General features: G+C 39.1%; 4 protein-coding genes across 4 annotated transcripts; 3 read left to right on the top strand and 1 right to left on the bottom strand.

Annotated features, from left to right (window-relative positions):
* The first annotated feature begins 41,596 nt into the window (after positions 1 to 41,596).
* LOC148027027 (uncharacterized) lies at positions 41,597 to 42,253 on the top strand. The gene is made up of 3 exons (XM_087690374.1): positions 41,597 to 41,699; positions 41,864 to 41,956; positions 42,141 to 42,253. The coding sequence occupies exons 1-3, from the start codon at positions 41,597 to 41,599 to the stop codon at positions 42,251 to 42,253; spliced, it is 309 nt and encodes a 102-aa protein (XP_087546500.1).
* Positions 42,254 to 43,237: 984 nt separating this feature from the next.
* Positions 43,238 to 44,197, top strand: LOC148027026 (uncharacterized). The gene is made up of 6 exons (XM_087690373.1): positions 43,238 to 43,279; positions 43,370 to 43,432; positions 43,519 to 43,581; positions 43,670 to 43,816; positions 43,882 to 43,938; positions 44,039 to 44,197. The coding sequence occupies exons 1-6, from the start codon at positions 43,238 to 43,240 to the stop codon at positions 44,195 to 44,197; spliced, it is 531 nt and encodes a 176-aa protein (XP_087546499.1).
* Positions 44,198 to 63,828: 19,631 nt separating this feature from the next.
* Positions 63,829 to 64,810, top strand: LOC148027025 (uncharacterized). The gene is made up of 2 exons (XM_087691564.1): positions 63,829 to 63,987; positions 64,359 to 64,810. The coding sequence occupies exons 1-2, from the start codon at positions 63,892 to 63,894 to the stop codon at positions 64,662 to 64,664; spliced, it is 402 nt and encodes a 133-aa protein (XP_087547690.1). The 5' UTR covers positions 63,829 to 63,891; the 3' UTR covers positions 64,665 to 64,810.
* A 5,935-nt stretch (positions 64,811 to 70,745) lies between these two features.
* On the bottom strand, positions 70,746 to 72,896 carry LOC148027024 (pentatricopeptide repeat-containing protein At1g20230-like). Its single transcript, XM_087690372.1, has 4 exons — positions 72,704 to 72,896; positions 72,285 to 72,594; positions 70,946 to 71,056; positions 70,746 to 70,833 (listed from the first exon to the last, which is right to left on the bottom strand). Exons 1-4 carry the CDS (start codon positions 72,894 to 72,896, stop codon positions 70,746 to 70,748), a joined length of 702 nt encoding a protein of 233 aa, XP_087546498.1.
* Between the last annotated feature and the right edge of the window lie 71,283 nt (positions 72,897 to 144,179).

Below are 144,179 nucleotides of genomic sequence, written 5' to 3'. Positions count from 1 at the left end.
TAACCCCATTATAGACTTCGAGCGGCTCAATGTAGTGAGATCTTTGTAATATCTTCAATCTTGAAGCCAATCTTGCTCCCAAATGGTAAAAGAGAAATCTTTAAAGTTGGGAAAAGCCAAATATTGAAGAAATTGAAGCTTCCAAACATCTGCTATAGTTTCCCTATTGTGTTTTTGGGTTTTAAACCAAGCGAATGAAGATCAAGGCTCAAATCTTGCAAAAGCTTACTCCAGGAGTTTCCAATTGATTATACCAAGGTTGCTAGACAAGCATGGAGGAGATTAGAAGTAGCAAGAGCATGACATTAAAGCAAAAAGGATGGAAAATTTTGTGCTGAAATTTGTGGGCTTACTCTTGGATGGATCACTCCACTACTACTAACACTTTGATGCTCTATCTGATGCTTACAGTATCTAGACTCATTTTCCCATGGTCACAGAGAGAGATGAGATCACTTGAGCAAGAAAAAAGTTCCCTTGGTAGCCACCATGAAAGCTTCAGCCAAAATCTTGAGAGAGAGAGAAAATAGAAAGCCTACCTTAAAAGGTAATTGGTCTTTTAACCAAGACTAACTCCATTCTCCCGTAATTTAACTATTTTACCTACAAAATGGCCTATCATGGATGCAAAACTTGTTACTTTGTTCAAGATGCATCCAACTTTATTTTCAAGTTCTCCAATTAACTTTGACTAGGCTATCCTTGGTCTCCTTGGTTACTGCACTTGTTCATTTCCCAAGTTGATATCCTATCCTTGAGCAACCAAAATGTAACTAGCTTGTGAAGGAAATCTTAGAAAGGATTGAATCAAACGGATCAAAGACCAATGCTCTAATACCACTTGTTAAGGAGAGAGCTGAGAGGTGAGATAAAGAAGAGTAAAAGAGAGAAAAGAGGAGAGAGAATATGTGACTAGGAGAGAGAAATACTAGAAAGATAGAAAAGAAGAGAGAGAAGCCATGAAAGTTAAGTACAAGCATCTGAGATGAGAAACAATAATTGTATTATGATAAAAAATATATCAAAATTACATGGCTCACATATTTTATATCTATCTCAATATGACAAGGTATTATTAATAATTGTCTCACTAAAACTTGTCTTCCTAGCTTCTTACATTATTGTTGGTTGTATGGCTGGATACTATGGTAGGAGGAGTTCCCCTAATAAGGCAGATACCATTGAGAAGATTGTAAAAAAAATTTCTTCAACTATCAAAGGTAAGAAGATTCCTTAGGGTATGTGTCTTTTATATGATCTCGATTCTATATTTTGCTCATATAACAAATGATTTGTATCAGATGCTCTAGAAAGGGCAAAAATTCTCTTGGGATAGAGGCATGTGAAGCCAATGAAGAAACTCAAGAAACTATTGAAGGTAGCTCCAACACTCAGGAAAGTAGATAATACATGTAGGAGACTGATAGTATTTACTATTAATACTAATCCTATAGGGATTGGCAAGGCAATAGGGCAAGATGATGTAGATGAAAATATGTATTCTATCAAGTTTGGGGCGAAGGTCTTGACTATGGAGCTTTGAGAAGATGAGGATGGGTGTCTATGGCCCATTCAAAGAATGTCATGGCGAGGGATTGGATGTCATGGTATTGCATTTCCACTTGCAAAAAACCTTAGAGAAACACCATATGATACTATTTTTGTGTCTGTTGATCAACAACATTGGTTTGTGTATTTCTTGGTATGTTTGCATGTGAACATGTATTTTAGGATTTCTTTCATGCACAGTGTAAGCAATGCATCTTGTTTTGGTCATAACTTTGTTGTATCGACCCAAAAAAAAGATCATCTAGATAATAAAAATGAAGCAAACTGACTTGATCCATAATCCATTGTGGACCGAATTGCAAAATTAGGTTTCTTTTAAGAAATTAAAATTGATGGTTTTAGGTTGCACACCGTAAAAATTATAATTTTTATTTTTCACGATATATTTAAACTATTTTGGGCTTGCTTATATGTTTTACTTCAAAAACTTATAATGCTATCTATTAAAAATATCAAAAACATAAATTAAAGTTAATATGACTAAGTTCAACTTTATATAGAATATATAATCTGAACAATATTACTCATTAATGAGACCATAAGTAGGTAGTTTGGTGACAATACTTTCGAGTAAAGATATAATACTATGATACAAAATTTCATAATAGTGTATACATAAGTTTTCATATATATGGATCATAAAATGAAATTGAATTTTGAAAATTCCATAAAATGTTTAAAAATGGAAGCTTCAATATTAGACTCATTAAACTCATCTTGGCATCCTCTATGTGCTTATATATTGATATCACAAAACAAAAGTAAAATGTGAAATAGCCTCCAAAAATATATCATAAGTTTTAAAGGTGTTTGTTCTGTGTAACATCTTATGAAGGAAGATCCTTGTATGTAAAACTACATATAATAGGCTATTATGTCACGAGCATGTCTTTAAAACTATATTGTGAAGAGAGAGAGAGAGAGAGAGAGAGAGAGAGAGAGAGAGAGAATTTCATAGAGATGGTTTCTTTTGACAAGACCATAATTAATGGATCTTTTGAGGACACAATGGCCTTCTCTCGCTCGCTCTCTCTTGGAGATGGTTTCTTCTAACAAGACCATAATTAAGGGATCTTTTGAGGACACAATTGCCTTATCTGTGTGTGTGTGTGTGTGTGTGTGTGTGTGTGTGTGTGTGTGTGTGTGTGTGTGTGTGTGCCATTCTTTCACACACATGGACACACACACACACATAATGAGAAGAGGGAGCCTTGAATAAAGCAAGACTCTCTCTCTCTCTCTCTCTCTCTCTCTCTCTCTCTCTATGCCCTACTTTCACACACACATACACACACACAATGAAAGAAAGAGAAGTGTGCCATGCAAAGCTATTGTTGGTTCTTGGGCATTGAAGAAAGCAAGTTCTTTAAGTAGGGTACACCAAGGAGGGGGAGACTTGAACAAAGCAACTCTCTCTCTCTCTCTCTCTCTCTCTCTCTCTCTCTCTCTCTCTCTCTCTCTCTCTCCAAAAAACCTTATGATCATCTTATTAGATTCTTACACTTTTTTACCAACTTCTTATAGTCTTCCAATCAAGTTGGTGCTATTTAGAGAGACAAACACTACAAGGATTTAAGCTTATAGCAACGGCGGGTAGCGGTGTCGCTATTTGCGTCGCAAAAGCGACGTAAATAGCAACGCAAATAGTGACGCTCCATAGTGAAAAAAACAGGCCGAAATCGAGCGCAGCTTTATTTTGCGTTTCTGCATTTTGAGAGCGAGAGCGAGGGAGAGAGTGACTGTCGTGAGAGAAGGAGAGGAAGAAGACTTGCTCCCGTCGCCGCCGCCGCCGTTGTTCGCGAAGGAGAGGAGGAGCCTTCATCGCGAAGAGGAGCTACCCCACAGTCACCATATCTCATCGGTGAGTCTCCCTTTCTCTTTCTTTTGCTTGTTTAAGGTTTAAATCACTTTCTCTTTTGCTTGTTTAGGAGAGGAAATGAGAGAGAAAGAGAGGGAGAGGGAGAGGGAGGGAGAGAAAGAGAGAGAGAGAGAGAGGGAGAGAAAGAGAAAGAGAAAGAGAAAGAGAAAGAGAAGGAGAGGGAGAGGGAGAGGAAATGAGAGAGGGAGAGAAAGAGAAAGACAGGGAGAGGGAGAGGGAGAGGGAGAGGGAGAGGGAGAGGGAGGGAGAGCGCATTCTCTCTCTCCCTCTCCCTTTTGCTTTTGGAGAGTGTTAGGATATATTGTGAGAGGGAGAGGAAATGAGAGAGAAAGAGAGGGAGAGGGAGAGGGAGGGAGAGAAAGAGAGAGAGGGAGAGGGAGAGAAAGAGAAAGAGAAAGAGAAAGAGAGGGAGAGGGAGGGGGAGGAAATGAGAGAGGGAGAGAAAGGGAAAGAGAGGGAGAGGGAGAGGGAGGGAGAGTGCATTCTCTCTCTCCCTCCACCTTTTACTTTTGGAGAGTGTTAGGATATATTGTGAGAGGGAGAGGAAATGAGAGAGAAAGAGAGGAAGAGGGAGAGAGAGGGGGAGGAAATGAGAGAGGGAGAGAAAGAGAAAGAGATGTATACTCAAATGGATAGCTTTATGGACATGTATGTCTACTCAAATGGATAGCTTTTGTCTACTCCAGATGTAGTCCACCTATGTGTGTATATATTGGAATGATAACATATCCATGATTATGGTAATGGCATGCACTTTGCTTTTTTTATGGGTACCATTACATCGACTCCTTAAGAGGGCTAAAAATTGGCCATACACTTTATAAAGTCTAATTAGGAGATTTAAGATGCATGATAATAGACTTATCGATAATGGTATGCAATGTGCTTTACCATGGGCCACGTACATTGGTGACTCTTTAAGATGGCTTAAAATTGGTCATATCCTTCATAATGTCCAAGTAGGGGATCTAATTGTGATATGCATAATTCCTTGTTTTTGTATTAACTTTATAGGCATAACAAATTAGTAATCATGCCAACTAGTCAACGGAAGGACTAAAAGAAAATGATCCCCTAGCTAATGGTCATTATGGTACTTCATCAAAATGAACCCAAAATTATTGCCATAGAAGAAGAATCCCTTAAATTGAGCAAAGAATATTTTCTTCAAATGTTATGACTATGAGTATAATTGATTGGAACAAATTTTATAACTATGGTACACACACACACACCCCCACACATGCACAAACATTTTTACTATTTGATATTTTCTTTGACATGGTAACCTTGTATTACATTGTTGCATTTGATGTCTTCCAATCATTACAATAAAAGTTGATAAATTTCATAGATGGCATTAATTTTTATACATGGACCTAGGACAAAAAAACCACATTACTAAGACGCTTTTTGTTGAGACTGATTTATTATTAGACTAAGAGATCCTCAATGATACTCATAAATTTTGTTGACTAGGATTACTTATACTCAAAGCCCTCTAGTGCAGTTGTATAAGTAATCCTAGTAGAGCCCCTCTAAGATACTCAAAGTACATAACCTAGAGACCGTAGCTAGGTATATAAGGTATAATGGCCATACAAGAACACACCTCAATAATTGATTGATCACCACTAAATCCCAAAGAAGAATCGTGTTCCATCCCCTTCAACTCTATATTCACCTCGTGAAGAACTTCATTAATCATAGCATCCGTGTCACCAATCTTTTTGTTGCAATGATGAAGTAACATATTCATCACTTTTCCTTTTAGCATCTAAGGCATTATCCAATCTTTTGGTCAAGTCCAAACATTTAGTCTTCAACTCATGAACCTTATGAACCAATGCCTTTTTTTTCTACAATAATGAATAATTATCTACCGGGACAAACAAATCCTTGAGCATGGTATATGGCCGAGATATAACATCAATAAATCTCTCAACTACTATGTCCCATGCATTTTTTACATCAATCAGTAAAGCATTTCTTATATCTTGAAGTTTAGATTTCAACACCATAGATGCATCAATATCAACCTCAATGTTTTTCAAAATTTGCTTCTCAGCCTCTTGCAAAGGATAAAACCTCTCAAGCAAGAGCTTATGGTCAACTTGCAACTTGACATACATCTCCATAAAGCTATCCATTTGAGCCTCGTTTTCCCAAATTGTATTATAAGTCATTAAATTGTTTGTTGTAACGTAGACAAGATGGAAAACGAAGAAGGTCTTGTTGTTCAAGATCGCGAGGCGTATCTTAATCAGCATGTCCCATGTCCTTGCTCTCAATGCAAGTTGACAATTAGACGAAAACACCGATTGTCTATAGAACAGGTACGACGATTTGGCAAGTTTCAATCTAAGATCATTGATCAGGCGATTGCGGATTTTTAGCAAATGGTAATTTGAAGTTAATATCAATCATGCATTGTACTCGCAAGCTATTTGAATACCATATACAATAAGATTGGGTCTTGCTGGCAAATTTTCTATCCAGGGAGGTGATGTCTCGTCCCAAGGGGGAGTGCACCCTTTGCGGCCAATTAGAAGAGTTTGTGGGCGTGCGATGGATGGAGTGTAGGAGCCAATCCAACACTCGCAAGGCCAATCTATACCGTCAATGCCAAATGAGATAGACAACCTTCCAGACCTACCTACAATCTTGGAGCCTGAGATAGAGGCAATGATCGATGCATTGATTCCCATGGATGTCGAGACTTCTAATCCGCTTAGAGAGGAAGCATCCATACCATTATATGATGGGTGCCGAGTATCTTGGTTGAAGACATTGCTTGCACTCTTAAGTGTGCAAGCAAAATATGGGTGGAACGATACGAGTGTGACCGAGTTGTTCAGGTACCTTGTACATATGCTTCATTGATTTTTTTTTGACATTATTATTACAAACATTTGTGCTTTTTCAAGGTGTTTTATGATTTTTTTAGGTTATTGAAATATCATATATTACCACCTGCAAATACCATGTCTGAGTCTCGTGATGATGCACAACATGTTTTACGGAAGTTTGGCATGGATTACAATAACATCCATGCATGTATCAACGATTGCATACAGTTTTGAGGAGAATACGAGACTATGGAGACATGTCCGAAGTGTGGTGCTCACAGGTATCGAAAGGACTTGCAAGGGCAAACCATCCCTCAAAAAGTTCTCAGACACTTTTCGCTCATCCCCCGCATAAACCACATGTTTCGTACGTCCGGCATGGCGAGCTTGACAACGTGGCATGCACAAAATAGGTCCACGGATGGAGTTCAATGAATATCAACGGATTCGCGCGCATGGAGCCACATTGACTCTACCTTCCCAGGCTTTACGTGAGAGCCAAGGAATCTTCGGCTCGGTCTCGCAATGGATGGCGTGAGCCCATTCGATCTGCGCGAGGCGGGGAGCAGTGGAGACGGTCTATCTCTTTGAGAAATACCTGCCCACTAGCATGCTCACGATACAAATCCACCTTCTTGTGCATCTTGTGGACGAAGTGGAGATTGCTGGACCTGTCCATACGCGATGGATGTTCTTCCTAGAGCACTTCATGAAAACCCTGAAAGGCTTTGTGCGACAACGAGCTCGGCCAGAAGGTAGCATGGCCGAAGGTTGATTGGTGTCTAAGGCGCTAGTGCATATTTCACAATGGCTACCAACGGTGGAACAAGACAATGAAATGCTATGGTCGCTGAAGGACCATGGTAGACTGACTAGAGATATGGTGGTTGGAAATGGGGTAGAAAAAAGAATGGATGCCTCAATGGAAGAGAAGGTGAATCACTTTTGTATGTTGCACCATGCCTCCATGGAGACATGGCTTGCCAAGTACCAGATTGCAAGGCAAGATCGAGAGGAAGCACAAGCTGAATTCCGACGTAGTATGCATCATCGACCGATTCGATATCCCGAAGGCATGGAGGAGATGCCACGGTTTATGTCAACGTGATGGTTGCATGGAGCCTTGATCGCAGCATCTCGCAAAGGGACAGAGGTCTCAATGGAGGAGTGGGAATTCTCGAGGGGATGTAGTTCAAAGGTGATGAGGGGTTTAGAATCTGTCGTATCTAAATTTTATATGCAACATCTAATTTGAGTGTTTCAATGTACAGTACAAAATATATAGTGCAACGTGGTCGCGCGGATGGCATTTTCGCGTGGAGCGTATTGACAAAATGCGCTCCACAATGGACTGTGGTGTCATGGCAAGGTTCGAGCAAGAGAGCCAGCGACGAGCAACGGATCCAAACACAGTTGTGGATGAGATGGAGTATTTTGGAAACTTGCAAAGTATTATTACGGTGGATTACTGTAGCTTCTCCATGATACTATTCGATGTGCAGTGGTTCAAAGTGGTACTTGGAGGAGCTGGAGCAATAGTTCGATGAGGTCCATCTGGATTTCTCGAAATAGATTCCGAAAAAAATAGACGGATTTGCGTGACACCTTTGTGTTGCCGGCCCATTGTGAACAGATGCATAGAGTCATTTACTTGCTAATTGTATTACGACATGGTTTATGTCACAATGGTTTGAACTCTCTTGTACATGTTTGTGAACAGGTAATCTTCTATTCAAACCCCCGACAACCTTGATGGTGGTATGTTATACCTTCAACTCCCCGAAGTGCGAGAGTATATGATCAAAGCGATGTTCCGAGCATAGATGAAGATAATATGCAAATAGAGGGGTCGATATTGCAAGGACCGTCGAAAGCTTGGAGCCAGCATCGGCTAACAATGATGGAAATACAGGAGTCCAATAATTTTTTGAGAACGAGGTGGACTTATTCTTTTGTGGTGTGTCTATCGACCTTCCAGTGTATGCGGAGTTGTGTCAGGAGATTAACATGGGACCATAGGATACTTTATACTTGGAGTATCCACTTATGCAATTCATTGACCAATCTCTTATAAAGGTACATAAGATATGCATTTTAAGTGAGATTTTTTTAAAATGATTTATATTACTATGCTTTGTATAATTTAAATTGATTATTCTAACATCACTTTTTGTCTGTGCAGGTGACATTTTCAAGATGAGTCGAGGGATGAGCGATGAGGAGTTACGAGACATCTTCGCACGCATGTCTCCAGACCAGCTCGCCAGATTTAGAGAGATGGCAGACCAGGAGCTGTCTCGTTCTTCGTCAAGGCGCTCTGCTAGATCTGCTTCAACGCAATCCGATGCTTCCGCTTCGAGTAAACGATCTCAACGCTCACGACTTGGGCCAGAGGAAGAGAGTGCATCGGGATCAGGGGGATGCTGCTATGGAGATACGAATGTGGTGTCTTCGTCTCGTCGTTCAACTGGCGCTGTGTCACCTCCAAGATTTGTCACACTTGTGAGGACGTCTACTCCAATTACTCTGGCTTTTGCACAGCCATCAGTCGTGGTGGCACCCGTTTGGATGCCACTCCGAGAGAGATTACCCCCGTCGGTACATCAAATGCAGAGGGGTCTCCTGGATATGCCCAGGAGTGTGGACGCAAATGGGAGAGGACCCATCTTAGGCAGACTCCTAGGGGTTATGGATATCTGGTTGATAGTAGATTAGGAGCCATCATCATGAATGATGAGGGGAGGAGGGTGATGGCTTGCATGAGAGAGTTATGCCAACAAGTTTTTCGGCACAACGTCTTGGATCATTGGAAGAATATACCGGAGGGGAGCAAGGACTATATAGTAGCATCCTTGCATGAGGAGTTTCCAGCGCCAGCCGCAGTAGATAGATTCTCTACGGGTTGGATGATGGATTGCATACATGCATACATGTCACATAGACGATCCGACGCACGCAAGGCAATCAAGAGTGGGGCTGCAAAGCCCGAGTGGTTAGATGCAAACGACTGGCGCCGACTGAGGGAGGAGACTACAGATTCTCGAGGACATTGGAGTCAGCTGCACGAGGCGAAGAGGGCACGACTCGAGGCTGGAGTGGTCCATGATCTTGGGAGTGGCGGGCCACAGGACATATTTGGAGGACTTTGTAAGTTTTTCTTTTGTTTTGCTTGTTCGTTTTTTTGAAATATTCTTTGTACTCACAATCATGTTTCTAACAGTTAGTATTTTGTTTTCTTTGCAGCACTCCATTACAAATCGCGATCCGACTGGCCTTGAGACTCGATATGTAGAGAGGCACGGTCTCAATGCATTGATCGACCGATTGTATAGATGCGGCGGCCTTGTAAGTCACTCATATTTCTTGTTCGTAGTTACCATGAGATATTTGAATGCATTATTGTATGGTGGACTGATATGTTGTTTCTTTTTGCAGCGGAACTAGCTTTCGGGGGACGAGGATGCGTAGCTCGCCCTTGGATCCCTGGAGCTCACACACCTTTATTTTTGAGTCACCTGATCTATGTAGACATGTACTATGTATTAGTGATATCCTGTGATGACTGTAACAATCGCTTTTTATGCGATCATGTATTTATTTCATGTATCAGTTTTATGATTTCAGTATACATTCTTTTTGTTTGCAAGCGCTTTGTACAAAGTAGTGCAGAAACTATTTTGTATGGCTCACAAATTTTTTTTATCCCTGTTACCGTCGCTATTAGCGTCACAAATTTTACTACTCGCGTCGCTACTGGCGTCACTATGCGCATCACAAAATATCGCTATTAGCGTCGCTATTGGCATCGCTATCAGCGTCGCATTTGCGACGCTGATAGCGATGCCAATACCGACGTTTCTATGGCATCGTTAATAACGACGCTTTTTGCAATGACGGGGGCAAATTTTGTTATTTGTATTTTCGTCTCTTTAAACGTTGTTATAAGGTCTATATCTTGTAGTGAAAGTTGCTAATGTATCAAGATGCTACCAGAATGGATTGTTAGGGTTGGAGAGATTGATATACAAATACTTTATTATAGGGAAAACAAGATTGAGTAGAATCTACATCAATACTGAGTTGGTACGCCTTGTATATTTGGCCTTTTTGCAAGATTTCTATGAGTTCTACCTATTGGACTACACATATTTGAGAATATTATAAAATGCTTGAAAATAAGATATGATGCTCCTTATGCAATACAGTTAATGAATCTTAGCCTATGATATAAGAGACTTCATACATGATTACCACATTGTGTGCAAAGCATCCATTAGAGCAAGTTGATTAGGTGACTAACATAGCTGCAAAGTGCGTATCACACCAACATTTGCTAGTTGATTAGTGTGAGACTAAAGGTTGATGGTGATTTCACACGGGGAGTGAAATGAAAGTGTTCTTTGATTTGTAGTTCCAAGCTTTTGCTAAATCACTTGCAAGCATGAGATGGTCTTCTGACATGTTGTACTTTGTTTTACTATGTAAGTTTGGTTACCCTTATGTTCCATGGTTTCCTTTGGTTCATCCTTAACAAATCTTTCCATGGCTTCCAAATTCACTTTGGTGCTTTGCTATTATCAAGCAGTCCTTCTTCAACATCCCAAAATCTACACATTTGAGTTGTTGCAATAATGGTTATTTCCAGCTTGGGATGCTAGTTAGAGTAGGAGTTCGACCAAATTTGTGACATTGTCCCCCCACCAAGCCCAAGAAACCCCACCGTGCCAAAGAATAACTCTTCATTGTCATGTCGACAGCTAACGGCCACCCTCCCTGGCTATTTCCCAATATAATAATAATTTTAAATTTTCATTTTAATTTTGAAGACTAAAAATTTTAAAATCTTCATTGATATTCATTTAATATACAAAAAATTAATGGTAGTTAATGAGTCATGACATGGTACACCCACCTTCCAAAAATCTTTTTCTTCTCTCTCTCTCTCTCTCTCTCTCTCTCTCTCTCTCTCTCTCTCTCTCTCCAGTCTAAATGTTTGAGTCTTGAGACTTGAAAGTTCAACATCGGGTGAAGTTGCAAATCATGAACCATAATTGGTGAGACTTGAGTCATGGTTGAGCCTTGAGGCGGACCGCAGCAAGCAGCGCAAGCTTCAAGGCTTGTCACTCTCGATAGCCGACTCAGTCCTCCCGAGTCCATGGACCCTCTCTCGGCTTTAGAGGCTGGGCTCTAAAGACTACGACTGTGGCTTGCTCGCTTGGCCACCCTGGAGGCTGTGGCTTGGTCTTTGAAGAATGCAACCTCTCTCTCTCGCTTGCTTGGCCTTGGAGGCTAGGGCATGAGCTCCTCTCTCTCTCTCTCTCTCTCTCTCTCTCTCTCTCTCTCTCTCTCTCTCTCTCTCTCTCTCTCTCTCTCTCTCTCTCTCTCTCTCTCTCTCTCTCTCTCTCTCTCTCTCTCTCTCTCACGGCTGGCTCACCACTTGACCCTGAAGACTTTTCTCTACCTCTCTAGTTATCAAACTTCAAAGCTCAGTATTGTCAATTTTGATGAGGTAAATTGGGTTGGGATTTTGAAACTTTGTTTTGCGAAATTGTTTGTGTGTTTGTCCTTATTAGTGAGGCAATTTTGATTTGTCCTTGATGCAAAGATAGTTTAAGAGATTAAAATTGCGTATGATGATCAATGATTTCAAAGTTCTGATGATTGGCTGAGAGGAGGGAACTTGGAGATGATTGGTCTCTCTAAATAATTATAGATTTTGGGTTGCCATTTTTCTTGGATAAGCATAGCCTGTAGGCCTTATGACTTGCAATTTCTAATTCTAATCAAGTCGTTGATCTTCTGAGTTGTGTTTAGATGCATGTATTATGAAATTAACTTGCTTCAATTAAACAAATCATTTGAATGCGATTATGGGGTGATTGCATTAATTTTTTTGTGATCATTTGAATGTGTGTTTAGATGCGTAGATTAACTAGTTTCATGTCACTTTTTAGATTTTTTGTGTGATTATTGGGTGTTTGTGCTAATTTTTGTGTGATCATTTGAGTTCAAAATCTAAATGTCTCTTGAAGGCCTAATTTTGTGAGATCATGTAAGTAGTTTGTTAGCTTGAGAGTGTTGATCTTTTCAAAGTTTCATGTTTGCTTTCTGGTTGTATCATGTTCTTTGGGTTGGTGATGAATGCCAAATTTTTTGAGATCATGTTACCAACTGGCTTCATGTTTTACAGTTGTAGTCATCTTACTTATAGAAACCTATTCTAAAGAAGATGTTGACAACAAGGCTACCTAGTTCCAACACAAGTCACATGTGAGTTACTATTGTAATTTTTCTTAATGCATGCATACCACATATGTATTATGAATAGAGAACTTAAATTAGTAAGCCTTAGCACTGTACTATTATTACCTACTTAGTTCAATTAATCCCTCTCTCTCTCTCTCTCTCTCTCTTCAGCTAGGTGTTTGCATAAGACTCGTACTAAGAATACGCAACCTACAAACTTTAAGCTTTCATAAGCAAATATGTAAGCTTGCTCTATTTTATGTGATATTAATTGCGTATGATTTATTATTGATAGCTCTCTATTCTACAACTTCATCCACACTATTAAATTTATCAAAATGTAAAGAAGGGAGTGGATGTGTATGCATATCGAGTGTTGTGTTTATCTAGGTTATTTATTTACGTGTTTTTTTATTGTATGCATGTTTTTTAAAAAGTCTTGTTAATATGTTATTTTAGGATGGGAAGGCCTAGAAAGGATAAGCGTCAAAGATTGGTTAAGCAGATGTGGAATATTACCTTTCCAAATGCACAATGTGTAGTCTAGAATAAAAGTGCAAATGATATTCTTAATGGGAAAAAGAGATTATATGTTCATAGCTATGTATCCTCGTGGGAACTTCTCTATCTTTGGTTGTATTCAATCTTGGATGAAGAGGGAAAAGAAAGAGTGAAGTGATCAATTTGCACTTCATTGAACATGCCTAATCCTTTTGGAGGAAAAGGTAGCACTACCATTCAAAAGCAATCATTGGCTATCCACAATGCCTCCAAGTCGCATAAGTTAGTAGTTCAGTGCAAAAGCTTTATGGCTAGTGAAAAGTGCTACCTATATTGTTGGAATGTTGGAAGACAAAAATATCCAACAATGTATAAAAAAGTAACATATTTTTAGCTGCTATTTATTATTCATTTCATGGTAGATGTACTTAAAGAAACTAATGTGTTAAGCCAAAAATTTTAGGAAAATGAGTGTGATATTACAATGATATGAAGAGAGATATATGCTTATCAATCTCTTGAAGGGTTGGTATTTGACTCATACATTTACAAATGGATCCAAGTACTTAACTAGCTTCATTAAGGCAACAAACAATGGAGTGTTCTCAGTGAAGGACAAAGGTGTTATACATCTACATGTGTTGCAGCCACTTCATTAGTAGGTAAAGCACAAGAGATCACTTTTGATGAATGTACATGGTTAGCAAAGGCTCTTATTCAAAGGTTGATAATCAACTTTGATGAAAGGTTTCCAGATCATCACTTTTTTAGTGCATCAAAGTTATTTTTTCCTAAAACTATCCCAAGGATCCACAAATTCAAGGCCAATCTGTTTGACAATATCTCTCTCAACTTTGTGAAAATATTGGTAAAGGTGACATGTCTTTGATTCAGTGTGAGCAATGTGAAGGTGAGTTGCAAAGATTTGTTCTATCTCTCTTTGAATCCTATCCCTCAAAGGGACTTCTCAAATCTTGGAGACAATGTGGTGGGGAAGTAGAATGGATGTAGATGTTTCTCGCTTTGTATAAGTTATGACACATTGTTATAGTCCTACCTACAAGTTTAGCCACTTGCAAAAGAGGGTTTTCAAAATAGAACCATGTTAAAAGTGATGAGAAATCATGCTTATCTCTCACCACTTCAGAGATGCTCATGCTCATGTCTCTTTCTTCTCTAAAAAACTTGGAAGAAATAGATTGGGATTCAATTTTTGAGGCATGGAAAAATATGAAGGTGAGATGCACTCAAGCTTTAGGGGCATCATAAGAAGTAACAACAATGACTTCTTGATATTATACTATGTCATTGTACAAGAACCTTTTGTAATCACTTTAATATTTTGTTGGCAACTTGTCTAAATTTATATGATATACAATGTACGTGCCCTCTTATGAGTACTACAACAATACGAAATTGTTGTAATGATCTTTAACATTTTTTTGGTAGCTTGCCTAAATTTATATGATATCAAATATACATGTTCTCTCTTTTTCACACTACAAGGACTTAAGCCTATAGCAACGGCGGGTAGCGGCGCAGGTACCGGCGTCGCTATTTGCGTCACTATTTGCATCATTTGCGACACAAATAGCGACTCTCTATAGGAAAAAAAAAAGGCTGAAACCGAGCGTGGGTTTATTTTGTGTTTTTGTGTCTTATGTTTTGAGAGTGAGAGCGACCGTCGTGAGAGAGGGAGAGGAAGAAGGCTTGCCACCGCCGCCGCCGTTGTTTGAGAAGGAGAGGAGGAGCCTTCATCACGAAGAGGAGCCACCCCACAGTCCCCATATCTCATCAGTGAGTCTATTCTCTCCTTCTTTTGCTTGTTTAGGGTTTAAATCACTTTCTCTTTTGCTTGTTTAGGAGAGGAAATGAGAGAGAAAGAGAGGGAGAGGGAGAGGGAGGGAGAGAAAGAGAAAGAGAGAGGGAGAGAAAGAGAAAGAGAAAGAGAAAGAAAGAGAGGGAGGGAGGGGGAGGAAATGAGAGAGGGAGAGAAAGAGACAGCGAGGGAGAGGGGGAGGGAGAGGGAGAGGGAGAGGGAGAGGGAGAGGGAGAGGGAGGGAGAGTGCATTTTCTCTCTCCCTCTCCCTTTTGCTTTTGGAGAGTGTTAGGATATATTGTGAGAGGGAGAGGAAATGAGAGAGAAAGAGAGGGAGAGAGAGAGGGAGGGGGAGGAAATGAGAGAGGGAGAGAAAGAGAAAGAGAGGGAGAGGGAGAGGGAGAAAGAAAGAAAGAAAGAAAGTTATATTAACGTCTTCTAAAGACCAAAAATGGCCTATGAGAGAGAGTGCATTCTCTCTCTCCCGCTCCCTTTTTCTTTTGGAGAGTGTTAGGATATATTGTGAGAGGGAGAGGAAATGAGAGAGAAAGAGAGGGAGAGGGAGGGGGAGGGGGAGGGATGGAGAGGGAGAGGGAGGGAGAGGGAGGAAATGGAAGAGGTTGTGGGCAAAACCTTTGTGGTATGAAGGAGATGCTCTCAATAACAGGCCATCTTTGTCTCTACTTTCTATATTAATGCTATCCATGTCTTGACATCTAATTGAGCAAGGTCTATTTTTATGACTTGAATGTACTTTTAACCACCATCATCTTTGTCTTCCAAAGGTTCACTATTGATCCTCTATGCATATAAAATATTTGCAATGCATCCATGTGTATTTAAAAGCCCTCAAGAGAGTCTGCAATCAATACCACATCATTTGCATACAATAAAATGGATATCAATACGCCTGCTAATTGGTCCCCCCAAACTATACACATAATCTAAGAGCTCATCATCATAAACACAAAATAGAGTAGGTGAAAGTGTGCACTACTCCTTCATTTGGATGAAACTATCCACCATATCAAAAATCCCTCCTAGTTCATGTATCCTCCCAATCACTAAATCATCCAAGGCATGAATCCCCACTATAGATCTTCTAGTGTGCCGTTATCCTATGGTTGCAACTTGAGCCTAGCACAAGACACATGTCAAATGCATTGCAAAAATCTAGAAAATAGCAATACATCCTCTTCCGATGTGTCCTATCCTCCTATATAATAGCTTTGACGATCAATACATGATCAAGCATAGTGAACCCTCTCCCAAAGCCTACATGCACAGGGGATTCACTAGTAGTAATAAGGATACGTCACATGTGTGCAAGAAATATATGAAAATACCCCTTATCTGCCCCCTATTTATGGGACCTTACCTTATAAAATCTACCTTCCTTCCCTAAAATAACCCCCTCCCTTATACTCACGTGGTACCATACGGCAAACCCTAGTGGACCCCCTAAGCCTACATGCCCCATGCTCTATTCTCATCTCTCTTTGCCCATGTTCCAAGCTCATATTTATACTTAGGCACACTAACCGATTGTAATGATTTACTTTTGACATTTTACTATAACTAATTACAATTCAATTATGTTATTCTATATATAATTCTTGTGAAAATGAAGTTTTGCTCTTCTATCAATGTGTTTTCTTTGTAATAATATTTTTAATTTGGTAAAAGTATAACATTCTACCTCTTGAGAATGTTGGGATTTTGCACATAATTACTTAGTGCATCATTTGTACCAAACAAAAATTATTGTATGTTCTTCTTTTATCAACAAAGAGAAGTAGATGCATGATAATGCATGAGCAAGATGTAGACTCAAAACTTCACAATAATACAATAGCCCCAACAAGTGCTACTAGGAGATCATCTATTGTGTTTGTATTGTATACGTATACCCATTCTTATGTTTATATAATGGCAAGTACCTTTGTTACTAAAAATTTCAAGGACACTGAATGAGTTTTTGAGTTTCTCCACAAAAAATGGCATCAGATGAGTGTTGGCAAGAAAGACTACTCCTCCATGGCTGCATTTGTCCTCTCCTTATGGATGCATGTAGGGGAAAAGGGTAGGAGGTGACCTCCCTCAACACTTCAAATTCCAAGTCACTTAGGATGGTGGGAAATCGAAGCATAGTCATATGCCACATAGGTAAAGGAAAAGAGTATTGATGTCGAAACTATTTGTAAGGCCCTCTTCTTTGATAGGAACCAAGAAGAAAGACATAAAATTTTTAGGTAATCTAAAGCAAGCATTCTATGTCAATGGAAGCTTTATGCACTATTGAATTTTTTTCTACTTGATGGGGAAGATGCTAATGTACATGTCACAATTAGTCCTATTGTCTCACTATAATATATCTAAAAAATGGCTCATGTATCATCCAATGATAAGAGGCATGAAGTGTCTTAAACCAATGCTTAATGTGAGAAGTGACAGTCAAACTCAATGAGACTATGCTTCAATCTCAATCCAAGTGCATTCTAGAACCTCCAATAAACAATGAGTGAAGGGTTTTCCCAAATTGTATTACAAGTCATTAAATTGTTTGTTGTAACGTAGACAAGATGGAAAACGAAGAAGGTCCTGTTGTTCAATATCGCGAGGCATATCTTAATCATCATGTCCCATGTCCTTGCTCTCAATGCAAGTTGGCAATTAGACGAAAATGCCAATTGTTTATAGAACACCTACGACAATTTGGCGAGTTTCAATCTGAGATCATTGATCAGGCGATTGCGGATTTTCAGCAAATGGTAATTTGAAGTTAATATCGATCATGCATTGTACTCGCAAGCTAATTGAATACCATATATAATAAGATTGGGTCTTGCTGGCAAATTTTCTATCCATGGAGGTGATGTCTCGTCCCAAGGGGGAGTGCACCCTTTGCGGCCAATTAGAAGAGTATGTGGGCATGCGATGGATGGAGTGCAGGAGCCAATCCACCACTCGCAAGGCCAATCTATACCGTCAATGCCAGAGGAGATAGGCAACCTTCTAGATCTACCTACAATCTTCGAGCGTGAGATGGAGGCAATGATCGATGCATTGATTCCCATGGATGTCGAGACTTCTGATCCGCTTAGAGAGGAAGCATCCATACCATTATATGATGGGTGCCAAGTATCTCGACTGAAGACACTGCTTGCACTCTTAAGTGTACAAGCAAAATACGGGTGGAGCGATACGAGTGTGACCGAGTTGTTTAGGTACCTTGTACATACGCTTCATTGAAATTTTTTTTCCGGCATTATTATTACAAACATTTGTGCTTTTTCAAGGTGTTTTATGATTCTAATCTGCTTAGAGAGGAAGCATCCATACCATTATATGATGAGTGCCGAGTATCTCGGTTGAAGACACTGCTTGCACTCTTAAGTGTGCAAGCAAAATACGGGTGGAGCGATACGAGTGTGACCGAGTTGTTCAGGTACCTTGTACATATGCTTCATTGATTTTTTTTCGACACTATTATTACAAACATTTGTGCTTTTTCAAGGTGTTTTATGATTTTTTTCAGGTTATTGAAATATCATATATTATCACCTGCAAATACCATGTCTGAGTCTCGTGATGATGCACAACATGTTTTACGGAAGCTTGGCATGGACTACAATAACATCCATGCATGTATCAACGATTGCTGTCTGTTTCGAGGAGAATACGAGACTATGGAGACATGTCCAAAGTGTGGTGCTCACATGTATCGACATGACCTGCAAGGGCAAACCATCCCTTAAAAAGTTCTCAGACACTTTCTGCTCATCCCCCGCATAAACCACATGTTTCATACATTCGACATGGTGAGCTTGACAACGTGGCATGCGCAGAATAGGTCCACCGATGGAGTTCAACAAATATCAGTGGATTCACGCGCATGGAGCCACATTGACTCTACCCAAGGAATCTTTGACTCAGTCTCGTAATGGATGGCGTGAACCCATTCAATGTGTGCTCAACTTATTACAGTGTGTGGCCTATAGTCCTTGTCAAGTACAACATCCCTCCATGGCTTTCTACGAAGAAAGGACATCTCATCCTTAGCTTGCTCGTCCCAGGCTGCTACAAAGTAAAAAATATGGAGGTGTATCTTTGTCCATTAGTTAATGAGCTTAAGATTTTGTGGGAGGAGGGGGTCACTGTCTAAGATATGAGCAGGCGCGATGGTTGACAGTCAGCCAATATTTGAGCCATTCTCATGTGGATGATGCATGACTTTCCGGGATTGGGAGAGTGCTCAGGTGAGTAGGTCTCCGTTCTCGCTGGTAATATCTATATTTTATCTCATTCAATCAAGTATTCACTAGGTCGTGGTGTTGGAATAGGTCTGGTTACCTCAGATTATCATGCATGCCCATTGTGCGGGCCACAGTTAGACTCCCAAAGGTCACGAACCATAAAGAAGATCGTATATCAAGGACGCGTTGCTTTCTTGACAGAGGATCATGAACTTAGGAAGGTTTCCTTGGACGACCTCCAACACGTATGGACGCTGCAAGATGGTACGAGCTGAAAATGGTCCACGCAGAATCACATCCAAATGGAATGCGACGGTTCTCAGTTTTCTACAAGTTGCCATATTGGACCCACTTACAGGTCAACCACTTGTTAGATCCCATGCATATTGGACCCACTTACAGGTCAACCACTTGTTAGATCCCAAGCATATTTTCAAGAATGTGGACAGCTTGTTATGGGACCACATCATAGGAAAGAGAGACACTATAGGGGCACAAATGGATTTGAAGGAGGTAGGTAAGATGGAGGCGCTTTGGCTACAGTCGAGTGCTGATGGTCACGTGTAGCTTCCTCGTGCTCCTTGGGTTTTGTCCATTAAAGAAGAGCGCATTGTAAAGTAAGTAATCAAGTCTATTCGCACTCCAACGGGTATGATGCGTTCTCTCAGGTCTGCATTTTCTAAAGACGACCAATTATCAGGGCTAAAATCCCATGACTAGCATAAGATATGTCAGTTTTGTACTAGGAATGGATTGTAATTAGCGTGGGCATTTTGGTATTTGGAATGTAGCCATTCTTCATAATGCTTTCTTATTTGTGGTAGTTTGTACTACCGATCGCGATCGCAGGATATCTTACTCCAGAAATTCGCAGGGCCATTTACAAGTTGTCGACTTTGGTGCAATGGATCTCACAGAAGGAGATTAAGACATCCTCTCTTGAATCCGCGAGGCAGGGAGCAGTGGAGATGGTCTGTCTCTTTGAGAAATACCTGCCTACCAACATGCTCACGATACAAATCCACCTTCTTGTGCATCTTGTGGATGAAGTGGAGATTGCTGGACCTATCCATACGCAATGGATGTTCTTCTTGGAGCGCTTTATGAAAACCCTGAAAGGCTTTGTGTGACAACGAGCTCGACCAGAAAGTAGCATGGCCAAAGGTTGTTTGGTGTCTAAGGCACTAGTGCATATTTCACAATGGCTACCACCATTGGCTCGACCATACAAAAGCGATGATAGACTGACTGGACATGTGGTGGTTGGAAATGGGGTAGAAAAAAGGATGGATGCCTCAATGGAAGAGAAGGTGAATCGCTTTTGTATGTTGCACCATGCCTCTATGGAGACGTGGCTCGCCAAGTACCAGATCACTAGGCAAGATCGAGAGGAAGCGTGAGCTGAATTCGGACATAGTACGCATCATCGACCGATTCGATATCCCGAAGGCATGGAGGAGATGCCGCGGTTTATGTCAATGCGATGGTTGCATGGAGCCTTGACCGCAGCGTCTCATGAAGGGACAGAGGTCTCAATGGAGGAGTAGGAATTCTCGAGGGGATGTAGTCCAAAGGTGATGAGGGGTTTAGAATCTGTCATATCTAAATTTTATATGTGACATCTAATTTGAGTGTTTCAATGTACAGTACAAAATATATAGTGCAGCATGGTCGCGCGGATGGCATTTTCGCGTGGAGCATATTGACAAAATGCGCTCCACAATGGACTGTGGTGTCATGGCAAGGTCCGAGCAAGAGAGCCGACGAAGAGCAACGGATCCAAACACGGTTGTGGATGAGACGGAGTATTTTGGGAATTTACAAAGTATTATTAGGTGGATTACTGTAGCTTCTCCATGATACTATTCGATGTGCAGTGGTTCAAAGTGGTACTTGGATGAGCTGGAGCAACAGTTCGACGAGGTCCATCTAGATTTCTCAAAATAGATTCTGAAAAAAATGGACGGATTTGCGTGACACCTTTGTGTTGCCGGCCCATTGTGAACAGGTGCATGGAGTCATTTGCTTGCTAATTGTATTACGACATGGTTTATGTCACAAGGGTTTGAACTCTCTTGTACATGTTTGTGAACAGGTAATCTTCTATCCAAACCTTCGACAACCTCGATGGTGGTATGTTATACCTTCAACTCCCCGAAGTGCGAGATTATATAATCAAAGCGATGTTCCGAGCATAGATGAAGGTAATATGCAAATAGAGGGGTCGATATTGCAAGGGGTGGAGGCCGTCAAAAGCTTGGAGCCAGCATCGGCTAACAATGATGGAAATACAGGAGTCCAAGAATTCTTTCAGAACGAGGCGGACTCATTCTTTTGTGGTGACATATCTATTGACCTTCCAGTGTATGCGGAGTTGTGTCAGGAGATTAACATGGAACCATAGGATACTTCATACTTGGAGCATCCACTTCCTCAATTCATTGACCAATCGCTTATAAGGGTACATAAGATATGCATTTTAAGTGAGATTTTTTTAAAATGGTTTATATTACTATGCTTTGTATGATTTAAATTGATTAATCTAACATCATTTTTTGTCGACGCTCACGACTTGGGCCAAAGGGAGGGAGTGCATCGGGATCAGGGGGATGTTGCAGAGATACAGAGGTAGTGAGCCCGCGGTCGACACGGGATATAGGTGCGACTCCTCACTCTTGTGGCTCAGGTGGATGTTGTGGAGACATGGATGCGGTGTCTCCGTCTCATCGTTCAGCTAGAGCTACATCACCTCCAGGATTTATCACACTTGTGGGAACGTCTACTCTAGTTGCTTCGGCTTTTGCGCATCCGTCAGCATTTGGCACCCCTGTGGGTGCCACTCCGAGAGAGATTACCCCCGTTGGTACACCGGATGCAGAGGGGTCTCCTGGATATGCCCAAGAGCTTGGATGCAGATGGGAGAGGACCCATCTTAGGTAGACTCCTAGGGGTTATGGATATCTAGTCAATAGTAGGTCAGGAGCCATCATCATGAATGATGAGGGGAGGAGGGTGATGGCTCACATGAGAGAGTTATGCCAACAAGTTTTTCGGCACAACGTCTTGGATCATTAGTAGAACATACCGGAGGGGAGCAAGGACTACATAGTAGTATCCTTGCACGAGGAGTTTCCAGTGCCAGCCACAGTAGATAGATTATCTACGAGGAGCAAGGACTACATAGTAGTATCCTTGCACGAGGAGTTTCCGGTGCCAGCCCGCAGTAGATAGATTCTCTACGGGCTCGATGATGAATTGCATGCGTACACACATATCACATAGATGATCCGATGCACACAAGGCAATCAAGAGTGGGACTGCAAAGCGCGAGTGGTTAGATGCAGATGACTGGTGCCGACTGAGCGAGGAGGCTACAGATTCTCCAGGACGTTGGAGTCAGCAGCGTGAGGTGGCGAGGGCATGACTCGAGGCCGGAGTGGTCCATCATCTTGGGAGTGGCGGCCACATGACATATTTGGAGGACTTTGTAAGTTTTTCTTTTGTTTTGCTTATTTATTTTTTTGAAATATTCTTTGTACTGACAATCATGTTTCTAACAATTAGCATTTTATTTTCTTTGCAGCACTCCATTACAAATCGTGATCCGACTGGCTTTGAGACTCGATATGCAGAGAGGCACCGTCTCAGGGCATTGATTGACCGATTGTATAGAAGCGGCGGCCCTGTAAGTCACTCATCTTTCTTGTCCGTAGTTACCATGAGATATTTGAATGCATTATTGTATGGTGGACTGATGTATTGTTTCTTTTTCTGCAGAGTCCGTTTGATGCTCCTTTATGGCGGGACGAGCTTTCGAGGGACGAGGATGTGTAGCTCGCCCTTAGATCCCTGGAGCTCACACACCTTTATTTTTTAGTCGCCTGATCTATGTAGACATGTTCTATGTATTAGTGATATCCTGTCATGATTGTACCAATCAGTTTTTATGCCATCATGTATTTATTTCATGTATCGGTTTTATGATTTCAGTATACATTGTTTTTGTTTGCAAGCGTATTGTACACAGTAGTGCAGAAACTATTTTGTATGGCTCTCATAAAGCACACAGTGCTATATGTGGCAGGGCAGCCACAAAATTTTTTTTCTCCCTGTTATCGTCGCTATTAGTGTCACAAATTTTACTGCTCACATCGCTATTGGTGTTGCTATGCGCATCGCAAACTGTTGCAAAAAAATGCTATGTCGATAGCGACGCCAATACCGACGCTGATAGCGACGGTTTGCGACGTGCATAGGGATGCCAATAGCGACGCTGATAGCGACGCCAATACCGACTATTCTATGGCATCGTTAATAACGACGCTTTTTGCGACGATGGGGACAAATTTTGTTGTTTGTATTTTCATCGCTTTAAACGTCGGTATAAGGCCTATATCTTGTAGTGTCATGTATTTAAGTCTATTTCTAAGTGCTTTAAATTTTTTTAAATATAAATAGTAGCTATTTTTTGTAAGTTAAGATAACTTTGTCCTTGTAAGTACTTTAAAGAGATTTGGATATAAATGGTGGTTGTTTTTTATGTAAGTTAATCTAGTTTTGTCATCCATGTTATGTGTAATTCATAGCTTTCTTTGGTACATAGGTAAACTTTTAAGTTTATAATGTATAATGCTTTTAGGTAACATTAGTTTTTAATTGTATGATACTTAAGTAGTTTAAAATAATTTTAACTTCAATATAATCCTTGATTTTAAAGTGCATGTGTCATGTTTACTTGCATGCATGATTTGTATCTAAATCTAGTTTACTTTATACATAGATTGGTTATTTTCTTTGACTTTTTTAATAAAAGGTAAGTCACTAATGTGTGGTTCCCAATTTTTATTAATAATTATAGGGGTGTGATGCCTCAAACCTGTTGGACTCCACACCTGACAACGTAGCAGAAAGGGAGTTTGTGCCCAATCAAACATTGCGAGAGTTTAACCTCATTGACCAGATCAAGGCTGCTCTAGAACAAACATGCCCTCACACTATCTCATGTGCTGATATCATACCCTATGCCACTAGAGACTCTGTATGGTTGGTAAGATATTTACAACATCATAAACATTTATACCAATACAATTGAGATAATGTCTACAGTATGAAGAATCATATTTGTATCATGCTAGAGCAATGTTGTTCATTATGATGATTAATTATTGAATGCACAAAAATATGCCTTTCATATTTAAATGCTAGTAAGTAATGGTTGTCAACATGCTTCAATTTTTAACTACACGATATGTAGTACTTTTAGAAGCGTTGGTTCTTATTTGTATGATATCTAAGCAATTTAAAATAGTTTAAGCATCAATACAATTTTCTTAAATTAATTTATTTATGTAAATCCTCAATTGCGTATATAATCTAATCCAACTTTACTTGTGTTATATGTGGATTGGACTCTTCTAGTCTCATACTACAATATACGACAGTTGAAGTAAACCTCTTAAAAACATCCTTCAACTTAGAAATGCCCATAAAAAAGTACTTATCTAATAAAAGTTATTCCATATTTTTAGCCATCATTTCTGAAGGGCAAACTCATTTTTTCCCTTCGAAAAGAAAATATGTGGTACCCTTCAAATTTGACGATTGTTGTTGGCTCTCAATCATTTTGTACATGCTTCATCGGCAAATCTCGCACCTTGGGTGTTGTTATATTTCTGCATGCTATTTCTCTACTTTCTTCTTCTTTACATGGTGTCACACTTGGCTTGAGGAGCCACTGACGTTGATCGTGTAGATATCCAACCTACAAATTTTTTATCCGGACCCAGATCTTTGTATGATGGCTTAGGCTATTCAAATACTCACATATAAGGTCGACAAACTTACACTGATAAAAATTACTAGCCATGGGGCATGACCATGGAAATCATTCTTGAAAAGCAAAACCTACTCTCTTTGGTTAATGGAACTGACCAAATGATTGATCCCACTAATCAAGCCAACGCACAGGTTACTTGTGATGACTAGAAGATACTCTCTAATGATGATGCATTTTTAGCCTTTATGGAAGATACTTTCCCAGAAACCCTCCCTAGTTCCACATGGATACTTGACACTGGAGCAATATGTCATCTGACATCCCAGTTTGACTGGTTGTAGGATTATAAAACCCTTCCTCAACCATTTGAAATCCGTTTTGGCAACAATAGTGTCTAGTCAGCTATTGGGGTTGGGATTGCACAAATTGAGTTATCTAATGAAAATCTTGTTTCTGTTGATGACATTTATTATGTGCCCAACTTGGCCAAAAAGCTTATTTCTATAAATAAGATTACTGGTTGTTCAACCTTCATTGAATTTCACCAACAGTATTGCCTTATTAAACACCAATTACCCCCTTGTCGATTTTATGTGGTAATTTTCCCTCGAGATGGTCGAACTTATATTTTGGGCTGCACATCAATGCCTATTCATGAAGTTCATACCCCTTCGTCTAGTGATACCACCCCTTATCGTAGCCTTTTATGGCATTATCAGCTTGGTCATTTAAATCATAATACCATTCAATACATTTTTGAAATGGCCTTGCTCATGGTTTTCTATTACCACCCAAATCTAAATTGCTTTTATGTGAAGGATACCTTTATGGAAAACTTGCTAATTCACAATTTCCAAAACATGTTTCTCACACCGAACGGCCACTTCAATTGATCCACACTGATCTATGTGGACCCATGCCCACACCTTCTCTTATCCAGAGTCTCTATTTTTTGACTTTTATCGATGATTTTACTCGCTTTACTTTTGTATCCTTCGGACAAAACAAGTGACTCTCTACTTAAAACCTTTCATAGATTAGTCGAGAAACAACAAAACCTTACTTTGTTATCTTTGCAATTTTATAATGGCGGTGGATATGCTTCGCATATTTTTTATCAATATTGCAAAGACCATGGTATTAAGCAACAATTTACTATACCCTATACTCCCCATCAAGATGGTTCAATGAATGACATAATTGAACATTGATGGATTCAACTAGAAGTATGATTGCCATTGCAAATATACCTCCTTTTTTATTGGGAGGAAGCCATATCTACCGCTTGTTATATCCAAAACCGAGTCTATTCTAAACCATCAATTCCACTTCATGGCTCGCCAGCCTATGCCTTTGTTCCTCCCGACGAGTGTAATAAATTACAAGTCCATGCTACCCATCCCATTTTTACTAGCTACGGAAAACCACATGATTTTAAGGGCTACCATCGTTATGATCCTAAGGCACGTAAATTCTTTTTTAGTCGTCGTGTGATCTTTGATGAAAAGTCTCTTATCTCTTCACCCATTTTTGGTCTTGCCAGTTCATTAGGAACCTCTATGCCCCAGTTCAGACTGTGCAGACGGCCACATAAGTGCAGGCTCGTGATGTTGACATGTTGAAAAGGGATTCGCCAAGATGATTTCTACGCGAAGATATACATGTCTGACCTTAATGTACCGGACAAGGCCCATTACCTTTTCGAAATAAAAAGGAGCCATGAGATTTGAACCCCTGCCAAGATCGTGCAGGCTCTATTTAGCCACATAAACCAACAATCCAGGCAAGAACTCATGAAACTTATGGCCGGCCATTAGATATATTCACACATAGTGCAAAAAAAGCGTGCATCTGTCCGACATTGTCTCAAGCGGGCCTATGTCATCCCTCCATGTTAGCAGTCCTATCCGCACGATTGCTAACCACTCATCATCTTCTCCCATTACCTGGAGAGCTCCTCCTGATCCTCGAATTTTTCCTTTAGTGCTGCCTGCACCTCTGGTCCCTATGGCGCCACCACCACCTCTATCGGCAACCGCAGCTGAGTCCTCCCTTGTCACTCCTCAGCCCATGTTAAAATTCATCCACAAGTCTACTTGATCTTTTGGCACTTCTTCTAAACGACCTACACCATACCCTTCGCAGATCACCCGGCTTGATTACACAAGGAACTTTCAATCGTTCCCCACATAGGCAATTTGGTGAAATATAGGAAATTCTCCTATAACTAGGAAATTGCATTCCCTACATCTTATAATAGGGAATATAGAGCATTCCCTACATTCCTTTGAAAGTCCCTACGTTCCCTACATCTTATAATAGGGAATATAGAGCATTCCCCACATTCCTTTGAAAATCCCTACATAAGGAATTATAAGGATGTGATTAAAGGTACTTTATAGATGTATAACTTAGAACAAGCCTACATAGATTTGGAAATCATATATTTTCTATAAGTTAGGTCGTCATGTTTATGAGTTTATATATTTGTAACATACGTTTAAATAGTGCACAACATATAAGCCATGTAGCTTTAACCCTATTACTTAGTGAAAAGTTACACAATATGAGAAATTTTCCTTGGAAAATATAGATTATTTAATACAATTCTTACAATCTACCTTGATGCATTTTATTAAATTTAAATCCTTTATTTATTGTTCATTGTAGCTCCTTAATATTGCAACCCTTTTTAATCAACTCGATTAATTTTTTTGGATTTGCAATATTGATGCCCACTTTTGCATTGAGATTTGAAAAAGTAGAGCAAGTTTCATCTTGTGAATATGATTTGATAAACTAGACCAAGTTTGGATCTTGTGCCCAAAAGCTTCGTAAATCATTTGACAATTATTCCACATAACTTCCATTTAGAGGGTCCTCCAGTATGAGGTATTCCTATTTATGAAATCAAATAAATGTGTTGATGGTATAGAATCAAGTTCTCATGCAAAGAGTATGTGGTAAATTCTTATGTAGCACTTACTTTCATAAGTGTAAGTTAATATCTTATTGAAAAATGACTACATTCACTTCACATATGGCATCTTAAAGTCAGTATCTCATTGAGATGCAAAAAACTTAGTATACAATACTTGTTTTCATTAGGCAATACTACTAAGTATTAATATATCAATATGTGCATCCTAGAATATATATTGATATTATCCCAAATATCAAGTGTAGAAATTCCATTGGATATCTAAAGAGATATTTAAGGGGTCAAAATAGTTGACAGCTTTAAGATCAATTTTTTTTTAAAACTAAGGTGAAGATAAACAAAATGCATAGTTTTGTGATGGATAAAACTCTTGATAGTTAACCATGTACTAGTGTGAATATAAACTACTTAAAAATATCCAATTTACTAACAATATTTATCACTAAAGAAGTATAATTAAAAAACTACTAGATTTGGGATTTTTTAAAAAAGTACATGTTAACATTGAACCCAATTTTTTAAAATGGTAGTTTTTTCATGATTTTTTAGGAAATCTCCTTCGGAGAAACATGCAACTTACCCAACAGATTGCAACTATGCTAAAAACTCGAGTGTTGCTTGACCTATAGCGGTTCTCTCATCCACTCACCATATTTACACTCAACATCAACTTGGGGATTGATAGACTTACATGATAAAACTAGCAACATCAACTACATGCTCAAGGGGAAACAATCTTCATATCAAACTACAAAGAAGCAACTTTCCTATGCCTTAATTTCCCTTTGCCCAATCATGGAGTACTCTTACAGACATCTCACCTCCCTCAAAATCCCTTTTCAAGTTGTGAGGATATCTGACAAGTGCTACAACCCTAAGCCACCAACATAGATAATTGAACCCTCCTCCAAGAAGTAGTCTATCACCGAATCTAATGTTATTAGACTCAACTCAAACTCTAGATGATATCTTCCTTTTCTTAGGTTTTGTAAGCATGTAAGAACATTCTCAAGTCAAAACACCTAGAACTAGTAGGTTGTTCTTGATTCTCACAATATTCTTCATGCAATCAATCCCTCAAGTAAAGAGTCATCACTCTCTTAATTCAAGATACTAATCTTTCTCTTTTTTAAGAGTTGAACCAAAACAAATTTTGGACATGGCAACAACTCACTAAGCCAACTAGTAGCTAGACATCACCACATGATATATATCACATTTGCCACATGAGGTATAGAGCATTGTATGCATCTCAAGGAAAGGACTATTCATTGTATGATCAAAAGATTGTTCCACATGAAGTCTCAAAGGCACCAAATTTTCTTCATACCTTAGCATTGACCTTTATAATTTGAAAAAAAGGTGCACCATATTCCATCACAACAAAACAAAACTCTCACATGTAATTTGTCATCGTATGGAGTAATGTAAACGTTTCCACTTTCAATAAGTTTCCAAAGAAGGCAAGATGAACCATCATAGGCATTATAGAGCTTCCATATCACCCTTATTATAATAAGTACATTAAAATCATTCCAATCTTATGTATGATAGAAGAACACATATTTTAACATTTTTATGATAAAATATAAAAATGATTTGACTCTTGTAGTAAATGATTAATGGTCTAACATGCTCTCAAAATAAATGTTATGGACTATAGGTGTTAAGGCTTGAAGTTGATTCTCTCTTCTAGGCTTGAGTCTCAAGGGTTGTCTTCTCTGGTCTCTCACATGCCTGTTTTTGCATTTCAAATTTGAATGCTCTCTAAGTGGTCCACTCTTCCATGAATACAAGGCAACTCCTCCTCCAAATAATGATAGTTTCCTTCAAACTCATTGCCACTCTTGTAGCTTTATCTTTATTCTTTAAACTCGGCTATGTTGCTAAAAAGATAAGTTTACATATAATACCAAGTAGCATTTCTAATTACAATGTCCACAAAGAAGGATGACACCATGAATAGATATTAGTCTGCTACTGTGACCTGAGCAAGTCAGGCTGCTAGACTAATCGCAATAATAAAAGTTGAGCCAAAAGATATCGAGAAAGGAGTGGTTATAGAGGGGTCTACAGATTTGGATGGAGTGGTATGTGTTACTGAGTAGGGTAACGGTGGTAGAGGAGATCGACTACGCTAATGAAGGGTTGTAGCATGGTGGAGTTTTCCAAGGCTGCTCCATAAACTGCAGTCATTGTTGCAGCTGCCCTACTTTTATGTAATAGGGAATTAAAGGTACAATGAGGATAAGATAAAGATGATGTTTATCACAATTCTCTATTTCTCAATTCAAGTTGATAATGATGGTTTCGAGAAGGTAAGGACAAAGGCGATGATGACTATCACGGTGGTGATGAGGATAATAAAAATGAAAACGACGAGGAACATATATTTCAATTGCAATTTGAGGCGGCTCCAGTTGACAAGAGAAAGGAAAGGCTTTTGTAAAGATTATTCAACCTTTGTTTTAATTTCATCCACGAGTCCCCCCCTTCACACCCAAAGAGACATATGCGTGGACAAAACACAAGATATTACAATTCCATAATGCTCCATGCCAACCATTATCCCCTCCATTCCCATGCAAGCATTCGAGCTTTTCATATGTCTTTTCTAGAAATGCCAAGTGATAAAGAGATTATTGTGCAACCATAGCATGTGCCTCTTGTGCTAGTACTCAAGCTTGTAGAAAGTGAATGTGCCTTTACTGCAACTTATACAACACTAAAATTTCTAGCTTTGGGTATACAACACCTAGCCAAACTTACTGGCCCCACACCTAGCGCACATACTCGACTAAGGTGACTAGATCAATCTTATTTTTACTTTACTAATATTTATTATTTTATTTATTTTATTTCTATGTTTAACTTTCATTCAGGCCCCATTCCTAGACCACATGGGTAGCTATGATGGGTATACAAGAAAGGCTTGGTAAACTAAAATTAATCATGAGAATTTAAATATATTATAGTTGTATTTATAATATTAACATTAACTTCTAAGGGTAACAACTTTGTGCACGCTCTCTCTCTCTCTCTATGTATGTATGTATATACATATATATATATATATATACATATATATACATATATATATATATATACATATATATACATATATATATATATATACATATATATACATATATATATATATATACATATATATATATATATATATGGGGCTATAATGGAATAATGTCCTAGGTGGTTTGACTTAACATACACGAACAAAGATTTTGTTGTATTATATATCTATACAACACATATTCCCAAATAAACCTAAGAAAAATGAAGTCTTAAGGGTAACAACTTTGTGCTCTCTCTCTCTCTCTTTCTCTCTCTCTCTCTCTCTCTATATATATATATATATATGGGGCTATAATGGAATAATGTACTAAGTGGTTTGATTTAACATACATAAGCAAAGATTTTGTTGTATTATATCTGTACAACACATATTCCCAAATAAACCTAGGAAAAATGAAGTAAAAGTGGCAAAATACCAAAAAACGCAACCTTTTTAGTTACTATTAGATTGTTTTTTACAGTATTGCAATGAAATGCCTTGTGTGTGTGTGTGTGTGTGTTTTTGTGTGTGTATGCATACCAATCTTGTAATGTATAACAACCTTCCGTGATGTGTTTTTGAAAGTATCTTCCAATATCATGTGACGTGCTTGAAAGGTGTATACCATGTGAGAGTGAAAAGACTGCAAGGTGTGTAATGGAAAGTGATGGCACATACTAGTGTCGGACACACTTGCACATTGAGGACATGTAAGTCTATAGAGATTCTGATGTTGAAGAAAGACAATCAAGCAGGAGAGAACAAGAACAAACAATGGAAGTAAATCATCAAGCAAGAGGATGAGAAATGAGAAAGTATTGATGATGTAGATGCATCCAACCACATTATGTTCATATCACACTACATGCATTGGGGGTTTTATTCTTAAATGAAACTACATGAATTAGCATTTAGGTTAGTAAAATGTGTTGGATGTTGTGGATTAGAACCAAAGGAAACATTGAATTTCATCCTTAAAGAGTATTAATGTTTTTGTTGTATTTAGTTATGCTAGAATTGCCATGAGGCTCTATTATTATTCATTGAAGAATACAATTCCTAAAAGCATCGAAGTACTAGCGAATCTACCAATGGCTTCCCAATAAAATAAAAGAAAGTATCAAGTTTCCATTCCATGTAAGCATATGTACTATGTGTCCTTAAATGTTTCTAAGCTTGGACCCCATGTCACATGTTTTCATTCATCACACTGCATTGAAAAGGGTTGAGTTGCTTCAAGCTTTCGGAGCAAAGAAGGATCAATGTACCTATTTAGAGAGACATGTAGTAGAATGATGATAGTTTTACCTCATAGTGCATTTTTTAGTGCAAAAGGTTTTGATGCTTCCGAGCACTTGTATATACATTTTGTGGTGCAATGCCAAATCTTCTTAAATACATGTGCACTACTGTGAGATTGTGTCACTATGATAAAAATATTCCTCTTATGTATCTACTATATTTTAGCATGCAAACATTTTTAAGATTAAATCTATATGCTTGCTTCTCATACATGATGTCTCATTCTTGCATTGATTTTGACAACCAATCGTGAAAGCATGCCTCTTGTTCATGAATTTGTAATTTTGGCATCCTTATAGCTATCACGTTTTTTATAAATTAATGTTTTTTAGTCATCAATAAATTGTGGTATGCAAACATTTTGAAAAGTAAATCTACATGCATGATTGTCATACATACGTATCGTGCTTGCATTGATTTTGAAAAGGAATCCCAAAACCATGCCTCTTCTTTACATAGTTTTAAATTTACCACTCTTTTCTTGTACTAATGTTTTCTATTTGTCTCAAGACATTGCACGTATGTCGTCCTAACAATGGGATTGAACACCATATTGGTGCCCCCTTAAGCTCCTACAATTTGCCCTCTTCTAGACCTAGACTCTAGTCACATAATCAATGCTAGCTCCAAAACCATGAAGGTGCATGCTTTGTTCTTGCCTTAGAAACTTTAAGAAGTGTGCATATTTGTTCGTTGTATTATGATGTTTGCTATCATGGTTTGACACTAAAATATTTCTAGAAGAAGACATGTTTTGTCTTTAGATAAGAAACTAAGCTTTTAAGCCATGACTTTTCTTATTAAGAGTGCTTAGTTTAGTTAAGATTTCTACATTTTTAAGTGTATAGATGTCTGAGTAATGCACTCTTTATTTAATGAAATCATGTGAAAATTCTACCTTTACCTATGCTTACTATTGTTACCTACAACAATTTTGGGCTCCATATAACTACCCAAAAGTTGCATGGGAACTAGCCTTTTGATATTTAAAACAATTAGTTTTTCCTTCTACAATGCAAACACAAAATTGTGAACCATTCATAATTATATACAACTCATTCATAATCACTTGTGAATGCAATAATAGTTATACCAATGTGTTAGTCTTTTTTTTTTTGGGAGATCATGTTAGATCGAGTTGTCATGGGTATCCATTTTGGATTCACTTCCCCATGAACTATTTAGAATATATCTAATATGGCACTGGTCTTTATTTAGGTGGTCTAATTGGCCTCCTCCTTGTCTCCATTAGGCTTGTCTACTTTGTCCTTAGGTGGACTAGATTGATCAATTATAGTCGGTGGGAGACCCAATGTTGCTAGTTGCTTTGGGAACTTGTTAAGTGGAGTGGGCCAATACTCGTCAGTTGCAAGCACCTGACAACACCGATAAAAAATCAAGTCACTAAATTTGTACATTATTCTAACTTTGTATCTATTTCTCATCAAACATGGGTAACACACGTTGGCTTTACCACTCACCTTGACTTGAAGTTGTAAAAATTTGACATAGTTAATAGCCTTCTCCAACATTGTTACCAAGTCCACCTATATCAACCACAACAAACAAAGTGAGCCTTTGTGTTTAGATGAACCGCATTAAAGATCAATGCAATCACTTTTATGTGTGTATCATGGATTGAAATCCACATGCACAAGATTCAATCTAAGCTATTCAAAGTACAATCTTGCCTTTAGATAAATGAAGTTAAGGGGGGTCCTTGGCATTTGGGTTGCTAGTCCTTCAAAAGCTAATGTTCCACTATTGTTACCTACCCTCTAATTAATTCCCTACCTACCCTCTAATTAATTCCCACCAACGGATGCCCTTAGTCTAGAGGAGGGAGACTCCCTCTACCTCAATCGCTACCTTGGAACAGAGCCCCTCTGCCCATGCCCTGGCTTCCTTCAGTTCTGCTAACCCTGGCACCAACTCCCTCCCCAGCATTCTCTTCGGCTCCGGCATTCCCTCTCCATTCTCATGCAGGCATTTCAGGTCTCCTACTCCACCGTCTCCATGCTCTAGAGCCCCTAATTCGAGTGCTCTGCCATATGAATGTATGTTGGAAAACAGTACTCGGCTGCGCTAGTTGTGTAAGGGTTATTGGTTACTGTATCGCGGTCAATAGCTCTTGCATGCGAAGGATTAGTCAGGCGCACATGATGATTCTCTGCGCTGATCAAATCAGATAAGCTACAGCTGCTGGCAGGAGTCCAAATTTGCATTTTCGGAATTGTGACCAAACCCGAGAGACAGATCGAGCTGAATGTCTATGGACATACTGGGAGTTGATCTCTTAATCCTAAGGCTACGTAAAGCTGAAGAGGTACGGTAGTTCACAAGTGACTGATCGATTGGTATGTGCACTTACCGAATTGATTGCTCAGCCCACCGTGCTGAATACTGGTACTGATACTTAAATAGATATTGATTTGATACGGAATAATCCACAACTAGATCGATAATTTGTTGCTCCTGGGCGATCAACGCTGGCTGATCGACGCTGGCTGACGTCTTGAGCTTCGAAGCACCTTCACAGTCTGTTCTGTGTTTGGTACTTCATGATTATTCTATCCTTTGATTCATGCTCTTATCGATAGTGCTTTCAATGCAAATTGGCGGCCCATTGTTCTTTCCAGGTCAAGACATCTTTCTGCTCAGTCCGCAACATCCGTGTTAGGCGCACCTGATCTACCAAAATCAATAATGGAACTCATGTAGTTGTATAGCTTCGCCATTTTCCTTTTCAACATGGAGGTTGCAAACCATGCGGAGCAACGCTGGATCTGTTGGCGGCCCGACTTGCGATGGAATTCTCTACCCATGGCTAATCCTAATGGCGCTGGCCAATTGCGATCAACGTGTTGAGAACCACCACTCCCGCATCTAATCCGTCCATTTTCAGGCCGAAGTCGAGGTAAGCGTATTCGCAACGCGTTTGAATTCCTTCCAGATGGTTCGTAATGCTGGATTCCCACTGGCTGCGCACTGTTGTTCCAAGCTGCCAAAGATCTTGCGACTTCGCATATATGATGCTACAGCATGGCAATGTCTGTGGAATCTATGGTGCTGCTCGCATGTTAGTATCCTTGGGTTTTTCTAGTAGGCTGAGATATAGGCTTGAAGGCTTCAACTTGTTTAGCTAACTTCTTAAGCATAAGATGGGCTTCAACAAAAATCACATCACATGCATATAAATACCCTCATTTGTGAATTTATTATGATTAAGATATAACCATTTATTATTTAATTTGTAACCCCTTTATATTGTCCCCTTATGTATGTAAAATATGTGTGACACTGATATTTTAAAATTCTCTTATGATGAACACATGTGATACATATATTCAAGAGTGACACACACACCCCCCCGCCCTCTCTCATGAGTAAGGGAAGTAATAGAGGAAAATTGAGAGTTAGGATGTTCATGTTGGAAAACAAAGTGTTAAGACCAAAATAGAGAGAGTGAGAATGATACTATGTTGGGAAATTGCTATTAAAAAATGTTGGGAAATAATGCATAAATGTGTAATGCACATAAGAATGCTACTTGCTCTCTGTTGCACTACTATGAGAGAACTTCTACTTGAGCTATGACTAAGTGTTTTATATACAAGTATAGGAGAGTGGTAGATGAGATCGATAATCAATGGGTGGTAGGTGAGAGGTATTACATGTGGTAAGTGACAACCTTATCCTTTAGTAAAGAAAGTAGTTGGGGCCTATCAAGGCTTATCTTTATGGTACGTGAACTACCATCCAACATCCACTCTTAAGTTCAAGAGAGGTGAGACTAACATACAAAATTTTCAAGGGGAATTGGCTATTTTTCTAGTAATACATCCCCCCTAAGGAAAATAGTAGGATTAACCTTGACTATAGAAGATAGCATTTCTATCAATGTTCTTGAGAATGATATCCACATAGGAGGGACTATAATGATAATGACAAGATAGGGAATTGATGTCATCGAAAATCCCTATGAAACTTTGTTGCTTGATCTCATGATATGTTTCATAGAAGTTCTAATGTGGAAGTAGCTTGACGACAAAGTTATCAAAGATCCATTGAAGGATGATACACTTGATGATGAAGTTAGATAGCTCATGTCGTAGATGAGTACATGTGTCTTCTTTATTTGAAGGGAGGATTTCAAGCAATGACCAAAGAAAAGTTTCACCCTAAAATGTCAAAGTAGATATCTCTTTGAGGATTTAACTATGCTTGGGAAATGATAATTGTTGTGATGGGCCGTATTAGCCCTAGAGACACGATATTTTTATCCAAGTAGGGTTTTATAATCTCTCCTTTGCTTGTTTCAGGAGATGCTTAACCATGCTTGGGAAAGGATAACTGCTGTGATGGGCCTTATTTATAGCCCTAGGGACACGACCTTCCTATCCTAGCAGGGTTTTGTAATCTCTCCTTTGCTTGTTTTGAGGAGATGTCCAACCATGCTTGGGAAATGATAACTGTTGTGATGGGCCTTATTAGCCCTAGGGACACGATCTTCCTATCCAAGCTGGGTTTTGTTATCTCTTGTTTTCTTTTTATGCTAGGTTTTCTTGAGCATAAGTTTATTATAGTAAGATCCAAGTATCACTTGTTCAAGGAGATGTTTAACCATACTAGGGAAATAATAAGTGATGTGATGGGTCTTTTTGGCCCAGCCCGGCATGATCCTCCTTTCCAAGTAGTGTTTCGTAATCTCTCTCTCTATAGCCTACTTATGTTTGTAGACTCATTGTCAGCCTAAATTCCCCTTCAATTCACATGAACCAAGTGACACCTTTGCACCACTTCATAATGTACATCTAGCTATACTTTACTGGAAGATCTAGTTTATGTATGTGCCCATAATAAACATAGAACTTTGAGATAACAATATTAAGTGAACATAGTTTTCTTTCACCCTATGAATATGCTTATAAACCATATAGCACTATCGTATCCCTGCTCTACCCTTAGAAATAATAGACACATGTTTTTGCTAAACTAAGTCTTATGCATCTTTGGAAGATTTTGATACAAAGGTATTCTATAAGGGAGTGTGATTGTTACCTAAAGTGTATTTTCACAAGGCTTTAAGTTCATACACTTTCTACTCTTTGCAGCTTTCTAATTAAATCTCCTTGACTATGCTTATGGTTCTTGAATATAATTTATTTCCACCATAGATAAAAGTCTACTTTCCTTTGAGTAATGTTTTTTTTTTTCCCCTTTGATGTATAACCTTTGATATGTAACTTTAATATATAGATTGATTATTTTTTATTTATGTCTATGTTTCAGGAAGCCATAATGAATAATTTAAGGAGATGTCAGTGCAATTATAAGTGTAGGCATTCAACCCTTGGTTATCAGAATGTTACTAGACAAACTTACTATGCACACAGTTGCAAGGATATGAATGGGCTAATACATTCATCAATTCTGGCTCATCAAGAAGGTCAAAATTCTACTAACAATGATGTTCCTATGAGTGAAGATAACCCTCCTATGGATCAACCATCATCTCACTCTTTGCCGAGGCGCACGCATTTGTGGTGTACATGTAGAACATATTGTGGAGGTGGACGTATGGTTCCTCACTCAACATATGCAAGACACATGAAAATTGAGGAAAGATTTAAGAGTCTCACTACTAATCTTGGTTTACGTGACTCTCAAGGACTACCACAAGATGACATTCTACTAGAGCATAATGACATGGGAGATGAGGTCCATAATGACCCATCAGATGAGATTGACAATTTAGACGAAAGGGAGGATAATGAGGTGGAACCACAACATGAAGCGTTCGAGATGGATGATGTTGAACCATCTTTATTTGACAAAATTGTTCAAAGAATAATTCAATTGCAAGCACTTTGGGATGAGCATCAAGCTTCAAATGGGTTTCAAGATAAAATGCTTAAAATTCTTTTTGGTGATATGGACAGTTCTAATCCCCCCCAAGCACATATGGACAATATATATATGCCAAGCTTGGCCAAACTACTAGTGCAAATGCCTAACACATGGGATGGAGACTTGAATGGTATAAATATTCCTACTTGTTGGGAGAAACTTGGTATCATGTTCACACGGCTAGGTATGGTTAACTCCCAACGTTATAGGGTATGCCAAGGAAGTGAGAGCTCTATTCATGCACCATTGCTTTATCAGCCAAGCAAGGAGGATAACTACATTAGAGACACAATTGAATGCTTGTGTAACATCAGAAAAGGAGGAAGTAAGAATTTAAAGCGTGATTGTTCACAATGTTGTGAAAAGTGTTCCAAGTGTTCTCTACCAAGAAAAGATATGCTCTCTTTTGACTATGTCTCCATTAGAGAACAATTGCATCTACTAACTAGAAGTAGAACTGTATGCCATGAATTGTTGGAAATGTGGAGAAATAAAAACAAATGGTTAATACATGAGAATACACTTTGTGATTCTATAATAAATGAGTTTTGGGATGGTACAAAATGCAAAAGTGTAAATGATTTTTGGAATCCTGAATCATACTTTGAGCTTCCATTGATATGTAATAACATGCATTGCAAACAAGTCTATACAGCTTGGCCTTCTGCCCAAAGGTCACCATTGCTTGATCATTCACAGGATGATATTGAGAGTGCCTACAAGTTTATCTGCAAATCATGTCGAACTCACATACATGGGTACAAAAGGATTTGTAAGGTACACTTTATTATCATGCTCATCTTTTTAATTAATATAAATGAAATTTGATATAGGTTACTAAAATGTGGTGTGTTTTGTGATAAATAGGGTGATCCACACAATTTCGCCTTGTTATTACATTGGGATGGATTCCAAGCCTCAAAGACAACCCAAAAGAATTGTGGAGTTGTTGAAATCAAATTTCTCAATGTTGGAAAGAGCTCCTTTATTGGAGTTATACCGGTTTTATTTATTCCATTCAGTTGCAAAAAAGTTATTGGAAGCTCTAGGAAACTCTTTCACATATTCATGCAGCCATTGATAGATGAATTAGAAAGTCTATTTGTTGATGGATTTGAAGTAGACTTCAATTATCCAGTCACACAGATTGTTGAGCATGAAAATTCTCTTAGTCGAAGATTCATTGCACATGCTATGCTAATGATGGTAACTGGAGACCATCCAGCTCAGTGCAAGATTGGATCTTTCAAAGATGGTGGTCAATCATTTTGTCGTAGAGACAAAGCAATAGCCACTTTGGAGAGTGAGGGCTCAGGACGTTACTTGTATGATCAAAATAGATTCCAGTTGAGATATAGACCAATTAAAAGATCAACCAATGAAATGCTTAGTTCTTTGACTATGGCAGAGCGAGCCCTCACCCAAGCAGAAAGAGAAGAGATTTTGAAAGACGCGAGACTTTTTGGTAGATCGTGCTTGTGGAGACTATATGAACTCTATGGCTTTGATTTATCCTTGGACCTTGTATATGATTGCATGCATATTTTGGCTCTAAATTTGTTCTCAAAATATATATGTGCTCTAATAAGGACTGTGGATAACAGGATGAAAGTAAAAATTGATGAGACAACACATCGTGTCACTAAAGTGACACCATACTCTATTCGTTATGGTCGCTAGCCAAGATATCCTAGTAAGTATTGTAAGAGCTACAAGGCTGAGGAAAATCAAAAGTGGATTCAGTGGTGTTTGCCTTATGTACTATATGAGATTGAAGGTATTCTATGACCTAGGATTGATTCTGATAGACATTGCTCATGCTTTTTACAACTACACTCGTGACCATGGTTGGTCTAGAGAAAATATAGACACTTTGAGAGAATTGCTTGATTCATGGAAAGTAAGCTCTGAGGAGCTCTTCGGATCAAACTCACCTCCTTTGGAACATGTTGCAAGTATAAATATTTTTTATTTTCTTAGTTTCTTCATTTATATAGCAATTATATTTCACTTTAATCGTATATATTTTCTTACCTTACTAAATGTAGGTTTTGGAGAATTCTTGGATGGCATTATTCGACATGGTAGTCATGATACTTTCTGGTGTTATATTTATGAGTGTATGGTCTCAGTATATGTCAATATCAAAACAAATAACAAAGATAATGAGATTTCTTATGCAAACTACTAAAGACGAAGATTCTTTACATGGATATTTATGCATATTACAAAAGACCAACGTGACAGACTTATGCCGTATCAAAGGATGACAAGAGAACTCCACAAAGCTTTACTACCACCTGATGGATACTTAGTGGATTCTAATAGGTACGATGAATGTATAGAATGGCATGCATCAGGTCTCATGCATGTATCATGTGTGGAGAAAGCAAAAGAAATATGGAATTTTTTAGAAAAGGCTAATGATTGTGCATGCAAAAGAGTAGCTCTAACAAAGGGAATAACCATAGGAGCAAAGAAGTTAAGACACAGGGATGCAACTAATGAAGAAAAGAGATATGTTCATCATAGCTTCAACATAGAGGTGGAAACAGTGACAGAATATAAAAAGGTTTTTCTAAAGGGAGAAGTTTATAAAGTGGGAGATAAAGTGGTGGTAAGATGCGATGAAGACTCTAGAGTGGACATAGATGTTGGCCATTGGAAAGCATGCATATCATCATTTTTTTCGTTTGAATGCAATGGTGAAGTGAAACTATTTTTTGGAGCTTATTACTACAGACAATGTATTGTGGTTGAAAGTGGCCATGAAAGTCTAGTTGTGGACACCACTACATGTATGAGTGTCTTGCAAAATGGTTTTGTTCCATTTTCATGGGATTGTATTAGACCAATACAATCATTGTTACACAAATTTATTCCACTTCAACATGGAAACAATATCATCGCATATGAGACAAAAGATTTGAGACCAAGGTCACGTTTGATTAAGATAGGTTGCATCGGTTGCATTCCTCCTTGGCTAGAGGAAAATGATGTTGTTTATATGAAGTCTCATCTAGATGCTTTATGTGAGCCAAATGACCTCAAATGTGCCGTTATAAGAGCAGTACACTATGAAATGAAGCAAGTAAAAGTGGGCTGGCTAACTAATATACACTTGCAAGAAAATATTTGGAAAGTGAGAATAGAGGATCAAGATTGGAAGGATTGGTGGCTATGTGTATCCATGAAAAAGCAATGGCAAGTACTCAAAATAAAAGCAATTTCAATTGACAATAAAAGAAAGATTGTACCTACCATGTGGCGTTCGCATGAGCATGAGGCAACAATGTTATGACGGTATGTTTATTGAAGTCTTTTGTTTTGCATTGCTTAATGTAATTTACATTTTCAAACATTATGATGATATGTTTATTGAAGTCTTTTGTTCTGTATTGCTTAATGTAATTTACATTTTCTAACATGCATTGCAAACACTTTCTTATTGTTACCATGCCTATGTAGGTTTGCCATGTCGACTTCTAATCTAGAGATGATGGCTCTTTTGAAAAAAATGATGAGTGAGGATCCCAAACTACTTGGGCTTGTGGATTCAATTGTGGAAGAAGTGAAAGGTAACTAACTCTAATAGCTAAATTTATACCTAATTTTATTACTAATTCATGTGTTCTAATCCAAGTGCTAAGAAATTAAGTGATTTAGTTTGATATAGCACTTCTTTTTTAAAAATACAAGTCTCTTATGTTTCTAAACTTTGGTTTATTATGTGTACATAAAGGTAACAAATTCACAAATGATGGTACAAGAGATAATGGAACAATGAAAGCTAAGGAGGTCATTGGCCCTAATGTCTCTTCAAATCACGATACAGGTATATGTCTTTATTTCTACTAAACTTTGAAAATTAAAATTTGTACATATATTACATCTTGCTTTATTAGGTGATTCATTTTGAGATTAACTAGCTTTAATTAGTCTCTTTGCCTAATTTAACATGTTCATAGTTATTCATATTTTTAAACTTTGAGTAATTGTGTGTATATATATAAACATAGATAAAAGAACAACAAAAGGTGGGAAAAGAGGTAATGTAAGAAAGGGAGATCAGGAGGTTACTTGCGATAATGTTTCTTCAAGTCAAGATGCAGGTACCAACTCTAAGGATTAAAAACTTGTACAAATTTGGTGACCCAAATTGATACAAAATATCTAATTACTTTCTTTTGTGTTATTGAAAATTTTCATAACCTTGTATTATCGTGAGCTTTGGTTAACTCTATGTATATATAAGTAAACAAGTTACTAAAGATGACACAAGAGACAATGCAAGAAAGGAAGACATTGAGATTGCTTGCCTTAACACTTCTTCAAGCCAAGAATCAGGTATTACCAGCTTTCTTATGTTGATAATGAGTCATTTTTTGAAATGGTTATACTAACTAATGATATTTGATCACTTGAGTATCAATAGGAGTGATACGCATACCATCATATGATGATATCTATCGGCCACCCATGTTCAAATTTAGAGAAGAGGGTAGACTTTATGGAAAAAAGCTCTTGGCTGAATACTTTAAAAGTCAACACATTGTCATGCTCGAAAACTATCATCGAGTACATAGGTGGTTTGAATCCTTAAACCCAAATGATCTATGTTATAAAAATGCGGATAAAGAGTATATCATGAAAATCATATCAGAGAATCACCATGAGATTTTACCATTGAAGTTTATTGGATGTGAGTACATATGGAGAGATAATGACATATATGACTAGTGGAAGGGTACAAAGCAAGATGAAAGAAAGTATTTGAAGAAAAAAAATCTTTTAAAGAAGGTAAGTTGATTGTTACTTTTTTTAATTGGCTTTCCTAATATTTGAGGTGTAGATTCTTAGTTATTGAACTATTAATCTTATGACATATAGAGAGAATTATCCGCATCTCTTGGAGTGGATGATATAGATAAGCTTCAAAATGTATCAAATGACATAACATCATCAATGGTAAGATGATATGATTTATAAGTTTGATATCATAAGTGTAGGATTGATTCTTTTTCTCCCATACTCATTTAGGGGTGTCTATTGATGGTAGAGTGAACCATATGTTGCTACTATTGATTCTAATCAACTTGATGTATACATTCCTAGCATGGATGATATTGCAAATGAACAAGGTTTGAAAAGGTATCTTGTAATGTTATATGTTTATCATTTTTGTACTTGATTCCATATATTTTAGAGACATTTGATGTATACACATGATCTTATTTTGTTGATGTAGCCTCTTGAAGAAAGTAGCTCCTTTGAAGGACAACAATACAAGCAAATAGATTTATCATTGCAGGTAATGCTTTTAAGCTCATATCTAATAACTTTCTTTGAGAATGTCTCTTATACAGATACTTATACATTAACTTTCATTTCCCATAGATGAATATGTTCGTGGAGGAAGAAAAGAGCTTTGAAGAATTTCAATGTTATACATCCGATGAGGTTCTTTGCTTTATATTAAATTCAAGATTGACCATATGATTCATGTTCTTAACAGTATAATCTTATCCTTTACATGCTTAAAATGTAGGATATTGAAAATGAAGATGAGACACTTGATATGGAAAATTGTGCCAGCTTTTCAAAGTTATTGTCACATGGTTTAGAAAAAATAATGTACTCAACTAAACGTCAAGAAACTCTGGAACAAAGTATCCATAGTTCAAGCAATGATAAGGTATGTAACTTTTTTCTCTATATAAAATTTTTTAATGTGATTACTAATTTTCGTTTTGAATGTAGGCTAATCCAGATGATGACATTAATGAAACATCTCGAAAAAGTCAAAGAAAGAGGAAGGTATTTGATATATGTTTGTGAGAGAACAATAGCGTCATAGTTTAGTGAATAACTAAAGATATGATTTATTACATAACTATTTATTTTACGTGTTGACTAGCCAAGTGAGAAGATGAAGGATCTTTTGCAACAAAGGAGCATGAAACGAGGTACCAATATCAACGAAAAAGAACCAAAGGTGCTAGATGTAAATGTTTATATTTTTGTTTATGTCATACATGAAAAGCATAATCTAAATTTTTTATTTTATTTGAATTAGGAATTTAAAAATATCCCAAACCAAGGCATTGAGATTAACATTTCAAATGATACTCAAAGGGTAACTTTATTGTTAATTTATATTTTAATTAGATATATATAATTGTAGTCATGTAGTTCAATTTGTAGCTTTGAGATTAACATTTCAAATGATGCTTAAAGGGTAGCTTTATAGTTGATATATATATATATAATAGTCATGTAGTTAAATTTATGGCTTTTGATATTATAATTTATGTCATTTAATTATCTATACATAGTATAATAAGTTACTTATTCTCTTTTTGTTATTCAATGCAGGTTAATATGACAAAAGAGAGCATGGAAACCATACTTTTGAAGTATCTTGGTGTGCCTACAGTTCATGATATGTACTTTTCTTTAAAGAGTACATACATGAATCTCAAAAAGATTGAAGCTAGCTTTCTAGTCTTGATTAAGGATACAAAGAAGCCAACAAGTGATGATATGATTAAGGAGATTATTTATTGGCTACTAGGAAATGGCAAAGTTGTATTAAACAAAAATAGCAATGTGCTTAGTCTAGATGATGTGGAAGTTTTAGCATAACTTCTATTTTGAGTTAAGAATTTATTGCTTTTCAACATATTGGAGATTTGAGGGATTACTCAAACATTTATTACTTTGCAACATATTGGAGATTTAAGGGATAAAACAATCAAGACACACATGTTGCTTAATTAGTTTTTAGTTCTATGCTCCTTTAAAAGTATTTTTATTTTTCTTTTGGTTGCTAGAAGTAGATGGTGATGTCTTAATTTTCTTAATCTATTTTGATCATTAGATGTATGTTATTGATCCTTACTTAGAAATGATGACATTCTCTATATAATTTTCTAGTTAAAAATTTATTGTGTAATTTCTTGTTTGATATTAGCATGTCTAAGACTAAGGGCAAAGTAGATAAAGTGATAAGGAAAAAAGAGAATTCCCATGGAATTCCCTAGTTGAAAGTACATATAAGTAGGGAATGTTAAAAATAGGAAAAATGAGAGATTTCCTAGTGAGAGTACCTAGGGAATCACCTCTAGAATTTTTTTCCTATATAGGAATTATTCCCTACATAGAAAATTTTGTATTTTCCTATGTAGGAAATATTTCCTACATAGGAATTTCCTATGTAGGAATTTCTTATGTAGGAAATATTTCCTACATAGGAAAGGTCTTATGTGATTCCCTACTTATTCTCACTAGAAAATGTCCCATTTTCCCTAGTTTTTACTTTCCCCACTTATATGTATTTTCAACTAGGGAATTCCATGGGGAATTCTCTTTTTTTCCTATATGGGGATCGATTGAAAGTTCCTTGTGTTATCATCATCCTGTTCTCTCTCACCCTCCATCCACACTGCCTTCGCATACCTCCTCGACTCTTTCGTCAGCTTCTCCCTCTGACTTCGTCACACCTCAAGTCCTAACTTAGCACTTGGTCCCTCATCACCTCCTCCATCACTTGACCAGTTGTCTATTCCGACCAAAGAGTGTTCTCTGAGCAACTTGTACTTTACTATGTCATGCCCTGGAAACTTTATTGCCAAACAACTCTATGAACTTGAGTATGCTTGTTCTACCTTAGCAAGTGAGTCCTCTTCCGATCTTGATGGTGATCCTCTCTCGACTACTGATGCTTTTGCTGGGCGGCCTGATGCTCCTGAATGGCGCCTAGCCATGGAGGCTTAGCTTAACTTCTTAAAGTTCAACAATACTTGGACATTAGTGCCTCTACCCCTTAATCGCAAACCCATTTCTTGAAAATGTGTCTTATGTAGAAAATTTAATCCTGATGGCTCTATTGCATGATACAAAGCGCATCTTGTTGCGCGTGGTTTTGGACAGATTGAAGGTCTAGATTACTTCGAGACTTTCTCTCCTGTCTTGGGCATGGCTTCTCTTCGTGTTCTATTTTCCTTTGCAACCATGCTCAATCTTGATCTTCATCATTTGGATGTACAAACTACTTTTCTTCAAAGAGATTTACCCAAAGAGCTCTACATGCAGTAGCCACCCCACTTCGTCTCTCGGGAGCACCCAATGTACATGTGTCATCTACATCAGTCTCTCCGGGGATTAAAGCAATCACTCGACTTTGGTTTCACCAATTCAGCACCTTCATGCTAGATAATGGGTACACATGTCTTCTCTCTCTAAGCCCAATATCTATATTCATCATAAACTTAATTCTTATTTAATTGTTGCATTATATGTGGATGACAAAGCACTCCTAGGCCATACTGCTAAAATAGTACTTGCCAAACCAAAGATTGCATCTACTTTTACCATCACAGATCTAGGGCCGCTCACTCATTTTCTTGGCCTTCAAGTATCTCGAGATCGCACTTTAGGAACACTTGTGGTCCATCAATCTAAATGTGTAACTAAAATCCTATCCCAATTGGGCATGATGAATCTTAAACCTTGTACTACTTCTCTTTCTCTCTCCTCCAAACTATCCTCCATTGATTCTCCTACAACCACCCGTGATCAATCATATATGCAACAATTCCCATATAAATAGCTCCTAGGCAAACTCCATTATCTAGTTACTAGCACTCACTTGGATTTTTATCATAGTGTCAATTTCCTCTCATGATTTATGCATAATCCTAGCATGATGCATTGGAAATCTCTCCAAAGGGTGGTTTGTTACTTGAAGTATACATCAAATTATAGTTTGACATTACCAATCTCAATCCGATCAACCATTAACTACCTTAGTTAGTTGGTCTAATTCAGATTTTGGGGGTTGGGGGGGGATAGATTCTTGTTGGTCTATTGATGGTTTCACTTTTGTGATTGTGGGTGTAGCTATGACCTGGCAATAAGGTCTATGGATTCAGACCTTAATTGTAGAGCTCAAACTTCTTTCAAAACCACCATTAAAGATCTATTGTGACAACTTGTCATGCACCTATCTTGCAAAGAACCCAAAACATTTAGAGAAGACAAAGCATGTTGACTTAAAGTACCATTTTATTTGGGAACCAATTGAAGAGAAGAAGTTAGAGCTCGAACATCCTCCAACAGCAAACATGTGGGCTAACATCACCATGGCATATGAAAGGATTTAAAATGTTAATATGAAAGGTTTTAAAACCAAGGTCATTTTAAAACATCATCTTGGCATATGAAAGGTTTTAAAATTAACTCGTCATAATATTCATAAATATCACTAACTCATCATAATCTTAATAAACCTTTTATTTTGTACAAGCTTCATTAGTAGATATCCTACCTTTGGTGTTGTTATATTTTTGTAGACTATTTCTCTGCTTTCTTCCTCTTTACACATCACCATACCAACACTCCTCCCCCCAGCATGCCAACTTCTCCAGCTCCTCGCACAGCTCCATCTTACACCCCACTACCTTGGATATTAAGGGTAAGCTTGGGTGGATCAAAACTCCATTTATCAAAGCATACAATCAGTCCTGCTTTTGGCAAATATCCATTACTCTCAACACATGATTTGGAATATTATGCAAACTCCCGGACTTGACACTCAAACTCTAGAAGGCCAAATCGATCATAGTCCCTTGTGCAGATATGGTAGAAGAATGAACAAATCTCATAGATCAAAGATTCTAGCTTCATGGTATGTTTAACCAGTGTTCAGGAAAAAGTTTTTTTTATAGGCAATACAAAAACCTTTAGACATATGAAAATGTACTTTTTTCTCAATATTTATAATTCACAAATTTATTAATTAAAAGATTAAGTTATTTTACATTCAAGTTCATAATCTAACTATCGACAACCTCGTACCAAATAATATTGCATTCTAAAAAAATTAATTTGCAAGATAGAGCTTATCACAAAATGAGGTGTTTTTATATTATGATTGGCATTCTCAATGACAAATAAGGATCCAAGATAATAGAGAGAAAGCAAATGAATCATACAATGTGTTTGTGTTTTTGTATTATAGTTGGCATTCTCAATGACAAACATGAATCCGAGATATATATATATATATATATATAATGAATCACACAAGGTAGCTCTGTTCGTACTACAAAAAGATGCTACTACCTTGAAGCTATATCATGTGCCCCTCAATAGAAATCATCATTAAAGCTTCCATATGTGTTGTGTCTAGCTAATTTCTATTGCATGTCTTGATTAGGTTTTGAATGGAAAAGCCTCTTTCACATATGGCAATGCTTGAACATTGCAATAATGCAATTTGATTAAGCTTTAATAAGTTTTGATACTTCTCCCATAGCACCTGGATTGAAGCTAATTCGAGTCCAAGCATCTTTTAAAGTTAGGTTTTTCCAATCCAAGGAACCTTGAACTTTGAAAATCTAAAATTCCCTCCTCAAGCTCATACCATCAATCATGCCTTCGTATACATGACTATCAATTGTTTTAGGAGATGTATAAAATTCAATCAAGGCATTCACTTATTCAATCCCATACATCTTAAAAATTTGTCCAACGAGGAAGGAAGAGGGACATAATATGTTTAAGTTCTTCAAGATGGAGTTGTCTTCAAACCTCTCTCTCAAAGCACCCAACACTTTTTGAAAAGTAAGAGCAATACGCAAATTTGAGCCCAAAGAAAGAAGATTGCTTTACCTTGTCAATAATATCATTTTTCATAGAATTAGCAATAAAAGATACAAACATGGTTGTAGCCTTATTGTTGTTATCCATGTATTCTGTAACATTTTCAGCACCACAACAATGCAATAGCTCCAATTGTGGAGCAAATTTCAAAAAAAACATATTGTGCTTTGCAAAGAAAAAAGCAACTCTAAATAGGCATAGTACACTATCATCTGCATTATCTTGATGTCTTGATAACCCTTTTTCGAATGCCTTTTGATTGTGCCCTTGCACATAAGCTACAAACTTATGTGCATTGGAGTCTACATGCTACTTTATTGCACTAAGTTGAATATTAATGGACCCAATAGTGCCATACTCACTTTTACACTTCTTATGATTTTTGCATAAGTTACAAACACTCTTCCTAATGCTTTATCACACCCACATTTTCTGCAATACATCCATCTACCTCTGAGGTATTACCATTGCTTTCAACATTCAAGCACTTAGAGTTTTCTACTTTCATTAATGTAAAGCTTGGTATAGTTAAGAGTGATGTTTGCCTTTGCTTGTTTCATTGCTAAGTATCTTTCGTTTTCTACAATTAAACAAAAGAAAATTAAGATTTGTATTCTTTTTATTTCAAAAGTTTAACCTGTAAATATTAAGGCCTCCTCATAAGATCATTGGAGACCATTGCAGAAGGGGTCTAAGATACTATACAGACCTTCTTCCACTTAGATTAGTTGATAAATAGCAACATTTTCATCCATTCACCCATCCATGCCCCCAATGGAATTAGCAATGTTTTCAAGCAAATGAACATTACTTGTCCTTTCTTCGCAAACATAAGGGAGTAGACAAATATACATCCTCTAGCACTTGTCTCTACATTATTTATGAGTCGTACCTAAGATTTGAAGGGTAACAGTAACTATTAACTCTCTAAGGAAAGCTTACTATATTTCGTACTAGAGATGGATAAAATTAAGATTACTATTATTTTTATTTCAAAAGTTTAACCTATCAATATTCAGGCCTCCTCATAAGATCATTGGAGACCATTGTAAAAGGGGGTGTAAGCTACTATACAAACCTTCTTCCACTTAGATTAATTTATAATTAATAACATTTTCATCCATTCACCCATCCATGTCCCCAATGGAATCAACAATGCTTTTAAGAAAATGAAGATTACTTGTTTGTTCTTCACAAACACAAGGGAGCTGGAGGAGATTGTTGTTGGAGGAGGAGCCATGAGTGGTAGTGCTGGCGCTTGGAGGAGCCTGAGGAGATCATTGAGGAGGAGCCTCCTTGGGAGCATGTAGGAGCTAGAGGAGATCACCGGCGGAGCTGCCTAGGGAGCCTGGAGGAGTTGGAGGAGATCACTAAGGAGAAGCCGCTGAGGATGATCCACCCTAGGAAATACCGCTAGAGGAGTTCGCTGAGGAGAAGCTGCCATAGGAGGCAGCAGTGGAGGAGGAGGTGCTACCTGGAGGAGAGGGGGTCACTACTCGAGGAGGAGGGGGAGATAGACGAGGAGGTGCCACCCTGAGCGGTAGCGCTAGAGGAGGAGGTGCTGCCTAGAGGAAGCATTGTTGCCCCAGTGCTGAAGGAGGAGGAATCGTTGCTGCCCAGCCGACCGCTGGAGATGGAGGAGTCGAGATAGAGGAGTTGAAGGAGGGGGATCGAAGAAGGAGGGGGAGATGGACCTGACAAAAATCAGGAGGGTGAGATGGAGAGTCGAAGGAGGAGTTGAAGAAGGAGGCCAAGACGGAGGGGGAGTCACGTCGAAGAAGAAGAAGCAGACGAAGGACTTATTTAATATTTAAATTTTATGCATTTGTGTCAATTTTCAAGTCATGACTCATTTAATAACATTAAATAAATTAAATTATGTGTCGCTACACTAAGTATTCTCACACATGTGCCTTGAGTTTTGACTCCTATCTCTTGATTGCCAAGTCATGACTCATGAGTTATGCCCTCATCACTCATGAGTAAAGAGTCTTTAATAATTTAAAATTATATATCAAATAAAATAACAATGAATTAAAATTATATTTATAATACATGTCATTTCAATAAGTTTTACAAATATAATATCAAGTCAAAAAATTATTCAATAATTTTTAAATTTATTTATTATTTTAAATATTATTTTATGTGCAAGTAATTTTTGTCCTCATTGTTATGAAATTCACTAAACCTTTTACTTATATTTTTAAAGGTAATTTTTATACATTTCCAATTCATTTTACATTAAACCTTAGTTTTTCGTGAACATTGGGTTTAACTATTGTGCTTGACGTTGTGTTATGCAGTTCTCTTAAATGAGCTGTGTGAGATTGGTGTGTGACCAATGCACCATTAACAAATGGAAGTAGAAAAGCCACCTTACTTGTGAAAAGGCAATGATTGATGCTTTATTTTAACTAAGATATCAACCAATTCATGTTCTTTCTACTCTACACAGTCATCTTTATCTTTCTCTTTCTTTATTGTCTTTTGCATTTGCAAATCTCTTTAGTCTTTCTCTTTCTCTCTCCTCCCTCTCTCTCTCAACACGACACAACACCCTGCCCTATTTTAGGGAGACAGAGAGTGAGTGAAAGTGAATTTTGGAAATAATATATCCGTTTGTGGATCAGACATAGAATATCATTGGTTTGGGAGATGGGCTAATGAACTCTAGGAAAGGCCAAAGTGTTGTCTAACACTTGAGACCCAAAATCATGAATAGATTATTATGGGACAAATATTATGTGAATACACTTGCGTACATATTCTAATACTTAGCTAGAAGAATGCTCCATTGGTTCTTGTTGATGAAGTAAGGAACCTCGCACTGTTGAAGATGCAAAGAATTGTTGTTGTAGAGGAAAAAGAGAGTTGTGAAGGAAGATGTTGGGGAAACACCATTAGGGACATGGACAAAAGTTGAAGTCCAATCTAATAAGCTCTTGAAGCACATGGCTCACTATAGGAACAAACATAGATATAGTATGATGGAATTACTATCCACCATCAATCGAAGTATCTTTTCTAGCTTACGTCAAGATTACGTGTTAGCACTCATATGAATGAAGCAGAAAGGGAAAAGTGCAAGTGACTCAAGGAGACATGTCTAGCCAAGGCGAGCCAATACTCCCTTGGTATGTCTTGATCTTGATGTGTTATGGATAAATGTGGGGGGTGCTACTAAGAAGAAGGCTAGGGGGTTAGAGACGGAGCCAACCGACCAGGGGCACTAAACATGCCCACCTTGAGGATCCTTAGGTGCAGTGTAGTGCATGTGTGTTCATATCTCTTTTTTTTGTCTTATCTCTTCCCTTTTTTCTTTCTCTCTTAGTTTCCTTCTCTTTTTTCTTTTAGTTTATACTTTTTTCTCTTTTCTATTTCTTTTTTTTTTTCGAGAATAGTAGTAGTCTTTTACAACTTGGCAGGTGGCCTTTTAGAGTCGAAATGGAAGGAGAAGAGATCAAAAGGTTGATTGAGAAGCTTGGCTCACAAGAGGGCTAGTGCACTAAGGCGCATACAATGAATATGAGAGACTGAGCCTAGATACTTGAAGTACATTGCTCTATTGTTGATCAAGTTGTTATTGGACAAGATTGAAAGCACATTGCCATGTTATTGATGAAGTTGTTGTTGAAGAAGAATATGTCCTTGTTGATGAAGATTTGAATTCTCATTGATGAAGCAATTTGCAACTCCTCCCATAGAAGTAGATGACCAATGGATGTTTATAGTAAAGGTATGCCATGGATGAAGAAATTGGGATGGGAGTATCAATGGCTCTCTAATGTCTTTGTTTGTTGTTAGAGTCTATTGGATGATCTTGTTGTTGTGATGTTGCGATATCTTGAAATCTTCAAAGAAAGATTCTACTATTGATGATGTTGGCTTCAAACATGAAGCCCATTGCATTGTTGTGTCATCTATTACTTGCATGCATTCATTTGGTGAAACTATGAGAGTACAATGTAGTGGGTGCAAAGGAAAAGATAGAAACAATCAATAATAATTTTTTTGCTCTATGCCATTATATAGAAAAAAAAAGTTAGCACATGTACCTTGGATCTTGTTCTCACATGTTTGAAAACTTTAGAGGGTCTTTGGTTCTTGTCAATGCAATATATTGAACTAAAGAAATAACTATGTACAAAGTAACTAGGGTTAGTAATATACAAGGATTAGAATTTTGAAGTTCTAGGATTCCACTAGTTATAGAATTTTGGGTTGTACTCGAGTCTAACAAGAACATCCAAGTTAGTTGGTATGTTAGCCAGCGCACAAAGATAAGTAAATAAATCACTAAGCAAGAAAAGTCTTGCAAAAGCGACTCACTATATGTAATTTCTCTTCAGTCAAAACCTTATCAATCAATGGGTGATATTTTAACTATGATGGCATGTCCAAATTTTGAGCTAGATGATGGATTGCAGTGAAGTGTCTCACAGTAAGTTACATTAGATTGAAGCATACTAACCATGCATTGCTGCTTAGTCGTTGTCATAGTTTTGCCATCAAGAGTAAGGTCTAGTTGATAAGAAAATCACTTCTGTAAGAATAGACTCAAGAAATTGCAATTCTATTCAAGTTGATCAAGTACTGACTAGTCAGTGATTTGGTCACAGAAGCATAAGATGCCGTAATAAATCAATATGATTCCAATTGCTTCTAAGCAAGGATCTTAGCAAATTCATCTTCAACCAAGAGGTTCTTGTGGTAGAGGTATTCACTCTCTTCCCAAATGGGATGCCCTTTGGACACAACTTACATCGTCTCATCATCAACAAGGCCTAAATCAATCATTGTAAACATATCGAGATAAGTGGTGAATATGGCATCAAACAATCACATAAATTACCAATATGCCTATACATCTTATTTTTTAATTTTTAATAATATTAACATTAGAAAATCAAATAAACACCACACAAAATATAAACTTTAATGTTGATACAATTTCTTTTGGATATCATATTAATTTATTATTTATAAAAATAAAATAAAATATAAAAAATCAAGCCATAAAATGCAAGAAAAATACCCACACACACATACATGTAATTTTCTTAGTTTGGTAAGTGGTCACATTTTCCTTATTTTCTTATTTGTCACATTTCTCTTAATTATCCATGTGGCATCTTTTGTGGATGCATTTGCTCTCTTGTTTTCAATGTGCCCTTACATTTAAGGTGCACTTACACACCCACTAGGTTTTCCTATTTTTTCCTTTTCATTTCATATCCAAAGACACAATTAATTACAAGAAATGAACTTGTTGATCACATGATTCATGTGCATCCTCCCTAAATAGCCACTTACAAATTAAAATAAAATTAACTTGCTATTCACCCTTGCATGCGCTTTGTGCACTAAACACACAAATTAAAGTTTTAATCAAATGAACTAGTCATAATTTATGCATATTGTACAACAAAAAGTGCTTCAAACACCATAATTTTCAATAAATGAATTTGCATTTAGACTCGGGGAAGCTACTATATATATAGCCTCTAGTATATCACATTGTTCAAGGCCTATTTATAAATATCCATAACTGTGAATTTTTCATAAATAAAACATAACCCTTTTATATTCAATCTGTATGTAAAAAATGTATAAATATGGTATTTTAAAAATACCTTATTTTGAACCCACGTGATACACACATATATTCATGAGTAACTTACCTGAGCATTTAGAGTCTATTAGAGTTGGGTCCATATTCTGGGATATGTTAGTGTGCCATGTAAATTTATTAACGAATAATAAAATGACCTACCATTTTATTTTTAAGTTTTATAACCTAATAAAAATTCCACCCATTGATAATAATAATTGATTAAAGTCAATCTCTCATTAAATCTTAGACCATCACACTATACATCATTATATAATAAATAAATACACTATGGGGATTTGTGGATTGGGTAGTCCATTGAGAGTCTTTGTGTCCTAGTGTTGTTCAGTTAGTTGTGTAGGTAATTGTGTGGTTTGTGCTATATTGCGATAGCCACAATTTTGTGATCAAGGAGATAGTATTTTAGTTTTTTCTTTTGACTAATTAATTATAAGGTTTTCAAGTGCTTTATCATCTACATTTCACCAAGCTTTTGAGCCCATATGTATATAGGTCATGTCAAAATTCTTCCATAGAATGTGGCTTGCTTGGGGATTCTTAGTTCGTAACATGCCCGTTGTGTCTGTCTTGGTAATCTTATCCATGTTTTGTCTTCTTTTCTACATGCATCTCTTTGTATGTATGGTGTATTTTTGCATGTGTATTTGTGTTTAGTCCAAATGGCCCCCCAACTAGTCTAGTATATTCCCTTGTGAACTAGGGGCTATTCTTTGTTGCTCCAATCAAATATTATCTATAAGGCTGGCTTGTATGATTTCATAGCCAAACCATTGCCGATTTTTCTTGAGGATCCCACCTTATGCAACACCTTCTTGTCTTCTCATAACCCTTGAAGTCTCGAGAAGGCTTTGTCTCTTATTGTGGAGACCCTTTTCTAGCCACTCATTAGCTTCTTCCTAATGAAGCTCTAGTAAAGATTCTCTAAAAGGAGACAGTAGATGCATTGGTTCATACTTAGGTGATCACTTTATTTGGTGTTTTAGTTCCCATGCTCTCAAATGCTTTCGAGAAGCAGTTGTGCCAATTCCTTAAAGATAGATTCATGCCAGAGCCAAACCTATGACAAATTATCTATCTAAGGGAGTTATTTAATGCTTCCTATCTAGTGCTAAAAGGTGTTGTTGTGGACTACAATACTTTCCTAAGTAGTAAGATGGATCAACATTTTCTTAAGGTTACTCGAGGAAATGTTACCAATGTCATGTATGGTCCCTACTTGAATGCCCTTTCGACATATGCTATTAGCATTATCAATAACCAAGAAGATTTAGATGAAATTTTATAAGGTCTTATATATATCCTATCATCTTTATACCATTATGTCCATACACAACAGCCAAAATTCCCAAGTTAGCTTAGAGTACATGTATACTTCCTTTAAAAAATGGAGGTCTAGAACTCCCAAATTTGGAGAGAATGGATAACAAAATGGCTTCCAAATGGATCGTTAGAAGTTTAGAATAGGCTTCAAAGGATTGGGCATATATTGCCACATAGAAGTGTGCATCACTTTTCCTTATAGGATTTTCCCATGTAAAAACATCTCTCTATCATCACGACTATCTTTGCCCATGTCCTAATAACATTGTGCAAGGCATCGCCTCTAGCTTAAAGTATGTGGAAAGCCTAGTTCAAACATAAAAACATGACCAGACTCGGCACTAGCCCCAAAAAAACTCTCATTTTCTCCACCTTTGGCTCTATTTGATTCAATCTCCACTGCAAGATAATACCTCTAAGTAGGCTTGATAAGGGGTGGAATATGCACAAGAAAGGGACCCAACTATGGGGAGACCTATGGGAGTATGATAATGGGAGATGGGAAGATTTGGAGGTAATTTAAAAAAAAAACTCAAGAGAGAAGATATTGCAATGCTCTCATGAAGGAATAATCTATGGAACCCTAGCTATGCAAAATCAATTAAAATCCAAGGCCAATTCTTCACAAAATCCATCACATGGAACATTGGGTAGAAACTCCTATCCCTACTTAATCTCCTAATCACTAACCAACAGCTTATAAAAAACACCAATGAAAAGTGGCACATTAATTGGGATAAATGGCAATGGGAGTTTAGGCTTCAACACATATGGTCCCCCAATATCTCAACTAAGAAATCAAGCTTACTTTGGCCGATTCTCCATCAAGGAGTATGGATAAGGGAATGAGTGGTCAAGCTCCACTTTGGGGAGGGTAAATGTGCAAGCTATAAAAGTGAAGTCAAATTCTTTAACTCATTTGTTTATCTAATGCAATGTAACCATGAGATCTTCAATTCCCTATAGATGACCATCAAGACCTTCCATCCCGCAAAATTAACCTGAAAAGAAATACTATGGGGAGGCTCATGTGCTTCCAACAAAGATTTGAAACTTTAATAGAGCCTACTTTCTTTGGGCTATATGGGTGCAAGGAAATTATGTTATGTTAAAGGGGAAGAGTGTGCCCTTTATTACTACACTAAAATTGGATTTTTTTTGGCAAATAGCTAGAGCTAAAGAAGGAGTAAAGATGCAAGTTGACAAACAGGCTGCCATCAAGAAGAAGAAGACTCAACATGAACAAAGTTCCTCTTAGATCAAAGTTTGTCTGGCTACTCCTGCTTTGGACATGGTGTATAAGTTTGTGTTGAATGTCATCAAGGAGGTAGCAACACACTTCTAAGCAACCAATCCCTATGCTTACTATTATCATCATCCAACTGTTATGTCCATATATAATAGCCCTATAATCAGAACTATGTAGTGGGTTTTTTTCCCTTAAAGTGTCCACTCATGACTGGCATATAGCATTGAGTCCAATCTCTCTTAGTCTTATAGTATATGTGGCCTTCATGTGGCTACTCCTCAAAGTCATTTTATGGATAGTTTCTCTCTCTTTTAAAAAAGAGGAGTTTTAGACATGTGGAAAGAAGAAGTAAAAAATGTCAACATGTAGATGCATCCAATCTATGAGTCACTCCATGAGTCTAAAGTGGATTAGGACCGTTACACACCCAAATGTGGCCGCCCAAGTCCACCAATGCAGGCCAATAGGAAGGGGCTAAAATGAAAAAAGGGCACCCCCCTCTTACACACCTTGGTCACCTGACACCTCCAATGGGCAGGGGGGACATTGAATGCTTTCCCCACCCTGTGTCAACCTTCCACAGGATGGGGGAGCTCCCCCATCTCAAGTTCATTTGTAAGCCTCCAAGTTGGGTCCCTCCATCTCTCACACCAATCACTTGCAGTGTGCTGCATCCCTCCCTCTCTTTTCCATTGCAAAGAAGCCATTGTCGATGGTGCTGTTGTATAAACATGGTGGGAAGCCATGCCCGTGTTCATCTCTCTTGATTAGATGGTAAGCCATGCTTGTGATTTTTTTGGCATGTTTCCTATGCATTCTATCTCTATTGAGCTAATGCATGGCTTTTTTTTTTTTTTGTAAGTGCTTGAAGGTTGTGATCTCATCTATCACAGGTTCTCTCTCTCTCTCTCTCTCTCTCTCTCTCTCTCTCTCTCATGCTTCATGCATCAATGTTCTAAATCCCTCTTAGAAAAACATCTAAGGCATCCATTTGAGGTAATGTTCTTGCAAGTTTTCCATAAATCCCTCTCCATCATGTAGATCTATGAGCTATCTTTTTTGATAGGGCATCCCTTGTCATCTCACATTTGCACTAGTCCCAATCAAAATTTTAAAAATAACAATAGGAAATCATTTTGTAATGAATGAAATAGTGAGAATATATGAATTATACTTCTATTATTTAGAGGATTTAGGACATGTAAATATTTGATTTTGGAAGTCTATTTTGTTCGTATTGAAAGAGCCATTGTGATTTAACACTAGGTAGATTGCTCTTTGATTTCCCTTTAGTTGATGAATATGTTTCGAATTTTTCATAGCTCAAAGTTCAATTCGGAATTCATGATAACTCAACTTTACCCCCTGATCTTTATAGCTTTGGAGATATACTTGTTACCACAATCATGGACTAAATTGGATAGTATACTTCTATTAATCACTAAAACTACAACATGTAATGGATGTAATAAGACTTAAGACCAGATTTTACCTGCTTATTTCGAAATCTACATTGCCTTGTAGTGGTACTACCTTTGCTAGAAGTTTATTTGATTCCATTGAAAGAGCCACCCTACTTTAGCACTAGATAGATTGCTCTTTGAATTCACTTCAACTGATGAATATGTTTTTAATTTTTCATAACTTAAAGTTTAGTTTGAATTCATGGTGACTCAAATTTAATTGCTACCACCATCATGGACTGAATTGAACATTGTTACAATTGTTTCAAAATAGTATGCACATGTTCTTCCAAGCATGGATTTGTTCTATATCTTTGTCCATTCCTAAGCTAGGAATTGTATCATTTGTACACATGGACAAGTTATAGGCCAAGCTTTGGAAATATGACACTTCACATTCCCAAGCTTGCATGGGATTGATTCTTCCATAGTTGTTTTTAATTCGAAGTTGCAAATATTGCAGTCAGCTTACTAAAGGTTTTAATTTCAAGTTCTCCCCCCCCCCCCCCCCCCAAGATCCATGTTGAGAAATTGCACTTGTTTGCTAGTAGTATTTGGTATCTTAATCTAAGTAGGACCACAACCAAAAGCATTCAATTCACAAGTATCCCATGGTGTGCTTTCAATTCTTCCTTCAGATGATTTGAAAGTGCTGCTCCAAAATTGACTCTTTCATATAGGTTGTGCCCTTTCCATAGTTCCCCCTATGTAGTAGGCCATCTCTCTTACATCGGGGTTTTTGGATTGCATGACTAATCCATGCATATTTACTTTTGAAGTATTATCTAGTTATGTAAACATATTGTCCCCCATTTTTTCTCTTGCACTAGGGTTAATGGATTGCATGACCGATCCATTAATGAATTGATTAAGGCCCAATCTATATATTGAATGTTGTCAAATTCCCCATGCATATATTGATTATACATATATTGATATTGTACAAATGGGTTATGCTTCATTTGATTGTGCCTAGACTAATCTTGCATGATTTGAATATGTATACACTAATTATGTATAAACTAATTATGTATAAACTTACTATGTATACACTAATTATGTATAAACTTACTATGTATAAACTGATATGTATAGATTATCATAGATCATTTTATATAAGCTGATAATGTGTAGATTATGATACTTAATACGAATATGCATACACTAGTTATATAATGATTATGTGTACATATTGTCTTGTAAAGTTAAGCATACACTTATTATACATATATTGATATTGTCTCATAAAGTTATGCATACACAGATTGTCTCATAAAGCTATGCATACACTTGTATATGGATTTTCTCATAAAGTTATGCATAAAACTGTTTTAGTTTAAGCATATTTATTCATGTAGAAATTATGATCAATGTTAGCAGTGTTGGATCTATAGATCGAATTGTTCCAAATTGGTTATGCATACATTGATTATGCATGATATGAATGTGTCATGTAAAGTGATGCATACATTGATATTCTGTACATATTGTCTCACAAAGTTATGCAAAGAACGATAATGGATTTATTACGTAAAGAACAATAAACCTCTCAGTCCATCCACATATTGTAACTGACTATATTGATCAAAGACAAGTGAATGCATGGAGCACAGTAAAGCACTACAACTTGTTTCTTTGTAATGAGTTTCAATTATGTTTTCCACATGACAAGCAACTTTTAAAATCATTTCATTATTTTCGTGTGTAAGGTGGAGTCAATGGATTTACAAGAAAGCACTCCCATGAAGAAGTTTCAACATTTTGTGTCTCAAATGAGCGAGGATGCAATATGTAGTAATAAATTTATGTACTTTTGAAGCCAAAGTGTGGGTGTTCTAAGTCACATTCCAAGCCATAGTGTGGGTGGTGATATTCCTCTAAATGTGTTTCCAAACCACCCTCATTTGATCAATTCTCATCCTCCTCAATACACACCATTCCAACAACCAAGATAGTTGGGTATAGAGGGATCCACAACAATACACATTAATATAATTCTTTGTCCATTTGCACATAGTCCTCAACATGGCCTCTCGGCACCACCACAATAAGAACCACAAGCAATAAGTTCATGTGACGCAATCTAGGGCACATTTGACAAGGTTGATGTGGTTCAGACCCAAGTACCAATGGTGCCACATTCCAAAATTGCCCACAAGCAGCGTCTGCCACGGTGAACTTCATTGGAGTCTGATGCGCCAAAATCTCCTAAGCCAATGAAGGTGCCGAAAGAAAAAAATCAAGAAGACACATTAAGACACAAGATTATGCAACAACCACAAAAAAATAGTTTACTCAATGAAAGAATGCATGGATAGTACAACTCATTTCCATTCGAGGATCCATGAGTGTGGAGTTCGCAAAACCACTGAAGCAAGGAGTGGATATATGGTCCAAGGTAGCCACACACTTTGCATTACTATTTTTGGAGTTCGACAAGGATGGTGAGGCATGCAAAAAATATTGGGGATATGTCTATGAGTCATATAGAAAGGATAAGACCCACAATGCCATATAAGGCAATGATCGCAAGATCACTTGCGAATGGTATGATCTTGTGGATAAATATATATGGAATGGTGCCAATATTGTTAGCGATGCATATGCCTCATTTGTTGATGGTTTGTCTTCTTCAAAATACAACACTACATTGGTCTCCAATGATCTAGGTGAACACACTCAGGAAGACATTGTCTCCAATGATCCTTCGAAGATTGGGCAAGATCAAATGACCAACCTAGGAGCACACAATCATGGATGATGAAAGTTTTTTGATAATATGCATCATTGGTGTTGTAGTTGTTGTTATGGCAATGTTTTAGCTATTGTTAAGTGATTTGGATGATGGGGACAATGACAGTACACAATTATTTTAATAGGAAGGGCTTCCACTCAATTATTTTGTAGATCAATCTGTTAGCACATTGTATTGTTTAGGATTATGACATTGGCTCGCAGGTTCTATGCATGATTGGAATATTTTTCAACATTCAGATCTGGGAAAACAATGCACAAACAAAGCTTTGGGACAATACTGTCTACTAGGCGATTGTGCTTCTCCTCCACATTTTTGGATGCTTCCTCCTTTGAAGGATAGTAAGGATGGACTATCTTCAGAACGTTATTATTGGAATTAAATACAATTATTTACTTGTATGCCAATTGAGGGAGCATTCGACATCCGTAATGTGCGATTTCGTATATTATTGAAGAGATGTGACATGCTTTTACAAAATGTCCTAAAGATGGTGGCAGCATGCCTTGTTCTACATAATATATGCATTGTGCATGGAGATAGTTTTGATGATGCATGGATATATGAAGCGATAATAGAACTTGAGAGAGAAAGTAACGTACCTCGTCAAGACATGGACCAAAAAAATCGTTTGAGGAATGGATTAGCATATGTTACAACACTAACAAACACAGGTACCATGCAAGCAATTCAAACAGCTCAATCAGTGGAACCAACATTGAGGGCAAGTAAATCTAGGGGAGCAACTCGAAGAGACAACATTGCTCAAGCTATGTTTCAAGAGAGGGAGAATGCAAATGTGAGAACAGTCTTTGGTGAATATTATGACTTTGGGGACGAGATTGATGATGAAGACAACGGTGAGTAAACTTCTGTACCATCTACATTGTAGATGAAAAGGTAGAAAGAGGGGTAGTGTGCTAATAAAATTTTCCTCTTTACACCCTTTTGCAGAGAGTTAGGTAGAGCTATACCTCAACAACATGGTGAAGGGGTTTAACTCCCCTTCTCTCTTTATAAGTAATTTGTATAAGTTTTATTAATCACTTTTTTTTTGCTTTTGTAACATCAACTTGTGATACTTATAGCCAATGATTGTGTAAATCATGAATTGCAATAATAATCGTAAGTCCCAATAACGATTAACATGATTATTATATCAATAATATATGTTAGTTTTATGAATTGTATCCCCTTTTTCCCGTCAATAACATGAACTTCTATTATCTAGCATCAATGATTGTGTTTAATCAAATATTCAAATATTAATTATTATGTAAATAATGATCAACATCCATAGCATCCCTTCATTCACATGTGATCAAAGAATAATTTGGGAAGTGGCGAGTGTATAGGTGGTGGTTGATGTGTAAACAATTACGGACAGCACTTATTGGCCAAGAAAAATGTCCGCCACCCAATGTGTGAGCATAAGGCAAACAAGTGACCGCCCAAGTGGACTTATTTTATGCCCATCAACAACTAGGCGTAAATTGGGCGGGCAATGGGAGTGTGTCCTTAGAGAGTTTTACATCCGTCGAGGCTCGAGCGTTGGACGGGCAAACAACAAGGGACCAGGGTGTTGAAAGGTAAAAAACACATGCAATTACCAGGACCGGCGCACTCACCCGTGCGCCCACCACGCCATTGGCCGACAAGGATCAGGAGGAGCCCGAATCCCGATATCTATATTGCCAATTTGCCATGACACAAAAAGCGTACACGATTCTAATCTATATTCATCCGCCTCCGCATTTAAAATTATAAGCAGAATTACCCCCTAAATATGATACATATACTTTGGAGTCGACGATCATTGTGTTCATACGAACATTGGAATTATTATTCAGTAAAATAGCAACATGTGTTAAATGCGCGTGGAATCCTGCACATGCCCTTTAATGTTTCTCTTCCTTTCTTTTTTTTTTCTGCCCCGAGGGAGTCGTGTGTAAATTTCGTGTGGGTCCTTTCTTTTTGTCTAAGCTTGCAATCTGTGTTAATTTCCCATGGGCGGCAGCCGGGAATCAGTGGCATTCAGTGCTGATCATCATCTCACCGCTGTAAAAACAGTGGAAGCTGCAATTTGCCGGAAGGCGCTTCGACAAGGACATCATTACTATTAAGGATAACTTTACCCTTTCTCTTCTTCTTTATGGCTTTTTCCCAGAAGGTGGAGTTCGGGTGACGGGTCACAGTGAACCTCTTCCACCTCAGGGAGAAATTTTATCTGAAGAGGTAACTTCGGCCAAAGGCCGCCAGGCTGCACCTTTAACGCCTAAGTTTTTTTGACATATGGTAAGTTCTGACACCTACGTCTTTCTAACATTTTATGGAGAGCTTCGAAGAGGCGTGGCTAATTATGGAGAGGTTTGAAATGACCCTTTCTCTGCGATTGGCGCCCATCTTCTCCGATCCACCAATCGATACCCTTAACCCTGTTGCAGCACAGCGACAGCACCCAGTATTTTGCAAGGGTTAACGGAGCTATCCAGGGAATGCTACCCCTACTCGCACGGGGTACGGCACTGAGGGAGTGGGGCCGGGGGGTTTCCCTCCCCCCCACTACACTTTGAAAAGGAGAGCTCATATTGCCGAGGTCTATTATAAGAGCAAGGTTATCTTGCCTTAGGAGGTAAATATTCTACATTGCGTTGTTGTAGTTGTTGTATTCACAGCTGCGCCCATGGCTTCCTTCAACTGCATTACTCATGCTAACTTCGGCCAGCTCCTGCTACTTGTGCTCCTGATCTGCGGCCTGGCTGCAGGCGCGCATGGTTCCGTGAGAACTCCGCCTTCTGCTAGTGTTAAAACTAATTATATTGCCTGAGTTATACTCTAACAGCAAGATTGTGCGTGCACTCGACGTAGATTGTGCCACTTGTAGCAGCGTTGCTCCTTTCTATCTGTAAGATTATTATAATTCTTGAAACTACAAACAAGTTGTGTCTAGTATGCATTTACAGTCCATTCGCCGCTGACTGGAGCAGAAAGTTTATAGACTGGCAGCGGCAGCATAGTACTCTATGCGCGCCAGTAAACTACATGTTAGGGTGTGCACGAATAAGAGACTAATAGCATGTGTTTTTCATATATAGCTGGTACTGGAAACATCACGCCAAATTTTTGACGTTTTGCGCCCTTGTTTTGCAGTGTAACTATGCTGCATCCTGCTCCAGTGAAGGCGTGTCAGGGACCACACTGAGAGCCATTTGTGTGGCCGTGAACGGGAACGCGGTGAGCACATCAATCAATCTGAACGCTAAGATAAGCAACAATAATGGCCGACTTGTATGCCCTGGCGCCAACTTTGCAGCAAGCTGCTCGAATATTGGCCTAAATGGCGAGAACATCCTGATTGCCAACTGCAGATCCACCAGTGGTAGCCTCATCCAAACAAGGATCAACCTTGACAATTGCATCTCCAACATGAACGGAAACCTCCGATGGTGTGTTTAACTCGCGTATGTGTATTTCGCATACTGTGACTTAATAAGCATGATCTCATACGTATGTATGTTTTCCGCAAAAAGGATGCCATGAAACTTAGAAACATGGCCTCCGATCACCGATATCAATAAATAAAATCTGATCATGCTTGCAAATTTGTTGACAACACTAAAGAGTTGTAAGAGAGGCGATGCATCTTTTAACCGGTTTTACGTAGCTCATAACAGGATTCTGTCAATTTGGAATAATCAAACTTGTGTGATCTTCTGTTAACATGCTAGGATGACAATTTTACTACATGCTATCATTAGGAACAAGGTCACACAATGACACTTGCTATATATTATCATTATCAATAAGGTCACGCAACTTTGTAGACAGTTACATGTAACTAAGCATTCTCCCTTGTTATGCACATTCAATATAAACTGCATAAACAATGTTGTGCACTACTGTACAGTCATGTAGCAACATGTGGTAGTAACCCTACATTAGATGTTGCAAGGTTAGAAGTTCAACAATTCAACAATTTTTGCAGCAGGTCAATATCCTTCATTCAATGTGTTATGATTATTTTCCAAAACCATCTTAGGTTAGCTTAGGAAACACTATCAATGTCTTGGCAACTGTTTGTTTATTTATGTAAATGGAATTTTCAATGGTAATTATTCTTCTTGAGGGTATTACACGTTGACTACTATTGGGTAGAGAAACCATTTCAACATCTTATTACTATCTACATGTTTTGTGAACTAGTCTCAGAGCCTCTACAAACTTGTCATGTGCCTACTACAGGTAGGCTATTCATCAATTTGACCATGAGGTTGTTTGAGTAACCTACTTCAAGAAATCTCTTAATGAGAAGATCTTTTAGGATATTGAAGTTATTGTGCTCAACGTTGTCTAGGCTAGTAAACCAAGTTCATCCCTTGTCTACTAAGTAAAGTCCAAAAGCTTGAGCACATTGAGCAAGATCCATTATAATGTTTACCTCACACATCTGCTCAAAGTACTCCATGAAGGGCGATTCCTAGTCGAGCTAGCAATGAAGTTGCTAGGCCTGCTTTGCTTTGCCTTGTAGAAGTGTTATCTAACAATCACCTTATCAGAAGCTCATTTAATTTAAGATCAGCCTCTAACACTTTCTCCCTATCAGCATTTCCTTTGGCCTATAATCTTGTCTGCGAGATGGCTAGAAATTGTTGGACCTCGTTAAGCTCTATTTCCTAGCATAGCCTCTGAGCATGTTGCTCTTGGTTGTAGCTAGCTAAGCATTATAAGGCCACTCTTCCTAGCCTTCTCTCCTCCTTGAGATCGGCTATGATTTCATCTATGGATCTCTTATGGTGTACTATTTTCATTTGACGGTTATATCATGATATGAGTTACTATATGTCAACTAGAAAATCATCTCTCGATCGAGATCTAGGGTACTTGTGTCCATGCTAGTACCTACCATGTTGGCGGTCTCATGAACCACCAAGGTGTCGATGAGGGTGATTAGGTCGGCTAAGGACACGTCTCTTATTATGGTTCATTCCTTTCTTCACTCGGTTATCACGTGGTTTAAGACTATTCACTTCTCAGTGTTGAGTTTCTTGGTTTGGAGTTGGTTTGTCTTTGTGGTTTCACGAGTGTTGCAAGTCGGCCTATTGTTGGATTCATTTCTTAGCTTAATTCCCTTTATTGTGTTCCTTGTTAATGAAATCACTTCACAGGTTTATGTTTACTCAAATACTTGGATGGTTCAATGTAAGGTGAGCTGTGTACGATTAGGCTTTCAACTTTTCTCATGCACCTAAGTGTCTACATTGCAATGTGTAACCTTCAATGAAATCATTCACACACACACCATGTTGTCAAACAGTGTCTCTACTAGAAAGTAAGCTGTAAGTAATCGATTGATTTGATCAATTATTGGGCTTGTCAAGGATCAACTCTATGTATTGAGATGTAGAGAGATAAGAAATATATATATGTGATAGGGAGAGAAGAGATAGTACACCATTTGCACTCCCAAAAGCTACATCATAGTGATCACAATCTACATATATATATATATATATATATATATGTGAGACTTAGTCTAGATAGGGTGAGCTATATATAGCTCCAACACCCCCACTCAAACAAAGGTCTTTAGCTACAAATGAAGAAACCCTTAGGGAGCATAGGAGAAAAACCCGAGCTTCTACATACGAATATGCAAACATGATCAAGAAGAATTATTGTGTGCATATAAATTGAATCTGTGTATGTGAAGTGAAACTAAATATTTCTTTACAAAGATAACCAAGAGGTCTGAGATGTATGTTTATATGTGAAGTGTATGGTGCTACAAGGAGTATGTACAATGGCACTATAATGTCATAGTAGATTAATTCCCAAATATTGAGGTTGAGACAACTCCAATTTTCGAGCACAATAGAGTGAAGCGTGCTTCATTCAGTCCTTTGGTGAATATATCTGCAGTCATTTGATCACTGGGACAATGTTTAATCATAATCGCGCCTTTATTTACTTCTTATAAAAAATAATGATAATGTACTGTAATATGTTTAGACTTGTTATGTTGAAAATTGTCTCTAGCAAGACTAATAGCACTTTGGTTATCACATCGAAGTGGTGTGCTGGAGAGAGAAGGATGGCCAATATCTGATAGAACTTGCAAAGCCATACTAACTCTCAAGCTGCTAAAGATGTAGCTACATATTCAACCTCTATAGTGAAAACAACAACACAACATTAATTCTTGCAAGTCCAAGAAACAAGACATCCATTGACAAAGAAACAAATTCCACTTGTAGAATGTATGATAAGTGAGAGCTTTCCCAATCTGTATCAATATCACCCAAAAGTTGAAGTGAATGTAGAGAACCAGAGTTTTTTTGGTATCGATAAAGCAACCCAAAATCTTTAGTGCCTTTTAAATACTTTAAAACTCATTTAGCGACAATCCAATGTTTGAGGCATGGAGAACTAAGATGTTGTCCAAGAGAATTTGCAACAAAAAGAATGTTAGGGTGAGAATTTAAGTCAACAAATTGAAGACAGCCAACAAGATTAGCATAAGGTTAGTGTAATGCTAATTGTACATAATTCTATAGAAAGTGAGAGTTTTTGGTAGAGCTCACAAGACTAGTACTAGTTGGATGTGCAAAACCCAAACCAATCAATGAGTTAATTGTGAATAACGGCCAGTGGAAGCGATGTATCTAAACATGTAAGGTAGCTTAGAAAGAGAACCTAGGTGAAGGTGGGGTTGGATCGTGTATTAGTAGATTCCTGAAGGCAAATACATTGGAAAACACTTTGAGAAATCCTAAGTTTAAGGCTGTGAAGGAAAAGGTGATTGAGTGCACATTAAAAGATGTGTCAAATGAGTTCTCATCTGTGGATGCACAATCTATTTGTGATAGGGCCGGTACTAGCACAACGACTTACTCAAAGATATTCAAAGGTGTAATGTCCCCATAGGAACCCCCCCTTTCTTTTCTTTCTTTTTCAAAATTTTTTTCCCTCTCCCTCCCCCCCGACAATACGTCGGGGGGAGAGAGAGAGAGAAAGAGAAAGAGAGAGTGTGTGTGTGAAGTAGGAAAGGGGGTGCATGCTGCCCAGGTGGTGGCGTACCACTGCGCCCCCCATCTATAAAGGCTGCACCCCCTCCTCCCTGTCAGAAAAAAGTGCCCCCCCCGGGTTGTTACAGAAGATCCCCCCCCCCCATTCGTTGTCAGCTGCGCCATTTTTCCCCTTAGAGTAGTGTCGAGGGAAGGAGGAGGGAGAGAGTCGAGGAGAAGAGAAGAATTAAAGAAGAAGGAGAGAGGGAGAAGGAGTGAGGAGAGAAAAGAAGAGAAAGAGAAGGAGAAGAGAAGGAGAGAAGAGAAAAGAAGAGGGAGAGAAGGAGAAGAGAAGGAGAGAAGAGAAAGAAGGAGGGAGAGAGAGAAGAGAAAAGAAGAGGGACAGAAGGAGAAGAGAAGGAGAGAAGAGAAAAGAAGAGGGAGAGAAGGAGAAGAGAAGGAGAGAAGAGAAAGAAGGAGGAAGAGAGAGAAGACAAAGAAGAGGGAGAGAAGGAGAAGGAGAGAGGAAAAGGAGTGGAAGAGGAAGTAGAGAGAGAAAAGTAGAAGAAGAAGAAGAAAATGTAGAGGGAGGGAGTGGAAAGAAGTAGTAGAGGAAGAAGAAGAAGAAGAGTAGAAGGAGAAAAGAAGAGAAGAGGGAGAGAAATAGAGGGAAGGAACAGAAGGGGAAAAGAAGTAGGAGAAGGAGAAGGAGAAGGGGAGAGAGAGAGAGAGAGAGAGAGAGAGAGAGAGAGAGAGAGAGAGAGAGAGAGAGTAGGAGAATAAGTGTAGAAGAGAGAGGGAGAGAGTAGGAGAATAAGTGGAGAAGAACAGAGGGAGATTAAGTGAAAATAAGAAGAAGAGAGAGAGGGAGAAAGAAAGAAGTGAGAGTTGGTAACTCCAAGAAGCAATGCCCCAAACCACCCGGTCGGCGAAGGACCCCCATTTAGCGGTCATTTCTACCAAATTTATCAACACGAAACCCGTTAGGGTCTGGATTGCCCAATCTCCGCGAGACGAATGGCTACCAAGAAGAAAGTCGTGGGAAGCGTAGGCACCCAAGCCACCGGTAATGCTGGAGGGCCGAGCGAAATAACCAACGCAGCACACATGAATCAAGCCCGGGTTCTAAGTGTTAAAAATTAATTTAGGAATTATTTCTCGTGGAAGGGATGAAAGGGTTGATGTCCTCCATAGGGTTTTGTTACTCTAAGAACTAAGTTGCATATGTGAAATGGTAGAGTTTGGAATTCGCACAAGATTTTAGGCACGAAATGATAGCTTTTACACACATAAAATGATAAGGTTATCGCCTTACTTCACATAAAATGATAGCTTTTTAACTAGTTCAGTCCATGAATAGTCATTTAGAATTCACGTTTCGCAATCATGGTTAAAAGAAACACATGAAATGTTAATTTTTGTTCATGAGATACACTTGCATTGTTAGACAAAACCCTAGACTTTCATAGACACAAATCACATGTGATCCGGGGCATTAGGAATAAGTATAAATTGCCTGCGAATTGTTTCATTGATTTTGCTGTGGATTATCGCAAATGAATACGCTCCTAGCTTAGTTGAAGCTGGTGACCTAACCCTAAATGGATTGTTGACCCAAGTTATGCTTGGCGGCTTGAAAAGGTTGTAAATCCCTTGAGCAATTGTTTTGATAGATCCAGTTAAAATTCTGATTGTGCATGCAATGGATTGTGATGCCTTGAAGTAAGAGGTTGTGCATTCAACTGTTTGTTAATGTGGTTTTGGATGTTAACCCATGTGGGGAGTGTTTGATGATTTCATGGCCGGGTCTGAGATGATTGATTGCCATGGAAATGAAAGGGATGTTTTCCCTAGCAATTGTTACTATGCTAGTTGCTTCAGCTATGGTTGATTTTCTAAAGGGATAATTAACGAAGGATGGTGCTAGCTACCCCCTGCGAGCTGCTAAACCCTAATGAAGGGGGTTATGAATCCACACCGGGAATGTGGACCGAACCCACTGTCGAAGGGTTTTCGAAAGCAAAGTTGCGACCATGGAGGTCCTTGAAAAATTCCAAGATAGAAGATTAATCAAGCAAATAAGAAGATGAGAAAATAATATCAAATCTCTGTTTTTTTAAATTTCAGCCAATCATTGAAGATGAATAGAAATGAGAATGGTGATCAGTGTAGCTCTACACAGCTTCAATGCATGACAACAGAGTCGTCAGCTACTGAAGCATGCATAGTCGTTGCCTTCTCATCTGTGATAATTTTTTACCCTCCCTTTTTTGGTTTGAATGGGTTTAGTTGAATTTTATCCATAGCCTCACGTAGCTTCTGAGAATTCTGAACCCAATCTCACGTGTGAAGAACCAAAGGGCCTCCACCTGACCCCGACTAGCTAGTTTTGCAAGTAACATGAGCCTAAATTTTCCGTTATAATACTTCATCTGTACATGTAGTCTTTGTATGTGATAGTTTCATGCTCTGCACCCGCTTTGCTAGCATTGATTTATTAGAAATTTCTTTACCTAGTGCAATTTATTTCTCCTCACCTTTCAATTTCCGGGTTCACCTTTGTGCTCTTGGAATCTAATACTGTGTCTGCTGCTGATTCCTTTGAACAGCCTTTTCCCTTTCTGTTGAACAATGGTCACCAGAATCAGTTGCAGTACCCTTACTGGATTCTATGTTGAATGTTTGAAAATCAATTTTGTTAGCAATCAAAGTAAATCCATGTTTTTCCCTCACTTAGTGCCCTTCTCTGTCTTCTCTGATGTCTTCTCTGTCTGCGGTTCGATCTTTTCAAATCTTTCTCTATTACTGAGTCCACTTGATCTTGCAACATGGTCTTCAGTGTCTCTGTTTACAATAGAGCATCCAATAGCTTTTAGCAACTCACACAGACCAACCTCTGAATTTTAGCAGCCTTGTTGCACTTCTTACCAATGGAAGAGGTAAATGTATGGCGGTAAGTGTTGACGTATTTCCTGACATCATCTTGCTTAGAAAGATTAAAAAACTTGCAAATCTTGCTAGCTCTTTTAGGACCCCTCATTCTAGGCTTCTCAGTATCAGTCAGTCCAGATAAATCTTGTTCACCTTGCTTCACAATTACAAGGTTTAGTACTACAAAGAGATCTAGGCTGACAATTTACCCTCTGACTGACTTGTGTCTCCGCTCACCCTTACGCCTTCCATATACCCTGAAGTAGGAAGTATCTCTGTGCATCAATAAACTTACACGGCCCTTCATCAAGATGCCTTGCTTCATAGGAAATCTGTTTCTTCTGTGTTACATAGCAGCAACTGTTGTGATTGCTATTACTAAGATCTTGCTAGGAAACTGATGATGGCAATTTGAATAAAATTACTCTATAATCTACGCATCAAGAAACACCAGAGCGGCCACTCCAGAAGGATAGTCCCTTCATATACAACATTGCACTGTTCCAGGGCATTCAATACTGAGCTAAAAGGTTTGAAGGCTATAAGTTTCACAACTTTTCCAATCGTATAAGATCAATCACAAACTACTGCACGACATCTACAGTCTGTGATATTTCATCCAGATCATAGGCTTCAAACTAGGAGTACCCCTGAAGTAGACTCCCCTCTACTCCCTTCCCCTCTGATTGCTCTCATCAACCTTGAGCTAAAAGTGGATGTCTAGTGGATAAATCAAACACGGAACACCGACTGAGTGACTGTCTCATGCTCGTAGAAAGAATGAAGGGTGTCAAATCACAAATTCTGTACTGTGCCCGAGCAAACCCTCAGATGTAATGGCCGGTCATCTCTCTGTACACAAGTTGAAGTGGATGCCTGCTAGATAGATCGAACACGGAAGATGCTAAATGCCTGTCCCCTTGCTTTTTCTTCCCCCAAGGCGGAGTTTTTTCTGGTGTCCTTTTCTTAGCATACCACACACAGCTTTTGCATACCGAAAAGTGGCCTCCTCTTCTTTTCCTCTTTGGCTTTTTCAGAGAAACAAAAAAATAGCAATCCTTTTCCCACATTGGATTGTGCCCTGTTCATCCATGCTTGATTTTTTATTCTCAAAGCTTCAACTTTGTCTAGATCCTCTTGCCTGCCAGTTGCTGCATAAATATTAATCATACAAATGTAAGCTGATGCCTCTTTTTCATCTAGCCGCATCACATGTTCAAAGGCTAGTTCTCTAAGCTCTAGATTTCCCCGTTTTCGACAAGCACCCAACACAGCAAGCCACACTGTAAGATTAGCAACAAATGGCATCTTCTTGATCACTAGTACTGCCTTGACTATGTGCCCTGCACGTGCAAAGAGATCCACCATGCAAGTACAGTGCTCTAAAGCTGGGATAAGACCAAAATCTGTACTCATGCTCTCAAAGTACAGATGTTCTTTATCCACAAGACCTGTGTGGGTGCATGCATTGAGAACAATAGTAAATGTGATTAAATTTGGCTTTACACCTTCTATCATTCAGGAGCTTATCAAATACTTACTGTGCTTTTGCAAGCAGACCACATTTGGCATACATATCCACCAATGCAGTGCCAAGAACAACATCTTTTTCTAGCAATCCCTCCTTCACAATCTCATCATGTATTTCTTTGGCCTTGTCAACGGCTCCTATGTTGCCACAAGCTTTCACAATGCAAGAAAATATTATTGCACTTGGAAGGAGGCCCTCTAGCTGCATCTTTTCAAAACACATCACTGCTTGCTCATCATATCCATGTTGAACATAACCTGTAATCAACGAACTCCATGATATGACATCTCGAGCTAAAATATTGTCAAATACTTATTGGGCATTTCCAAGCATGCCAGATTTTGCATACATGTCAACCAGAGCATTACAGATAAGTTCCTCTTGCTCCAATCGCCTCTGCACTATACTGCCCACGTAGAACAAAATGCAAACACAATGACTAAGTATGTACAAAGTAACAAATGTCACACACATAACTTTTTTGTGGATTCCACACCTCGGATGCACAGCAGTACGACACCGCCGCGAGAGGTCTCTCCGTGGAAATCACTTGGCGTAGGAGGAGGCTTGGGTGCCAGTGGGGGCTCTGGCCATAAATCCCAATGCCTCCAGGCCCTACACAAGTATTCTACGTGACTCGGGATGGGATCTCGAGGCCTTGATACTAGTTATAAGGTGGAATCTTGGAGGATAAAGCTTCGAGTTTTATTGTCGAAAGACATAAGGATTTTTTTACGGAGGTAGAAAGGAGCACTTAATTCTCCTATATGGGCAGGAGACACACATTAATCCAAAGATAAGTTAAGGAAGTGTTTGATCTTGTTTTATCTTGTCTTCATGTTTGTGGCCTAAATTATGTAAAGGAACCTATGACTAATGGGTTAATTTAGGAAGCTACTTTTATGTGTTAAGCATAACATGGTAGGTAATTAGGTAACTAAAACAACCTTGAGGGAAGCATGGTGGATGTGACCAATGGGTCTATCCTACAAAAGGATGGTCTCGGTTAGCCAAGAGCTTTCCTCAAAGGAGATGTTAACAAGAAATGTTAGGAAAAAGTCGGTTTATGACCTTAGACAATGTTGACTAGAAACCTGGACTTCAGGTCGATCCCAGTGGGAATGGTCGGATAAGTTCCGTTGCGGGACAGACTCGAAAGACCCTAGTTGGCAACCTCTTGTCATTCCTTGGGAGTGCCGGGCGGCGTCTTCTAGATATATCTCTTGATGGACTGCTAAGACGTGTTCCGCGATTTGAGGAGCGGGCACATTACAGTTGGTATCAGAGCAAAACTTCTTAATGATGTATGATTGATTAATGTTGGGATCATAGTCATATCCTTAATAACCTAAGTGGTATGGCTTGATTGTTAGGCACCTTCTGCACCCATGAATGCTGACATGCAAGAGAAGAAGTTTCTTCTCAAGAAAATTAAGCCACCCGAGTTTAATGGCAAGGGATGGACTGTTCAGGTTGACGCCCAAATCTAGATTGAGTCCATGGAGGACTATTTTGAGGCAACAGGAACTGCACCTACTAACCAAGCCATGCTTGCCAAACTTAAGCTTACATGTGAAGCAAGACTTTGGTGGAAACAGTAGTGCAGAGACCAAGCAATCTAGGAGGGGACAGTCACTTGAGATAAGCTTTAGGAAGCTGTGTGAGGGAGGTATCTGCCACCTGCCTACCGCACACAAAAGATGAATGAATTCTACGACTTGAAGCAGCTAGGCCTTGAAGCATACTGTTCAAAGTTCGTTTCACTCCTAAAGTATGCACCCCCAATGGATATGACACAACAGGTGTCAAAGTTCTATGCTGGGTTAAATCCACCCATAAACACTCGACTGGAATCAATGCACCCACCAACGGACTTGCAAGACGCATTACTCTGAGCGAATCCAACCATTCAAGAACTTAAATCAGGCAACTATGATGAAGATGACTCACGAGATCAAGACAAGAGGCGCCACAAGTGCGATGTTTCCATTGCAATGAACGAGGACACATCCAAATAGATTGTCTTGAGTTGGACCCTGAGAATCAGGAAGGTGTGGTCAAACAAAGCCGTCTAAACTCTACTTTTGGCTAATATTATGAATCACATGATGATGAAGGCATGGAGCCTATTATAACCTTTGAGGATGACTAGATATCCTAGGAAGATATACTTGAGGTAATAATTCTTGTACTTGGAATAAAACCTATTGAATCCCATGAGTTGTGGCAAGTTGTTATTTTAAGATGACAATTTGAGTAATAGAGTTCCGCAGTGAAAGCGTGATGGGACCTAACCCACATGTTTTAGAACCCAATAATAATTGGTTATCAATGAACCCTAAGTGCATTTGAGATGAGGACATCTCGATTCCTCTAAGGGGGAGAGGATGTAATGTCTCCATAGGAACCCCCCCCTTTCTTTTCTTTTTTTTTTTCAATTTTTTTTTCCGTCTCCCTCCCCCCCGATAGTACATTGGGGACAGAGAGAGAGAGGGAGTGAAGTAGGAAAGGGGGATGCATACCGCCCAGGTGGCGGTGTACCACTGCGTCCCCTCCTCCCAATCAGGAAAAAGTCCCCCCTCCCCCATTTGTTGTCAGCTACGCGACTTTCCCCCTTAGAGCAGTGTCCAGGGAAGGAGGAGGGAGAGAGAGAAGGAGAAGAGGGAGAGAGAGTAGGAGAAGAGGGAGAAGAGGAGGATAAGAGAAGTCGAAGTGAAGAAGAAGGAGAGAGGGAGAAGGAGTGAGGAGAGAAAACAAGAGGGAGAGAAGGAGAAGAGAAAGAAGGAGGGAGAGAGAGAAGAGAAAAGAAGAGGGAGAGAAGGAGAAGAGAAGGAGAGAAGAGAAAAGAAGAGGGAGAGAAGAGAAAAAAGGAGGGAGAGAGAGAAGAGAAAGAAGAGGGAGAGAAGGAGAAGGAGAGAGGAAAAGGAGTGGAAGAGGAAGTAGAGGGAGAAAAGTAGAAGACGAAGAAGAAAAGGTAGAGGGATGGAGTGGAAAGAAGTAGTAGAGAAAGAAGAAAAAGAAGAGTAGAAGGAGAAAAGAAGAGAAGAGAAAGAGAAAGAGAGGGAAGGAATAGAAGGAGAAAAGAAGTGGGAGAAGGAGAAGAAGAGAGGGAGAGAGAGAGAGAGAGAGTAGGAGAATAAGTGTAGAAGAGATAGGGAGAGAGAGAAAGGGAGAGAGAGAGAGAGGAAGAGAGTAGGAGAATAAGTGGGGAAGAAGAGAAGTGAAAAGAAGAAGAAGAGAGAGAGGGAGAAAGAAAGAAGTGAGAGTTGGTCACTGCAAGGAGCCACGCCCCAAACCACCTTCTCGACGAAGGACCCCCATCAAGTGGTCTTTTCTACCAAACCAATCAACCCGAAACCCGTCAGGGTTTGGATTACCCAATCTCCGCGAGACGAATGGCTCCCAAGAAGAAAGTCACGGGAAGCATAGGCACCCAAGCCACAGGTAATGCTGGAGGGCTGAGCGAAACAACCAACGCAGCACACGTGAATCAAGCCCAGGTTCTAAGCGTTAATAATTAATTTAGGAATTATTTCTCGTGGAAGGGATGAAAGGATTGATGTCGTGCATAGAGTTTTGTTACTCTAAGAACTAAGTTGCATGCGCGAAACGGTAGAGTTTGGAATTCGCACAAGATTTTAGGCACGAAATGATAGCTTTTACACACATAAAATGATAAGGTTATCGACTTACTTCACATAAAATGATAGCTTTTAACCAGTTCAGTGCATGAATAGTCATTTAGATATCACGTTTCGCAATCATGGTTAAAAGAAATACATGAAATGTTAATTTCTGTTCATGAGATACACTTGCATTGTTAGACAAAACCATAGACTTTCATAGACGCAAGTCACATGTGATCCGGGGCATTAAGAATAAGTATAAATTACGTGCGAATTGTTTCATTGATCTTGCTATGGATTATCCCAAATGAATACGCTCCTAGCTTAGTTGAAGCTCGTGACCTAACCCTAAATGGATTGTTGACCCAAGTTATGCTTCGCGGTTTGAAAAGGTTGTAAATCCCTTAAGCAATTGTTTTGATAGATCCAATTAAAATTCTGATTGTGCATGCAATGGATTGTGATGCCTTGAAGTAAGAGGTTGTGAATTTAAATGTTTGTTAATGTGGTTTTGGATGTTAACCCATTTGGGGAGTGTTTGATGATTTCATGGCCGGGTCTGAGATGACTGATTGCCATGGAAATGAATGGGATGTTTTCCCTAGCAATTGTTACTATGCTGGTTTCTTCAGCTATGGTTGATTTTCTAAAGGGATAATTAAGAAAGGATGGCGCTAGCTACCCCGTGCGAGTTGCCAAACCCTAACCAAGGGGGTTATGAATCCGCGCAGGGAATGTTGACCGAATCCGCCGCGAGAGGTCTCTCCGTGGAAATCACTTGGCGTAGGAGGACGCTTGGGTGCGAGTGGGGGATCTAGCCATAAATCCTAATGCCTCCGGGCCCTACACAAGTATTGTACGTGACTCGGGATGGGATCTCGAGGCCTTGATACTAGTTACAAGGCGGAATCTTGGAGGATAAACCTTCGAGTTTTATTTTCGAAAGACGGAAGGATTTTTCTACGGAGGTAGAAAGGAGCACTTAATTCTCCTGTATGGGCAGGAGAAACACATTAATTCAAAGATAAGTTAAGGAAGTGTTTGATCTTATTTTATCTTGTCTTCATGTCTGTGGCCTAAATTATGTAAAGGAACCTGTGACTAATGGGTTAATTAAGGAAGCTGCTTTTATGTGTCAAGCATAACGTGTTAGGTAATTAGATAACTAAAACAACCCTCAAGGGAAGCGTGGTGGATGTGACCAATGGGTCTATCCTACGGAAGGCTGGTCTCGGTTACCGAGAGCTTTCCTCAAAGGAGAGGTTCACAAGAAATGTTAGGAAAAAGCCGGTCTATGACCTTAGAAAATGTTGACTAGGAACCCAGACTTTAGGTCGATGCTAGTGGGAACGGCCGGATAAGTTCCGTTGCGGGGCAGACTCGAGAGACCCTAGTTGGCAAACCCGTGTCATTCCTTGGGAGTGCCGGGCAGCGTCTTCTAGATATCTCTCTCGATGGACTGCTAAGACATGTCCTGCGATTTGAGGAGCGGGCACGTTACAGTTGGTATCAGAGCAAAACTTCTTAATGATGTTTGATTGATTAATGTTTGGATCATAGACATATCCTTAATAACCTAAGTGGTATGGCTTGATTGTTAGGCACCTTCTGCACCCAGGAATGCTGACATGCAAGAGAAGAAGTTCCTTCTCAAGCAAATAAAGTCACCTGAGTTTGATGGCAAGGGACGGACTATTTAGGTTGACGCCCAGATCTGGATTGAGCCCATGGAGGACAATTTCGAGGTAGCAGGAACTATACCTAATAACCAAGCCATGCTCGCCAGATTTAAGCTTACAGGCAAAGCGAGACTTTGGTGGAAATAATGGTGCAGAGACTAAGCAATCTAGAAGGGGACAGTCACTTGGGATAAGCTTAAGGAAGCTATGCGAGGGAGGTATCTGCCACTTGCCTACTGCACACAAAAGATGAATGAATTCTACGACTTGAAGCAGCTAGGCCTTGAAGCATACTATTCAAATCTCGTTTCACTCCTAAAGTATGCAACCCCCAATGGATATGGCACAACAGGTGTCTAAGTTCTGTGCTGGGTTAAATCCACCCATAAACACTCGATTAGAATCAATGCACCCAACGGACTTGCAAGACGCATTACTCCGAGTGAATCCAATCGTCCAAGAACTTAAATCAGGCAACTATGATGAAGATGACTCCACAAGTGCGGAGAGGTAGGAGACATCCGTAAAAGATGCCCCAACTGTCGATATTTCCACTGCAATGAACTAGGACACATCCAAATAGATTGTCCTGAGTCGGACCCTGAGAATCGGGAAGATGCGATCAAACGAAGCCGTCTAAACTCTACTTTTGGCTCATATTATGAATCACATGATGATGAAGGCCTGGAGCCTGTTGTAACCTTTGAGGATGACTAGATATCCTAGGAAGATATACTTGAGGTAATAAGTCTTGTACTTGGAATGAAACCTATTGAATCCCATGAGTTGTGGCAAGTTATTATTTTAAGATGAGAATTTGAGTAATCAGAGTTCCGCAGCAAAAGTGTGACGGGACCTAACCCACAAGTTTTAGAATCCAATAATAACTGGTTATCAATGAACCCTAAGCGCATTCGAGATTAGGACATCTCGATTCCTCTAAGGAGGAGAGGATGTAATGTCCCCATAGGAACCCCCCCCCCTCTTTCTTTTCGTTTCTTTTTCAAAAAAAATTTCCCTCTCCCTCCCCCCAACAGTATGTCGGGGAGAGAGAGAGGGAGTGAAGTAGGAAAGGGGGTGCATACTACCCAGGTGGCGGCGTATCACTGCACCCCCATCCATAAAGGCTGCGCCCCCTCCTCCCCATAAAAAAAAAGTCCCCCCCTCCCCCCCCGTTGCTGCAAAACCTCCCCCCTCCATTCGTTGTCAGTTGCGCCACTTTCCCCCTTAGAGTAGTGTCGAGGGAAGGAGGAGGGAGAGAGAGGAGGAGAAGAGGGAGATAGAGGAGGAGAAGAGGGAGAAGAGGGAGACGAGGAGGAGAAGAGAAGAAGTAAAGAAGAAGGAGTGAGGGAGAAGGAGTGAGGAGAGAAAAGAAGAGGGAGAGAAGGAGAAGAGAAGGAGAGAAGAGAAAGAAGCAGGGAGAGAGAGAAGACAAAAGAAGAGGTAGAGAAGGAGAAGAGAAGGAGAGAAGAGAAAAGAAGAGGGAGAGAAGGAGAAGAGAAGGAGAGAAGAGAAAGAAGAGGGAGAGAGGAGAAGGAGAGAGGAAAAGAAGGAGTGGAAGAAGAAGTAGGGGGAGAAAAGTACAAGACGAAGAAGAAAAGGTAGAGGGAGGGAGTGGAAAGAAGTAGTAGAGGAAGAAGAAGAAGAAGAGTAGGAGTAAAGAAGAGAAGAGGAAGAGAAAGAGAGGGAAGGAATAGAAGGGGAAAAGAAGTGGGAGAAGGAGAAGAAAAGAGGGAGAGACAGAGAGAGAGAGAGTAGGAGAATAAGTGTAGAAGAGAGAGGGAGAGAGTAGGAGAATAAGTGGAGAAGAAGAGAAGTGAAAAGAAGAAGAAGAGAGAGAGGGAGAAAGAAAGAAGTGAGAGTTGGTAACTGCAAGGAGACATGCCCAAAACCACCCTCTCGGCGAAGGACCTCCATCCAACAGTCTTTTCTACCAAACCTGTCAACCTGAAACGCGTCAGGGTCTCAACTGCCCAATCTTCGCAAGGCGAATGGCTCCCAAGAAGAAGGTCCAAGCCACGGGTAATGCTCAAGGGCTGAGCGAAACAACCAACGTAGGCGCCCAAGCCACGGGTAATGCTCGAGGGCTGAGCGAAACAACCAATGTAGCACACACGAATCAAGCCCAGGTTCTAAGCATTAAAACTTAATTTAGAAATTATTTCTCGTGGAAGGGATGAAAGGATTGATGTCATGCATAGGTTTTGTTATTCTAAGAACTAAGTTGCATGCGTGAAATGCTAGAGTTTGGAATTCGCACAAGATTTTAGGCACAAAATGATAGCTTTTACACACATAAAATGATAAGGTTATTGCCTTACTTCACATAAAATGATAGATTTTAAACCAGTTTAGTGCATGAATAGTCATTTAGAATTCACATTTCGCAATCATGGTTAAAAGAAACACATGAAATGTTAATTTCTGTTCATGAGATACACTTGCATCGTTAGACAAAATCCTAGACTTTCATAGACTCAAGTCACATGTGATCCGAGGCATTAGGAATAAGTATAAATTGCCTGCGAATTGTTTCATCGATCTTGCTGTGGATTATCGCAAATGAATACACTCCTAGCTTAGTTGAAGCTGGTGACCTAACCCTAAATGGATTGTTGACCCAAGTTATGCTTGGCGGGTTGAAAAGGTTGTAAATCCCTTAAGCAATTGTTTTAATAGATCCAGTTAAAATTTTGATTGTGCATGCAATGCATTGCAATGCCTTGAAGTAAGAGGTTGTGCATTCAACTGTTTGTTAATCTGGTTTTGGATGTTAACCCATGTGGGGAATGTTTGATGATTTCATGGCCAGGTCTAAGATGGCTGACTGCCATGGAAATGAAAGGGATGTCTTCCCTAGCAATTGTTACTATGCTGGTTGCTTCAGCTATGGTTGATTTTCTAAAGGGATAATTAAGAAAGAATGGCGCTAGCTACCCCCCGCGAGCCACCAAACCCTAACCCAGGGGGTTATGAATCCACACCGGGAATGTGGACGGAACCCGCTACGAGAGGTCTCTCCATGGAAATCACTTGGCGTAGGAGGACGCTTGGATGCTAGTGGGGGCTCTGGCCATAAATCCCAATGCCTCCGAGCCCTAGACAAGTATTCTATGTGACTCGGATGGGATCTCGAGGCCTTGATACTAGTTGCAAGCCGAAATCTTGGAGGATAAATCTTTGGGTTTTATTGCCGGAAGACAGAAGGATTTTTCTATGGAGGTAGAAAGGAGCACTTAATTCTCCTATATGGGCAGGAGACACATTAATTTGAAGATAAGTTAAGAAAGTGTTTGATTTTGTTTTATCTTGTCTTCGTGTCTGTGGCCTAAATTACGTAAAGGAACCTGTAACTTATAGGTTAATTAAGGAAGCTGCTTTTATTTGTCAAGCATAAAGTGGTAGGTAATTAGATAACTAAAACAACCCTCGAGGGAAGCGTGTTGGATGTGACCAATGGGTCTATCCTACGCAAGGCTGGTCTCGGTTAGCCGAGAGCATTCCTCAAAGGAGATGTTAACAGGAAATGTTAGGAAAATGTCAGTCTATGACCTTAAACAATATTGACTAGGAACCCGGACTTCAGGTTGATCCTAGTGGGAATAGTCGGATAAGTTCCATTGCGAGGTAGACTCGAGAGACCCTAGTTGGCAAACCCCGTGTCATTCCTTGGGAGTGCCGGGCGGCGTCTTCTAGATATATCTCTCGATGGACTACTAAGACGTGTCCCATGATTTGAGGAGCGGGCATTTTACAAAAGGTGTGAAGGCTGGGTTTGGACATGTGCTGAAGAGAAATAGAATCGTGCCTCTTCCTCAACCTTCAAAGTTAATAGAGGTCGGACGAAAAATTAATACAAAGGTTTTAGAGCTGATATGAGATCCCATGCATGTTCAATGCATGGAAACACTAAAGGTTGGGACCAAAAATGCATATGAGGTAAAGTTCACCAAACTCAACAATTACTATTTAGATTTGTACAAGGTACAGCCGGCAATGGTAATGTAGTACAATATGTCTGTTGTGGAATGTAATGATATATTGCAGTTTGTTATAAAATTATATGAAAGTGAGGTCATCAAAGGAGTAAATCTTGAAAGAGTTAGTGTAATTCTGATGAATAGAGCTTACAATTCGACAAGAACAACCCAAGGAACTTTAATGTTTAATCTGAGTGCCATGTATGCTGGCTCGCTGCATTTGAAGTTCCTAAGAAAATATTTGAGGTGTTGGAGATGTTCTTAATGCACACAAGTATTCCAAGCATCATCCATCGCCAAGAACATGGTGAGATGCTATTGGTTTAAGGGTATGGTTAATATTCGGTTGAATGGCATCCTGGAGGAGACTTGAAAACTTTAAAATGCATGTGTAGATTCTCCAATGGTGCAAATACAAAGAATCCATGCCTATATTGCTTGACAGAGAGGGTGGAAGGAAAGGACGGAAAGAAGCAAAGGGTGACAAGTGTTGCACCGATGTGCAATAGATAAGATCCCACTTGGAAGCCCATCTTCAACATTCCATTGGATCATTGTTCATTGCATTCTTTTGTCATTCTATCCTTAGAGTTATTTGTCCCTAGCTTAAGGATAGTAGCCTAGGAGCATTGGGAGGGAAGAGAGGCTCAGACCAACCGCTTAGTGCAGTTAGAGTGTCTCACGTAGACTCGACTCTTAGCCACCCACGCTCTGATTTGTGAGAAGGCACGAAGAAAGATGTGGTTTGACAAGCATGTCAAACAGCGCAACTTTGATCAGGGGGACCTCGTTCTACTATACTTCGTGAAGGGTCACAAGTAGAAAATGAAATTTCAAGGACTAGGACCTTTCCGAGTACATACAATTAGTAGAACAGGAAATGTTGAATTGGAGACGCTCGAAGGTAAAGGAATAGGATTTTTCAATGGTAGTCACATGAAAAAGTACTATCCTTCTTCCCATCCATTGCATAAGTCACCTACGCTTGAAGCCCCTGTCAATGTCTACGTGGCCACTATTACCGAATTGACATATCAAGATGAAGAAGCAATGGCACCCGCCTACCTACGAATCACAGTCACTGCAGAACGGATGTATTCTTTTGATGCCTTGATCGACGAAGGTGCCGACTATAATATCTTGACACATGACCATTGGACATGCATTGGTCAACCTAAATTACAATCCACAAATGCTAAACTCAGCCCATTTGGGGGCAATACTTACTCACTCTTAGGAAAATGCAAAGTGGCTGTCTCTATTGAGTCTGAAAGTATACTAGACTTCTTTTATGTGTTGCCAAACACTAAAGGGGCCGGTAATAAGTCACTACTAGGTCGCACTGTTAAAAAGTAGACGAACTGCAATGTGGACTATAACCTAGATCGCATCCATCTTGTTATAGGCAATGTGCGCATAGTGACTACTTTCAGCAAGAGTTATCTTGATCCTTCTACAATCCCAAAGCCACTGATAGAGACCCCTACGACCACGCCTATGACCAAGCCTAGGGAGAAGGGCTGTGATATCTCACCCCATGCTCAAACTGCTAGAACCAAGCCCACCAAGGCCATTCACAAGGCCAAGGAGTCCACGCTCATATGGGTGCCAAAACGACAAGGACCACCTCCTTGTAAACCACACAATCGTGCTTCTAAATGCAAAAATTATCAGTCATAGCCTAAGAGGCAGCTTAGACGCTATTGACGTAGGTGCACGACCATGCTGCGATGGATCCCCAAAAATCTCTTGCGAGCACAAGGATACTATGAGGGAAACCCCTGGATATGGGTGCCTAAGAGTGGACATTCAAGAGGCTCAACTCTAAGCAACCTCACTCTAGCTGGAAAGGCTTGCACATACGGAGCTGAGGCTGCAAAGCAAGATGGACCAGCAGCGATTGTGATTAAGGAATCCCAACTCATTTATCATCCAAAGCTAAATGCCCCACAATTATCCAAGTCATAGGAGTTGAGCACCCCCATGTCAGCTCAGATAGAATGCAGCACACCTCCTATGCCACTGGAGCCCCCTATAGCATCTCAAAGTGCTTCTGAGTGCAAAGTCCCATCTGTGATGCCATCAATGGAGTCACCACTGTCCAACCCAATTTCACCATCACCACCAGTAGGTCTTAGGCCTTCGTATGAAAGAAAATATTTCCTTATGTAGCCAAGGATCTTGCTGAGACCTTGGGAGATGACGTAGTGACATGCATCAAGGTGTTAGATAACACCTTCACCACATTTGCTAGGAGCTATGAGAGGCTTGACCTGGGATTTCTCGATGAACCCCTTGCTTCTGATGTTCATGCGTTGCCATGCACTTGGGAAGACTACGAATTTATGACCATCAAATTTCCCAAAATTGCCGCCGAATTAATCTCTAATGGAGAAATATCAAAGGAGCAAGCCATTTTCAGAAGACTAATTACCTCATACCACAAGCTTGCTCGCTCTGCACCTGAACAAGAACTGGAGAAGCTCACATAGCTTGCTAGCTCTGATTCTTTGTTCTTACAACTGTGCTATGCCTTGCGACTCCAATGGGAGAAAAAAGGCTGCCGCATCATGACCAATGCCGAGCAAAGAAGGGCAATCAAAATAATTAAACACGACCCTACTTATGTGGCACCTCTTTCATTTAGGGTTTTGGCCATTACACGCAACATACACTTAGATGACCATGTGTTAGCCCACCCTTGCATTGACCAATTCCTTACGGAAGAGGAACTGCACGTTGCTAGCCACCTCAATTCCGGGGACATCTTTCATGATGTCTTCACTATATCACCCAAGCTTCCATACGACCATGTGAACTTGATTGTCATGCCCAGCTTGAATATAACCCTAACCTCTATACTTGGCTGTTGGCCAAGTAACTCGCCCCACAAAGTCCATGTGAGTCCTCCTTCTTCCCTTGCTAAGCCTAGGAAGGATTCCTTTAAAAATTAAGGAAGGTGGGGGGAGCAAAGTGAGAGCCAAGTGATATAGCAAGGTGTAGTGATGGATAAAAATGATCAACTGAATTTAAATAGGAAAGAATGCGAGGAAATAGATGTTGCTTTTGAATTAGTTCCAAGTTTTATACCTCTGAAGCAGCACAAAAAATTGTCAGATGCATTCTTTCTTGGGTTTTTGTTAGTGATGAGTCAATTCATAACCCTAATATTGGCATGGTGTAATGACAAGAACCTACCATGGCAGGACAAGAAAAGGGGGGTAAACTTCCATTCTTTGAAGAGGAGCTGACAAAGTATGGGATCAGTGTTGAGACATGTGGATTCAGCCATTTCATGTTCAAACATACCCTGAATTTAGATGATGCCATCCTGGAAGAGTTGGCAGTGAAGAAGTTGGTGGATAAATGCAACCTCTGGATGTGCGCTGACTTTTTAAGGAGCTTTGATGAAGGTAGGACTGTGGCACAGTCACAATAAGGACTGATGACCAGGAAAGAAGGGTGCAAGTGCCCCTTAATGTAGCTATCGTCGAGAAAGCCCTGAGGCTTGTGTCCAAGAAGGAGAGGCGCCCAAGAAGAGATGTATATACCATGACGGGAGTAAAAAAAGATGACATGCACACAATGGATGGAATCAGTTTGGCTGATATTCCAAACTCCGCAACAAAGATGCAAGCTAAAATGGTCCATGCCCTTTTCTCAGGACAGAGATACAACGCTTTAATGAATAGAATTGGGGTGCCTTTACTAGATAGCATTGCTGCAGGAGTTCCAGAGGAGGTGGATTGGAATGGTTTTGTGCAAAAAACTATCAAGAGTTCAGCTGTGCTCCTGGCTCCAACCGCAGCACCAGCTGGTGGGGAGTCTCTGCTTCTACTGCACGATCCGCAGCAAGGAAAAATCTTGCCTCGAAAGCCTCCACAATCAGATATGTCGGTGTCTTGATGACAATCATCCATGAGGCTATCAAGGATGCTAGTGTATATGAAGAGCAAGCTATGCATCAAAGCTCACCTCACGACGAGGAAGAAGGCTTGAGTGAAAGGACAATAAGCAACAAAGAAGAGCCGGAGGTACCACCTACTCAAGTGGCTAAACGATGAGAGCAAAAGAAGAGTGACAAGCCAGAAGGAGAAGAAAGAAAGACTGAGCAAAGAAGAGCGAGCCGAGATGAAGGGGGCTCAAAGAGAGTCAAGAATGGTGGAGGAGGAACAAAGAAAAAAAGAAGAGGAAGAACTTGAAAAAATTAGAGAAGAATCAAAGAGGGCAGAAGAAGAGAGGCAAAGAAGGGCAGAGGAGGAAGCCGAAGAACTAAGAATGAAAGAACTTGTTGAGTTGGTAGAGGCCACTCATAGATCTGTCGAAGAGACCCATGGGGGAGGAGAGATAGATCCTTTGAGTCCTCACCATGAAGCTGAAGCAAGTGGCAGTGTGGAAATGGCCCGACTAGTTGTAGGCAAGGGCAAGTCCCTCCTGCACCCCCTGCTTTCCTTCTTCGTGCCAGTACCAAGGACACCACAACCACAACCACCCCACAACCCATGCCCTCTCTAGACATGGCCCAATTGATGAACATGATGTAGCTACTTGTCAGTAAAGTAGCTGAAATTGTACTAGGACTAGGAGCAAAAAGTCCCGTTGCCGCAGATGCCGAGTCTAGGCAAGATCCAAAACGACAGAAGCTAGAGGCATCAACCACTACAACCCCTACTCCCATACCATCTGGTGTCGACTATGACGCTTATGTGGCTAAGCTTCTAGCACAATTGGACAAGGCAAAAGAAGAAAAGAACATAGCCCTGGTGGAGTTAGAGAAAGAAAAGGAAACTTCAGCAACCTTAAGGCTAGAAGTTTCAAAGCAAGGAGCTGACCGAAGAAGGGAAGTGAAAACTCTACAAGATCAACTGGAAGCAAAGACCAAGGAAGCCGAGGACAATGAGAGCTGCCTAAGACAAAGGATGGAAGATGAAGAGCAAAACCTGGTGGCAGAACAACGAAGCTTGAAGTTACTAGTGCAGCAGTATGCTGACTTGCAACAGAGAACTGCCAAACTGGAAAGGTATAGACAGATAGAAGCTTAGGAGGGTGAGCCAAGTGAGTAACAAGAAGATGCCATATCTTTCCACCTATGGTATGAACTTGAAGAACAAGACAAATTGGAGAGGGAAATAGAGTTCCTAGAATAGGAAAGGCCGGGAGTTCCCGCAGCAGCAGAAGCACAAAGGCTGCAGAATGAGGCACAATGACTGCAAGATGCATTGGAGATTACCAGGGGAGACATAGAGGCCCTCATGGCCATGGCCTTCACCCAAAGAAGATTGCACTTCGCAGAGATCCAAAGTAACGAGCAGCTTGTGCAAGAAAAGTCAGAGCTATTTGTTGAGGCAGAAAAAAGATTCAGTATTCCAAATCAGCCAAAAGAAATTGCTGAAGAATAGCCAGCTCAAAAATCTAGGGAAAGGAACCAATTCTAGTTCTTAACGAATGAGCAGCAGTAATTTGTGACAACCTTGGCCAGTGAACTGGAGGAGGAAAGAAAGAAGATGGACGAGAGAGCCAGTGAGTGGGAAAGAAACAATTTTGAATGAGTTAGGGATTTAACAGAACACTTGGCGATGGCTGAGTACAAGAGAGTGCTTGCAGAGTCCAGGGCAGAAGCTGCTAATGTATGTGCCAACACACAAAGGCAAGCCTTCCTCAACAGAGTACTACACATCACCTAGGCGGAGGGCAATGATTCAGTGGAGAAGGTAAGAAGGAAGCTAAAACTGACCACCCGAGCACTAAAGTATGGCCTTTAAGAACGGGAGCTTTCAACAGGCATAGGAATCACAAAAGAGCAGTAATTTCACTATCTACGCGGTGCCAGCCTCTCCACTGTTGAGCTTAAGGAACTTGGGTTTGAAGAGCATGAGCAGCCACCACCACCACCACCACAAGCGGTTCCATCAGTTGTCGAGCAGAATGTCGAAGAGGGTTCGAACTTTGAGCAGGATGCTAAAGAAGAGTAACAAAGAATGCCTAGTCCACCTCTACCAAATCTCCCGCCTAAAGAGCCCGAATATGCCCATATGCTTGAGTGCATTGTGGCAGCTAGAAGAAGAAGACAAGAACTAGCAGAGGAAGCCCAACGGAGAGCATGATCACTGCCAAGACAATTCCCTGAAGAGCATGTGCCACTATAGAGGGATCCCCATCCTATCGATTGGCCTCAGGAATTGGTCATATGGTGTCAACAAGAGGAGTTCCAAATGAGGCCATTTGAACTTTGATTTGCTTATCCATGCTCTTTGGATTGTGCTTTGTCTCTAGGTATTCTAGCCAAGATCAAGGATTTGGCTAATGACCTTGCAAACAGGTGGATAGATGAAAGAAGCCTCATAATAACTAGATGGAGGCAAGAACCTGAAGACTACTAGCAAGACAAGGTAAACAGGGTTCCCAAAACTGTCCAAGGCTACAAGGCACAGTCGAAGTGGTGGAGGAGGATTTGGGATATCAATTTTGACGCCTGGACCGTCTTCTACAACTCGCTCCCTGAAGAACGCAATGACTCCATCTACATGCCCTACCCCCATAGGCATGGAGTTGACTATGATCGAAATATTCATGGGGATTTTGACTTTCCTAAGATATATAATGTTAATGCCCGAAGCCCCGAGGAATGCCTAGTCTTTAGGTTAGAGGATCTTCTCCCATCTATTAACCGCTTCCTAGCAGATTTTTCTTCTTGCCCAGATCCAGCCTTCTTAACTACCTGTAATTATCTTAGGCTTATCAAGTCCCTACTAATGCAGAGAGCCACAACCGAGGAAGCCCATCTCCCTCCACTCTTTTCTGACATCAACCTAGGGGTAGATAGTAGAGCCATGACTAGACTAATAATGAGGGCAACCCTGCTTCCCTCTTTTTGCCTAGAAATCTTACAGGATATGAGTGAAACCCACTTCATGAGATGCAATCATCCTTTCTTCTCATCCACACCTCTAAAGGCCCGGGCCAGTATTAAAGAATATCTACAAAGTCGCGCATTCCTATCCCAATGCTTGCGACCACCTCTAATCCAGCTGAAGGTGATAGGCATTAGCTAGGAAATCTTCCTTGTATGAAATTCTTCCAAAAAAGAAAAAAGAGAAAAAAAAGAAAAAAGCACGAGGGCTCACTTCACTCGCCACACCTAGGGTTTACACCTAGCCCCTCCCCCACTTCATGCTTAGGGCACATCAAGGGCAGGACTTCCAGACCTCTCACCCTAAGTTTTGCACTGCACCTCCAACAACACACGAACTGGGTCCTCAAGTGTGGGACATTACCAAGGGCTTACCCAAGGTTAGACCCATCTCCCAGTTCCACTACACATGCACTTACACCACACTGTGAGACAAACACACCCCTTAGGGAGTGCATAACTTTCTCGTGCAGGCTATGATCGTGACTCAGTGAATGGCTACCCAGCTAAAGAAGATCATCCATGACATCTACTAATGACCAAGAATTTTTCCCTGAGTCGGACAGGACACCACTACAGCAGCCTCAGGAGCTTTTGCATACTCTGATGGTTAGATGGACCAACATGCTTGATGTAGCCAACCATCTGCCTGTTGATGGCTAGCATGACTGAACCAAATCAAGCAAAAGGAAAACTCAGTGATGGACCCACCATTGGCATAGATTTTGGAACCTCATATTCTCCAAATGTATGTTCAAACCCCTAGACCTGCAAATTGCTTATTGATTAAGTGCTTTCGGATCAGCACGGGATGCACGACTACATGGTTCTCAACAGCTAGCTGGCAATGAATAGGATTAGAGATGCCCGCGCAAAACCTTTATCAGTCATCGTAGAATGGAAGCTACAACTGTGTGAGAAATGCCGAGCATCTCCATGAAGTCTAAATCACGTCGGAATCTCTCCTGGTCATCGTTAATCAAACTCCATCACCTCTCATTCACAACAGCACCTTTTGATTGTGATCATCTACCCACCAATTTCACTTAGAAACAACCCCAACTACCCCACTACTCCCCACTAGAGCACCATGGGACTGGCACTCAGCTAGGAGGGGGATAATGTTTACCGCAGCACAAAGGAGTGGGAAAATGGAGCAGAGGAGCGAGAAAATGGAAAAAGAAGATAATTGAAAGGGCACATGACAAAGGAAGGAAAAGGTGTTCCGGATAGAAGTCAGACCCTGAAAATTTTGGATGACGACCTCTCCAGAAAGCCTCAATGTCACCTGGAGAAAAGAAAAGAGTAAAAGCGCACCATTAATTGTGAACGTGCTCCCGAATCCTTGTAAAAGAATGTGAGGATTACTCCTATGCAAATTGTATACACTAGTTGGGAATGGGATAAGTTAGAACAGTGGGAAATAGGAAAAGAGGGCCTAGGCTAATGGCCGGCCATGTAAAAAGTGGAGATGACCGCCCAAAAAGTAGGGTATGTATATAAAGTTCAAAAGTGAATGAGAAGATCATTCTTGTGTGTGGCCAGAGCTTCTTCTTTTTCTTCTCTTGTTTCTTGCCTTCTTGCTTGTGCTTGAGTGAGGGATTGAGGGAGTGTGAGGGAGAGAGGGAGTGAGTGTGTGAGAGTGAGGGATCGTGGAGAAGAAGCTCCCCATATTCTCTCTTCATCTTCTCTTCTTCTCTTCTGTTCTCTTTCCTCGCGAGGCTATGGAGGATGGAGCTTGATGGAGAGGGCTTGAGGTTTCTTGAGCTTGCCGCAAGGATCATGGAGCTATCGGAGTGCAAGAGAGAGGAGGGAACTCGATCGAGAATCAATGTAATCTCACTACACCCGTAAGGTAGGCATTGCGCATCGGCTATGTGAGAGGTAGCCATGGCCGCTCGGCTTGAAAGGCTTGATCAATAAGCGGTACGTAGGTCTCGGGATAGAGCTTCGTAGCTCCCCTTTAGTTAGGTGTGAAAGAGGAACTTCAATGGCTATGTTTGGGAGCCTTTGGAAGGGTTCAATTAAATCATATGATGTAGGAGGTTATTTATGCTAAAATCTAGTGCAAAAAAATACAAGGATAGAGTGTGCATGATCAAGGGGAGAAAAGGGGGGGCTTATGGATCTCGAATACTCAAACTTCTTGATGACATCTCATGGATGAATCTCCTTCACACCTCCATTTATGGTATATGGGAAAAAGAGAGGAGTTTTGGGACTTTTATGGAGGTTTCTTATGTAGCCAAAAATAGGTCATGAGTGCTTTAACTATTCTTCTTCAATCCTCATAGTGAATTCCTTGCTTTATCACTTAAGAATAGGGTGAATGTTCCCTATCCTTTAGGAATGTGTTTGGCTATCATAGGAGGGATTCAAATATTCTTTGGGATGTTAATAATAGGGGTGCAATATTGAGAAGAATAGGGCACATTGTTGTTCATAGAGGTTTTGAGCTTTAACAATGGTTCTAGGGTCATGTCTTGGGTGCATATCACTCCCTATCATTTTTGAATAATTTGTACTTGTTTGAGACCAAGTTTTGGGAGAATTTTTAAGGAGCACATGAGTCATCATTTTCTACTATAATCAATATTAAATTTAGGTTTGAAGTGGTATTTTGGTGCCCATACAAGGATTTGATAGGGATTCAATGCTTCGTACTACTAGGTATACTGCATTGATTATAGGAGCTATCTCTTGCCACATAGTTGCATAAATGAAACATGAATTTTGAAGCATATGTAAATTCTTAGAGCTTGTGTACAATATGTATTTGATCTATGCCATGGTATTTTTTGGGCTATCGACTTAGAGGGTTTGGGCAATTGTCCCATCATAAGAGTTTATACTATTACTTGCAATGCATGCATTGGTTCTAACATGTTATACAATATATCAATGAAAAGGATATGATTTGGCTTCAATTGGTACGTTTGGGCTATGGAAATTTATACATTTTATTTCTTCTTATTCTTCATATCCCTATGCATCCCTTTTGTCCTTAACTTCTGTGCTTAGGCCTTCAATTCTACATACTCCCCCATAACAATCAAAACCAATTTTGATGTGGTAACATTTGAAAGCACTTGTAAAGCTCTTAACAATTTGAAGGGTACACTTTTATAAACCCAAGAAAATTATTTACACATGTACCATCAGTTTGATCATCCTCAATGAACTCTAAATACTTATTATTTTTTATGTTTCATTCAATGCCTATTATGGGTGGGACATGTATTTGTCTGTGCTTAAATGTATGTTGCATCAACACCTCTATTATAAGGCAGGAGTCAACCTTCCTTTGTCTCACAACTAAAGTTCTACTATTCTCTCCTCTATTGTAGATGATTTTACCTTGAAAGATTCCTTTATGCTTAAATGCGTGTGCATCCAAGATGAGCAATGATATGTATCAATGATCTAGTTTCCTTTCTCATCTTTCCTATTATGTACTATTGTGAGAATGTTCATTCTTGTTTCTAGCATTATGACCTAGGAAATGCATGTAAACAATATATATTAAACCCTAAATGATAAGCATTTTAATATAGATTATTAATCACAAATATTAACCATGGCATCAAGAGGTATTAGCCATTTTGTAATTATACCCAAATGTTAGAACCAAAACACATATAAATACATCAATGTAAACAAAAATTCAATTTCAAACCATCACATTGAACAAAGGGGAAGTGGATTCACGAGCCTCATTATAAAGGGATGGAGCCCCATGGTTAATCATTTAATATCCCACAATGTTGTTGACTAGATTGACACTAGCATGGACATACTTTCATCCCCACAAATCACCATACTTTTAATGATGGTTCAAATTTGTTCATGATAAGATTGTTTTTAGAAATAGCCTTAGTCTCAACTTACCAATATTTTAGTTTTATTAAAAATGACCTCTTTACAATAACCCATTTTACACCTCTTTGTTCCAAACTAGATTAGCTCTTGTTCTATTTAAATTGTGATTGTTTGAATATGTTCTCATACACATCATTCACATTGGATACCCAAACTATTTCATGTTTAAACTCCTTTTACATCTTGAAATTTTTGAACTGGTTAAAACAAAACCACATTCATATTGAGACCTAGACTAGTTGCAAACAATTGCATTCTCATTACTCAATATAGGAATTTGATATTAAAGGCAATATATATGCAAGCATTTGAATATATTCACACAAACAAAAACATCTCTCTCCAAAGAATCTAATTGAGCTTATTTTTTAATCGAGATTAAACACTTCCATTGAGCAAAAACCCCAAGCATGAAGACCTTTGCATGTCTTGCAAAAACAACGTTATATTTCCAAGTGTCCCATTTCACTGTTCAAATCCAATGCCATGTATGCCATGAAACATTTAAACCTAGTCCCAATTTCTATGTATCCTAAGATTATCTATGTAATGATTCATCAAATCATATATGTCAAGAAATGTCTATCAAGCCAAAGTAGAATATCCTTATGTATACATCTCAATTTTTTAAAATAAAAAGACACTATCATAAAAATTGAAGTCAAAGAGAAAATGATTGAAGGAAAGACCTAGACAAAGATAAAGAACATGAAGGAAAATAAGTACAATAAGAAAAAGCTAACTAAGGAGGTCAAGAAAAGTAAGGATACCATGAAACTCACTATGAAGACAATAAAAAAATGTGAAGATCAAGACTGGAGCCAAAGTTAAGGAGACAAAGATCAACCAATTGACTAAATATTCAAAGAAAAGTAAGCACCAAATATCAAAAACAAAATTGTAATTCAACCATTGGAACTAATGATGTAGTGAAGGGGACCAAAACATTCCAAGAATTTGAATTGAGCTTCCTACATTGTAGTTGATACTGCATGAGCTAAAGGCCTTGCAAGCATTCAAGGGTAGGATCTACATCCTTAGGTGTATTTATCTAGAGGATAAGCCAACACTAGGGGAGAGTGTTTTGGAATTATGTTGTTAGAGTTGGTGCTAAAGGCATAAGTAATGTAACACAAAGGGTCATAACCCATATGCAAAAAGAGGAAGAGTGGCCTAGTTGAAAACCTATAAGAGAATGTACTTGAGATAACTATCAAGCAAGCAAGTCATTTTCATGTCATCATGATTCTCTACTTGTTCTTCTACTTTCTTCCATAACTTATCCCATCCTCTTTCTCAAATCATGTTTTTCAGAAATTGAGATAGATATAGAAAACATCAATCTCTATTAATAACCAAAAATAGCTAATTAGTCACATGAATTTTGGCAATACATAAGAGGAAAAGCTACCAATAAGATGGCTTGAAGTATAGAAGATAAGATCTCTACTCTATCCTTTATTGATTGCTACAACAATCAACTCTAAAATTAGAACTAATATCAAACTCTATTATAAAAATAGTAGAAAGAGAGAATACACACACACACACACAAAACATATGAGCACCTTTGCCTCTTTCCCAAAATAATCTTTGTAAGAAGACAATTGCAAGAGTTAGATCCAAAATCAAATAAATGAGAAATCACATACAGATATTTTAAAAATATGTATATATGTATGTATGTATACATACATACATACATACATACGTACACACACACACACACACACACACACACACACACACACACACACATATATAGATAGATAGAGAGAGAGAGAGAGAGAGAGAGAGAGAGAGAGAGAGAGAGAGAGAGAGAGAGAGAGAGAGAGAGAGAGATATATATATATATATATATATATATATATATATATATATATATATATATATATATATATATATATATATATATATGAGTGCCTATGTCTTTTGCCCAAAACGATCTCTACAAGAAGAAAACAATAAGAGTTAGAACTAACATCATAACAACCCTAAATTGGAGAGAAAGAAACAGAGAGAGGGGAACATCTATACTGAAAATAATCTCTACAAAAGGTAACAACAAGAGTTAGAATCAATATCAAAACCTATTGGAGAAATAGCATAAGAGAGAAAACATAGAGAAAGATAGGCACCTATGTTTTGCCCAAACTCTACAATTGTGCAAAGAAAAAATTCTAGAGATAAGTGAAAAGATAAAAACCCTCATTAATATCCCTACAAAGCTTCAATACATAAGATAGATATACTCAAATGTATGCAATATTCATTCTCTCTTTTTAAACATCCCATAACCCATTTTTGAAATAAAAAACCCAAGAAATTGAGAGACAATATTCAACATTTATGGATCTCAATATCTTGCCTTTGTATTAGACAATCTAGAAGGCCCATTTATGTATATTTTTGTCTAATGAGAGACTTACGTTAAGTATCACCCTTCTTGGGTCTTTTGATTCTAATGCTTTTTCTATTGGTTTGACTAACTCATTGATATACTATCAATTACTAATCCTAATCCAGCCTAAATGTGATGATATCTATGGTCCAACAACCTTACTAATATGAAATATATTTACTTAGTTACATAGCACTTAAGAAGCTTATAATGTGGATGAAATGGACATTGTAGTTAGAATGATATGCTTTAAGGTTGAAGTGCTTCTCTTGGGTGCAAGTATAAAACCATAGTGGTATGAAAGAGAGTTGATTGATTCGAAGGTTGCAAGTATATTGTTTTATAGATTTCTAGCTTGAGCATACTCATCCCTCTTTGCTTATTGGATACAATCCCTTACATGTGCTTATGATGGGTGCCTTTCACAATCTTTTATTTTTTCCATGTGCACATCCTCTTACATTCATGCAAGGTGATATACCTTTTGGGTGCACAATTCAAGCCTTATATAGAAACCAATATTTATAAAGTCTTGCACATTTTTATGAAATAAGAGTGATCTACTTTTTCTTTACGAAACACCTTTCTAGAAGTAATCCCCTTTGAGAATATTTATTTATAACAATTCTAGCATTAGGCTTGGATGGATTTAGAGACGAGTTATGTGAAATTTAAAAAATCTTGGAGTGGTATATAAAAGTCTCCTCAAATTGAAGGACATGGTACAAGAAAGTTAACATGAGGATAAGGGGATATGAGGATACCTTCTAGAAAAAAATCGTTATCAATCACTTGGATCCAAGATCTTTGAAAACTAGAGGAGGAGGTGGAGCCAAGCTTGGACACACATATCTTTGAGTATTTTAAGAAATAATCCAATAACTCTCCCATGTGATGTATACATTCGATTCTCTTTTTCTTCTCTCTTATATTTTTCTCATTTCATGCATCTCACTTTCTCTATCCTATTAACTATGATATTCTCCCTTTTAATATTTGGAGCTTCATAAATTTTGTATGCATGAAAAAAGCCTTGGTCACCAAAAAAAGAAAAGGTAATAATATATTGGTGCACATAGGGATTTTTAACAAATGCCACATTTACATGGTGAAGATTTGATACTCTTCTTAATTATTATTCAACATCATTTTCTCTATGAATCTCTTTTCAAAGCAATCTTCCTCTTCTTTTTTGGAAGATGGAACATATTGTAAGAAGTATATATACATTTTCACATTCTCTCTATGATGCCAGGAGGCATATTTCACGGTGGATTCCATGCCATTGTGGATTCCGTGAGGTTTTACGGTGGATTCCGTAAACTTTGATTACCGGGGCTCATACACAAAGTGGATTTTTTGTGCGAGAAGTCGATGGGGATGTCTATCCTTTTTGGGTATTTCGTTAATTTAGTGTGTACATGGTTGATTCCATAGCGGGTGATTCGGCAAAATACATATTAAATTAATAAACATTTATGAGTTTAGAGTGCACACTCGTGATAAATTAAGGTTAGGATTGATTTCTAACCAATTGATTTATTTATGTAGCTGAAACCTGCTAGGTATTCATTTTTATCGATTTAATTGTATTATTTTACTAATGATTGTGAATGCTTCAGTTGATGTGTAGAGATAGCAGCAGTGATGGAGGAAAGCATTGGAGGATAGTGTATATTCGAGTTATCACCTATATTTTGATGGGTGCATACCTTAGGCATGGCGCCTATATTTTGTCGCGCCTATTTATCAAGGCGTTGGATATTTATTTATTATTTTTGTATGCGCATGGGTGCACGATTATGATATTTGTGTTTGGACATTGTATTGGGTATGCCTGACTTCTTGGGCGCCCACCCATCAGCTTTATTTCTACTTGACACTAAAGCAAACTCAAAAGCCAAAAACATGCTATTTTGTAATTTGGGCTATTATTTGAGCTTGAAGATGATTAATACATAAAATACATGCTTTGTGGAGCGCTCACACAAGGCATGGGGGGATATTGCATCCAATTGGTCTCTTGTTCATGTCATGCATGCTTTCTACCTTGAGTTTTGTGCAAAAAGTAGAGTTCTTTTGTTCTTGGGGACCTTCCGACGCTCACTACGTGCGCTTACGGCATCCGATCTGTGCACCACTCTATACCAAACCTTCGTAAAACTACATATCCCATGTTGTGAAACCTCACATTAAACTAGTAATGCACATACATAACTCTCCCTCACATTATCTAACCTTTGTAGTTTACCTTTAGAATCTCTTTTCTTATTATTTTCTCTGGGAAGCTTCATTATGAAGACTTATGCACATAAGATAATAAAATGCATTATGAAGGGAGACTCCATGCACTACCTTATATTACCTGGTGCATTGTTCAATTTAGAGCTCTAATCAATTAATACTATACTTGATTAATTGAGATTAACAAATAATATAGTCCAACTAAGTGCCTTTAAAATGGGACTCCTTACTTCCGACTCTATCATACTTCTTACTCTCCACTTCATCATATCCTCACCCTCTCCCTTGCCCTCATCCTATCTTATTATCCATTTCTCCATTATTCCCCTCCTTCCCAAAAAACTACCTTAAACCCCCCTTTGCACCATCATCCTCTCCACCCCCTCCTTCTCTTTCTCATCCAATAGCATCACCACCATTATCTCGCTACTTATGTGTGTCTATTCCCCCCACCATTCTGGGTTGGATGCATTAGTTGTAATTCTAAAGATTAGTGTCTTCAATTATTTTCTTCATATTGCACTACATCTTCTCCTCTATTTCTCTTTTACATTATCATCTCTCTACTCATGTGTATAAAAAGTTCCCTAGTCCACTTTTAATTTGGTTGGATGGTATCCCTTTTACATTCCTTAATGTGAGGAGATTGATCCCATTTTTATAAAGGCCACAAGTGCTTATTCTCTGCCTCACTTATAGCATAGTCTCTAGTACCATACATTTTGTCCCCCCCTCCCCCCCCCCCCCAAGTACTAGTTGCAATCAATATATCATCGACATAAAGTACCCAGGTAATAAGGTTGTCAAATGAGCCTTCTTAGTGTAAAGATAAAAATCCATATCGCTATGAGTATATAGTGTCCATTTTCTTTGTCTCATAAGTGAAACGTATAATTATCTCTCTCAAATTATCACTTCCTCTCTTCCTCTCTCTCCATCCCTCCTTCCCTCCCTTTATATTTTTGTTTAGTTCTCTTTTTTATTCTCCCTTCTTGGACAGACATATATCCCTTTTCCACTCTCATTATCCCTTCCTCTCTTATCTCTCTCTATCACTCTCTATCCTTTTCTTGAGCGTCCCTTCCTTTATTTCTATCTCTCTTCTCCCCTATTTTTTAATTTATCTTCCTCTCTCTTCTTCTATATTTGTGTTTTTCCTTCCCTCTATCTCTCTTTTTTCTCTCTCTTTATGCATATTTATTTCTCTTCCCCCCATGACTTGGAAAGTATCACAAGAAAGAACAAGGGAGATAGGTTATCCTTGAACTCAATGTCCTATGAAGTCAACTAATTAAAAATTCAATGATATTCATTTAAATACATGGATATACCCATCTCTTCCTTTATGCGAAGGTCCATAAGCTATTTCAATCAATACGTAAATGATAAAATACTTTTCTTGACATAAAGATTGCATATATTTTCCCATAATAAGCAAACATTATCCTTAGGTGCAATAACATTGAAGTAAACCTATTTAGACCATGATAGTGTAAGCATGGATTTACATAGCTCATCTAACTCATCTCAATCATCTCGATCCATGCTTTGGGCTTTACACTCTTGGTTTTTAGTGGGCTAACCTGCTTCTTTTAAAAAAAATTCTACCATACTTGCATCTTCCAATAGTGAAATTTGTGCCATTAAAAAAAACCCCAAAACTTAGCCAAAACAAGGGAAAACAAGAGGGAATACAAAGCATAGAGCTATCCACCAACTATAAGTAATAGACTATCAAAGTATAGAGTTATCCACCAACTACAAGTATACAATCTACTCTCTAAGACAATGCTAAAACTCTAATTATAGCAACACTAAAATAAAGAAATCAATATATATTAAACCAACAATGGAAAAATAGACAAGAAATAAAGATCCCACTACTAGGGATATATGAGTAGTAATCAAGATACAAAGAATGCAACTAGTAATGACTAAGAATAGAGCACCAATATCAAAGCTTGTGATGAAATCAAAGTGTTAGTAAAACATACATCCCATAAACATATATATCACTAACAAACTACTGATAGAGTTAAATTATAGTGTCCAAAGCACAGGGAATCAAATCATCCCAAAAGTAGGAGTAATTGTACCCAATAGTATACAATAAAGTATATACATAAACCAAGAGTCCCATTGTCTCAAAGAACCAAGCACTACGCTGAGTGAGTAGAAGTATATCCCATTGGAAGCAAATGTAGGATGCAAAGTGACCAAGCAAAGATCAAGACATATGCATCAAAGCATCTAGGAAGCCCAAACATATCACAAATACATATGATAGCATAAGTGTCCAATGAAGCTTCAATACCCATAAATGAGTAAGCATGAAAGCTTAAATCAACTGACGAAAGCCTAAGTATATCAAATGTAGCTCAAATCCAATTTCCAAAGCATGTCATAACTATATCCAAGCTCATAATCAAAGCAAGACATCACCATAGACATAAAGCACATTTGAAATACCATGTAGGCACAATAGGCATTCAAAGCATGAAGTTTATTATTATATGCTTACTATTCAAATTGTTATTATAGCAATGAATACTTGAATGATTGAGATAATCAAGCTATAATCAGCCAAAAATCCTTTCAAGGCTTCAACACATCATCTGGGCATTGTGAACACTCTCTATAAGAATCTCTAGAGCATAAACTAATGAATTGCTTGTTGTCCAAACCCAAATTGCTCTATTCTATATAAAATAGAGAACTAAAATTTTCAAGTCTATGATTATTGAGAACCATAGCTACCATGGTGCTCTTGGTTTTTATCTATAGAATACCTAAAGCTAATATTTTATGAAAATTTACGGCTAAAATATGAAAGCGCTATCAAGCTACCATATCCGTTCATGACTTTTGTAGCATGCTTTATATCCACTCAAAATGGATACAATGGCTCCTTTTCTACTCCATAAGAATTGAAAAAGGCTTAGCTAAGCCTTGGGAAGCTCCTTAACAAGCCAATAGTAAGTTAGAATAACATGGGAGAAGGAAAGACTCAATGCATACTTTGAGAGGAAGAAACAATGGCTACAATGAAACCTTGATCAGCTAAAGCTTTGAATCTAGGTTTAAAGAACAAATGAAGAAGCTCCTCTAATGCATGCTCTTATACTAGTTGGAGGGTAGAGCCCAACTGAAAGCACACAAGTAGTAGTAAGAGCAAACATTCATTGAAAGAAAGAAGGAAGGAATAAAGGAGGGGAATTGTCTAATTCAAGTTGACGTTCATAATGGCATCACCCCTCCCTCCCCCCCAAATGAGCTTTATAAAATGAAAATTTTCATAGCCTCCAATGATTAGGGGGCATCGATGATTGACATGACACACTCCACCTCTTGCTTCCTCTCTTTCGCTACCTCTTCATTGGCATCATCATCATCATCCACACCTCCCCTAGTTGACAACATGCCATCACCCTCCCATTATATTTATTTATTTTAATGATATATATATATATATATATATATATTATATATAATCCCCCTTCCCCATATAATCAATGATTCCCTCATTTTGAAGTTTATATATACATATATAAAGACTCTCTCTTCCCCCAATCCTATTACCACATGTATTCTTTCTCTCCTCATCCCCCAAAAATGAAAAATATCAATTTAAATATATATTACTATACTAAAATATTTTTATCTCTCCCCCTAATCATTTAAATCTAACAACACATTGCCCCTTCCCTATTTTTGCATTTTCAGTTTTGTGTGTGTGTGTGTGTGTGTGTGTGCGTGTACATATACACATATATTAGTACTCCCCCCTCTCCCATTTCACTCTGAGAGTCCAACAAACCCCCCTTCACACACACACGCTCTCTCTTTGTATGTGTGTGTGTGTGTGACGGTGTGTGAGAGAGAGAGAGAAATCAAGGACAAAAATCCCCCTCTCCCCTTCCTAATATATGTTATTTTATTAGGAGAAAAGAAGAAGAAGAAGAAATGGTGAATTGACACTCACTTCCCCCCTCCCTCCCCCCCTTCTTGACCCCACTTTTGATTTTCTAAGATTAAAAATTTTGGGATTTTTTTTCTCCTCCTTTTCAATAGAAAGAAGTATCCACAAATAACTTGGTTAATTTTTTATACTTTCCCTCCCTCTTCAATTAACATATTAACCCTTCTCCACATTTTGAAATGAAAATGTGGAAAAATAAAATGACTCCTCTTCTACCTCTTGGATTTAATAATCTACCAAAATTCCTTAGACAAACACACCCCATAACCCTTTTAAAAATATCATGACATTTTTATTACATATGTCAATTTACTAGTTCACTTGAAATTAGGAAATTTCTAATCTAATGACACATTAATCCCCCCCTCATTGAATAAAATCCCCTCTCCCTTTGCCACCACTTGACATCTCAATATTCACATGACACAAGTGAGGGATCCCCGATCCCCCCCCCTCCCCCAATTGCCTTTTACCTATAAATAAACAATAGCTTGTGAAAATATGGCAATGGGAGGCACACAACAATCGATTCATACCATCACAAGGGTGCAAATTGAAAAATAAAGAGTGAGAGAGCATGAAGTGATACGATGAGGATGTAGCTCCTAGCGCATCCCAAGGCAATGATCATGATACGCATCTGGAGGCTATTGATGGAAACTTCTCTAATCCATTTCTTCTTATATCCACCCTTTTCCTTCTGAATCCATAGTACCCCATGTAAGAAAATTCACATGATAGGATTTTCTAAAGATGTAAGACCCTAGAATGTGGTAGGACCCTAGAATGTTATATTTATGGGTTGCCTTTTGTCAATCGCAACCCACGATAATTTATTGATGAAATCATGCAAGGCAAGAGATAACACCTTTCTTATTCCTTGTTCATTAAATTAATATGCTAATTTTTAATGAAAATTTAGATAAGTATATTAAGCATTCATAGATTCTATGGTTTCCTTATTTTTAAAAGAAAAATTTAGAACTCTTTTTGAATGCATCTAATCTTGCATGCTATCATGTGGCTTCTCCTAATCTAATATTTATTTTTAATAATATAGTTGTGAAGAATAATTATTCTAAAAGTGAGTGCAACTAACATTTTCATGTATTTACTAGAAGAATTTAGGTATATTCATTTCCTTTTCCTTAAAAAGAATATTTTGACCAGTTAATGATGAAAAATAGCTGGGTATATGCATTTGATATGTTGGTATTGTTTGCCATATTTTCTTATGTGTATGATGGTCCTACCCATAAATATAACATTGCATAAGTTTTCTTTAAAAAATACAAATAGTTGCCATAGATGGGCTTGATCAAGCCATTATTCTAAGGCTTGTACGTACACAAGACCAATTCATTAATGTTGTTATTCTCAATTTCATAAACCTCTTAATCTATAAATTTTAACTTTATGGTCACTATACGGCCTATGCTTGATAGATGGACACATTGTTTCAACTGACCATTAGTTAAATAAGTGAAGGCCTAAAACAATCTACATTTATTATCCAATCCATATAATAGATGGAACCAACATCAAGTTGAGATAACTCACACATGATAAAGCATGTTGTCATGGCATTGTTCATCCACTCACAGAAAACCTTAGATGAACAGCATATGACATGTTTTCTTTATGTGTTAATCAACACCATAAGTTTTTGTATTTCCTAATGTGTTCCCATAACCCATCATTTAGGATTTCCTTCCTATGTAGTGTTTTTCCACACTTTCCTAATTTCTTGACATTTATTGTGTTCTTGCATTCATGTTATTTTTCATGATTCAGTGTGTTCCCTAATTTTCTACCTATTTTCCATGTTCCCATGTGATTGTATGCAAAAGACAAGCGCTCAAGAAATCTACACAACATGTCCAAGTCAAATAGCCATGAGAACCATGCCAAACCCAAGGTTAAATGAGTTGAGTCTGTGTGAATAGGTCTCAATATAGACTAGTTCATGACCCTATGAGTATGAAAAACTTAAAATGTGTGATTCCACTGACCAATGATTAGGAGATTAGTTCCAATGATTAAGAGAAGAAGCTTCTAAGCTTCTTTAGTTGTTCTAAGGCTCTGATTCAAGGACTTCAATACATTTTACAATGTGCAAATCATGGAGGAAGGGAGTGTGTTTTTTATTGAGACATTTTAGTTGATGATAAGGATAGGTACCATGATGATCAATCAAAGCAAGAAACACTCTGTTTACTTGCTTTTGAGAAGCTATGAACTAAAGAATTTTTATTTTGGAGGTTGGTAACATATTTTAGTCATATGCTTTATGTTAAATCTAAGAATATGAGATTGCAGCTATAACTAGAGGTTGACACTGTCAGTGGAAGGTCTAGGCTATTGAAATCTTAAGATATCTCAATGCCATTGTAAGGAATAGCACAGCTGCATTGATTTTTAGTGACATCACAAGAACCTTTATTCCCAAAAAGACTCACCTAGGTATGAGATTTGATTTGGGTGGCCTTCTTGACTCTACCTACAATTGAGGGTGTGTAGAGAGGTGTTTGGGTACTATTATTGAGTCTTGACGATAGCAAATTTACATTAGTCTTGGGTTCTTCTTTATTCATCTTGTATCAAGAAGGGATTTTGTATAGAAGTGTGAGATGGGTTTTGATTCTTCTGGTAAATTAGTTTTATTGTAGGGTAGCCTTGGGGATCTTGAGCGGGTTTATTGAGTTTGATGGTCCTTGAATCATTATAGCGGTTCAAGGTTTGTCTTGTGTATTGTATCTTGCAAGAGGATCTCATTGAATATACATGGTCTATTTCTATCTCTATCTATTGTACTCCTATCTTGCAATTTCTCTTTTAGATCCCTTATAGATTGTGGCTCGACACAACCTTGTGCCCCGCCCCCCCTTCCCCCTCCCCTGCCCGATATTTGGTAAACCCAACATGAAAAGCCACATCCAAATTTAGAAAGATGGAAGATCCTTCACTATCCACAAGAATGCCAAAGTCTACCAAAGATGTAAGGCAATTATTACAAGCTTTTAACATGTATATGCAACAAATACATTAGCAACAAGTACTACAAAAAATGCAATTATAGGCTAATGCTCAATATGATGTTGGGGCAACCAAATCTATATGGAATGTCTTGAGTTACCTAAAACTATATAAGATGAAGAAGAAATCCTTTGGGATGCATGAGTACTTTTTCCAACATGTAAATCCACCACTAAGGCCACACATAGATGAAATATATACTCAGGATGCCACTTGGAATGCTTTCAAGAAAGCTTTGAAAGGAAAGTACATCTTGGACGTGAATACCCAAAGGACATTCAAAGATTGGGTTTACAAGCTTAACAAAGAGCTAGTTGCGATAGAGTTGCTAAGGGAATTTGAGCTAAGATTCAATGAGATGGATGCTACAGTACAAAGCAGCTTTGAACTCTAAAAATGTACAATTGGTTCTACAAACTACAAATCCATTGCTATAGGTGGAGTTATGGGAATTTCTTGAAGACAAAACCATACCAATGGGTCTTAAAACAAATTGGCACGATGCCATTAGTCATGTTACTACCTTGGTGAAGAGATAGATATGGAAATCCAAATTGTAGAATGGATCCATTACTCTTATGGCTTCTTCTACTTCTATTCTATTCATGTTGCTCTACTACCTACTCCTATGCCTAGTCCTATATCTATGTTTACGCATTTTCAAGTTTCTATGGTTAAACCACTTCCTTCTACAACATCTTGAGTTTTGAGATGAGGATATGGATATATTGATTAAAGGTTTGAGGTTTAAAATTGGATGTAGCATGGATAAAAAATTAGGGAAGAACTAGAGGGCCATTTACTATTCCTAAAAGGGCTAGTTTTCCTCACGCATCATCTAGGAGAGACTATGTACATAGATGCATGTGGTACAATAGCACTAATCATGAGAATAGGGATTAGAAGGCATTCAAAGAGGTTCATAGAAAAATTTTGGTATTTTGGAAAGATGGGAAGATTTGTTCTGTAGAGATAGCTTGGGAGCCGCTTGCCCTAAACTTCGGTAAAAGAGATATCATAGAAGCTTTTTTGAGGACATGTCTATGCAATCATCTTATGTGGCCAAAGATGCTTTAGCTTATGGTTCACAACTTGAGTTAGCACCTGAAGTTAAGTTAGAGTTATGGACCTCTGCCATGCAGTTTGTGGGCAAGGGTAGGATACCACAAACATAGTTATGCGCTACAAGAAAGAGTAGCAAGACAATGATTAGGTGGGATTCTCCTATGGATACCTAATTAGTTTATGCCTACTTGGCTAAGACTCAAGGTGTTGAGATGCTTGTAGAGGAAAGTTGGAAGAGGAATGATGGTAATCTTGGCACTTCAAAAGAGTGACTAGAGGGGGTGAGCATGCATCATAGCCTTCTAAACCTAGTCCTAAGCATAACATGGAAAATGCATAGAAGAGTGAGAAACATGATCCTAAAAAAAGAAATAGTCGAGTAGGCTATGAGCTTCTTTTAGACATTGAGATCACTTTTGTTGGGTTTGACTCACACCTACCTTCATAGAGGAGTGTCAATGATCCTCAATAGGACACTGGGCACTTTTTACTCTCCATATGAGTTGTTTTTTCCCCATATTTATTTCTTCTTATTTTATGTGCCTATGTTACATAGTTCGAGCACTTATCATGTTTTACACCTTTCGGGTGTGAACACCCTCTTACAACCCTAAGGTTTAAGGGTTTTACTTTGTACTTGCACCTTACACTCTTGGGATAATTGTATTGGGTGTCACACTATCACACTCTCTTCACTATCAATTGTACTTGCACATGGGCTCACGCTTCGATCCTTGTGCATCCTCTCACCCCTCTCAAGGTTGAGTTTAGTGAGATCTTGGAAATTGCAAAGAGGGAGTTTCAATAGAAAATTATCGACATTATCAAGAGGAAAATATAGTTTGTGGGTGAGCCAATTCACAGTGAAGTAAGGCTATATTAGAATTTATTATGCACAACATCCAGATTGAGGATTTGACTACAAAGAAGGATTCTCCTAATGTACTTATTCACAATGTTACATGCTAGAAGACAATATACGGTATGCCTATTCAGTATGCAAAAGATGATGCACTTGTGTTGGTTCCTCAAAGTCATTATTCAAGAAGCCATTGGGCAGAAGTGACTACTGAGATATTAGTCAAAATTGGAGAGATGGAGATACCATACATTTCCTTGATTGATCATGGCATTGAGATAATTGTTATTGTTTGCAATTTTTGTATGAGAATGGGAAGTGGCCTATTGATGTTGAGTGTGGATGGTAGACATGGGCCACCAATAACACTATTGGAGAGGTATATGCAACATGGCCTAACCTCGGGGAGATCAATCATAAATATATGTATGTATAACGTGAGTTCAACATAAGGGATTTTTAAAATACCATTTTTACACCTTTTTTTACATATAAAAGGGTCCTGTATAAAGGGGTTACTTACAGATTGAATAGAAAAGGGTTATGTTTTATTAATAAAAAATTCATAGATAAGGATATTTATAAATAGGCCTTGAACGCACGTGATATAGAGGGCATACATATAATGAACTACCGAGGGCCTAACATGAATGTTTATATATGAGTTGCATAGAAAACTTGTTAATTTTTTATACAGGACTCTCGCTCTTATCTTGTCATTTTGGGTGAGCCGTATATCACCAAAGCATGGATGGAGACCAAAATAATGGATGATGACTCTACCCCTGCATAGGTCAAGATCAAGGATGGGAATAGAGCCGTGAAATTTATGATAGTATTAGTGAATCATCAACCAAACACAGACACATTGTATTTTGGCAAGTAACTATTTTAGCCAAAAGGGTTTACTACTCTAATGTATTTGAGTTAGGGGCTAGTCTTATCAATCCAAAGAAAATAGCAATGATTTATTTTAGCTACTACAAATATGGTTGGGTGTTGCCTATTTACAACAAGAGTTGGGTTTAACATGGAAACATAATGAAGCCAAGGTTTAGACCAAGTACAAAATAGTTGATAAGAAAGTGAACTTGGTCTTAGGGCCATTACTTGTAGATATTGATGGACAAAAAAGATCATGGCTACCAAGTAGTTGAATTCAAGGAATCCAATAAATGTTGGACATAAGTCTTCATTAGAAACATTGAAAGAATTGAAGATCAGGAATGGGGAGTTCTTGCTTCCTATATAAAGACAACATTTTGAGGAGATGTTGGCACAACATGTTAAGGCCTTTGCATTCTATCCACTTGAGATTGAGTGTGTGGATCCAAAGATTGTAGCACCTATGGTGATTTTCATAATTCCTCATATTCCTTGAAATCTTTGCCCTATTCAAATCGTTGGTTAGAAATGCCTAAGAAAAATGGGTCTCTCAAATTCATTTAGAACATGCTAGTAGCAACTATTAGGAATGTAGAGGCAAGGTTGGTTGTGGATGAGTTTGGTAAGGCTTTTGCAAGTCAGGGTATTCACTCTCTTGGTGATCTTTATCAAGGATATAATCAGTTTCAACTTTTTGTGGAGAGTAGAGATCTAATCACCATGAAGACTCCATTAGACCTTGTCAAGATGTGTATTGCACTACAAGATATAGACCTTATACCGACGTTTAAAGTGACGAAAATACAAACAACAAAATTTGCCCCCGTCGTCGCAAAAAGCGTCGTTATTGACGATGTCATAGAAACGTCGCTATATACGTCGTTGCAACGCAGATAGCGATGCAAATAGCGACGCATATAGCGACACAACCAGTAAATTTGCGACGCTCATAGCGAGGCCAATAGCGACGCGAGCAGTAAATTTACGACACAAATAGCGATGGTAACAGGGAAAAAAAAAATTTGTGGCAGGGCAGCCTGTGTGCTGTATGAGAGCCATACAAAATAGTTTCTGCATTGTTGCATACAAAGCGCTTGCAAACAAAAAGAATGTATATTGAAATCATAAAACTGATACATGAAATAAATACATGATTGCATAAAATGCGATAGGTACAATCATGACAGGATATCACTAATACATAGAAAATGTCTACATAGATCAGGCGACTAAAAACTAAAGGTGTGTGAGCTCTAAGGATCCAAGGGCGAGCTAGAAATCCTCATCCCCCAAAAGCTCGTCCCGCCACAAAGGAGCATCAAACGAATTCTGCAGAAAAAGAAACAACATATCAATCCACCATACAATAATGCATTCAAATATCTCACGGTAACTACGGACAAGAAAGATGAGTGACTTACAGGGCCGCCGCGTCTATACAATCGGTCAATCAATGCCCTGAGACCGTGCCTCTCTGCATATCGAGTCTCAAGGCCTTGCAGATTGCGATTTGTAATGGAGTGCTACAAAGAAAACAAAATGCTAACTATTAGAAACATGATTGTCAGTACAAAGAATATTTCAAAAAAATAAATAAGCAAAACAAAAGAGAAACTTACAAAGTCCTCCAAATATATCCTGTGGCCGCCACTCCCAAGATGATGCACCGCTCCGGCCTCGATTCGTGCCCTCGCCGCCTCCCGTTGCTGACTCCAACATCCTGGCGAATCTGTAGCCTCCTCCCTCAGTCGGCGCTAGTCGTCTGCATCTAACCACTCGGGCTTTGGAGCCCCACTCTTGATTGCCTTGCATGCGTCGGATCGTCTATGTGACATGTATGCACGCATGCAATCCATCATCCAGCCCGTAGAGAATCTATCTACTACGGCTGGCACTAGAAACTCCTCGTGCAAGGATGCTACTATGTAGTCCTTGCTCCCCTCCGGTATGTTCCTCCAATGATCCAGGACGTTGTGCCGAAAAACTTGTTGGCACAACTCCCTCATGCGAGCCATCACCCTCCTCCCCTCATCATTCATGATGATGGCTCCTAACCTACTATCCACTAGGTATCCATAACCCCTAGGAGTCTACCTAAGATGGGCCCTCTCCCATCTCCGTCCACGCTCCTGGGCATATCCAGGAGACCCCTGTGCATCCGGTGTACCGACGAGGGTACCGTCTCCCGAAGTGCCACTCAAAGGGGTGCCACCAAAGGGGGTGCCACCAAAAGGAGTGCCACCAAAAGACGTGCCATCTGCTGACGGCTGCGCAAAAGCCGGAGTAACTGGAGTAGACGTCCCCACAGGTGTGACAAATCCTGGAGGTGACGCAGCTCCAGCTGAACGACGAGACGGAGACACCACGTCTGTGTCTCCACAGCAGCACCCCCCTGATCCTCCTGCAGTCCCTCCCTTTGGCCCAAGTCGTGAGCGTCGAGATCGTCTGCTCGAAGCTGAAGCATCTAATCGCGCTGAAGCAGATCTAGCAGAGCGCCTGATGAAGAACGAGACAGCTCCTGGTCTGCCATCTCTCTGAATCTCGCGAGTTGATCTGGAGACATGCGTGCCATCATGTCCTGAAACTCCTCATCGCTCATCCCTCGACTCATCCTGAAAATATCACCTACACAGATAAAAATTGATGTTAGAATAATCAATTTAAACTATAAAAAGCACAGTAATATAAATCATTTTTGAAAAATCCCTCTTAAAACGCATATCTTATGTACCTTTATGGAAGATCTAAATAACGAATTGAGTAATACAATTCTCCAAGAATGAAGTATTCTATGATCCCATGTTAATCTCCTGACACAACTCTGCATACACTAGAAGGTCGATAGACATGTCACCACAAAAGAACGAGTATGCCTCGTTCTCAAAAAATTCTAGGACTTCTGTATTTCCATCATTATTAGCTGATGTGGGCTCCAAGCTTGCGGTGGCCTCCACCCCTTGTAATATCGACCCCTCTATTTGCATATTTTCGTCATCTATGCCTGGAACATCGCTTTGATCATATACTCTCACACCTCGAGGAGTTGAAGGTATAACATACCACCATCGAGGTTGTCGGGGGTTTGGATAGAAGATTACCTATTCACAAACACTTACAAAGCGAGTTCAAACCATTGTGACAAACCATGTCGTATTACAATTAGCAAGCAAATGACTCTTTGCACTTGTTCACAATAGGCCAGCAACACAAAAATGTCGCGCAAATCCGTCCATTTTTTTTCGGAATCTATTTCGAGAAATCCAGATGGACCTCGTCGAACTGTTGCTCCAGCTCCTCCAAGTACCACTTTGAACCACTGCACATCGAATAGTATCATGGAGAAGCTACGGTAATCCACCGTAATAATACTTTGCAAGTTCCCAAAATACTCCATCTCATCCACAATCATGTTCGGATCCGTTGCTCGTCGCCGGCTCTCTTGCTCAAACCTTGCCATGACACCACAGTCCATTGTGGAGCGCATTTTGTCAATACGCTCCACGCGAAAATGCCGTCCGCGCAACCACGCTGCACTATATATTTTGTACTGTACATTGAAACACTCAAATTAGATGTAGCAAGAAAATTTAGATACGATACATTCTAAACCCCTCATTACCTTTGGACTACATCCCCTCCAGAACTCCCACTCCTCCATTGAGACCTTTGTCCCTTCGCTGGATGCTGCGGTCAAGGCTCCATGCAACCATCGTGTTGACATAAACCGCGGCATCTCCTCCATGCCTTTGGGATATCGAATAGGTCGGTGACGCGCACTGCGTCGGAATTCAGCTCGCGCTTCCTCACGATCTTGCCTTGCAATTTGGTACTTGGCGAGCCACGTCTCCATGGAGGCATGGTGCAACATACAAAAGCGATTCACCTTCTCTTCCATTGAGGCATCCATTCTTTTTTCTACCCCATTTCCAACCACCACATCTCCAGTCAGCCTATCATCGTGCTTCAGCGTCCATAGCATTTCATTGTCTGGTTCCACCGTTGGTAGCCATTGTGAGATATGCACTAACGCCTCTGACACCAACCAACCTTCCGCCATGCTACCTTCTGGACGAGCTTGTTGTTGCACAAAGCCTTTCAGGGTTTTCATGAAGCGCTCCAGGAAGAACATCCATCGTGTATGGACAGGTCCAGCAATCTCCACTTCGTCCACAAGATGCACAAGAAGGTGAACTTGTATCGTGAGCATGCTAGTGGGCAGGTATTTCTCAAAGAGACAGATCGTCTCAACTGCTCCCTACCTTGCAGATTCAATAGAGGACGTCTTAATCTCTTTCTGTGAGATTCATTGCACCAAAGTCGACAACTTGTAAATGGCCCCGCGAATTTCTGGAGTAAGGCATCGTGCGATCGCGATCGGTAGGACAAACTGCCACAAACGAGAAAGCATTATGAATAATGGCCAGTTTTCAAATTGCAAAATGTCCACGCTAATTAAAATCCATTATGTTCACAAACCTGACATATCTTATGCCAATCATGGGATTTTAGCCCAGACATTTGGTCATCTTTAGAAAATGCGGACCTGAGAGAATGCATCGTACCCGTCGGAGTGCGGATAGACTTGATTACTTGCTTCACAATGCGCTCTTCTTTGGTAGAAAAAACCCAGGGAGCGCGAGGAAGCTACACTCCCCCTTTAGCACTCGACTGCGGCCAAAGCGCCTCCATCTTACCTACCTCCTTTAAATCCATTCGTGACCCTATAGTGTCTCTCTTCCCTGTGATGTGGTCCCATAGCAAGCTGCCCACATTCTTGAAAATATGCATGGGATCCAACAAGTGGTTGACCTATAAGTGGGTCCAATATGGCAACTCGTAGAAAACTGAGAACCGTCGCATTCCATTTGGATGTGATTCCGGGTTTACCATTTTCAGCTCATACCAGCTTGCAGCGTTCATATGTACTGGAGGTCGTCCAAGAAAACCTTCCCTGAGTTCATGATCCTCTGGCAAGAAAGCGGCGTGTCCTTGATATACCATCTTCTTCATGGTTCGTGACCTTCGAGAGTCTAACTGTGGCCCACACAATGGACATGCATGATAACCTGAGATAACCAGACCTGTAAGGCAAGCCACGACCTAGTGAATACTTGATTGAATGAAATAAAATATAGATATTACCAGCGAGAACAAAGGTCTGCTCACCTGAGTACTCTCCCAATCCCTGAAAGTCATGCATCGTCCACATGAGAATGGCTCGAATGTTGGCTGACCGCCGACCATCGCGCTTGCTCATATCTTGCACAGTGACCCCCTCCTCCCACAAAATCTTAAGCTCATCGACTAATGGACGAAGATACACGTTCATATTTTTTACTTTGTAGCGGCCCGGGACGAGCAAGCTAAGGATGAGATGTCCTTTCTTCGTAGAAAGCCATGGAGGGATGTTGTAGTTGACAAGCACTATAGGCCACACACTGTAAGAAGTCGAGCGCAGACCGAATGGATTCACACCATCCATGGCGAGACCGAGCCGAAGATTCCTTGGCTCTCGCGCAAAGCCTGGGAAGGTAGAGTTAATGTGGCTCCATGCGCGCAAATCCGCTGATATTCGTTGAACTCCATCCGTGGACCTATTCTGCACATGCTACGTTGTCAAGCTTGCCATGGCAGACGTGCGAAACATGTGGTTTATGCGGGGGATAAGCGGAAAGTGTCTGAGAACTTTTTGAGGGATGGTTTGCCCTTGCAAGTCCTGTCGATACCTGTGAGCACCACACTTTGGACATGTCTCCATAGTCTCGTATTCATCTCGAAACAATATGCAGTCGTTGATACATGCATGGATGTTATTGTAGTCCATGCCAAGCTTCGGTAAAACATGTCGTGCATCATCACGAGACTCAGGCATGGTATTTGCAGGTGGTAATATATGATATTTCAATAACCTGAAAAAAATCATAAAACACCTTAAAAAACACAAATGTTTGCAATAATAATGTTTTAAAAAAAATCAATGAAGCCTATGTGCAAGGTACCTGAATAACTCAGTCACACTCGTATCGCTCCAACCGTATTTTGCTTGCACACTTAAGAGTCTAAGCAATATCTTCAACCGAGATACTCAGCACCCATCATATAATGGTATGGATGCTTCCTCTCTAAGCGGGTCAGATGTCTCAACATCCATGGGAATCAATGCATCGATCATTGCCTCCATCTCAGGCTCCAAGATCGTAGGTAGGTCGGGAAGGTTGTCTGTCTCCTCTGGCATTGACGGTATAGATGGGCCTTGCGAGTGGTGGATTGGCTCCTGCAATCCATCCATCGCACGTCCACGAACTCCTCTAATTGGCCGCAAAGGGTGCACTCCCCCTTGGGTTGAGACACCATCCCCCTGGATAGAAAATTTGCCAACAAGACCCAATCTTATTGTGTATGGTTTTCAATTAGCTTGAGAGTACAATGCATGATTAATATTAACTTCAAATTACCGTTTGTTGAAAATTCGCAATCGCCTGATCAATGATCTCAGATTGAAACTCGCCAAATCGTCGTACGTGTTCTATAGACAATCGGCGTTTTTGTCTAATTGCCAACTTGCATTGAGAGCAAGGATATGGGACACGTTGATTAAGATACGTCTCGCGGTCTTGAACAATAAGACCTTCTTCGTTTTCCATCTTATCTACATTACAGCAAACGAGGCTTAAATGGATAGCTTTATGGAGATGTACGTCAAGTTGCAAGTTGACCATAAATCTTACATTGTATATAGTAGTTGAGAGATTTTCCGATGTTATATCTCGACCTTGTATCATGCTCAAGGATTTGTTTGTCCTGGTAGATAATTATTTGTTATATCTCGGCTTTGAGTATAAGTAATCCATTTTGAGCATCATTGAGGATCTCTTAGTCTAATAATAAATCAGTCTCAACAAAAAGCATCTTAGAAATGTGGTTTTTTTGTCCTAAGATCGCGTATTAAAATTAATGCGCACCATCTATGAAATTTAATAACTAATAAAATTTATTTCAATCAATTCTACTCATAGTCATAAGACCTGAGAGAAAATATCCTATACTCAATTTAAGGGTTTCTTCTTATATAACAATACTTTTGGGTTCATTTTGATGAAGTACCGTAATGACCATTAGCTAGGGTATCATTTTCTTTTAGTCCTTCCGTTGACTAGTTGGCATGATTTCTAATTTGTTATGCCTATAAAGTTAATAAAAAAACAATGAATTATGCATATCACAATTAGATCCCCTACTTGGACATTATGAAGGAATTGACTATTTTTAAGCCATCTTAAAGAGTCACCAATGTACGTGGCCCATGGCAAAGCACATTGCATACCATTATCGATAAGTCTATTATCTTAAATTTCCTTCCCCTCCCTCTCCCTCTCTCTCCCTCTCCCTCTCTTTCTCTCTTTCTCTCTCATTTCCTCTCCTAAACAAGTAAAAAAGAAAGTGATTCAAACAATAAACAACCAAACCCGTCGTGAGAGAGAGAATGCACTCTCTCTCTCTCACCCTCTCCCTCTCCCTCTCATTCTCTTTCTCTCCCTCTCTCATTTCCTTCCCCTCCCTCTCCCTCTTCCTCTCTTTCTCTTTCTCTTTCTCTCCCTCTCCCTCTCTTTCTCTTTCTCTCCCTCTCTATCTCTCTTTCTCTCTCATTTCCTAAACAAGCAAAAAATAAAGTGATTTAAACATTAAACAAGCAAAAGGGAGAGGGAGAGAGACAATGCACTCTCCCTCTCTTTCTCTTTCTCTCCCTCTCTCATTCCTTCCCCTCCCTCTCCCTCTCCCTCTCTTTCTCTCTCATTTCCTCTCCTAAACATGCAAAAAAAAAAGTAATTTAAACATTAAACAAGCAAAAGGTAGAGGGAGAGAGAGAATGCACTCTCCCTCCTTCTCCCTCTCTTTCTCTTTCTCTCCCTCTCTCATTTCCTCCCCCTCCCTCTCCCTCTCCCTCTCTTTCTCTCTTACTCTCTCGTTTCCTCTCCTAAACAAGCAAAAAAGAAAGTGATTTAAACATTAAACAAGCAAAAGGGAGAGGGAGAGAGATAATGCACTCTCCCTCTCTTTCTCTCCCTCTCCCTCTCCCTCTCCCTCTTTTTCTCTCCCTCTCTCTCCCTCTCCCTCTCTTTCTCTTTCATTTCCTCTCCTAAACAAGCAAAAGAGAGTGATTTAAACCTTGAACAAGCAAAAGAAAGAGAGAGGGAGACTCACCAATGAGATATGGCGAGCGTGGGGCGGCTTCTCTTTGCGATGAAGGCTCCTCCTCTCCTTCGCGAACAATGGCGGTGGCGGCGGCGACGGCAAGTCTTCTTCCTCTTCTTCTCTCACGACGGTCGCTCTCTCCCTCACTCTCGCTCTCAAAACTCTCAATGAAGCAAAAGAAATGAAAACCGCGTTCGGGTTTCGGCCACGTTTTTTCCCTGCGGCCCGTCGCTATTTGCGACGCTATTTACGCAATGCGACGCAAATATTGATGCTATTAGCGGCGCAAATAGCGACGCCGCTATCCGTCATCGCTAATGGCCCAAATCCTTGTAGTGTTGCCATAAGGGACTATGAACTCTATAGTAGCTATGATTAATTCCATGAACAAGGTCCTTCGTAATTATATCCCTTAGCTTACAATGGCATTCCTAAATTCTTTGCCTATAAAGGGCCATGCAAAAGAAGGAGATATTGAATGAACATGGTTGCATGTACTTTGTTGTGAAACATATTAAGGGTTGTGAGAGGATCTTATTTGGGCGAGAAGAGGTGAATTTGACCTTGTTAGGATAGAAATTAGTATTTGAGGTAAATGACATTTTTTATTTGTCAAGGAGAGGATTGACAGGTGAGAGAAAGAAGAACAAAAGAGGAGAAAGGAGTGAGTAACTAGGAGAGAGAAATACTAGAAAGATAGCAAAGAAGAGAGAGAGAAGGCATGAAAGCTTAGTAGAAGTAGGTGAGATGAGAGACAATAATTATATTATGGAAAAAGAATCAAAATTACACGTCTCACATCTTTTATACCTATGATAATATGACAAGGTATTATCAATAATTCTCTCACTAAAACATGTCTTCTCAGCTTCTCACAATCCATCCCTATCCAAATGTTTTTGCCCACAAAAACAAAATTACAATGGCAAAGAAGGATGGATGAAATGGAGTACTACTTTGATTTTAGCTATATAAAAGATAAGAAGTGAATCAAGAAACGAAGAGGTCTTTGTTAAAATGAAGATATAAAGGGAAGCCTCTGCCATAGACATAATTTGAATGTCTTGCAAAGAAATTGGAGCATTCAGATGTTCGAGAAATAGACTCTATAAGGAATAGACAACTTGCTAGAAGAATAGATCCTACTAAACAAAAATGGTCATATCTTCTAATAAAAGCATCCAAATAGGGAGTGCCATATATCAAAACGTAGCTAATGAAGGGTAATTTAATTTTATGTAGGTGGAAGGTTTTGGAAAGTCAGAAAAAGAAAAATCTATTATGAAACAGATTCTTATCTAGGCCCTATTTATACCACAACTCACTCCCTTGTTGACGGTGTGTTAGTCACTAATATATATTATACATAGGGAAACACATCCAAAATGGAATTTGTCCTCCAAGAAGCTTCATCAAGTCATAAACCCTTCCACTTGATCAAATACTCAATGATAGAGCAAGAGCAATGCTTCTTTTTATGTTGACCTATGATCTCCTCACGGATAAATTGAATAAGGCCTTCTTCATCCCCATAAGAGGTAGCTCATCAACTACTTCCACGTAGATACCGTAAAAGGGTTTGAGCTCACTAATATGAAATACATTTTGAATCTTAGTAGAAGAGGGAAGTTCAAATCTATACACTAGGTCTTTAATACACTTCAAGATCTTATAGGGTCCATAGAACCTCGGCGGGTGCACCTATAAGAAATCATCTATATAACATGCATTCAAAGGATACTAAGAAATATTGTTTCTTTACATGCTATAAGGTCTTAAAATGACCCCTTTTACTTTACTAAAATTATAAATTTAAAAAAAAATCACTTTAAAAATATTTTGTTGCATTAATCTGGTAAATTTCACTAAATATAACACTTTTTCTTTTGAACTCATGTGGTATCTCACATATTCTATAAGATTCATTCCTCTGGGTAGAAATTATGAGCAAGTTTATTGCTAGATCCATTCTTCAAAGTAGAGTAATGAGACTTGGATACTTTCAATAAAATCAACTCTCCCTCTTGGAACTCCAAGGGTTGTTTCTTCTTATCAACATATACCTTCATTTTATCTTGATATTTTCTAATTTTCATATCACATTATTAAAGAAGGGTATGTATTCTCTCCAATTCTTCTTTTCCCTAAGGGTTCTCCAAGTCTCCAATACACTTCAATATCCTATAGGGTCCATAGGACCCTAGGGGGTGCACCTATAAGAAATCATCTATATAACATGCGTTCAAAGGATACTAAGAAACATTGCTTCTTTGCATGCTATAAGATCTGAAAATGATCCCTTTTACTTTACTGGAATTATGATTTTTTTCCATTTGTAATTTTCAAATGAGTTTTTAATATAATATTGTAAAATTTCATAAATATAATACTTTTTCTTTTGAACTCACATGGTATCTTACATATTCTATAAGATGCATTCCTCAGGATAGAACTTATGAGCAAGTTTATTGCTAGATCCATTCTTTAATGTAGAGTAACGAAACTTGGGTACTTTTAATAAAATCAATTCTCCCTCTTGGAACTCCAAGGGTTGCCTCTTCTCATCAACATATACCTTCATTTGATCTTGAGATTTTCTTATATTCATCTTACATTATTGAAGAAGGGATGCATTCTTTCCAACTCTTCTTTTCCATGAGGATTAATCTTCTCACTGAAAATAACTATGGGTAATGGCACCTTGTAAACATAGATAGCCTCAAAGAGTGAAACTCAAATGCTAGTATGAGTGGATTTATAATTAAAAAATTCAATTAAATGCAACCATGAATCCCATACATGCTACACATCATGATAGAAATGGCAAAGGTAAGTCTCCAACCACTTATTTACCCTTTCTTTCTTCCCATCAATCTATGGATGATAGGCTATAGAAGGAGCCAATTTAGTATCCATGGAGTTGCTTGCCAGAAGTTACTCATAAACTTTGTATCCCTATCAGGTACAATCACCTTCAGTAATCCATGTAAACTAAAGATTTTCTCCATGAAGTAACTAGCCACCTGTGAAGCTGTGAGCTAGGTCTTGGTAGGAATGAAATGGATTACCTTAGTGAGTCTCTCCACTACTATATAAATTTTATTCCAACCCATTTTGATAGTAGGTAAGCCAATAATGAAATCCATGGTAATATTATCCATTTTCCTTTAGAAATAGTCAATGGATGCAACAAATCACCTAGCAGCTTATGGGTATTATCCTTATTTTGATGATAAGGCATACACGCCATGACATAGTTCTTAATATCTCTCCATATTCCTTTCTAGTAAAAGCTTTTATTGATCTTATCATAGGTCTTAAACAGTCAAAATTTTCTAATTATAGGTGAAAAATGCAACTCCTTCATAATTTTCAACGTAAAGGAAGAAGCTGAGAAAATAAAAATCTCACCATTAACATAGATTATGCCATTTTTAAGCTGATAACATGGGTTTTCCTCCATGAGACCTTGTTGTAATTTCTAGCACACATGGATGAGCTCATCATTCAAAAGATAAACTTCTTGTAACTTCTCACTATATAACTCAATCATAGCAAAAACCCAGCATGCCCATATTCTAGAAAGAAAATTAGCTACCATATTGGTCTTTCCCCTTGTATAAGTGATATTAAAATTATAGTTTTGTAAGGTGGCTACCCACCTACGCTTCTTATAAGTGATATTTGAATGAGTAAGAAAATACCTTAGGATCTTATGATCTCTTTGAACTCTAAATTGATGGACATATAAATAATGGTGCCACTTTTTATCGCATGGAGAATAGCCAACACCTCTTGGTCATAGATATTCATAGCCATATCCTTATTTGTAAGTTTATGACTTTCAAAGATAATAAATCCATACTCTTGTAGCAAAATAACCCCTATGTTTGATATACTAGAATAGGAGCACAAGTAAGGATTTTCTTTAATCGGCCACACTATATGGTAAAGTCTCTAGATAAGTTGGATATACTAAAATAGGAGCACAAGTAAGGATTTTCTTTAATCAGTTGAATCTGTATCTATAAGTGCATTCCAAAAGAAAGCTTCCTTCGCCAACCCATTTGTTAAAGAAGCTATTACAGCTGCATAATGCTTAATGAATTAGTGATATAATAATGATAGATGAAGAAATTCTCTAAGTGAAGTACTCCTGATAGGCATTGGTAAATCTCTAATACACTACATCTTCTTAGGATCAACCACATTCCTTGGGAATACATTTGGTGGGTATACCATTCTTGGCATGGGAGAAGGTAAGACTCCTCTTCATGAGGTCATCGCTATTTTCCCTAACAATATGGCCCAAGTACTCGCCCTCAGTGAGTCTGTGTGAAAGAATTCTTCTTCTCCTCTCAGTAAAGGGTTTGTGATGCCTTAATACATACAAAACCTTTCTCATATGTGACAAATTGTCCTATAGAGTCTTGGTATAAATCAATATGTCATGAGAGAAAACAAGCATAAAATGAAATAGAAAAGGCTATAAATATTATTCATTGGGATTTAGAAGGTAACTGGAATACTAATAAGCCCCAATGGTATCACTAAGAAATGATATAACCCATGATCAATTCTTTAAAAGGAAGTTTTAACTTTTATCATCTTCTCACATATGGATCTAATGATATCCAAATCTCAAGTTAATTTTGGTAAAGAACCTAGCCCCCTTGATCTCATCACGGAAACCATCAACTCTAGGAATTGGATACACATTCTTCATTGTGATCTCATTTAGATCCCTATGGTCAATACATATCCTTAAGGATCCATATTTCTTCTTCTTTAACAAGATTGGTGATATATAAGGTGAAGAACTAGGCTTAATAATTCCATTTGAAAAAGCTCCTTGATTTGCTTATCTACTTCTTCACACTCACATTGGTTACTTCTTCACACTCAAATTTAGATCCATTTATAGGGTGGCTTGTTGATTACCTTTGAATGAGACTCCAAATCTATAGGGTGATCCATTGGTCTCTTAGGATGTAACGAAGTAGGGTCTTCAAATAAGTCCCTGTACTCCTTAAGGAGAGCTATTAAAGTGGATGCTTAGCTAAATTCTTGGATTGATTGATCTTCTACCTCTTTATTAAGGTATTTAAAAAAAATTAGAGTGCCATTTATACTCCTTCTTGAGTTGTTTAATAGTGATAAGCTAAAAACTAGATAGGGACTCCTTGTAGATAGATAAGTTGTCCATCAATGGCAAACTCCATGTATAATAGTTGCATTAAATCCATACTAATTTTTCCTAAAGTCATCAGCCAATCACACTCAAGCACAACATCTATGGGTCTCATTTCTAAGGTAATTAGGCTCACTTGTATCTCATATTTTGCAACTAATTGTATGGACATTTGTAGATACATTTGAGTGTTGATTTCCTCTTCACTACTAGCTACTTGTACTCTTATGGACAGTGGTGAGTTAGTGAAAAAACAATGTAACCTGTCTATAACTAACATTCACAAAACTATATGTATTATCACTATCTATCAAGATAAACACTTTCCATGAATGATATCCTTCATACGAAGGGTATTAGGGCTCTTTGAACCCATCCAAGCATCCATAGAAATAGAACAAAGGGTAGTGGTAGCAAGTAGTAAAACTATCCCATCAAGATCAAAAGAAACATACTGACCAGATGGGAATCCATCTGGAACCTCATAAGACTAGTCAAAATCAAGATTTTCATCATGCTCTTCAAATTCAGCTTGTATAGTCGCTATTGGTTCTTCAATAACCTCATCATCCACATCCTCAAGTAGTATCATATTGTAATTCTTCACCTTGGTACTCTTGTAACTACACTTGAATGCATGATCAATTGTATATTTTTTCTTTACATTTGAAAGATAGTCCCTTTTCTTTCCATTTTTTAAAAAGTTCCATAGATATAGAATTTCCATTCTTTTTTGAATTATTTTGGGATCTAATGAAATTCAACCCATAGATGCTTGAAGAAGATAAAATCCTTAAAGAATTGGAGTCCCAAGAGGAATACCAAGGAAAAATGGATTCTACTGCAAGAAAATCTATCTTCTAACATCAACAAGCTTTTATTTCATTCTTTTGATGACCAAAACAAAGGAAACAACAATTCTTCACGTAGCATCATAGTAGATAACTCCCACGGATTTGATAGAATCAATCATAATCTTCAACTTCTTCACAGAATCCATCATAACAAACAAGAACACAAAGTAATACACCACTTTTGAATGGAAATCTATCACATAGTATTCATCTTCAATGTCTTCATAGTTTTCACTCTCAATCTCTCATATACAGATACATTGTTTTGATAGAATTGGCTATCTCTTGCTCTCTCTCTCTCTCTCTCTCTCTCTCTCTCTCTCTCTCAATAGTACATCATCTCCTCACTACAATACTCAATAATGACTCTCAATAATCCTTCTTAGGCCGTGGATGCACCTCCCAAGAGGTATGTCTGGTGTGAAGAGGCACCAGAGTCACTATAGTGTCTCTTCATAGCTCACTATTGTCACTGTCACTTCAATCTTCTCTTCAGTCTTCAGTAGGCTGCTTCTTCCATTTGTTTTAACTCTTTTGAACTTAGATTCATCCTTTCCAAAATTTAGAAAACTTTTCCAAAGTCACACATACTTTGTACAGAACACTTACAAAAGATCTACAGAACAGTAGAGAGAAGAGATAGAGCAGATACAGAACAGAGACACAGCAGATACAGAGGCTCTACAGAAGGTTTACTGAGGGTTAAAAAAGATCATCAGAAAACATCAAATCCTCATAAATCATACTAAAACCATTCCAAACTATCAAAAACTATTCAATAAACTTTCAAAATATTTCAAACTTCATGAATCATCAATCCATGCTTCATACATAAGAAAATTAGAACAAAACAGAAGCTATACCAAAGGTATTAGAACCTCAACAAAACCTATCAAATCATCACAGAGCTTCATATTTCCACTAAAAATCATCATGAACTTCCAAAACATAATCAATAGCATCCAAAACACTCTCAAACACTTTCATTGATAAACATTCATCACTCTAAATCCATCAAAAATCAATCATTCAGATCTCAAAAACAACAAAAATCAGTAAAAATTTGAGTCTTTTTCCACTCTCAATATATCCCCACACTTAGAAAGGAAGCGTTCTTGCGACCTAAGGAAAAGAAGAATATAAGTTCACTAAAGAGCTCAATTTAATCTTCTGTAGTATCTTCAACAATCACTCCAAACCACAACCCCAACTTATCACCTGTATTTCTAGAAAAGAATACTACTAAAGGAAAACTTTGTTATTCATTAACACAGCTAATAAACAATTGAAAGTCATAACAAATTTGTAAAGGATATAAGAGGTTTCTTCTTCATCATCTCGAACTATCCAACCAGCATCACCACCACTGCAATTATCCTAAAATGTATCTCTCGAAAGCAAATCGCACCACGATCTCATCACATAAGATGAACCCATAACACAAACACTAAACACAACCATCTGAATGACACCTCCAAAAAGAGATATATATCATTAAGAATAATCCAAAATACATTGCAAAGGCATCGATGAAGGTGATCCCTTTTGAAGGCTTGGTGATTTCAAAAATGATCCATGGATAAGGACTCATCCACAAATGTCTTGGGAGGATTTTGAAAGAACTGAAGGCAACACATCCGTTCTAGCAAAACAAGGTATCTCCTTGGTAGACATAGGGCATGAAAATATAGGACATCCAACTGTTGGGAATCAATGTTCACATTGACATTCATATAAAGCTTTGGAATAGCCTTTTGATCGTTATGGGAATGCCTATGTATATATGCTAGATACCAAGCAAAATGAGCTGTCAATCTCACTGAAGGATCTAGAGATTGTGAATATTGGTGAGAAAAATGGAGGTAATTTTGGTATGATAGACTAGCAGTTGTCCAATCCCCTGGAATAAATGACCAAATAATATATGGTCCCGTGAGAGAATTAGTTGAGCTCCATCCTCTTCTTCTCGAAATCTGCTGATCAAATCCTCCGTACCCACTAACCAACTGAGGGGGTTGAGAAATAGAAGTGGCAGGAGATGGAAGTGGAATAAGTAAAATAGGATGAAGAGATGGGTAGGAAAAATCATAAAATGAGGAATAAGATAAAGAAGGAGTGGCTGAAAATTTAAGCAAATCAGTTAAGAAAGATGTCAATTGATAAGCAAGAAAAGTAGAAGGTATATGGATAGATAGAGAAGGGCATGGCGGATAAGAAGAAAATACTCGATCTTCAATGAAAGAACAATAGATAAAAATTGGAATTTGAGAAAAACTCTGAGGTTGAAAAAGGAGAGGTAAGATAGCTATTGAGTTGGATTGATAAAGGAAAAAATAAGCATCATAGTGATAGGCCATTTGTTGATAGTACAATAAGCTAGGAATAGAGGGACCTAAAACAGATCGTCGATGGTAGGCATCAAAGAAAGATAAGCTAGGAGATCCATCCTTAGTTGGTTCATGCTTTGCACATAAGTAGAAGCTGTATTCTGACGTTGGTTCAGGACTACAGAATCAATCATTGAATGCCATGAAGTGTCAGGGCAAGTAGCCACTTTAGAAGAATAGCATTGGAACATGTCATCTATCCTCAACTCCAAATGGTTGACATACAAGACAGCTTGTAAGACCACATCCCCCACATACCAAGCCAGATCTACATCATCTGAAATTAACAGATCACCTCGTAGATACATATAAGACAGCAACATGGTATCCGTTGTCACAGAATCTTCAAAGAACATATGAACAACTTCTGTCAACAAATCAGAAGACCAAGCCCCACTCCAACATCCTCTGGAAGAGGGAGATCCATCGTTGAGAGCTTAATATAGAAGGCTAAATTTTTGCAACTGATAGTGGACAAAAAAGGAATGGTCCGGAGGAACATACTCCTGAAATTGCTCAAATGTAAACCATAATAAATCCATCCTAGACTGCAATCTTTTCACTTTATCTTGAAACAACGGATATAATGTGGCTTGTCTTTAGAGAACTGCCAAGTCCTGTTGAGATATAGAAGGAATCATACGAACATTGGGGCTGGGAGGAATGGACCGTGACTGCGCCAGTTGGTCCTACAACTGCTTAATCTGGGAAGCTTGGGATTCCATGAGCAGTCTGCAAAGCTGACAGTTTCATATCTAAAAGAGTCTTAAACTCGAGATTCTTTGGACATTTTCTCTTTCTCTTCTGAAACTCTAGTGACCTCTGACTGAGCTTCTTCTAACTGAGTTTTCGAAAAAGATATTTCTTCTCTCTAGGTCTCAATCATTTGTGTCTACTTCTCCATCTGCTTAAATAGATCGACAAGAGTGTCTTTAGCAGAGGCTAACTCTGTGGTTGCCTTATGCATCTGGTCTTTGGATTTCATCAATTCTTCATAGAAAGAAGCATATAACTGTTGAACACAAGCTGTCACTGAGAGTTTAATAGAACTCTAGATGTCGTCACAAAGGAAAGGAATGGCATCCCCTGACCTAAACTATTCAGTGAAGGAACTAATATTTCCAAAGAACTCTCTCGATGTGCCCTTAATAAATTGTTGCATGTAAGGTAGGCAGAAAGGTCACTTCTAGAGGTAGCAGGAACTGTTACTAAAGGAATGACTTGGGGAAATTTTCTCTGCCACACACTTCAAGCGCTTCCGTTGAATGATCAATGGAGGAGGGGAAGCAAGATCCTCTATGTCAATGGGTTCTGAATCCTCTGAAGGTAGAGGGGGGGGTACTGGATCCGATGGAGGAGGAAGCACACCCTTCTTAAGGCTTGAATATGTCAAGAAAGCATATAAATATGAACCATACGTTACATTGGTAACATTCCCTCTGGTCACTTTGACAAAATGTTGGTCCATCTTCGTAAGCATATAAGTACTCCAGTCAATGGCAACCCCTTTTAAGACCATCCTAGAAGCTGTGAAGAGTTCCTTGGACAAATAGTGGGATGGTGTTTTGGCAAGCATAAACCTGTCTTGGAGAAATTGGCAGACTAGCTTCCACAGAGGATCAATGATCATGGAAAAAGACACTCCCGAAGTGTTAATCACTTTCTTAACATCAAGAACCTCTTTGGTCTGCTTCTGTAACAGCTTGAGAATCTCATCATTTGAGAATAATTGTCTAACTGTAACAAAGGTTTCTCCGTTGTAGGGAAGAGACAAAGCCTTCCCTAACCCTCTAGGTGTCAATACCATGAAAGTACCACCCCAATTTTTTACTGTATGATGCAAGAAACTCATCACACAGGGATGGATTGTCTGGAATCAAAGGAAGTGAAGCAGCCACAAAAGTTGCAAGGCCTGCTTTCGAAATAGGCTCAAAAGTCAGTAGGGAATAATAATCCCTACTGATCAATGGGAGATACTGAATAGGAGGAGGAGCTTGAGGCGCCATTTAGATGGAATACACACACACCACAAACACAGACAATCACAGAGAATGCCTGCAAAACAAAAGAATAGCGATAAAAAAGAAATCGATCAAAATAAGCACACACACACGTAACTAACCAATTGACCACCCCAAACAACCCACATCCTAGAAAAAATTCGGTATGACCCCTACACATATACGACCGAAAGCTTCATGCTGTGCAACAAGTAGACACCCAAGACCCCGTATTAGGCAAAAAAGAAGAAAAACTACAAACAGTACCCATAATCATATCACACAAGCAAACCATAATTCCTCAAAAACCTAATCAGGACATAACCAGAACTTTGATAAACAATATCAACTTAAAGGACTATACGTGCCCATCCCATGAAGCGTATTTATTAAAAAGGAGAAAAAGTGCAATGAGGGGAATGATTTTAATGAAGGGTTCATTTTAAGAAATTATTAAAATTGGTTGAAATTTTATTAGGTTGTAAACCTTAATAAGAAAATGACGGTTTAATAAATTAAGTTAATTAAGTTAATTTAATTAGGAAACTAGGGTGATTTAGAGAGACTAACCAGGAGGAGGAGGGGTGGTGGGCAGTCAGTGGTGCAAGGGAGGAGAGAAGGGGAGGTAGTATGTGGCGGTCTGTGGTTGGAAAAAGGAGGAGAGAGGAGGGATGTGGTGGCAGGAGCGCGAAAGGAGGAGGAGAAGGTGGCAAGGTTTGTGGCGGGGGCTGTGTGGACGGGAGTGAGAGTGGATCATGGCAGAGGTGGTGCAAAAGGAGGAGGATGTGGCAAGCTTCATAGCGGGGGCCGTGGATGGGAGAGAGAGCGGATCGTGGCGGGGGTAGCACGAAAGGAGGAGGAAATGGCGAGCTTCGTGGCGGGCTGAGGAAGAGAGGGGAGGACGAAGGGCGGCGACGACAAAAGAAGGAGGAACGTGGGGGCACGATAGTGGGCGGCGATGGCGGCAAGGTTGGAGGAGAGAAGGAGGTCGGGGGAGACAGTGCACGCGAGAAAGAGGGAGGGAGCACGTGGAAGACACCTCGGGAGAAGTAGGTAAGATCGTTATGGGTTGTTTTTATCATTTTTCATTTTTTTTCTGTGTTTGTTTTTCTTGTGGCTCTTTTTCGTTTGCCTACTATTTTTTTGGTCAGTTTTCTTATGGGGGGGTTAGGATTAAGGGTTTTTCTTTTCTTTTCTTTCCTTTGATTTTTTTCGATTTGGTGAATATTGGTGTTTTATTATGTGTTTGTGGTGTTGTTTTGGGTGTGTAATGGGTTTTTTTAAAAATTATTGTTGTTTTTTCTAATGACGATGATGATTATTATTATTTTTTGTTATGTCTTTGTGTATTAGTATTATTATTATTATTGGTTTTTGTTTTGTTTTCAATTTGTGTGTTGTGTGTGTTTTTTCAAGAAAAAGGGAGCGCACCCTCGTCTCGCGCGTAGGCGTGGGGCGGGAGTAAAAAAATTTGCATCGGTGGGAGCAGACGAGGCACGAATGGCAAACGCGAGTCGTAGGGGCCACAGGGGCGTTCCAAGGCGCTTAAAACCAAAAACGAGCGCATTCACGCGCGACACGAGAAACGCATCCACACGGCAAAAAAGGAATAAAAATTAATAAAACCCAAACCGTACGTCGGATCGAAAAACCATAAAAAGAAAAAATATGTCGGGAGATGAGGGAAAAATGATCAAAAAATGCACTACGGGTTTCGGGGCAAAATCAGGGTGTTCACATGAAAAAACACAAAAAATAGCTCCAAAAATACATTCAAGGATTAATATAGAAGAATTGGCTCGCTGGAACACAAGGTGGAAAGAAAGAAAAATGTGCAAAATAATGTGTCCAACAACCTTATCATGGAAAAACAAAGTTCGGATCAAGATAGGACGCGGTCACATGGAAAAAACCCAAAAAACGGACCCGAAAATGGACGTGGAAATTAATACGAAAAGAACCAATTACCGAAATGAAGTGTGATAAATAGGAAAAATGTCAGGGGGAAGGGGATTCACAGGGCTAGCACGTCAAACTCAGTTGGGGGGAATTAAGAGGGGTTCACCTGGAAAAAACACAAAAAAGGCACCGAAAACACTCGAGAAAATTAATAACTAAAAATTCGGCAATCAAAAGAGGGGGAAGAAAAAGGAAAAAATGAAGGAAAAACTGACAGGACATAGCTGTCAAATGAAACATGAATTCTGGTGAAAATAGGGCATGTTCACATGGAAAAATATAAAAAATAGGCACGAAAAGGACCTGAAAACTCGCAAAAATTAATAGGGAACCAACCGTATATCAAAATGACAGAGAGTAAAAAGGAAAAATGTCAGGAGAAATAGGTAGGGCAGGTCTGGCACATCAAATCAGTGTTCCGAAGCAATAAATGTACGTTCACATGGAAAACCGTCGAATTTACGAGAATTGCTACAAAAATTAATAACTTCACAACCGTTGGTCGAAACAGGGGTTGGTAAAAAGAAAAAATGGTCAGTTCAAAGGGATGAATAGGGCTGTAAGGTTGGATGTGATTCTCAGTGAACGTAGGGCGCGTTCTCATGGAAAAATGACAAAACAAAGGATAAAGGCAAACGGTCAAGGAACAGCCCCGGGGACAGGTGAAATAGAACGGAGAAGTGGGGAAGGGACCTAGAGCATAAAAATGAATTTTCACATTTGGAGGTGGATAGATGTATTTCCATGATGATATGCAGAATTGATGCACAGGGACACTTCCCGACACTTAAGACCTTAACAGGAAGGATAAACGGAACAACAAGGACCTAGTACCGCACATCAGACCAATTGTGAACGTCCCCACACTTAAAACATGACCATCAATGAGAAACAGAAGGTGTAGGGTTAGAAAAACTTAGCCCATATTGTCGAGGAGAAATGTGGACTATCAAGGTTGCGTCTTGTATCGTTATCGGCGGCAAGAGATACTAAGGTGTCGTCACAACACACGTTCTTTGTAGCAAGGACCACACGACAGCACCTAGGGAGGTAGCTGGTTGAAGGAATCGTAGGAGAGCCGTCGATGACAAGGGATATTGTACTCAACTCACAATCACTCAAATGAAATGCAAGAACAGTCACTCGCCCCATAACTTATATCACTCGAGGTAATATTGATGGAAACCTAGAGCGCAAACTCAGTTTAGGAATCGATAAGAGAATGGTGTAGAGGGGGTATGCTAGGGTGCACAATTGATGATGCATTAGTGCATCCAACCCATCTGGCATAGGTGCAAGCAGGAAGGCCAGGGAGCCTTACAGTGCAGTGTGCAGAATAGAGTGACGTGTCTTGTGCTGATGGCAGAGACCCATCCTGTAGGTGTAGAGGAAAATGAGAACGTACCTGACTCCAATGGTCGTAATGTCCCTCAATCCTCACCTCTCAATAATTGATTGAAGAAACACCAGTCACACTCAACCCACCCTTTATCTCACGCTCTATTGAAAGATACAGAGGGTAGCCCATTCCTGAAACCCATTGATGTAATCCTCACGATCACTTGTGCAGAGGTTGTATGCCTTGTGCGCAATTGATGGTGCAACTGTGCATCCCACCCCGTGCTGACATACAGTGCAAGAAGGAAGGCCAGGGAGCCTTATGGTGCAATGCACAGGAACAAATCGTGTGTTGTGCATTGAGAGGCCCATCCCCTGCATGCAACACTCTATTCACACATCTCACATCTCATTTGACTTGAAGGGAAAAACTGGTCACTCACCCCACCCTCTGTCTCACACTCACTGATAGATACAAAGGGTAGCCCATACTCACATCCCCATTCTATTAGGATGAAAGCTCACACCACTCAAGGGGTTGGTGATGAAGATCATGTCAGCTGTTGTTGTCATCAGGATATTGAAGATGAGGCATACCTAGGGAGGCATCCAACAAGTCTCGTACTTCAATGATTTGTAAGAAAGGTCATCTGTTAAGAAGGGTAGACGGACTTATATTATAGGGACACTGCACCGAGGTGGCTTCAAATTATTCCTGAAAAGGTTCTATTGGTAAGTTAGCTATCCTGAACTGCGGAGCGTTACCACCTTTTCCACAGTCAGCTTCCTGCCCAAGGGTGTTTCCACCTTTTCTTGGAATGAGGCTTGTTATGACAGGGAATTTCTTCATTTTCTCCCATAATAGTTTTGTTTGTTTTTTCTTTCTTTCTTTCTTTCTTTTTCTTTTTTCCTTTTTTTTTGTTAAGAAAGAGAATGGTAGAAATACTATGTGTCAGGACCAACCTTGCCATCATTGTTGGATTAGACGAGAAGAGAACAAGGTCGAGTTGAGAGGTATCTGTGAGGGGCTAGCAGAATGAGACTGCCTCATGAGGAGAATCATAAGGGCTATCAGAAGCACGAAGAAAAAGATAGTGCGACACCCAAAAGGGAAAGGGTAGGTCGACTATGATTGTCAAAATCCCCAGGGAGTGAAGTACATCTTCAAACGATAGCTATTGATCAGGAAAGGATCATCAGAGACATCAACGATCTGCACCTCATTGAGAGGCCCATCCCCTGCATGCAACACTCTATTCACACATCTCACATCTCATTTGACTTGAAGGGAAAAACTGGTCACTCACCCCACCCTCTGTCTCACACTCACTGATAGATACAAAGGGTAGCCCATACTCACATCCCCATTCTATTAGAATGAAAGCTCACACCACTCAAGGGGTTGGTGATGAAGATCATGTCAGCTGTTGTTGTCATCAGGATATTGAAGATGAGGCATACCTAGGGAGGCATCCAACAAGTCTCGTACTTCAATGATTTGTAAGAAAGGTCATCTGTTAAGAAGGGTAGACGGACTTATATTATAGGGACACTGCACCGAGGTGGCTTCAAATTATTCCTGAAAAGGTTCTATTGGTAAGTTAGCTATCCTGAACTGCGGAGCGTTACCACCTTTTCCACAGTTAGCTTCCTGCCCAAGGGTGTTTCCACCTTTTCTTGGAATGAGGCTTGTTATGACAGGGAATTTCTTCATTTTCTCCCATAATAGTTTTGTTTGTTTTTTCTTTCTTTCTTTCTTTCTTTTTCTTTTTTCCTTTTTTTTTGTTAAGAAAGAGAATGGTAGAAATACTATGTGTCAGGACCAACCTTGCCATCATTGTTGGATTAGACGAGAAGAGAACAAGGTCGAGTTGAGAGGTATCTGTGAGGGGCTAGCAGAATGAGACCGCCTCATGAGGAGAATCATAAGGGCTATCAGAAGCACGAAGAAAAAGATAGTGCGACACCCAAAAGGGAAAGGGTAGGTCGACTATGATTGTCAAAATCCCCAGGGAGTGAAGTACATCTTCAAACGATAGCTATTGATCAGGAAAGGATCATCAGAGACATCAACGATCTGCACCTCAACAAAGCCATTAGGATTGATAGCAAGTACCTTTTACGGGCCCATCCACCGTTATTGAAGCTTGCGAGGAAACTTGCAAAATCTCGAATCATAGGCTAGGACAAGATCACCTTCTTTGAACTCCTTGTGCTTGCAAAATCTCGAATCATAGGGTAGGACAAGATCACCTTTTTTGAACTCCTTGTGCTTGAGGAAACTATCATGATAGGCCTTGCGTCGCAGTTGAGTGGTTTCCATGCACTATAGGGCCATCCGTCGTATCTCATCCAAGCATTCCAAGTGTAGGAGGTGGCATTGCAATGAATCATCACCTCCCAAGCGTTCTTTCACTGCCACTCGCAAATAGGGCAATTCCAACTCAACAAGGAAGACGGCTTCTGTACCACACGCTAGTTGGGGGAAAGGGGTCTATCCTGTAGCTGCCTTTTGGGAGGTTCTATATGCCTAGAGGGCCTCTGTAATTTGATCATCCCAGTTGTGACGATATGTGGCAATCGTTCTTGTCAGGATTGAGCAAAGGATGTGATTGGTGACTTCAACTTGGTCATTGGCTCTGAGGTAATAGGGAATGAACTTGCGATGGCAGATCTTATACACCTCTGTTAGCTCCTCCATGATTTTGTTAAGAAAACAAGTACCTCTGTCACTTACTGACTCAAGGGGACTACCAAAATGGGTGATAATATTCTCGTACATAAACACGGCTACGTTGTTACCATCGTCCCACTTCAAAGCTTTAGCTTCACACCACTTTGTGACATAATCCATACATACTAAGATGTATCTATTCTGCTTCCGTCTGGTGGATAGATCAATGGGACCCACAAAAAAAATCCCCCACTTCTCGAATGGCTTTAGGGGGAGAATGGGTTGCAGTGGCATGGCACTTGTTTTGGTGGGTTTTCCCATTCGCTAACAAGCATCACATCTCTTACAATAGTCATATGCATCTTTCTGGAGGGTCGGCCACTAGTATCTTGCTAACAGAGCCTTCCTAGCTATCGCTTCTCCTGTGAAGGGTCCACCACATGGTTTGTCATGGCATGCTTTCAATACTATGCCGATTTCATCCCGTGTAACACATCTTCATAGCACTTCATCTTTGCCTCTCTTTTACAGTGCATCGCCTAGCAAGGTGTAGGGGGTTGATTCTAACAGAAGCTTCTTCTTCTCATGGCTTGAGATGCCAGGAGGATACTGTTGAGTAGCCAGGAGGTTGGCTATGTCTGCATACGAGAGAGTAACTATTTTAACTAGAAACAAGGAAGCATCAGGAAGGTCTGGATCACCCTGTTCCTCTTCTGCAGTCTGAGAAATCCATGATAGATGATCAACGAGGACATGGGAATGACCAGGCTTAGTGGCCACTTCAAAATCAAACTCCTGGAATAGGAGCAACTATCTCATCAGTTGTCCTTTAACATCTACTTTGTTCATTAAGAAGGACAGGGCTTCATGATCCACGTAGAACTTAAAATGCGTTGACAATAAATAGTGTCGAAACTTCTCCAGTGCGAACACCATTGCCAAGCACTCAAGCTCTGTCACTGTATAGTTTTGTTCCCTATCAGTGACCTTCTAGCTTGCATAATATATTGGTTGATCTAATTTAGAGGGGCCCTTTTGACATATGACAACACCTAGCCTTTTCAACTGATGCATTTGTGTGCACATGAAACTCCTTCCTCCAGTCAGGAGGATGTAAGATATGTGCTTGGATAAGGCACTATTTCAGGATATTAAAGGCTTCTTCATAGTCATCAGTCCAAAGGAAATCCGCATGTTTCCTTAGGAGCTTGTGCAGAGGGGCTGTCTGGGTTGCAAAATGTGCAATAAATCTTCTGTAGTAGCCCACATGGCCAAGAAATCCTCTAAATTGCTGGAGGTTTGTTGGTGCTGTCAAGGTGGCAATCTTCACAATATTCGCCGAGTCTGTTGCAATCCCTTGTGCAGAGACAATATGGCCCAAAAGAACACCTGATGAGACACCAAAGAAAAATTAGTCGGGGTTGAGAGAAATCCCATACTCTCGGCATCTGTCAAAACATTGCTCTAGGTGTCCCCAATGCTCATGGATTAAGCTATAGACACAAAAGTCATCAAGATACACCTCAATGAAATCATGCCAATGATTCTGGAAGGCAGCCATCATTACTCATTGGAAGGTGGCAGGAGCATTACAAAGCCCAAATGGCATCACTCTATAGGCATAGGTCCCCCATTTTGTGGTGAAGGTTGTTTTCGATTAGTCCTCTTTTGCAATTTCGACTTGGTTATATCCGTTGAATCCATCCAAGAGGGAATGCAGCTCGTGACCTGCCACTGTGTCCAATAATTGGTTTGTAAAAGGGATAGGAAATTTATCATTCTTCATCTTCGAATTAAGCTTTCGAAAGTCCACACATATTCGAAGTTTTCCATTCTTCTTAGGTACAACCACAATGGGCGAAACCCATTCATTGTTAGCCACGGGATAAATGGATTTGTCTTCAAGAAGCTTCAATAATTCGGCCTTCACCAGAGCATAATAATTAGGATTCATATGCCTTTGTCTTTTCCTTACAGGTTTGGCATCAGGCTCTAGGTCAATATGATGTTGGCATACTGTGGAATTAATCCCCTTTAGATCTTTATATGACCAAGAAAACACGTCTAATTTCTCTTTGAGTAGGTCTCACAAAACCACTAGTTCTTCTTCTGGAAAATTGAGACCCACTTTTAGGTGATGTTCAGTACCGTCAGTATCCAGGAACGTCACTTACCTTTCACCTTCCACTTCGCGGATGAATGTCCCACGGATTGCTTCTGGATAGAGGTCTGACTCTTTCAAGGGAGTAATGTCCTCATCTGATTGTTCCACTAGGACCAGTGTCCTCCTTCTAAACAGATGACTCATTTGTTTGTTGAAACTGTTGGAAGGGTATCAGAGATTTGTTTGCTTCTGTGTGAGTGGTGATTCCTTCTGGACATAGGGATTCATATTTAGAGGATGCGTCCAGGAATGTCACATAGCATGGACCTTCTATAAGCTGTGACTCTGATGGCTGTGGCTTCTGTTGACAAGGAGCATCATCATCATCTTTTCTCCAAAATGAATGGATAGGGCAACAAGAGCCACTGGTGAACTTAATTTTTATGTATTTGATTCATTGCTTATGTCGATTCTACATACTTTGTGGTCCATTGGTCAACCCAAATGGAACCATGGTCATTCCATCCAACACCCTGAGATATTTGACCTTTGAGGTCTCTGTAGGGACATCAACAAGATCATCCGCTATCAGAGGAAATTCTTCATCTGCACTTTCATATCTTTCTAGTTGAGGCAGGAGGTATTCTCCCATGTACAAGGACTTTGCTTCCCGTGGTAGTTGAGTTACAGTTCCCACTGTTAGGGACTGTGCCTCTATTTTCTTGGGAAAGATCTGCTTAATAGCCTCTTTGTCCCCTGATGTACCATGTGTTGCCTCATTGGAGGAGTCAGTTATGACTTCGATAGATGTGGATCCATTGTCTTTTTGCGATCCATACAATTTCAGCACCACTTTGTTAGGTCCTCTGCCTAGGGTTAGGGTTCCTTTAAACCACTCCATCCTGGCTCTTGCTTCAGAAAGCCAAGGTCTTCCCAACAGTAGAGGGTATGAGGTCCCATAAGAATTTTATTTGACCACCAAATAGGTCAGCCAATAGTCTTTTCCTACAAGGGTTGTTTTTATGTATGGGAGGATACCGAACAATTTAACTTTGCTTTGGTCTGCCAATCTGATAAGCCACTTTGTAGGTTGAATTCCTTGCAACCCTAAGTCCTTCATTGTCACATCCATCATTATGTTTACTGATGAGCCTCCATCAATCAATGCATCTAAAATAAATCATCCTTCAATCCATACACTAATCTCTAGGGTTCCAGGATGTAGGAAGGCGTTAACCACATCTACTTCCTTTACTGGCTCCGGGGCCTTATTGGTCTTGATCAATGTTGAAGGAACAATCCTTAATCCACGTCTTCTTGTCAAGATGCTTTTGAATTTCTTTCGACAGCTGGGAGACATCATCAACAATTGTCGAAATTTTAAGTTAGGTTTAAAAGTATCTAGGTCTTTTACAAAGTCATAATCTTTGATAGCATCCACAGGCTTCTTTAGCCTGCTGGGAAATGGGGCTACCCCCATTTTCATATTTCCTTTTTCTTCTAAAAATGGAAACATCGGCACTTCCTGTGTTTCTGAAAGTGCTTCTGTATTGTCTATCTCTTGGTCCTGTCACTGGGGCTGTCTCTATGACTCTCTGTGACACTACAGTGCTCTGTACTGCACTGTTCTGTCCTGTACTGCTTTGTCCCTCTGTTGATAGATTGAACTTCACAGTCTTGGCAGGAGAGTTATTTTCATTCTGAACAACTGGTTCCTTCTTCTTGGCACACGTGATGGCGGCAACTTCCAACTCTACCAAATTGAAGACAGACTCTTGTACCTTTTGTTGGCTATCAGTAACATTGGCCTTGACAAGGGCTGGACTTGGACAGTCCTTTGCAGTGTGGCCTTCTCCTTTGCATCGGCTGCATAAGGGCTTGTAATCCACCGATTGTCTAGGGTTTGGACAATTCGGGGAGATATGATCCTTTTCTCCACACCTATAACATTCCATCTCTGATCTCTAACCACCGCCACCCGGCCTCTATAACTTTGAGAGGGAAACCTCATTGGATCAAAATTAGGACCAAATTCCCTAGGCTTTGGTCCAATATCTTGTGTTGTCATTTTGGATTCTAATAAGTTAAAACTTGCATTTTCATCCTTCTGTCTTCGCTCGTGCATCTCTTTCAGAGAGCAAATATCCTCTATGTGGTTTTTCGCAAATAGTAGGAATAGAAGGCTCCAAGAATGGTTGGTTTTCGGGTACATTTAGTGGCTAAATGTCATGCTTGATAACACTTTTTGTACTATGTATTAGAGTGCATCACATCTCTTCCATCTCCCACAAGAGTGGATATATTGGTGGTATTCGCCTTCAGTGTCTGTAGTTTCTTTGTAATCACATCCATAAGCTCTTTCTTGATACTTGCAATTGAGTTGGATAAGTAGTCCTTCAGATTTTCACCTCCTGAAGTACTTGTAGTAGGGTTTTGGGAAGCTTCTGTAATTACTGCATACACTGGTTGGGTCGATCCAGAGGGTCCTCTGTTATGGTTTTGATTCAAAGCGCCTGTTGAGACTTGGGGTTTTTGATTCCAGTGGGGGTAGGGTTCCACTGTTATTGAGTCACCATTGGAGGAACTATTTGAGGCCACTGTTGTTGTGGTTGAACCATCATTTGAGGCACTATCGTCTGTGGTGACCACAATGGACTAGGTGCACTATACTATGGCATTGTTTGCATCTGGGGATAGGGATAGGGAATTGTTCCTGGAACTACATTTGGTACATATACCATTCCTAGCATGGGAGAAGGTAAGACTCCTCTTCCTGGAGTCATTGACAGCCTTGCTTCAACTTTGTCATACAATCTTGCACCTTCCCCTACAGCTTGCAGATTGACTGGTCTTCTCAATTCCACGAACTTGTGAACTTCTGGTTGTAGGCCTCTAAGAAACACTCCTTTCTGATACCTTCATCCAAATGATGGTTAGTCCATCTCTTCAAGATGGATTCCATTCGCGAGACATAAGATTCTACTCTATCTCCAGAGGAGTGACTTAGGTTCATGAACTCCTCTCGCATCCGCTCTTCAAAATCTTCACGCCTGAATTTAGTGAGGAATGCCAACTTCAGGTCGTCCCATGTGCCAAAAGTTCCTGCTGCTTGTTCTCTCATATCACTGAAACACCGCACCTTTGAAAGTGGCAGGGAATATTGCTAACCAATGCTCAAGGGTTCTGGCATTGTTAGCCACACATACTACCATAAATTCTGCTACATGAAGATCAAGGTCTTCATTGTACTCTCCCTTAAAAACTAACAATGGGACTACATTTGCTAGCCTGTCATCAATATTTCCAAGATGAATTTGACTAGGAAGAGTATCTTGAGTTGCCATGGGGACCTCTGTAAAGAGTGCTTTTAGGGCATCAAAGGAGGCTTCTCCTGTGAGCTCGTTCTCAGCTTTGATTTTTGCATTCTCTCTTCTCAAGTACCTCTGGACTCGTTCTAACGCTTGCCTCTTGATTGCGTCATTCATCACGGGGTTGGCTCCAACCAGTTGGTCAGTACTCAACATAATAGTATCAGAGAGGACTTTAGTCTGTAGGGGATTCTCTAGCCAACATCTCTTCTACTTCCTTCTTTTCAACATCTCTGAATTTGGCTTTCAAACTACTACAGAGGGGGAGATATTCCGTTCTGAAAGTATCAAAACTCATTCTTCTTAGGATCATTGTTGTGCCATTATAATAATGCCAGCTTCTCAGGGTTTCAACAGTATATGTTGTGAAAAACACTCTATCTACCAACTTCCAGTGGGTTGCTAATTGGACAAACAGAAGATTTTCACTGCACCAAGCATCCCACGTATCTTGCTGTTGAGCATTCACAAACAAATTCCAACTCTTTTCCTTCTTGTTTTCGTAAATATCCACAGACCCCGACTCCTAAAGCTTCTTCACAATCTCCCACTTGATGATGTCTCGAAACTTCTTAATGAAAACCAAATCTTCCATGGATAGTCATTCTCTCTCCTTCTACTCTTCAGTTTGTTCCCAAACAATTTTCCACCAAGATGCAAGTTTGTGCTGCTTCAACAGGAAGAGGAAACAGTCCACTACATAGAGCTTGCATCATGATGGTAAGATGTTTCTGCCAATGTGGGATGAACTTCTTATGGAAAGTGGCTTTGGCAATAATAATCTCCAACTCTTCAATGGAAGAAGGAACTTTGCCAGCATCCATTGAATTCTTCTTTTCTTGGCAATACCATTTCCTTCATTTTCAGCCTCTTCTAATGCTTGTTGGTGGCAAGATTCCCTGACTATGTACTAAAAATATGGAGCCCCAAGAGGAACACCAAGGAAAAAGGGATTCTACTGCAAGTAAATCTATCTTGTAACATCAACAAGATTTTATTTCATTCTTTTGATGACCAAAACAAAGGAAACATCAATTCTTCACGCAGCATCATAGCAGATAACTCCCACGGATTTGATAGAATCAATCATAATCTGTAAATTCTTCACAAAATCCATCATAACAAACAAGAACACAAAGGAATACACTACTTTTGATGAATGGAAATCAATCACATAGTATTCATCTTCAATGTCTTCATAGTTTTCTCTCTCAATCTCTCATATATAGATACACTGTTTTAATAGAATTAGCTATCTCTTGCTCTCTCTCTCTCTCTCTCTCAATAGTACATCATCTCCTCACTAAAATACTCAATAATGACTCTCAATAATCCTTCTTAGGTCATGAATGCACCTCCCAAGAGGTATGTCTGGTATGAAGAGAAACCAGAGTCACTATAGTGTCTCTTCATAGCTCACTACTGTCACTGTCACTTCAATCTTCTCTTCAGTCTTCAGTAGTAGCTTCTTCCATTTATTTTAGCTCTTTTAAAATTAGATTCATCCTTTCCAGAAGTTAGAAAAATTTTCCAAAGTCACACATACTTTCTACAAAACACTTATAGAAGATCTACAGAATAGTACAGAACACAGACAGAGCAGATATAAAGGCTCTACAGAAGGTTTAGAGAGGGTTACAAAAGGTTATCAGAACCAATCAAAACCTCAATAGAACCTATCAGATCATCACATAGCTTCATATTTCCAGTAAAAATCATCATGAACTTCCAAAACATAATCAATATCATCCAAAATACTCTCAAACACTTCCATTAACAACCATTCATCACTCTAAATCCATAAAAAATCAATCATTCAGATCTCAAAAACAACAAAAATCAGTCAAAATTTTAGTCTTTTTCCACTCTCAACAAGAATCAATGCCTCAAGCCTGCTTGAACACTTGAATGTCAAAGATTCATGCTCTTTGAAAAAAAGCCCTAAAATATAACCCCATTATAGACTTCGAGAGGCTCAATGTAGTGAGATCTTTGTAATGTCTTCAATCTTGAAGCCAATCTTGCTCCCAAATGGTAAAAGATAAATATTTCAAGTTGGGAAAAGCCAAATATTGAATAAATTGAAGCTTTCAAACATCTGGCTATGGTTTCCCTACTGTGTTTTAGTTTTAAACCAAGAGAATGAAGATCAAGGCTCAAATCTTGCAAAAGCTTACTCTAGGAGTTTCCAATTGATTATACCAAGGTTGCTAAACAAGCATGGAGGAGATTAGAAGCAGCAAGAGCATGACATGAAGGCAACAAGGATGGAAAATTTTGTGCTGAAATTTGTGGGCTTACTCTTGGATGGATCACTCAACTACTACTAACACTTTGATGATCTATCTGATGCTTACAATATCTAGGATCATTTTCCCATGGTCAGAGAGAGAGATGAGATCACTTGAGCAAGAACAAAGTTCCCTTGGTAGCCACCATGAAAGCTTCAGCCAAAATCTTGAGAGAGAGAGAAAATAGAAAGCCTACCTTGAAAAGTAATTGGACTTTTAACCAAAACTCACTCCATTCTCCCGTAGTTTAACTATTTTACCTCCAAAATGGCCTATCATGGATGCAAAACTTGTTACTTTGTTCAAGATGCATCCATCTTTATTTTCAAGTTCTCCAATTAACTTTCACTAGGATATCCGTGGTCTCCTTGGTTACTGCACTTGTCCATTTTCCAAGTTGATATCCTATCCTTGAGCAATCAAAATGTAACTAGCCTGTGAAGGAAATCTTAGAAAAGATTGAATTAAATGGATCAAAGACCAATGCACTAATACCACTTGTTAAGGAGAGAGCTGAGAGGTGAGAGAAATAAGAGTAGAAGAGAGAAAAGAGGAGAGAGAATATGTGACTAGGAGAGAGAAAGACTAGAAAGATAGAAAAGAAGATAGAGAAGCCATGAAAGTTAAGTACAAGCATCTGAGATGAGAAACAATAATTGTATTATGATAAAAAGTATATCAAAATTACATGGCTCACATATTTTATATCTATCTCAATATGACAAGGTATTATTAATAATTGTCTCACTAAAACATGTCTTCCTAGCTTCTTACATTATTGTTGGTTGTATGGGTGGATACTATGGTAGGAGGAGTTCCCCTAATAAGGCAGATACCATTGAGAAGATTGTAAACAATTGTTCTTCAACTATCAAAGGTAAGAAGATTCCTTAGGGTATGTGTCTTTTATATGATCTCGATTCTATATTTTGCTCATATAACAAATGATTTGTATCAGATGCTCTACAAAGGGGAAAATTTCTCTTGGGACTAGAGACATGTGAAGCCAATGAAGAAACTCAAGAAACTATTGAAGGTAGTTCCAACACTCAGGAAAGTAGATTATACATGTAGGAGACTGATAGTACTTACTATTAATACTAATCCTATTGGGATTGGCAAGGCAATAGGGCAAGATGATGTAGATGAAATATGTATTCTATCAAGTTTGGGGCGAAGGTCTTGACTATGGAGCTTTGAGAAGATGAGGATGGGTGGCTATGGCCCATTCAAAGAATGTCATGGCTTAGAGGGGCTAGATGTCATGGTATTGCATTTCTACTTGCAAAAAACCTTAGAGAAACACCATATGACACTATTTTTGTGTGTGTTGATCAACAACATTGGTTTGTGTATTTCTTGGTATGTTTGCATGTGAACACGTAGTTTAGGATTTCTTTCATGCACAGTGTAAGCAATGCATCTTGTTTTGGTCATAACTTTGTTGTATCGACCCAAAAAAAAGATTATCTAGATAATAAAAATGAAGCAAACTGACTTGATCCATAATCCATTGTGGACCGAATTGCAAAATTAGGTTTCTTTTAAGAAATTAAAATTGATGGTTTTAGGTTGCACATCATAAAAATTATATTTTTTATTTTTCACGGTATATTTAAACTATTTTGGGCTTGCTTATATGTTTTACTTCAAAAACTTATAATACTATCTATTAAAAATATAAAAAACATAATTTAAAGTTAATATGACTATGTTCAACTTTATATAGAATATATAATCTGAACAATATTACTCATTGATGAGACCATAAGTAGGTAGTTTGGTGACAATACTTTCCAGTAAAGATATAATACTATGATACAAAATCTCATAATAGTGTATACATAAGTTTCTGTCTTATTAGGGGAACTCAATGATATCTTCCTTATTAGGGGAACTCCTCCTAATAAGTTTATAATAGTGTATACAAAATTTTAGGGGAAACTTATTAGGGGATACTATTACTATGATACAAAATTTCATAATAGTGTATACAAATGTTTTGCCTTATTAGGGGAACTGCCTTATTAGGGGATACTATGATATAATAAAATGAAATTGAATTTTTAAAATTCCATAAATTTTTTAAAAATGGAAGCTTCAATATTAGACTCATTAAACTCATATTGGCATCCTCTATATGTTTATATATTGATATCACAAAACAAAAGTAAAATGTGAAATAGCCTCCAAAAATACATCATAAGTTTTAAAGGTGTTTGTTCTATGTAACATCTTATGAAGGAAGATTCTTGCATTTAAAACTACAAATAATAGGCTATTATGTCACGAGCATGTCTTTAAAACTATACTGCAGAGAGAGAGAGAGAGAGAGAATTTCTTGGAGGTGGTTTCTTCTGACAAGACCATAATTAAGGGATCTTTTGAGGAGACAATTGCCTTCTCTCGCTCGCTCTCTCTTGGAGATGGTTTCTTCTAACAATACCATAATTAAGGGATCTTTTGAGGACACAATTGCCTTCTCTCTCTCTCTCTCTCTCTCTCTCTCTCTCTCAGTGCCCTTCTTTCACACACGGACACACACACACATAATGAGGAGAGCGAGCCTTGAATAAAGCAAAACTCTCTCTCTCTCTCTCTCAAAATGGTTATTTCTAGCTTGGGATGCTAGTTAGAGTAGGAGTTTGACCAAGTTTGTAACATTGTCCCCCCACCAAGCCCAAGAAACCCCATCGTGCCAAAGAACAACTCTTCATTGTCATGTCAACAGCTAACGGCCACCCTCACTGGCCATTGCCCAATATAATAATAATTTTAATTTTTAATTTTAATTTTGAAGAAATTTTTTGAAAATCTTCATTGATATTCATTTAATATACAAAAAATTAATGGTAGTTAATGACTCATGACATGGTACACCCACCTTCCAAAAATCTTTATTTTCTTCTCTCTCTCTCTCTCCCTCTCTCCAGTCTGAATTCTTGAGTCTTGAGACTTGAAAGTTCAACGTCGGGTGAAGTTGCAAATCATGAACCATAATTGGTGAGACTTGAGTCATGGTTGAGCCTTGAGGCGGACCGCAGCAAGCAGCGCAAGCTTCAAGGCTTGTCACTCTCGATAGCCGACTCAGTCCTCCCGAGTCCATGGACCCTCTCTCTCTCTCTCTCTCTCTCGGCCCTGGGAGGGTGCACCCTCAGCTCTAAAGACTGCAGCCTCTCTCTCTCTGTCTCTCTCTCTCTCACTCACTCAGCCCTAGAGGCTGCGGCCTGCTCGCTCGGCCCTAGAGGCTGGGCTCTGAAGACTACGACTGTGGCTTGCTCGCTCGGCCACCCTGGAGGCTGTGGCTTGGTCTTTGAAGAATGCAACCTCTCTCTCTCGCTTGCTTGGCCTTGGAGGCTACGGCATGAGCTCCTCTCTCTCTCTCTCTCTCTCTCACGGCTGGCTCGTCACTTGACCTTGAAGACTTGTCTTTGCCTCTTCAATCATCAAACTTCAAAGTTCAGTATTGTCAAATTTGATGAGGTAAATTGGGTTGGGATTTTGAAACTTTGTTTTGTGAAATTGTTTGTGTGTTTGCCCTTATTAGTGAGGAAATTTTGGTTTGTCCTTGATGCAAAAACTGTTTAAGAGATTAAAATGGCGCATGATGATCAATGATTTCAAAGTTCTGATGATTGGCTGAGAGGAGGGAACTTGGAGATGATTGGTCTCTCCAAATAATTATAGATGTTGGGTTGCCATTTTTCTTTGGTAAGCATAGCCTACAGGCTTTATGACTTGCAATTTCTAATTCTAATCAAGTCATTGATCTTTTGAGTTGTGTTCAGATGCATGTATTACGAAATTAACTTGCTTCAATTAAACAAATCATTTGAATGCGATTATGCGGTGATTGTGTTAATTTTTTTGTGATCATTTGAATGTGTGTTTAGATGCGTAGATTAACTAGTTTCATGTCACTTTTTAGATTTTTGGTGTGATTATTGGGTGTTTATGCTAATTTTTGTGTGATCATTTGAGTTTAAAATCTAAATGTTTCTTGAAGGCCTAATTTTGTGAGATCATGTAAGCAGTTTGTTAGTGTAATATTCTTGTTAAAAAAATATTATAAAGGCCAGGTGAAGTCTCGGGGAAGTGACAATGTTACGTTGGGACGGGTTAATCTAATACACTCTCCACTGAGCCCAATCGAAACATAGCTTAGCAAAACCCCGTATTTCTCATGAGAACCTCCTCTTGGGAGGAGGATAAGGGATAAATATTGATTTAATACAAATTTTTTTATTACCTTCCCCCAGCCGAAGCGTGGCTGAGGGAAGGGGATGGTGCTAAAATGGGAGAGTGAATGAGGTGGAGGGGAGAGTTTACATGCGGCCAAACACGTGGGGGGAAGGGAAGGCCTTATCCCTTCCTATAAATACCCCCTCTAAGGGGTGAGAAGGGGGAGGGTCGTGGTGAAAATCTATTGTATCGATCACTGGTTGGAGGCATCCATGCAGGCAAGGACAAGAAGGGACACCACAGGCCGTGTCGTGAGTGGAAGACCGAGAGGAGCATCGTACGTTGGCTGCCGTCGCCGCTGATGCCCAGAGACGCCGCTAGTACGAAGAGCCGCCACTTGCTCCATTGGGATCACGGCCGC

This window comes from Lygodium microphyllum, chromosome 13 (assembly GCF_053477565.2).
Source record: "Lygodium microphyllum isolate KBCC chromosome 13, Lygodium_microphyllum_v1.1.10, whole genome shotgun sequence".
NCBI classification, from domain to species: Eukaryota; Viridiplantae; Streptophyta; class Polypodiopsida; order Schizaeales; family Lygodiaceae; genus Lygodium; species Lygodium microphyllum.
This window is presented reverse-complemented; position numbering and strand designations above follow the sequence as displayed.

What these genes read in the sequence shown, in the direction of transcription:
- LOC148027027 (XM_087690374.1), top strand. Translation starts at nt 41,597, where the DNA reads ATGTCGACTTCTAATCTAGAGATGATGGCTCTTTTGAAAAAAATGATG. An exon ending in AATTGTGGAAGAAGTGAAAG is followed by an intron (nt 41,700 to 41,863) that starts GTAACTAACTCT and finishes GTGTACATAAAG; the next exon opens with GTAACAAATTCACAAATGAT. An exon ending in CTCTTCAAATCACGATACAG is followed by an intron (nt 41,957 to 42,140) that starts GTATATGTCTTT and finishes ATATAAACATAG; the next exon opens with ATAAAAGAACAACAAAAGGT.
- LOC148027026 (XM_087690373.1), top strand. Translation starts at nt 43,238, where the DNA reads ATGGATGATATTGCAAATGAACAAGGTTTGAAAAGGTATCTT. An exon ending in AAATAGATTTATCATTGCAG is followed by an intron (nt 43,433 to 43,518) that starts GTAATGCTTTTA and finishes CATTTCCCATAG; the next exon opens with ATGAATATGTTCGTGGAGGA. An exon ending in AAAGTCAAAGAAAGAGGAAG is followed by an intron (nt 43,939 to 44,038) that starts GTATTTGATATA and finishes CGTGTTGACTAG; the next exon opens with CCAAGTGAGAAGATGAAGGA.
- LOC148027025 (XM_087691564.1), top strand. Translation starts at nt 63,892, where the DNA reads ATGGCTTCCTTCAACTGCATTACTCATGCTAACTTCGGCCAGCTCCTG. An exon ending in CTGCAGGCGCGCATGGTTCC is followed by an intron (nt 63,988 to 64,358) that starts GTGAGAACTCCG and finishes CTTGTTTTGCAG; the next exon opens with TGTAACTATGCTGCATCCTG.
- LOC148027024 (XM_087690372.1), bottom strand. Translation starts at nt 72,896, where the DNA reads ATGTGTTTTGAAAAGATGCAGCTAGAGGGCCTCCTTCCAAGTGCAATA. An exon ending in GGATATGTATGCCAAATGTG is followed by an intron (nt 72,595 to 72,703) that starts GTCTGCTTGCAA and finishes GCACCCACACAG; the next exon opens with GTCTTGTGGATAAAGAACAT. An exon ending in ATTTATGCAGCAACTGGCAG is followed by an intron (nt 71,057 to 72,284) that starts GCAAGAGGATCT and finishes TATTGTAAACAG; the next exon opens with AGACACTGAAGACCATGTTG.